The following is a 125,378-nucleotide window of genomic DNA, read 5'->3' as shown; positions in this document are numbered from 1 at the left end:
AAAATCGTGGATCAATCATTGAAAAAAATGTAAAGAGTCATCATGACATTCATGATCTATCATTTGTATTCTTTATTGCACACATAGTTCCATGGATCCTTACAGTACATCAGCAAAGTTCTCACACAATTTATTTTTCCCATTGAAAACAAATTTTGTTCTCCTCATAGTTTAAAGCCCTAAGACACCGTGTGACTACCATTGGCACTGCAGGAGACCCAGGAGGAGGAACCATGGATACACTCAAAAACAGGTAAGCCTGGAATTTGAACAGGGTCGGGTTAACAGGCCCATGCAGAGTGGTGGGAGGTTATACTGGACAAAGCATTGGGAGTTGTGGGGGAGGGGAGGGGTATGGGGCTGGGCGATAGAAGGTGGACATGGGGAAGCAAAACTTGAAGGGCAGGACTCCGATGGGCACAAGGGATTCAGGAAGGAGTCATCCCTCTTTCATTAGCCAGTTCACACGGTTAAACCTACACGTTGGGCACAGGCTTTCTCATCAACCGTGTTTTTTCCTCTGAACTATTTTCCTCAATTCAATGGGCTCAATCTTACAGGCCACTTGTAGATGGGAAATAGGCAGGCAGACATGTCTGTGGGTGGCACAGTAGCACAGTGGTTAATACTGTTGCTTCACAGCACCACGGTTCAGGGTTTGATTCCCGCTTGGGCCACTGTCTGTGCGGAGTCTGCACGTTCTCCCTGTATCTCGTACCAGCCTCCCCGGACAGGCGCCGGAATGTGGCAACTAGGGGCCTTTCACAGTAACTTCATTGAAGCCTACTCATGACAATAAACGATTTTCATTTTTTCATTTAATTTTCATTCCATTTCATTTCATTATCTGCGTGGGTTTTCTCCGGGTGCTCCGGTTTTCTCCCACAAGTCCTGAAAGACGTGCTCTTAGGTAATTTGGATATTCTGAATTCTCCCTCAGTGTACCCAAACAGGTGTCGGAATGTGGCGACTAGGGGACTTTCACAGTAACTTCATTGCAGTGTTAATGTAAGCCTACTTGTGACACTGATAAAGATTATTATTACTATTAACAGACAGGCAGACCTGTAAATGAAAATGCTGCTTTACCAGCAATGTGCCCGCTGCCTGGTCACCTGGACCACAATTTCAAAGGTGGCAGGGAAGCTGCCTGCCCATTGCCCAGTTGAAGTCCTTAAGTGGATACTAATACCCAATTTATGTGCTTATTTGACAGGTGATGAGAAAGCCTTGTGCCCAACGTGTAGGTTTAACCGTGTGAACTGGCTAATGAAAGAGGGATGACTCCTTCCTGAATCCCTTGTGCCCATCGGAGGCCTGCCCTTCAAGTTTTGCTTCCTCATGTCCACCTTCTATCGCCCAGCCCCATACCCCTCCCCTCCCCCACAACTCCCAATGCCTTGTCCAGTATAACCTCCCACCACTCTGCATGGGCCTGTTAACCCGACCCTGCTCAAATTCCAGGCTTACCTGTTTTTGAGTGTATCCATGGTTCCTCCTTCTCCTGTGTCTCCTGCAGTACCGATGGTAGTCAACGAGTCACCGATCCTGGTGTGGTGTTGGTCTCGGTCCGGCCAGGAGAACGATGAATTCTCCCTCAGCGTACCCAAACAGGCGCTGGAATGTGGCGACTAGGGGATTTTCACAGTAACTTCATTGCAGTGTTAATGTAAGCCTACTTGTGATACTAATAAAGATTATTATTACTATTAACAGGCAGGCAGACCTGTAAATGACACCTGGCGATGGGTGGAAATCTTGCCTCATACTAATTAAAATGCTGTTGCCTGAAAAATTAAAGTGGGGCGTATGAGCCATGCGGAGGTGGGCTTGATCCCAATATGTACACTGGGGTGCAGGGGGCCTGCCCAGATGTCCTTTTGAAGACAAAGTGCCCAAATATACCTGTATTCCCAATACTCCTTCACAAGTGATCAACATTCACCTCAGTTCAGCTTCTCCAATGTCATTGTGGCATAAAATAATGCGACCTGATAGTCCGACAATGCCGCAATATTTAATTATTTTACTTTTGTCATTCAAGGGAGGGCAGTTCTGGGTCACTGGCTGAAGGTTCCGTTTGGCCCTTTTTAGAGTCAGTTAAATAAATTAATTGTTTCCTGCTTTGTTGTTTAACATAAAATATGATCTGTGCTGATTGACTTAGAGGGCCTGAATTATTAGGTTTTTAATTTTGGTCCAGCCATATCGATCTTGGTTCAGTTAATTCACTGGGGTGCTCCTTTTTCTGTACCTTCTTGACTTTTCATTTCTGCAGGCCAGAATTTGTCTCTTTTCCAAGTTAATGTTGCTATCATTCGATGCTTTGTATGCTCACGGTCATGGTGGGAGAATTTTAACCTGACAAGGTGGGTGGCTTTGAGACTGGACAGCAGATCAAAACAGTTCAAACTGTTGGTGTGTTGGGAATCTAGCAGGAACTCGCTGACTTCCGCCTTTAACCTAAGTGTGGTCTGTAGCAGGCTGGAAACCCCCAGGAAGCAGGCAGATCAGTCAAACTCACCACAGATTTTAATTTCTTCACCTCTGGCTCCCTCCAGGCATTTACAGAAATTTGTAGAATTTCGCTAACTACTGCCCACAAGTGAATCTCACAGGTGATGAAAACCCGGTTATTTATTGCAATTCTCAACTGTTGCAGCAACTTGGAATAGCTGGCTGCTCAGACATTGACACCCTGACTGGCTTCCCACGTCTCCAGGAAATCATCAACAGTAGACATGTCACAACTCAAGTCTGGGCCTCCATTCGGTGCTGTGGGCCACCAGCAATAGCAGAATTGTACTCAACCACAATCTGTAACCTCATGGCCTGGCGTACCTCCCACTCTACCATTACAACCAAGCCAGGGGATCAACTCTGGTTCAATGAAGAGTGCAGGAGAGCAGGCCAGGAGCAACGTCAAGCATAGCGTTGGTGAAGTTACAACACAGGGTCACTTGTGTACCAAACAACTGCTGCAAGTAACAGACAGAGCTATGCGATACCACAACCAATGGATCAAATCTAAGCTCTACAGTCCTGCCACATCCAGCACATCAGTGCATAAGATAAAGCTAAAGCATTCGCAACAATCTTCAGCCAGAAGTGCTGAGTGGATGATCCATCTTGGACTCTTCCAGAGGTCTCCAGCAGCACAGATGTGGTCTTCAACCAATTCGATTCACTCCACATGATATCAAGAAACAGCTGAAGGAACTGGATGCTGCAAAGGACCTGACAACATTCCAGCAAAAGTCCTGAAGACTTGTGCTCCAGAATGTGCCATGCCACTAGCCAAGCTGTTCCAGTACAGCTACAATACTGGCATCTACCCAGCAATGTGGAAAACTGCCCAGGTATTGTCACGACACCCTGGGCTAGTGTGCGGTCAATTCCAGCCCTGGAGTCATAACACAGGTGAAATTAGATTGTATTTAAAATACCCGAGATCCTTGAGGTCCTTAGTTGAGGCCAAATAACTACAGTCGCCAGGTTTGTAACTTTAAAACACATGTAACCTTTTATTATATACTGTATTATAATTAAATAGACAGAAAATGTACCTATCTACTACCCCTTTCCCAAACTCCCCTTCCTAACTCACCCCACTCGCTACACACATACACACACAGAAAAGCAATACAGAGGGGAAAGGATGGTGGAAAGGGAAAGAAAATATTAATAAAAACAAAAGGATCTTTGATGCAATGGGATGACTTCCAGTCAATATCTTTCTGAAGTTCAGGCTTTCATTTTGGTGCTTCTTCCTTCTGGGCTTTAGCTGGATTTCTCTGACAAGGTTGTTTACCTTCTCTGCAGACTCAGCATCATTTCAGGTTCACAGCAAAGGATCTTCTGGGCACATCCAGAATAATAGAGCAGTTCTTTCACTTCAGAAAGCACGAGAGAGAGTGAGAGAGGAAGAGACGGTGCGTTCTTTTCACTTGCAAGGTCTAAGCACTTCTGTTCAGTTCCCTCAGAAAGCATCACGCAGGAATCAATGACTGAGGATGTCAGGCAGAACACTATCCCTGGCCAATCCATCGGTTGTCAGTTAACCAATCAAACTGGCTCCCTCCAAAGCTGATTCCTAAGGTCCACTTGATGCCAAGGTGTGTGGCTCCAAACACAGTTTCCTGGCAAGCAGGCTGTTTCAACCTTGTGTCTTCTGCTCAAAGGCACATCCTCATTATGGGTCCATAGACCAAAAAGAATAAAATAAAATAAATGGAAGCAAAGAAAATAACAGGAAGGACTCCTACAGTATGTCCTATACACAAGAAACAAATCCAACCCGGCCAATTACTGCCCTATCTGTCTACTCTAGATCATCAGTAAAGTGATAGAAGGGATCACAACGGTGTTATCAAGCGGCGATTGCTCAGCATTAACCAGCAACCTGTAGGACATCGCTGTAGGAGTTCCATAGGGTGGTGTCTGAGATCCAACCATCTTCAGCTGATTCATCAATGACCTTCCTTCCATCATAAGGCCAGAAATGGGGATGTTTGCTGATAACTGCACAATGTTTAGTACCATTCACGACTCCTCAGATACTGAAGCAGTTCATGTCCAAATGCAGCAAGAGCTGGACAATATCCAGGCTTGAGCTGACCAAGTGGCAGATAATATTCACACGACACAAGTGCCAGGTAATGACTATCTCCAACAAGTGAGGATCTAGCCATCACCCCTTGACATTCAATGGCATTACTGAGAGAAGGCAGTGATGTAGTGGTATTGTCGCTGGACTAGTAATCCAGAAGCCCAGCATAATGGTCTGGGCGACTGGGTTCGAATTCCACAATGGCAGATGGTAAAATCTGAATTCAATGAAAATCTGCTTAATCATTATTTTACCATGAACAATTGTCAGAAAAACCCCATCTGGTTCACTTTAGGGAACAAAATCTGTCGTCCTTACCTGGTCTGACTGATATGTGACTCCAGATCCACAGCAATGTGGTTATGTGGTTGACTCTTAATTGCCCTCAGGGATGGGCTACAAATGTTGGCCCAGGTAGTGACACCCAAATTACCATCGCTGAATCCCCCACTGTTAACATCCTGGGGGTTACCATTGACGAGCAACTGAACTGGACTAACCATTAAATACTTTGGCTACCAGAAGAGGTCAAATGAACTTACATACAGGCACAGTGGTTAGCACTGCTGCCTAAGGGGCAGGTTTAGCACAGGGCTAAATAGCTGGTTTTTAAAGCAGACCAAGGCAGGCCAGCACCACAGGTTCAATTCCCGTACCAGCCTCCCCGAACAGGTGCCGGAATGTGGCGACTAGGGGCTTTTCACAGTAACTTCATTTGAAGCCTACTTGTGACAATAAGCGATTTTCATTTCATTTCACAGCGCCAGGGGCCCAGATTCAATTCTGACCTTGGGTGACTGTGGAGTTTGCACGTTCTCCCATGTCTACATGGGTTTCTTCCAGGTGCTCCGGTTTTGTCCCACAGTCCACAGATGTGCAGGTTAGGTGTATTGGCCTTGCTAAAATTTCCTCTTAATTTCCAAAAGGTGTACAGATTAGGTGAGATAGGCCAAGGGAGTGGACCTAGGTGGGGTGCTCTTTCAGAGGGTTGATGTAGACTTGATGGGCCGAATTACCTCCTTCTGCACTGTTCGGATTCTATGATTCGATGAAACTACAGGAATCCTGTGATAACTCACCTCCTGACTTCCCAAAGCCTGTCCACCATCTACAAGGTGCAATTCAGGAGTGTAACGGAATACTCCCCACTTGCCTGGATGAGTGCAGCTCCAGCAACATTCAAGAAGCTCAGCACCATCCAGGACAGGGCAGCCTGCATGATTGGCTCCCCTTCTATAAACATTCACTCACTCCACCAGCAACAAACAGTGGCAGCCATGTGTACCGACTACACGAAGGACTGCAGGAACTGCCAATGTTCCTTGGGCAGCACCTTTCAAACCGGTGACCACTACCATCTAGAAAGACAAGGGCAGCAGCTGCATGGGAACATCATTGCCTGGAGGTTCCCCTCCAAGTCACTCGCCATCCTGCCTTGGAAGTATATTGCCGTTCCGTCACTGTCTCTCAGTCACAAACCTGGAACTCCCTCCCTACACCATGTAACTGCAGCAGCTTAAGAAGGCGGTTCACCACCACCTTCTTAAGGGCAATTAGGGATGGGCAACAAATGCTGACCCCTCCAAAGGTTGGAGGTGGGGGGAGACAGGCAGTTTAGGCATTATGGGGCTTCTGTTTCCGTCTTCAAGCAGGAGTTACCACCCAAGCAAGTATGCTGGTGAACGGGCAGCATGGTGACACAGTGGTTAGCATTGCTGCCTATGGCGCTGAGGACCTGGGTTCGAATCCCGGCCCTGGGTCACTGTCCGTGTGGAGTTTGCACGTTCTCCCCGTGTCAGCGTGGGTTTCACCCCCACAACCCAAAGATGTGCAGGAGAGGTGGATTGGCCACGCTAAATTGCCCCTTAATTGGAAAAAATTATTGGGTACTCTAAAATTTAAACAAAAAAGTATGCTGGTGAACGGAAGCAATGTCTGGGTGGGGGCTGCCGGTGGTTAGCCGGTGGCCGGGGCATGATAAGATTGGTCGGGAGGGGGTACTGCACTGGTGACGTGGATGTGGTAGATTGTTTATTGGGCGTTGGGAAGGCAGAGGGGAGCGGGAGGCCATTTTGGGTGGATTTGGATGAGAAAGAAAAATGGGAGCAGAGGTTGTTTTGTGATGGATTAGGATGGCAGATTTAAATTGCGGGAGGAGGCGGGGCGGGGGGGGGGGGGTCAGAAACCCCTGGTGGAGAGTGACTTGAAATGTGCAGGGTTTGGATGGTCCAGTGAAGTGATCTAGGGCATTGTTTTACAAACTTATTTTCCCGGGACCCACTTTTACCAACTGCCGGATCTTCGGGACTCACGCCGGCCGACTTTAGCGACCCATGCTGGCCGACCTTCGAGACACACCATTATTGCTTTGTCCTCACCATCTCACTTGCTTCTTAATTCAATGTTATCTTTCTGATTATGACTTCAGCTGATGATGTAAGTTCTTGTTGTATCCTTTGAAACATATCAAGAGATATATCCTCGAATTTGCCATGCTTAGTCTTCAAATGCCTTTGAAGATCTGAGGGTTTAAAATTTTCATTTGCCTGCACTTCCCTGCCATGTAACACACATGGGGCGCGATTCTCCGCCCCCCACGACGGGTCGGAGAATAGCGGGAGGGCCTTCCCGACATTTTCCCCGACCTCCCGCTATTCTCCCCCCCCCCACCCGACACGAATCGCTGCTCGCCGTTTTTTTACGACGAGCAGCAATTCTCCCCTAGCCGATGGGCCGATTTCCCAGGCCTTTACGGCCGTTTTCACGAACGGCAACACACCTGCTCTCACCGTTCGTGAAAACGGCCGCAAAGTGCCGTTCTGGGTAACCATGGCACCGCGGCCGTGCCAAGGGTGCCATGGGCCCGCGATCGGTGGGCACCGATCGCGGGCAGCGGGTCCGAACCCCGCGCACTCTTTGTTCCTCCGCCACCCAGCTGGATCAGTCTGTGGGGCGGCTGAGGGGCATACCGGCCCGCGCATGCGCGGGTTTCACGCATATGCGTGATGATGTCATCCGCGCATGCGCGGGTTGGAACCGTCCAATTCGCGCATGCGCGGCTGACGTCATCGTGCGCGTCAGCCGCCTTTAACTTTGGCGCACAGGCTAAGCGAATTTCGCTAAGCCTGCGATGCTGAGGTTCATGGGGCCCCGCTGCTAGCCCCGACCGGGGAGCAGAATCGGATCCCAGAAGGGGGCGCGGACGCTGCCGGGAAACACGGCCGGTTTCACGGCAGCCTTCACGACTCTCCGCATTTGCGGAGAATCGCGCCCATGGGCTTTGCATCCCGATTTGCATTGCACAATTAAACGCATACATCAAGAAATCATTTTTCTACTGTTTTGTTTCCGATTTCAGTTTCTTTGTTCATCAGAGGCCCTGGAGCTCTGGATACAGCTCACACCAGCACTGCAGGACTCTGCTGTGAAGCTCTGTCCAGCAGATTCAATTGTGAGATTCTGGCCAGTTTGTATCTCTGGCACTCTCTTCCTTATTACAAAACAATCCATCTTCAGTTCTTCACACAGTCCTGTTGTTTTCTTGCTGGCAGCTACAAAATGGAAGAATCTCCCCTCCATGATTTTGTGCCCAAAGCACGGATGTACAGGGAGCGTGGTGTCAGTGTATGTACTGGGCGCGTGACCTTCTCTCTGTTGCTGCTGAAAGACTCCATCATTCAAATTTAAAGGCAGGCCGCTTGTTTTTACTTTGAAACTTTATTTCCAATACCTGATATTTCCAAGTTTATGACTTTTCACTACTGAAAATTAAAACAATTTCAGTTGAACATGCACATCCTTACATTTACACACAGACTTTGTTTTAAATATATTCCCATTTCTTTAGAAATTTAAACAAGTATAGAAAAAAAGGACAATTTTCATTTTACTTTACAAACTATGGCTTTAGACGAGACGAAGTAACTTGTCAAACACATACAATATCACAATATTTCTGAATGGTTCCACTGCATTCCACTACCCACTGGTTTAGCTCAGTGGGCTAGACAGCTGGTTTGTGATGCAGAACAAGGCCAGCAGCGTGGGTTCAATTCCCGTACCAGCTTACCCAAACAGGCCCTGGAATATGGCGACTAGGGTAGCTTCATACTTGTGACAATAAAAGATTATTATTATTATCCAAACATCCAAGTAATCTCCTTCTCCATTCCCCCCAAAAGCACTTACATCCTGGTTTCCCGAGAGTGGTGATACAAAGTGACGACTGTGTCGGTTTCTTCCAGTATTGACATGAGTCAGCTATATTGACTGACTTTGTTTGATTAGTATTCCTCGCCGATAAACCTGGCCTGGCTTCCCTCTCACTGTCCATTAGCTACATCCTCCCCAGTCACAGACCACTTCACGACCAATATTTCACGTTGTGGGAGTGCAAGCGAGCATTGTGCTGGACTTGAACAGCTTGACCAAGGAGCCGCAGGTCACATACTGCCAATCGGTGGTGGGGACAACCAAGCAGCACGTAGAGCACTAGCACCAGAGCGGAGCTCCAAGCTGGGGCCATGACTGTTAGCATCATACGCCCACATGGACGCCTGTCAGCCCCTGTCCCCACCCTCCTGCGTGGGTGATATTTTGGAGGTGGGCTAACAGTACTCCATGACCCCGCCCAGGAAACTCCTGGCAGCGTGGAAGAAACTGCAAGGGGAATTTGATGTGTTGAAAAGAGGGAAGGCGGTGGGACATCTTTGGATAGCTGGGGGGGGGGCTCTGTCTGAGTATGGGGAGAAGGCCACCCGCCTGTTAGCGCATCAACTGAGGCGAGAGGTGATACAAGTGAGAGATAAGGCGGGGTGAGTTGGTGAGATGCCAGAGAGAATTAATAAGGCATTTGAGACATTTTATAGGGGGCTGTATAGGCCTGAGCCTTGGGGGGGGAGGGGGCTATGAGACAGTTTTTGGACGGGCTGGTATTTCTGGAGGTTGCGAGGGAAAAGGGACAGGGATTGGCAGTTCCGCTCATGTAACAGGAAGTTACAGAGGCAATTGGGTCGATGCAGGCGGGGAAGGCACTGGGACTTGATGGTTTTCTGGTTGACTTTCGTAAATGGTTTGTGGTGGAATTGGCCCCACATTTCCTGGAAATGTTTTCCGAATCTTTGGCGCAAGGGGAGCTGGCAGCCACGTTGGCAGAGGCGTCGATTTTGTTAATCCCCAAAAGGATAAGGACCCGGTGGAGTATGGGTCATATAGGCCTATCTCCCTATTAAACACAGATGTGAAGGCGCTGGCTAAGGTATTGACGAGGCATTGGAGGGGGTATGTGCCGAAGGTGGTGTCGGAGGACCAGACGGGTTTTGTGACGGGAAGGTAGCTGTCAAGTAATATTAAACCTTTATTGAACGTGATTACGACATTGTCTAGGGCAACCCCCAGCACGGGGCTTATCGTGGCTATGGATGCGGATAAGCCGTTTGATCGGGTAGAGTGGAGCTATTATTTGATCAACGTTCTGGAGAGGTTCAGGTTTGGGCCCATCTTTATCCCATAGGTGTGGTTGTTATATGAGACCCCTATAGCTAGTGTTAGGACAAATCCGATTAGTTTGGGAGACTTCTGGGTTTACAGGCGTACAAGGCAGGGGTGCTCATTATCCCCACTTCTGTTCACAATGCAATGGCTATTGCGCTGGGGACATCATGGGAGTGGTTAGGTATTGTAAGGGGAGGCAGGGAGCGTAGTCTCACTGCATGCAGATAACTTGTTGCTTTATATTTCCAACAAGAAAATGCTGGAAAATCTCAGCAGGTCTGGCTGTATATGTAGAGAGAGAAAAGAGGTAATGTTTTGAGTCCAGCTGACCCTTTGTCTCGACCCTTTGTCTAAGGGTCCCTCTTCCGTTTGCCCCAAGGAAATACATGGTAAGTCTGGTGGCTTCGTCCTTAAAAGTCTGGAACCAGCTATGGTGGCATTTCGGTGTTTGAGGCGGGGGGGGGGGGGGGGGGGGGGGGGGGTGTTGTGTTGGTCTCCTATTTGTGGGAATCATCGGTGTGACATATAGACAGTGGCATAGGGAACGCTGGAACGTGTGAGGGACTTGTTCATGGAAGGAAGATTTGCAAATGTGGGCGAGTCGCAGGAGAAATATGAGTTGCGACACGGTGGTGCAGTGGTTAGCACTACTGCCTCACGGCACTGAGGCCCCGGGTTTGATCCCGGCCCCACATCACTGTCTGTGTGGAGTTTGCACATTCTCCCTGTGACTGCTTGGGTCTCACTCCACAACCCATAGATGTGCAGGGTAGGTGGATTGGCCATGCTAAATTGCCCCTTCATTGCAAAAGTGAATTAGGTACTTTAAATTTATATTTAAAAAAATAAATTTGAGTTGCCAGGCCAGGTGTGAGGGGGGGCAGTGGGGGGTATAGGTATATAAAGTAATAAGGCTTTGTGCCCTCATTCCCTCAGTTGCCAGAGCGCATTTTGTTGGATAGGTTGTTGTCGCCAGATGAGTTGGGAATGGGATAATCGCAGATATTTACGGATGGCTCATGGCCACATGGAAAGCACCAATTGAGTTGAAGCAGAAGTGGGAGGAGGAGCTGGGAATGGAGTTGGGATGGAGGTGTGGAGTGAGATTATGCATCGGGTAAATGGTACGACGTCCTGTACTAGGGTGAACGTGGTACAGTTCAAAGTGGTGCAGAGGGCTCACAACCTAGGCACAGATATGTGGGTCCTTTTCAGAGGTAAAGGTCCCAGTAACATCTCCACCTCCACAATTTTCGATAATGCTTCAAATATCTGGCCCCAGAACCCCATCAATCTCAGTCATGACCAAAAGATGTGGACATGAATTGCCGTTCCCACCCCTTCTGCATCTTTCACACTTTGTTCTCCCATCCACAGGGAACAGAGTCTGTCTCCAGGCCCTATAACCAGCAGCTGTACATCAGAAACTCATCACTGAAATAAGTCTTGTTGCATTGTGGCTTCAGTTCAACAGCTTCTGTTTTTGGATGAAAACCTCAACCATACCTCAATTCTGGTCCGCACAGGGTCGATACAAATAGTGGAGTTGAAATAGACAAATGTGGATTGCTATCATGTCCAAGTGCTCCAATTGGTTGGGAATCCCAGAAGTCAGATGCAAATGCATTGGTTGTGTTACTGGTTTCTGTGACAAACTGTATGAATATAAAGGAAACACAAATATGTTCCATTAGCCAAGTTTTCAGAAAATTTTGCTCTCAGCATTTGACTCTCAATTGTTCAACAGTTAAGTGTGTAAACTTATTTTACCTCCCAGTCTTGTGAGATTGAACTGGATTTCATGGGAATGTTTTCTCTGTCCAAAATTTATTCTAATGTATTCAGTGTTCTCTTGCTTTTCTTAAGAGGCTTTGTGAACGATGCTGTTGCCCACCCGAGAAGGGATTCTACTTTTTGCCTGAGTGAATCTTTTATTAAAAAAACAATGAAAATCCGGTGTGTTGTGATGGTAACTCTGGTAATCTGATAGTGAGTTACAGAGCGTTTCTTTAAACAAGTGTGAAGGAACAGACAGAAATGTCTGCAGTAACCACACAACCTATCCCTTTTGGACTTTTAGAAAGGGAAAAAACACATTGAAAATGTGGAAGGTAGTTTGAAAGAAAAGAAGAATAAAGGAACTGAAGAACCAGTGGATAATACGGTACTTTCAGGTGCTACATGGTCGCACCTAGACTCGATTAGGATCAATTCAGAAAAATTAAAAGCCCTGGAGGAGAAAGCAGCTGATGGAGATTTTGAGAAAGTAAAAGAAGAGAGTTCTTTCGGGATTCCATCTAACAATTCCCAGAAAGAAGAATGGATAGAGACTGTTTTACACACCCCTTCACTCCATATGGACGTAAGAGGACAAGGGACAATGCAGGAACTCCCTGGATTGCAACCACTCCACAAGCTCAATCAGCTATGTATCACTGCAAAGGCTGGGCAACAAGGTGTGTAAGTAATCTTCTGCAATCAGCTGATTTGTGCAGCATGCAGATATAATGAGTGGTCAGATAGTTGTAAACCACAGGGAAATGGAAAACTGAATTGCAAATTGTATTTTAGTTTCAGAAATCATATCAGGTTTTATAAAATGTAGTAGACTCAAATTAAGCATATACTTATTAATGATTTATATTTATATTGCAGCTTGTGTACAAAAGAAAAACACATGCCAAGCTGTAATAGCAGAGTTAGGAAAGTTGGCTGTAAGCATAGATGAAGAAACAAAAATAGTGCAATGCTTTATTTAGTAGTGTTCAAAGAAAGGCAGCTCTTGAACATGGGTTGAGATAACAAGACAGAAGGATTTGAAAAGTAAGTAGAGCTAATGAATGGAAGGATCGTACTGTTCTCTATGTTCACGGATGTTGGTGTCTTTGTGGTTGAATCAATTAGAGAACATGCAGCTGTGTTAAAGAACAAAATTATTTATTAACTAAATAAACACTATTAAGGGTTCTATGATGTGAATGATAAGTACAGTTAGATGCTGTGGCTAAATACAGATAATTATGATTAACTATTATTAATAACTATTGACTAAGCAAACTATTGACTATTGCTTTGGAAAGCAGAAGCACAAAGGGACTTGGGAGTCCTTGTTCATGATTCTTTTAAGGTTAATGTGCAGGTTCAGTCGGCAGTTAAGAAGGCAAATGTAATGTTAGCATTCATATCCAGAGGGCTAGAATACAAGACCAGGGATGTACTTCTGAGGCTGTATAAGGCTCAGGTCAGACCCCATTTGGAGTATTGTGAGAGTTTTGGACCCCATATCTAAGGAAGGATGTGTTGGCCTTGGAAAGGGTCCAGAGAAGGTTCACAAGAATGATCCCTGGAATGAAGAAGTTGTTGTATGAGGAAAGTTTGAGGACTCTGGGTCTGTACTCATTGGAGTTTAGAAGGAAGAGGGGGGATCTTATTTAAACTTACAAGATACTGCGAGGCCTGGATAGAGTGGATGTGGAGAGGATGTTTCCACGTAGGAAAAACTAGAACCAGAGGACACCATCTCAGACTAAAGGGACGATCCTTTAAAACAGAGATGAGGAGGAATTTCTTCAGCCAGAGGGTGGTGAATCTGTGGAACTCTTTGCCGCAGAAGGCTGTGTAGGCCAATTCACTGAGTGTCTTTAAGACAGAGATAGATAGGTTCTTGATTAATAAGGGGATCAGGGGTTATGGGGAGAAGGCAGGAGAATGGAGATGAGAAAATATCAGCCATGATTGAATGGCGCAGCAGACTCAATGGGCCAAATGGCCTAATTCTGCTCCTATGTCTTGCGATCTTATGTTCTGAGCAGCTACCCGATATGCGACTGCTATCCATGTTCTGCTGCACACCTCGTGTGTTGCAGTAACGTTCTCCTGTCGTCACACTATCTCGTGGTCAGATGCTGGAACCTGTCTGCGTTCCAGTAACGGCAGACGGCACCTATCTTTACTTACAGTTTGGTTATTAAATTACACACAAATGATATTCTACGTATCATTACAAGGCCCTGATCTCAACCCTAACCTTTAATAACTGCAAGTAGCACATAGACTTATTTGCCATCAAGATGGACATTTTCTGTTCAGCTTCTTTTGCTGCTTCCCTCTCTTCCCCTTGCCTACCAAGCCAAACCTCCCTTGCCCTCATGCCCCACTCTATGCCATTACATTGGGGTAGTTTTAAGATGTGACTGAGCATATTCCATGAGTTGAAAAATGAATAGTGAAAGGGCAATGGGTGGCACTGAGCAATTGGAAATGCAAAAAGTTTTGGGGAAGTGAGCACTTAGGAGATAAAGGTAGTAAACACTTGGAGCATGGGTGTAAAACAGAAAATAGTTAGAAAATGATAAAAAAAAGTATTGGCTTTTGCTTGCGATGGATAGCTGAAGAGGTCACAACATATTTTTGAAGCAGATTATAGAAAGGTTATTTTTGGGTGATTGTTTTATATCATACTTAGAGTCCTTTTTTCACAGTAATTCTGTAGATGCACTGTACTTGGATTTCCAGAAGGCGTTTGATAAGGTATCATGTTAAAGGTTATTTCAGAAGATAAAAGTTCATGGTGTAGGGAGTAATGTATTAGCCTCGATAGAAGGTTGGTAGGATGGCAGAAAAGAGAGCATGCACAAATTGGTCTATGTCTGATTGGCAAATGTGACGTGGAGTCCTAAGGGGCTGTGCTGGGCCTCAACTTTTGACAATTTACATCAGTGTCTTAGATGAGGGGAGCAAAGGCATAATAGCTAAATTTGCAGGTGATACAAAGGTAGGCAGGAATGTATATTGTGAAGAAGACAGAAGGAGGTGCAGGGAGAGCTAAGTGTTCATGTGCATAAGTCACAAAAAGTTAGCATACAGGTAGAGCATGTAATCAAGAAGGCCAATGGAATCCTAACAGTGCAGAAGGAGGTTATTTGGTACATCGAGTCTGTACCGTCCCTCTAAAACAGAACCCTATAGGCCCTCTTCCACGCCCTATCCCCGTAATCCCATGCATTGAGTATGGCCAATCCACTTAACCTGCATATCTTTGGACATGAAGGTGCAATTTAGCGTGTCCAATCCAGCTAACCTGAACATCTTTGGACATGGGAGGAAACCGGAAATGGAAGAAACCCACACAGGCACAGGGAAAACATGCAAACTCCACAGTCACCCAAGGCTGAAATTGTACCCGGGTCCCTGGTGCTGTCGTAGTAGTGCTAACCACTGTGACACTGTGCTGCAGTGCTATCCTTTATTATGAGAGGAATTGAACATAAGGAAAGGATGTTATGCTTCAATTATACAGGGCATTGGTGAGACCACATTTTGAATATTTTATGCAGTTTTGATTTTCTTATTTAAAAAGAATGTAAATACACCAGAGGCAGTTTGGAGCTTTATGAAATTGATACCTGGAATGAGCGGGTTGTTCTACGAGGATGGGTTGGACAGGCTGGGCTTGTTTCTGCTGGAGTTTAGAAGACTGAGGAGTGACTTAATTGAAGTATATAAGGTCCTGAGCGGTTGTGACAATGTGAACATGGAAAGGATATTTCCTCGTGTGCGAGTCCAGATCTAGCGAGCACTGTTTTAAAATTATGGGTCAGAGATTAAGACAATGTTTTCTCTCTCAGAAGGTTATTCAAATTTGGAACTCTTTGCCTCAGAAGGCAGTGAAGTGGGGTTACTGAATATTTTTAAGGTAGAGGTGGATAGATTCTTGTTGGACAAATGAATTAAAGGTTATCGGAGGTAGATGGGAATGTGGAACTTGAAATACAAACAGAGCAGCCATGATCTTATTGAATGGTGGAGCAGGCTCGAGGCCAAATGGCCTACTGCTCCCATTTTATATGTTTGTAATAACACCATTATGAAATAATGTCATTATGTTACTGGGCTAGTAATACAGAGTCATGAGCCAATAATCCAAATAACTCAATTCGAAATCCTATCATGAATGACAGTGAAGAAATTTGAATTCCATTTAAATAAACTGGAAATTAAAAGTTGATATCAATTAATATTGCCTCATTGCTGTAAAACCCCAATTTGTTCACCAATGCTCTTTGGGGAAGGAAATCTACTACTGTCCTTACCGAATCTGCCCCTTGTGTAACTCCAGTGCTGCACCACTGTGGTTGATTCTTCTCTCTTGAAATAGCCTGACAAGTTACTTCTGTTGCTTTAAACTAGAAAGTTCAAGAAAAAGGACCATCACCACTATTATGTCAACGAAGGGAAAACAATTGTGCAAGTTGTGAATGAGTAGAACAAGATGACAAACTTAGAGAAGTTGCAGTGCAGAAGGAGGCCATTAGGCCCATCGAGTCGGCAGTGGCCCTTGGAAAGAGCACCCCACTTAAGCCCACCCCATTCCCATAACACAGTAACCCCACCTGACCTTTTTTTGGACATTAAGGAAAATGTATCATTGCCAATTGACCTAACCTACACATCTTTGGACCGTGGGAGGAAACCGGAGCACCCGGAGGAAACCCGCACAGTCAATGGGAGAACGTGCAGATGCTGCACAGTGACCCAAGCCGGGAATCGAACCAGGGATTCTGGAGCTGTGAAGCAACTGTGCTACCATGCTGCCCTTTCATTACTGCGTTTGATAATTTTCTCACAACAAATGTCATTATAATGTAGAATTTCAGACACTATTTAGTCTCAAAGGCATTTGCTGATAGGCTATCATTGTTTTGTTTCTATTTTAGGACTTACCTGTGATCCTGGCAGAACGTACATTATCACCTCTCAAAAAGGTGAACAACTGTATACGGCAATAGAAGGTAATATTTTGGGTGACAGAACAATGAAAAAGACAAAGTATTACAGTTGAAAGGGAACTGTATGAATGAAGAAACTGAAATCAATCAACAGAAGTTATTCAGAAAAAAGTGCAGATGTATGAGGTACATTCCATACCCTAAATGGAAAAAAAAAACAATTTTGGGAGGTTGGGCAGCACGGTTGCACAGTAGGGCAACACGGTGGTTAGCACAGTTGCTTCACAGCTCCAGGGTCCCAGGTCCAATTCCCGGCTTGGATCACTGAGGAGTCTGTACATTCTCCCCGTGTCTGTGGGTTTCCTCCGGGTGCTCCGGCTTCCTCCCGCAGTCTAAAGATGTGCAGGTTAGGTGAATTAGCTGTGCCAAATTGCACTTAGTGTCCTAAAAGGTGAGGTGGGGTTCTCTTTCCAAGGCCAGTGCAGACTCTATGGGCCAAATGGCCTCCTTCTGCACTGTAAGTTAATAATAATGATCGCTTATTGTCACAAGTAGGCTTCAATAAAGTTATTGTGAAAAGAAAGCCCCTAGACACCACATTCCGGTGTCTGTTCGGGCAGGCTGGTACAGGAATTGAACAATGGTCTTTGGGGAAGAAAATCTACTACTGGTGCTAGTGTTGGTCTGCATTCCAAGCCAGCTTTTAGCGCACTGTGCTAAACCAGCCCCAGATTCTATGATTCTAGAATGACAACAAAATTTGCAACCCTTCATTTACAGGACACAAAACTGCTTCTCCCGCTTGCCGTTTTGGGAATGGGTGGGAGGGGGAGGATTTTTGGCTCCCATGCATCGGTTTGCTCTTGTAAGTGAGCCGTACTTCTTGTAGCATACTCCAAACCACAATGAGTAGCTGAAGCAGTGTGTGCTTTCTGAACCGTATTGTAGAATTCTGGGATTGCTTTAGGGTTAACAGTGAACTCTGGGAACAAGAAAGCAAAGTCGCAAGAGACTTTTAATTTGAAACCGCGATAAAATATTAATAGAATATTTTAAAAGAACATTTCACCGCTTTATGAAGATGCATCTGTTTTATTTCTTCTTCAGATACTTCCTGCCTGTGTTTGAACTTGTGCGGTGCAGCCCGGTCCTGTTGTATAAAGATCTACAACCTGCAATCAGAAGAGGTACTGCACTTTGCCAGACCCTTCAGGGTAGATGCCTGTTGTTTTGGATGCTGCCTAATGGAGATATACGTGTTCAATGCCCAGGAGGAACAAATTGGCACAATTAGGCAGAGGTAAATCCAATTATGTTTGTTCCCATTTATTTAGACCAGTACAATTGTAATTGTTTGCAGCAATATGTCTTGTAATAATAATCTTAACAATCTTTATTATTGTCACAAGTAGACTTACATTAACACTGCAATGACGTTACTGTGAAAATCTCTGAGTCGCCACACTCCGGCGCCTGTTCGGGTACACTGAGGGAGAATTCAGAATGTCGAATTCACTTAACACGCACATCTTTCGGGATTTTTTTTGTGGGAGGAAACCAGAGCGCCCGGAGGAAACCCATGCAGACACAGGGAGAACATGCAGACTCCACAAGTGACCCAAGCGGGAATCGAATCCAGGCCCCTGGTGCTGTGAAGCAGCAGTGATAACCACTGTGCTACCATACCACATCACTTTTTACCTTACCTTATTTGACCCCAAGATGAGCTTCCAACCACATACCCATCCATGACTAAGTTAGCCTGTTTCCAGCTCCATAACAATGCTAGACGCTGCCCGTCTTAGCTCAGATACCGCTGAAACCCTCATCCATACCTTTATTGTCATTAGAATTGAGTATTCCATTGCACCAACGTGCTACCCTCTGTAAGCCCGAGGTCATCCAAACCACAATTGTCCATATGTCCCAACACACACCAAGTCTTGATCACCCATCACCCCTGCGCTTGCTGACCTACTTTGGCTCCCTTTTTTCAAATCCCTCCATGGCCTCACCCCTCCCCATCTTTGTAGTCTCCTCCAACCCTGCAATCCTCCAAGATATCTATGTTCTCCCAATTCTGGCCTTTTGAGCATCTCCAAACAGTAAGGGATTGATGCGAGATGAGTTTGGACTGACTCAACCAGTCATGAATGGCTGTAAAGCTATTATGCAAAAATGTTTATTAATTGGTAGTGGCTCAAAGGAAGGAGTGGAGATAAACTAGTATTGAAGCAGCTTTACTTTGATGTCCATCAATACACATTGCAAATGCTGAACCAGGCAACCAAGCAATGAAAGTGAACGTGTCCCTTTGTGTCTCTGGCTGCAGATGGAGTATGTTCACACCATTGCTGGAAATCTGTGACATGAATGGGCATGGCATTATGAAAATTCATGGACCGTGTTGTCCTTGCCGCTGTTATTCTGATCAGGAACTTAAGGTATAAATTATTCAATATAATTTAGCTGATGCTCATTGTTGCTTCACTCAAAATTAAATGAAGTAAAAGTCACTCAGGTTGGTGGAATTTTTATTACATTAATGAATTCAATGACCATCCTTCCGTCCTGAGCCTTACAAGGTCAGAAATAAGCAGTTGATTGCAGTGTTCAGTTCCACTCAGCTTTTCAGACAATGAAGCAGTTTGTGCCGGCATACAGCAAGGCCCGGACAACATTCAGGCTTGATCTGATTTGGCATAAATTGTATTTGGCACTTAATTGCAATTAAATGACCGTTTCCAACAAATGCCACTTTACCTCGATTTTCATCAGCGTTAACATTGCCAATTCCCCCACCATTGTTATGACCAGCCCAAACTGAGGTTCCCCAAAAGTTGTTGATATGGGCCAGACCCCTCAATTTGTCATCGTCTGGCTGGGATACATCCACAATTGTTACAAACCCAGGTGAGGAGGGATGACTGGCTCCATGTCTTCATTCAACCAACCCTCTGCTGGTTTCCTTTCCTTGGAGTACCTTTTCCAGACCCAAGGTTTAAAAAGGAGCCAATTTAACCAGGCTTGCTTGTGTACCGTTCATTAACTACTAAAAAGGTACAACAAAATGGTAAAACACATGCAGCTACATTCATACAGATTAGAAGAATCGAGTCCAATAGTAAGTAACTATCAATGAAATGTTATACGGAACAGTCCTGGAGTTGCGAGTAGATGATGAACACTGTGGCCGTTTAATTCTAATAGAGTTGAATTCTGCAGGCGAATAGTTGATTTTTTTAAAGTTCAAATGTCTGTGGTTTGGTGGAGATATTTCAGTTCTTATTCCCAGCTGCGAACCCTTTTTGCTGGCTGGTTGACTCCCACAGTCAGAGATTGTTTTTAAGATAGATCTGCAAAAAGGTGGCTATTTTTGCAGTGATCCTGCTTCAGTTACTATATCACACACCTTCAGTGTAGAAAACCTCCAGCTGCTTTTCCTCAAAGTGCACACATACAGACTGACAGAGCAACCACAGCAGGCTGGTAGCAAACAGGCTTTTATATGTATATATGTATATTTCAAGGGGGCCGGAATACACTTGTCTAGACAATTATACCATCGAGATGGGATGCTACTCATGTTCCTTTGTCTTTACCAGAGAGAATGATCAGTCTTTGAATGCCTTTAGAAGTACCTTGTCTGGAAAAACAGGAAGAGGTCACATTAGAGAAACAACCTGCAGTCAATCCTGTCAGTGGCTAATTGCACATTCTCGACCACCCTCAGGGGTTATGTCCATTTTAAAATATAAAACTCAGATCTTTTTAAACTCCAATATTTCTGTGTATAATTCCATGTTCTTTTACTCCATCATCATGGCAATATCAACATCCCAGGGATCAAAAGAAGCAATCAGTATCTAAAATAGATCAGCATATAAACATTGTGGCTATTAAAATGGATCATAAGCAGGTATTCTGCGAGTGACCCACTTCCTGATTCCCCAAAAGCCTTCCCACCATCTACAAGTCATAACACAGGAGTGTGATGGATTACCATCGGCATGTCTGGATGAGTGTAGCTCCAACAACAATCAAGAATCTTGAGACCAACCAGGATAAAGCAGCGCACTTGATTTGCACCTCGGCCACCACCTTAACAATCACATCCTTGACCACGAGTGCATTATGGCTGCCTTATGCACCACCCACAAAATGCACTGCATCAATTTGCCAAGGATTCTTCGAAGCACTTCCCAAAACCACAACCTCTGCTGGCTCGAGGAACAAGGGTAGCAGGTGCGTGGGAACTTGTTGCAATTTCCCCTCCAAGTCGCACAGCATCCTGACTTGGAACTATATCGCCATTCCTTCATGGGTGCTGGATCTAAATCCTGGAACTCCCAACCTAAGCACTGTTTATGTATCTTCATCACATGGACTGCAGTAGCTCAATGGCTCACCATCACCTTCTCGAAGGCAATAAATTCAGGCCTGGCTTGCAATGCTCCAATCCTATGAACAAACAAAAAAGGAAAAACATTCTGGTTTGTGCTCTGGTTGACTTTGATTTAGTGCTGACCAATAAAGAGCCATCTAATTTCAGTTAGTCAGTGTACCCTCCAGGTAACTATTGTCCATAGTCAGGCTGCTCTAGATTGGCTCTGATCCTAGTTGGAAATCATAATTCCAACCAGAATAAATTATCCTTCTCTCGGGCCACACAAAGTTCCTCCACTTCAATAATTAAGATCTACGTATGTTACTATTGTTAAAGAAATTGAATGCTTTAATAGATGATGGGTGACACAGTGGTTAGCACTGTTGCTTCACAACTCCAGGGTCCCAGGTTCGATTCCTGGCTTGGGTCACTGCCTGTGCAGAGTCTGCCTGCGTGGGTTTCCTCCGGGTGCTCTGGTTTCCTCCCACAGTCCAAAGATGTGCAGGTTAGGTGGATTGGCCATGCTAAATTGCCCATAAGTGTCCAAAATGGGAGGGCAACATGCGGCACAGTGGATAGCACTGGGACTGCGGCGCTGAGGACCCAGGTTCGAATCCCGGCCCTGGATCACTGTCTGTGTGGAGTTTACACATTCTCCCCCTGTCTGCATGGGCTTCACCCCCAAAACCCCATGTGCAGTTAGGTGGATTGGCCATGCTAAATTGCCCCTTCATTGGAAAAGAAAAATAAATAAATAATTAGGTACTCTGAATTTTTTTTTTTAAAGTGTCCAATATGGTGAGATAGGGTTACTGAGTTAGGGTGGAGGTGTGGCCTTAAGTAGGATGCTCTTTACAAGGGCTGGTGCACACTTGATGGGCCGAATGGCCTCCTTCTGCACTGTAAATTCTATGATTCTATGACTAGGAAGAGTTAATGGGACAAAATGTGCAATACATGTTTACCTTGCTTCCTTCTGGATAGTGTGAACATCTGGATTGCATTCACCCTAACTATTTTCAATACTTTCCATGGATCGGTCCGGTGAGCCTGTGGACTGATTCAAAGCTCACGAATACAACACAATCCTTTAATGTTTTGATTAATCAGGCAATGATGATCAGGCAATTTCCAGCAAAATTACTGAAAATAAAGTGAGGTAACTTTAAAAGATGTCGAGAAGCAGTGAAAAGCTGGTGATTATCTAGTGAAGCAATATACCAATCACACATTATCTACAAATCTTTCAAAAGTTGCTTTTGGTGAACTCGCTCATGAAGATTTTTTTCCCAAATGTGAGGTAAAATAGGAATGTAATTAACTCACCTTCGGTACTCAATCCAAAAGTAGCATAAAGTTGTTGGAAGCTCGAGACATTTGAATTAAAAGCAGAGCTTCTGTTCTTTGCATTAATTTTGTGGGGGAATTTTGGCACGTAACAATTTTACATTTGCAGCAGATTTGCCTGCTTGATAGCAGCTAAAATCAGAGATAGCTAGATATTATAAAATTTAAAAATGGTCACAGGTTTTACACAGTTTACCAAAACCTTGTGAAGCAATGTGCTGCAATTTAAGTGTGTAAGACAGCCTCTGTGGTGTTGATAATACTGCTTCCATTTCTAAACAATACATGTCTATAACATTACAGATTACATCCAAGATTGGGAATCATTTAGGATTAATCTGGAAGCGGTGGCAAGGCTACAATTCAGAATACAACATGGATCATGAATACTTTGGTGTGGACTGTAAGAACATTTAATAAAGAGCAGTTAACGAAAGTTGTAATATTTATCGATCAAACTCACAGAACAACATGTGGCCTGATGCTTCACCTCGTGTTTCACACAGTAATATTCAATAAAAATGGAATATAAACATTTGCAAAAACTCATGACCCGTGGCAATGTTACATAACATATAGCAGAAATATTTCTTTACAACCAGCATGCTATTTCCATACCTGGTTGAGCACTGGATGTGGTAACATTGGCCTCAATAATGCAATTATTAAGAAGTGACAATATTCATATTTTGGACAATTAACATTGTGCCTTTTTGTGAGTGCTTTTACCATATAGAAGCCAATATAAACCTTAATACAATAGCGAAATACTGCAGATGCTGGAAATCTGAAATAAAAACTAAAAATGCTGGAAAAACTCAGCAGGTCCGACAGCATCTGTGGAGAGAGAAACTGCATTAATGTTTCAAACTGATGATCCTTCATTTCCTATTTTTATTCAAATGTTGTTAAGTGTCATTTTTCATGAGTCTATTTCACTCTAACATTTCTAGGGCAGAACTTTGTCTGCAAGAATATATTGGAAAAGCAGGCACACACTATCTACCATTTCCCATCTATCTGTTCCATTGGGTAGACAATAGTGGATAGTGTGTACGTAATTTGCAGGTTTGTCTTTCTGGCATGCAGGGCTCTTTGCCAGGAATGCTGAAGCCAAAATGCAGTCAGGTTTGGTTCAGGCAAGAGCTTTGGAAGGATATAATATACACCATTCATATTATCCTAGACGGTTAGAAAGGTATCTAGACTGATGCACAAGAAACCTTTCGCCTTTGGTAAGTCATGTGTTAAAAGACAAAAGATGCAAGTGTAGCAAAAGTATATTTTAATGTCCTGATGTGAAGGACCTTTATTGTTCCACAACACTGATATGCATACTGAAATAATATTTACAAACAAATAATTTACAATTCAAAAAGTTGCAATACCAAATAGAATTAATATTTACTGTAAATATATATGACCAACTGTTTTATGTAGAATGTCAGTGCAAATTAAATACTCTTATTTTGCCACACAGAACCGAACACAGTTCTTATGGACTAGGATATTTACAAGAATGGTACTAGGGATAAAGGACTTCAATTCTGTGAAGAGATTAAAGAAGCTGGGATTTTCTTCTACCAAGCAGTGACGGTTTAGGGGAGATTTGATAGAAGTTTTTGAAATTTTGGAAAGTTTTGGATTAAATAATGGGCTGGCAGTCAGAGAAGACACAGATTTAAGAATATTGTGGATAAATAAGAGGGCAGAGGAAACCTTTTATTATTTTAATCCACAACCATTCAGAATTATCTGGAATGCACTACCTGAAGGGGCAGTAACAGCAATATTCAAATGAAAATTGGGTAAATACTTGAAAAGGAAAAACTTGCAGACTACGGGGCGAGAGCAAGCTGGATAATAACAACTTTATTTGGATAACTCCTTCAAGGAGTTGACACAAGGACAATCAGTCTAATGGCCTCATTATGATTTAGAAGCACTTCCATCTCTTATATCACACCAATTTTCAATCATTTTTCATTATGGAATCTTCACAAAGTGATTAACAAATACATATTGATATTGAGAAGTTTTCAGAATGGACATAATTGGCAAATTCATTTCAGCCTAAGTGTGAGGTATTACATTTTGATAAGAAAAATAAGGTGGTCATATATTACTTTGAAAATAGGGAACTAACTCAGATAGGGTATATATCTGGGAGCACAAATATAAAAACCTAAAATTAGCGATGCAGATTAATAAGGCAGATTTAAAAAAAGCAAATCAAACTCCAGAGTTTATTTCCACAGGCACAGAATGGAAAAATAGTGAAGTTACGCTAAACGTGTGTCAAACCTTAAGTTAGATTACGCCCCGAGTGCTGTGTGCAGTTCTGATCATATTATAAATATATCATAGAGGCATTGGAAAAGGTGTAAAAATATATCGCCAAGAAGGAGAGCAGAGCTGTGAGGTTATCTTTCAGGAATTGATGAATAGACTAAGGTTATCTTCTTAAAAAGAGAAGGCCAAGAAGTAACCTCATAGAGATCTTTACCATTCTGAAAAGTTTTTTAAGAGACCATCAATATATAAGATAGTCACTGCGAGCATAAGTTGATTGGTAAGAATGTGGATCTTGTTTCCATAAGGAATAGTTGAGGCAGATAGTGCAGATATATTTAAGCGGAAGATATATGTGCATATGACAAAGGGAATAGAAGGCTAAAAGGTGGAAAGTAGTTCACGTAGAGCACAAATAGACTGCTTTTATTTTTGCTGTATATTGTATGAGATATATTCAGACATTGTCTTGTGATATTTGACCGAAAACTGGTCCTTGTGTATTTACTTGCTTTATTTTAAAATGCAGTTCCAAACAACATGGATCCAAATGCAAAGGTGCTTTTGCTGGCTGCTGCCTTCTTACTCGTAAGTTGTGAATCTGATCAAAATTTACTTCAGTGTTAAAGTTAGTTTATCCTCCCCATACAAATAATCATTGTTTTGTTTTACAGAATTACATGTTCTTTGAAATGAGCTGAACTCCAAGATTCCTTCCATTGCCACCATCAAAGTTGCTCGACAAAACAGTTGAAATGCTGCAGAAGTGTAAAATAATGAAAATAAATTATGCTTCAGTTAATGTAAATGTACCTGTGTGGCTTGAAACAATTGCCTTGGAGCAAAATATTTATCTGAAAAGATTTTGTATTACTTCGATGAGAATACATTTTTTTTCTCAATGAAAATACGAGAGAAGCTTCTACATCATGTACAACATCAATTGTAAAGGGTATTATTCTGGGATAAAAATAAAATATCCTAAAAATTATTGAATTAATCAAAAATACAGAAGAATGGAAGAAACAGAAACTGTAGCCATATGGCCGGCCTGCCATTCAAGATTACTATGGCAGATCGTCTACATCAACTCCATTTTTCCTCACTATCTTCTTGATTTCCTTACCGCCAAAAACCTATCGAACACAGACTTACTTTAGATTGTAAGAGAGTAGCAAAAGTAAATCCAAGACCTTCAGAGGCTAATATAGGATATATAAGAGTGAGTAAGGAAATGGCAGAGACGTTAAACAAATATTATGTGACTTAATAAGGTAACCCCTTTAGCAGCCACCATTGTTGCCATGGGTCCCGTGACCATGCTCAAACAGGGAGTACAGGCAAAGTATTTCACATTGCTCGACCATTAAGACAGGGCCTGCCAGTATAAATTTGCATTTACGTTTCAAGGGCAGCAGTACACGTGGACATACCTCCCACAAGGATTCCATAACTCCCCCTCCATTTTCCACCAACAATTGGCCAACGGACTTTCTAAATTTTCCCAACCCTAACACAATATGTAGACGATCTGCTCTTGCAAACAGACACAGAAGAGGAACACCTAGAGCTATTATCTGAGTTGCTAGGCCTACTGCAATCAATCGAGTGCAAGGTAAACCCCAAAAAGGCCCAGATTTTAAAGAAAAAGGTTCTTTATTTCGACATCATCATCACCCACGGGAAGAGAGAAATTGAGCAAAAAAGGGATGAAGTCCATCGTCACATTGCCCCTGCTCCTGCCCCAAAATGTCACTGCACTCTGGTCATTCCTAGTTTGGTAGGCTATTACAGAAATTATATCGATGGTTTTGCCACCAAAACACCCCCCTCTCAGAGCTCCTTAAAAAGAACCATGGGAATGGCTTCCGCAGCACACAGACGCCATTGACGATTTAAAACGCACCCGAGGCACAGCCCTCGCTTTACACGTTCCAGACCCAGACTTGCCCTGTGCCATAGATGTAGCAACCACCGACCGAACCCTATCAGCAGTGCTCCTGCAAGAACGACACGATCACTTAGGACCCGTAGCCTATGCCTCAAGAGTATTAGACCCCGTAGAGCAAGGATTCTCAGCCTGCGAACGGCAGTCTTTTGGGAAGTACAGTACTTTGCGTACATCACAGGCCTCAACCCAGTCATGATCTTGACCGAGCATACCCCCACACAACTATTACTAGACAGTAGATTAAAGGACGGTTCAGTCAGCCAAATCAGAGCAGTTCGCTGGACACTACTGTTACAGGGCAGGGACATTACGGTAAAACGCACAAAAAACCACACATTTCTGGCCGATAATCTCCAATATGCAGGGACCCCACATGAGTGCCAGATCATAGCAGCCCAACACCACAGAGGACCCTTTATCCCAAAGTCACTACACCCACAAGCAGGCAGTAAGACACAGGATTTCCGAGCCACAGGCGATACTTAAAAAATATATTAAGACGGTTCTTCCACAATCGAAAATGGAGTTAGAATTATTGGTTGTGGAATTTACGTGGAAGACGCGCAGGGACGCCCACTAGAAGAGATCTCTTTAAAATTGTCCAGCCACCTAGGTACACAAGCAGCAGAACTCGCAGCCATAGCCTATGTAATTCAGCACCCCGACTCTGTTCCAACACCCACAGACATACACTCCGACAGCCTATATGTGTGCAACAGTTTAACAGAATTCCTGCCCCTGTGGGAATCTCGAGGTTTTGTTTCAGCCGATGGAAAACCCCAACCCTCTGCCCCGTTGTCAAAGCCGGCATCAGATTGCACATAAGGTATCGTTAAAGTAAGAAGCCATCATCGCTCCTCCCCACCCGGTAATGTAAAGGCCTTAGCCAAAGCAGGATCATGCCATGGTCACTTCTGGCAGCCACCTGAAAGCGAACCGATACACTCAGTCCAGGTTTCCCAGACCAATATTGAGGATCTATCTCAATCCCAAAAAGCAGACGACACCCTCAAACAGGTTTTAGACGGCACCTTCCCAGCCCCTATGATCAATGGAAGGACACACTGACGGTACAGGACGGCATAGTTTAAAAAAACGGAATTTATGTGGTCCCCACCCAGGACAGTAACCAGCTCATCTACCAATTTCATAACGGACACTGACATCAGTGGATAGACAATACCATTGCCCATTTAAGACCTTTGCGTTGGTGGCCTGATTTAAAAAGCGATGCAACCCATTATGGTGAAAATTGCCTTATCTGAACTCAGAACAGTCCTGAATGTTACTCAAAGAAAGGACAATTATGTCACACCCGACCTGTGAATGGCCCTTGGACAAATTTGCAAATCGATTACATTGGTCCCCTTCCCCGTTGCAGAAACAGTTTCAAGTACGTGCTGGTTGTAATCGACACGTTAACTAAATGGGTAGAAGCATTTCCCTCACAGACAAACACAGCAAAGGCTACCGCTAAGATTTTGATCAAACAGATATTCTCATGCTGGTTCAGACCAAGGTTCCCACTTCACCGGCAGAGTCATGCAAAATGTTTTAACAATTTTTTGGATCAGGCAGAAATTTCATATAGCATATCACCCCCAATCCAGTGGCATTGTCGAGAGAATGAATAAAACTTAAAAAGCGACCATTAGGAAGATGGTGCAACAGAACAATACCACGTGGAACACAGTCCTCCCATTTGCTCTCATGTTTATTCGGAACACCGTTTCCAATTCCACAGGTTTCACCCCCCACACTCTCATAACTGAACGGCCCATGAAGGGTATTGAATATTTATTAGGCCTCGATCTGGCAAGCCCGACAGTAACCGCCCTCACCCACGAAAAAGCGGTCCAACACGTTACAGATAACATTTTAAGCAGCACAACTCGTTGCAGCTGTCCGATTAGGCGCTAGAAAGAAGCAGAGTAATGCCTGCTTTGACAAAACCATCCACCCGTAGAGTACACAGTCGGTCAGCAAGCAATGGTTTCACTTTACAACCCCAGCTCTTTCCTCTCCCCCAAATGTGCAGGACCCTACTCCATTTCAGACAAAGTGATCCCCTCAGTGTACAAGATAACGTACCCCAACGGTAAAATTGGTTTGTTCCACATCAACCAACTCAGTCTATGGATCACAATGTAGCCACTCCCACCACATCTCTCTGGCAATAGGAGACAATTACGCCCCGCCCATCGACAACCTAGTCCAACCCCTATGCCATCCCTCCCCAGCCATGCCGGCATTTATCCCTTGTCCACGCCCACAGACCCAAACTTGTCTCCCCCCCCCACCACAGGTACGGACTTTCGTCTTGAACTTGACTCCGACGACAGCGAGAGCCTCCGGATTTGATTACTATCCCTGAACACTGGCGCGATCTCTCTGCCCCCAGTCACCCCAGCCCCCGGAACTATGACTTAGACATCTTTGACTCCCTATATACCCTCCCCCAGCCACCGCCACATCCACTCCCGACCACAGTAACTTGCCCTCCACTCCCACCACCTCACAACAAACAAGCCCCTCTTTGGCATCGAGACAACTCTTGCAGACTAGTAAGGCACGACGATTCGGACCATCCGAGGACCCACGCGGCCCAGGCACAGAAACGGCATACATAAGTCTGGCAACCGGGAGGTGGTGATGATTCAGATACTGATTTTCATTTCGGTAATGCTTTTACAACACTATTTGGTACAGAACCCAGAGGTGTCCAGATGATGAGAAAGAGATACCGCCTAAGTATTAAGGTGTCCAAAGTTCTGATGGAGCCTGCCTGCCTTTTTCCTTCTTCTACCACATGGTTTTAATTCATGTCGCCCGACACAAAATTACTTTTCTGATTCGAGGGTACGAAACCGAATGTCAGTTAAAGGCACATGTTTATTGAGAAACAGATCACTGTTCTCTCAGTCTTTATGACAAGTTTCCACACGACAAAGCAGCACGGTGGCGCAGTGGTAGCTCTGCAGTCTCCCGGCGCTGAGGTTCCAGGTTCGATCCAGACTCTGGGTCACTGCCCGTGTGGAGTTTGCACATTCAAACCGTGTTTGCGTGGGTTTCGCCCCCACAACTCAAAAGATGTGCAAGGTAGGTGGATTGGCCACGCTAAATTGCCCCTTAATTGTAAAAATGAATTGGATACTCTAAATTTATTTTTTTAAAGTTTCCACACGACTACAAACTTTCCGTCCACCCAGGTAGGGAGTAACGGCACTGATCCCCGCCCTACATGGGGATTCCACCTATTCTTCTCCCGCAGCGGCCCACACGCACCTCATGTTCCCTTCACTTCATACGCTCTGGAATGGTTCTCTACACTCTGCATTGCCTTGGGCAGGCCTTAGTTTCACCTTCTCTGCCCTCTCTTTGGTTGTGGTATAAAGAATGTATTTTGCAGCATTCTGTACGCTCACCCCTTCATTCCTTTACCTCCCGCGACCCCCTGGTCGTTCCACACATGCTATTTACACATATGACAAAGTTGTTTGTTGATCACTGCTGCTATACACGCTGCTACATGCGAACTTCCTCGGAGCCCTGGGACAAAAGTCTATAAAACTGGCCGCCCTGAAATTTGGCTGGTTAAGATAAGCCTCAACCACCACTGGTTGCAAGTAAAGAAAAGTCTGGTCGAAGAAATTGTCCGACTACTCCCCACATCGACCACAAGTTGCGAGTCTCTCTGCTTTACAAATTTGCATTTCTTGTCTCTCCAAAATGGTATTTCAAAAAAAAAAAGAGGGAGTCACACATGGTGACAATGACGGGTAAGGAGAGAAGGACTAATAAAACAAGATAACAAAGATAATAACAGATACTATGCTTGCACCACCAGGATCACCCGGAAAACAGAAAACCCAGGATGAAGTAAAGACTGCTGACATGCGTTTGGATCATCGCTGGACTTCTGCAACTGCACGCGCAACGAACCTTTGTAACAAACCCTACACCAGCCCTGAACACCACCCAACAGGCTGCCACCAGCTCAGACACTACAACACACATAAAGACAGACATCGAAACCCCCACCTGGTGCGAAAACATTGCCAAATGGAACCCCCTTTCATACATAGTAGAGGCCCTTCTAGTAATTGCAATAATCTGCAGTGTCATTCAGACACTCTGACTCCGTAAATGGTGAGCAAAAGCCTCCCACTCCCTGGTATATACAGTCCGAGCCCCCTTCTTTGGAACTCAACAAAATGAACTCATGTAACAATCGTTGCTAAAAAATAAACCATGTACCTCTAACTTTATTAGGATTAAGTACAAATGTAATGCTGCTGTTTTAAATTTTGTACTGTAGATAAGTTCTTTGATATTCACCAGCAGGATGAGAGTAGCTTAGATAGCGTAAGCTGGAGATCAACTGTGTGGATAAATTTAATGTTTTATAGTGACCTCAATTATAGTAACTGTTAGAGATGAATTAATTTATGAATGTATTAATGGAATATTAGGTAAATGTCCCAAACCATAAGATAAAGTAGATCATTGCCTTGACTAAGGGTGACCGGTCCACCAAGGATGAACAGGGATCAATAGTGTGATCTACCACGCTTCGCGTTCAGGATCAAAAGGACGGAATGTAGCCATCTAAAATGGCCACCTGCAAAGGACCATGGGAATTATGGCCAACCCAGGACGCCAACAGATACAGAGCCTATGTGTATCTAAAACACATGTACCCCGACCGGATCGAAACCCCCGCTCGTTTGGATTTTAATGGCCCATTTTCCCAGGACAATAGAACTCGAATCAAGCAACTGGTACAGCCACAGACTGATTGGCGCCACTCCCCTTACTCAAAAAGCACAACCGCCAAGGTCAATAACCGCTAAGGACCCGCCCAACCACCAAGGCACCCCTTTATTGGCTGAAATCAAAGACAGTGATCAGAGCCGTCGAACTACTGGGTCCAAGGTTAAGGACCGCCTCAAAGAGTGCGAAATCCCAGAGGGATAAAAGAGAGCACAGCCATGTGTTCTGGCTCTTTTGGATCCGGCCTGTGCCAACCCAATTGCAGCAGGAACAGCCAGCCAGGAACGGCCAACGATCACTACCTGATGGATGAGCCCAGCAGACAGAGCCACTTTCTTCGAACCAGCCAACTGAATCCAGATAAAGGCCGTATCCATTTGCACAGTGCCAGTCGCCCTGAAGTTAAGTATAGGTTATTGTAGCTGATAGGTGTAATTTAATTCGTGGTAGATATCGTGTTTGCATGTTGAGATAACTCTTGCGTATGTAAATAAACCATCTTTTGAACTAACTAACTGGTTGTGTGGTCATTTGATCTATATAAGGGAAGGCTTGTGGTTCACTAAGATAAATAGAAATACCCACAGTATTGGCGACGCTGTTGGGACCGAAACAGAGCAACAAAGGTACTGTTCACTGAAGTTAAAAGAGCAGAAAGGGGCTCCCAGTTAAAGGCAGAGATCTGCAAGGTGCACATTTGGAAAGGTCAGCTAGTGAGAAGCCAGATATCTGAAGTAATCCTAAGGTTTGTGATGCCTTTACACAGCCTGCGAGGCAGTAGTCTTCTGTTGGCTTGGTTGGGTCCAGGGCAGAGGAATACCGAAAGGTGGTTGAAATCTGGATGTAAAATCCAGATGAAATCTTGGTTAAGGCATCAGAGATGAAGCATTGTGTGGGAGACGATTCCAAAGTCTGTCCTTCGAGCGTGGAGTTTGGAAAGTCAAGAGTTCCAATGAGACTAGTTGGCTCAGTGTGACAGGCATCCGGAGGGGTTTGTTGAGAAATCCACTAAAGTTGTTTTGGGTGGCATGTCACTTGGTTTCAGTTTGGTGTGTCTGACCACATTTTGCCTATTGGTTTATATGGGCTGTATACTTACTGAGAATATGGAGTACAAAATATATTTTGCGACTTGTGTCATCATTATAAATATGTGTATATCTATAAAGGTATAACCAGGATGAAGAAGTAGTACATTATAGTTAATCTTTCCTTGTTCAATAAATGTTTTATTCTTTTGTTAAAAGTTTATCGGCATTCCTGTGACTTCATTAAGGTCTCCAAATAAAAAAATAAAAGTTACAATCTACCGAGCTAGTATTGTAACATTAGAAAGAAAAATCCTACTCTTAACTTCTGGGTAATAATGCCTTCAGCTAGTATCCACAGCATTACAATTCCCCCCTGCCACCAATGGTTTTCTGTCCGATCAATGCCAGACATGGGGTTCACACTCTGATCAGAAGTTGTGGGCCAAACTATAATTCAGCTTTTGAGGGATGTCTTTTGTTGCCTTAAAAATGACTATTAGCAATAAAGTGTTTTGTGCTGCAATAGACATCATAATTTGATGCAATCCAGAGTAATGCTCTGGGGACCCGGGTTGAAATCCTGCCACAGCAGACGGTGGAATTTGAATTCAATAAAATAGGTGGAACTAAAAGTTTAATGATGACCATGAAACCATTGTCAATTGTCTAAAAACCCATCTGGTTCACTAATGTCCTTTAGGGAAGGAAATCTGTCACCCTTACCTGGTCTGGTCTATATGTAGCTCCAGACCCACAACAATGTGGTCGACAATTAACTGACCCCTCAAGGGCAATTAGGGATGGGCAATACTGTTTTACTCCCTTCCCTTTGTGGCAAACATTTCACATGCCTTCCTAATCACTTGCTGTACCTGCATGCTAACCTTTTGTGATTCATGTACAAGGGCACCCGGAATCCTCTGTACTGTACCATTCCGCCCTCTTCACCACATTTTATTCTTCCCGCCAACCTTTTATTTTCCCACATTATACTCACTCATTAACCCATCAGCTTGCAGACTCTTGGTATCCTCTTCACAACTTGCTTTCCTATCTATCTTTGTATTAGCAGCAAATCTGGTGACAATAGTCTGTCACTTCATCCAAGCAATTAATAACTGTAAATAGTTGAGGCCAGAGTACTAATTGGTCCCTGTGGCACTCCTCCAGTTACAATTTGCCACGCTAAACATGATCCATTTATCCTAACTCTTGTTTCCTAAATGAACCAATCCTCTACCCATACCCCCAACACCAGAAGTTCTTATTTTGTGTCGTAATCTTTTCATGTGGCACCTTATTAAATGCCTTTTGGAAATCCAAATACACCACATCTACTGATGCCCCTTTATCCACCCTGCTTGTTACATCCTTAAAGAACTCTAATAAATTTGTCAAACACAATTTACCTTTCACAAAACCATAATGACTCTCCTTGATTGTACTATGATTTTCTAAATGTCTTGTTGCTACTTCTTTAATAATGGATTCTAGCATTTTCCCAATGACAAATGTTAGACTAACTGGCCTATAGTTTCCTTTGTCACCCTCGTTACTTGAATAGTGGTGTTATAGTTGCAGTTTTCTAACCTTCTGCGACATTTCTAGAATCTAGGGAATTTTGCAAGATTACAACCAATGCATCCACTATCTCTGCAACAACTTCCTTCAAGACCCGAGGATGCAGGCCACCCAGTCGTGGGGATTTCATCCGATTAGTTTTCCCAGCACTTTTTCTTCTAGTGATCATGATTTTTTAAAGTTTGTTCTTCCCTTACTTTTGCATCCACTTCTCTACTATTCTTGGGATCATGATTTTTTTAACGTGAAGCCAGGTGCAAAATACTTGTTCAAAGTCTACCATTTCCTTGTTTCCCTTTATTAGTTCCCCAGCCTAACCCTCCAAGGAACCAATGTTCATTTTGTATACTTGCAAAAGCGTTTATTATCGGTTATTAATATTCCTTGCTAGCTTTCACTCATACTTCAATTTCTCCCTTTTAGGTTAAGTCATCCTTAACTGGTTTCTAAATATTCCCAACCTCAGGCCTATCACTAATCTTTGCAATATTGTACATCTTTGGATATCATCTTTACCATGATTTTAAAACAGCCTATACCTCTGTGAAGGCCACAGGTTATCATCTCCAATAAGCAATGTGCAACTTACTCATTCCAAACGTTTGTGCTATGGCAAACAAAGGGAGACAGCCAGATTAAATACACAACACATGAAATGCTTTCAGTCATAAAGTGCTCTTTATTTGAAAATAGCACCAAACGGACATATAATGTGAAGTTTTGCTTCTGATTCAAACCTTTACATCTTCAAATAAAATTGTTTTCCCAAATGTAGCATTTATTTATAAAAGCAAAATATCAAACAGGCTGAACAAAAAGGTAAAAGTAAGTAGTGAAAATAAATTAGGAAGATGAGAAAATATGAAAATGCCATGAGTCAAATAGAAACCAATAATTTATATACACAGCAAGACGACTCATTGGGTAATATTTAATGGAGACAATGGGGATCTCACCCACCAGCTTCAGAGCTGGAAAGAGACCTACGTCACCTCTCTAAAAGGAGGCCCGCCAAATTAAGTGCCACTCACGCATTTAATTGGAGAGTGATGGGCCTTTCCCAGACTCATGAACCTTGAGGCAGGAATCCAGCTGGCCGAGAACTGCTGGCCCATATTGAATAGAAATGCCACTGGGGAGGTGGTGGCTGCTGCGGGTACAATGTCCACCTGAGGCCTAGGATTGTCACTGGATCCCAGGTCATAGGTGAGTGATGGCAGGGTGGGGGTGTGAGGTCATGGATGAGGAGAGTCAGCAGCAAGGGCTGGGAAATGGTTCTCAGCAGGCCCAACCCTTCCTGAACCTGGGTCCCTCGATGAGGCTCCAAATGTATCTGAACAAGGGATTGACCCCCCCCCCCCCCTTACGAGCCTGCAAGTGATCACAGACAAGTTTGCTTGTCGTGGTCTCCCATGGTGAGCCACCCACTGTCCCGCCTCATTAAATGCCTCTCACCACCAACTTGCACCAGGGAAGGTATTAAATTCCACCAATGACTTCGATCCACTCTATGATACTTATGTACCTATGAAATACAAACATTTACAATATTCACAAATTTCAAAACAAACGTGACAATTGTTTAGAAATAGGAGATATGAGCATCAGAGACTCAACTTGACTTAAAAAAAATAAAAAGGAAAGTTTGATTCTATCAGAACAATAATTGACCAATGGCAGAATAATTCTTCCCTGAAATAATAATGTCCCAACTGGGATTGACAATGAACATGATTCCTTTCCAAAAAATTCTTTTTCAATGAGGGTGTTCCTCTAAAATGAAGCAGAGCATACCTTTCAACTAAACAAATGGAGTGTAATGAAGATCTCATAACGTGATTTTCGTATTTCGAAAGCTTGAATTGTCTCTGTGAAAGAAGATTAGAGAAAATATTATGGTGTGCATTTAATAACATTAGGTTGAAACTACTGGCGAGATCTTCTGGCCTTCCAGTCCTGCCGACGGTCTGCCTCCACTGCTGGTTTCCCAGCTGCCTGGGGTGGATTCAATGGGAAATCACACTGATAGCAGTGGGATCAGAAGAACCCGCTGCTGGCCAATGGCTGGCCACCTCCCACCGCCAAGAAACACACCGTGGGGAGGCCAGAGAATCTCGCGCCATATGTCTGCACATAATTTCAGTTGATGGAAATAAGTTACAAATATTATGGCATTCATTATACCCCATGTACAAAAATAAACCAATTCAATCTCTGCTAAATGTATTGTTAATAGTTTCCAGAACACTATGCAACTAACTTTATTCCACAAAAAGAACATTATAATGACTTTATTCCAAAGGTGTTATGAATTAAGAAATGCACAGTACTGTGTTGTATTTTATTCACCATTTTATACTCTGCATTGCAAATTGAGTGAATTTCATTATTATGGACATTATAGAATTGTACTATAGTTTTTGCAAGAAAAACTTATATCCATCAATCAGCTTTACACTTTATTTTTGACAGGTACTGTTAGCAACAAATTACAATCATGTGTTCTATACGTTAAGACTAGAAGAATCAGATAGAATTAAGTCCAATATAAAGTAAGTTCCAATTATCCAAGTGTTTTAGCAATACTAAAGGAATAGAAAGTAACCCCCTTTAGAATTATCTTCCTTACGATTTCCATATAATCTATCCTTCACATACTACTGAACCGAGCCAGAGTAATATAATCTGCCCCACTGTGTGGAGTCTGCACGTCCTCCCCCTGTGTGCGTGGGTTTCCTCCGGGTGCTCCGGTTTCCTCCCACAGTCCAAAGATGTGCGGGTTAGGTGGATTGGCCATGCTAAATTGCCCGTAGTGTCCTAATAAAAGTAAGGTTAAGGGGGGGGTTGTTGGGTTATGGGTATAGGGTGGATACGTGGGTTTGAGTAGGGTGATCATGGCTCGGCACAACATTGAGGGCCGAAGGGCCTGTTCTGTGCTGTACTGTTCTATGTTCTAATGTATGTGCGAGATAAATTGCACAGAAAGAAAGCGGAACACCATATCCTAAAAAGGGAAGTAATCTTTCCTACTTTCTAATTCACATACACTCCACAAACTGCATGAATCATTTGTTTATTGAAATCACCTTTGATCCATTGTTTGCAGATGGTAGGACAGGTTGAGGGGGCGGTTAATAACACAAATCAGAGGATCTTGCTACAATGGAAGGATGCGAGGCCCCCAAGCGAGGAGACCTGGATCAATGACATGGCGGGTTTCATTAAGCTAGAGAAGGTCAAATTTGCCCTGAGAGGGTCGGTACAAGGGTTCTTTAGGCGGTGGCAGCCTTTTCTCGACTTTCTGGCTCAACGATAGGGTACAGGGACAGCAGCAGCAGCAACCCAGGGAGGGAAAAGGGGAGGGAAAAGGGGGGGGGCCGACAATGACTATGTTTGTTTATTTAATTTTAATATTTTTAAAGTTCTTTTGTTGTTCATTAGGGTTGGGGGGGTGGGGGGATGTGATACATGCGCCGATACGGTCTGGGGGTGTCACAGTTATTATGGGTTATTTTGTTGCATTTCATTGTTTGTCGTTATGTTTTATATTTTCTGTAAAAAATTCCAATAAAAATTATATTAAAAAAAATAAAATAACACAAATCACCCTGGGCTTCATCAACATAGGCATAGAGTACAAAAGCCAAGGAGGTTGTGTTAAATCTGTATAGGACATGGTGTGAACTCAACTGAAGTATAGCGTCCAGTTTGGGCACCAGTCATTAGAAGGGATGTGAAGCTACTAGAGGGTGCTCAAAGGATTCACAATGGTTCCAGGGATGAGGAACTGCAGTTATGTAGAAAGATTGGGACTGTTATCCTTGGAGGAAATTTGATAGAGGTATTCAAAATCACGAGGGGTACGGACAGTAGAGATAGGGAGAAACTGTTCTTATTGGTTGAAGGATCGAGAACCAGAAGGCACAGATGATAATTGGAAAAAGCAATGGCGATACGGATAAACATTTTCATGCAGACCTGCAATGTTCTGCATGAGACTGGTAGAAGCAGGGCCAATTAAAGCTTTCCAAAGGGAATTGAATTATTATCTGAAAAAAAAGGGGGTGGCATGAACCAAATTGCTCCTTCAGATAGCCAGTACTGACTCGATTGACTTCCTTGTGTACTGGAACTATTCTTCGAACGCAACCTCTTCAGAACATTGATTTTAGTAATTTGAGAGAGGATACGGAGGTTGCTCCAAGTAGTTATGAATATAAGTCAATGAAGCATGATTTTAAAACGTAGGTCCCAAGTACAATAAGTTTTTATTTTACTTGGATTACTGACATGATATAAGAAATATGTTTCACTACCCTCATCACAATATTTTTTTGGCCATCAGTAACAGTTTCAGCCAATATTAACAAGGCAATTATTTCAAAAAATGTCACTTGTATGTCTAGTGTACAGGACGATAAAAGAAAAATGCAATAAAATTCACATTAAGCAATCAGAGAAATGTATTTGTGGAATAAATTAAACTCTTGAAACAATTACACAGAAATATTTGCAATGACAAATTAAACTCAATGTCATAAATTGACAATGATCACAGGTACAAAGTTCATTTACTTACCATGCAAAAGAAGAGACAGGAGATAATAGAAAATAAATTTGAGGTCCAAGGAGAACATACAGGGTGCAAAAGAGCTGCAGTGAGCATGAGCTATTAAACTAGAAGTAAAGTGTCTTGGCCCATAACTTCTGTAATAATAGTTATAGTTCTGGGATATCATAGCTGGGGTAACACAAAGATGTGCTGGTACTCCAGCTTTAAATCCCCCAAGTCAGAATCAATTATCATGGATGTAATATCATGAGATTTGGAAAGCCAAAACACTATCCATCAGACAGCATGGTTTTATGACGGGCAAATCATGTTTGACTAATTTTCTAGAGTTCTTTGAAGATATAACAAGCAAAGTACATAATGGGGATCCTGTAGATGTAGTAAATCTGGACTTCCGGAAGGCATTTCCTAAAGTGCCGACCAGAAGGTTAATTAACAAGGTGAGATCACATGGGATTAGAGGTAACTTATTAGCTTGGATAAAAGACCAGCTGACAAACAGGAGACAGAGAATTGACATAAATGAGTCTTTGTCTGGATGGCAAAATGTAACTAGTGGGGTTCCACAGGGTTCAGTTCTTGGGCCCCAGCTATTTACAATCTATATTAACGACTTGGATATAGGGATCGAAGGTTCTGTAGCCAAATTCGCAGACAGTAAGTTGCAATGAGGAAATAGGAACCTTATAAATGGATATAGATAGGTTAGGAGAGTGGGCCAAAATGTGGCAGATGGAGTTTAACGTGGATAAGTGCGAGGTCATGCATTTTGGTCGGAAAAAAATGGAAAGGCAACTTATTATCGAAACGGGGAGAGACTTTGGGGTGCTCTGGTGCAGAGGGATCTGGGTGTCCTCATGCACGAGTCACAGAAAACCAGCATACAGGTGCAGCAGATAAGGAAAGCAAATGGAATGCTGGCATTTAGAGCAAAAGGAATGGAGAATAATGGTAAGGAAGTGTTGTTGATACAAGGCATTGGTAAGACTGCACCTGGAGTATTGTGTATTTTTGGGTCCCCTCATGGGAGGAAGTTCACTACATTGATTCCAGAGATGAGGGGTTTCTTGTATGAGGAAAGATTGAACAGTTTAGGCCTATATTCTCTGGAGTTTAGAAGAATGAGGGGAGATCTAATTAAGGTATACAGGATGCTAAAAGGTATGGATAAAGTAGATGTAGAGCAGATGCTTCCTCATGCAGGACATTGTAAAACAAGGTTATAATCTTAGAATAAGAGGTAGCAAATTTAAAACAGACTTGAGGAGAAACTATATCTCCCAAAGGGTTGTGAATCTGTGGAATTCGCTACCCCAGAGTGCGGTGGATGCATGAGTGAGTAAATTTGAGGAGTTAGACAGATTTTTAATTTGTAATGGGTTGAAGGGTTACGGAGAACGGGCCGGACAGTGGAGTTGAGACCATGATGGTATCAGCCATGATCACATTGAAGGTGTTTAGGCTCGAGAAGCTAAATTGCCTACTCCTGCTCCTAGGAAGGAGGTGCTCTGGCTGATTTTGCAATCCAGCTCTTGGTCTGTAGGTAACAGATGAGGAACATATCAGCCATGATAGAATGGCAAAGTAGACTCGATAGACTGAATGGCCTAACTCTGCTCCTTTATCTTATGAACTTATAATATCTCATTCAACAAGGATGAAAGTGAAACGGAGAATGAGCCCTGGTATTTTACAAGTACGAGCCTTTTTGAGCAAAGTGTTGTTCTTTGGGGACATAAGAATTATTTATTACCAGAAGCAGAACAAGTACTGTTCTCGAGAACTCAAGAGACGATTCCCAAAATAAATTTCAACCTGGTCAAAATAACTTGAACAAAAAAAACTGCAAACAAATAATAAAGATATTATTGCAAGTTAGTTAGAAATAAAATCATAAAGAAATTCATAATTCTAAAGCACTACCACCTTTTTCTGGTTGAACAGCGAGATGCTGTTGCCGAAAACAAGAAAAAAGAATGCAGGTGAAGATCATACCGTAGCATTTTACACTGAGACATTGCATGGCTTATCCAAAACTCAAAATGGACAATCAACCCGACAATTTATTCCTGTCGGGTGACAGACTTGATGCAATCATATGTGGAAGATAAAATAATTAGGATATGTTGTTACTAATTGATAGCACATGATATGTTAAATTCTGGAAAGCTCAATGCGAGTAGAAGCAGGTTTTTTTCTCTCTCTCAAGTTATTACGGATAGCTTCAATGGGCTGATTGATTGCAAGGTGAAACTACCTGAACTTATTACTCTTGTGGCTTTAGGAAAGCCGGAACTGTAAAATATAGCAATTCGGTTCTCTGACTTCCATTGGGCCAAAGGTGGGAATGCATTTTGATAAGACTTTGTTCAAAAATTGGATATGAACTGATGAGGGTCAAGCTGGAGTTTACACCATGACCCTCTAATCAAAGGGCAGCAGTTAAAAAATATACATTGGTTTGTTTGGTTATTCCAACAAATATAAGGCATTTATCAGATCGAATGACTTAATGCAATCTCAAAGGGGACTAGGGTAATACCGTTAAAGTACTGTAGTTGAGCATTCAAGTAAATTAATTTAATTTACATACATCCTATCCTCAATTCTAACCTCTACTGAATTATATAGCAAGAATGTTGTATTTTCATATAGAATAGCTTGAACAAATTACTGGTTTTGGTGATCATTTACCAGCATTTAAATGATTCCAAGACACACACAACTCCAGATATTTATGCTGGGCAGTCACACAAAACTACATAATACTACACAGTATGAGATGACTTTTAGAAAATAAAGGAGCACTAAATAAATGCACAGAATAAACATTGTTTTCTTTGTAAATAACTAAAATAATTGCAATATTTTAAAATAAGAGCTGAAGATAGGTATGTCATTAAATTTCGAGGCATTAGAACTTTGCAAATTCTTTCATTGTGCTCTGCAGATTATCCAACTGGGAAATATAATGGGGACAACTATTCTCGATGCGCTAAACTGCAGACCCAGGAAACTCCTCTCACTATTGGCATCAGTCCCATTGCTTTTGCTCTGCTGTGAGAATCCTAACACAAGTAACACATGTAAAGTGTCAGGATAAACAGTTTCATTTTTCTGCCTAACTTGAGAAAGAACAGATGGTTCATTGCAGGGCCTGTTTTCGGTGTTCTTATAAAATACAATTAGCAACATTTAAATCATTAAAGAAAAGAAATATCATAATAAAACCTGCAGTTCCAAAATAGAATGAAATAAAATGTTTCATGTTTCTCAAATAGAAAAGCAGTTAAATATTTATGATCGAACACAATCCCACTGATCCAATTCTACCCTATGAATTCCAGATAGAATCACAGAAACAAATCATGGGATGGTTACAACACAGAAGGCCGCCATTAATCCAGTGTGGCTCTCTGCAAGAAAAATCCAGCTAGAATAAGGGTGCGATCTTCCAGCGTCCTTATACTCACACTTAAGCATAACGAGGCCGGCGAATAGCGGGAGCCACCAAAAACGGGAACCGCGTCAGGCAGCAATTTGAAATGTAACCGGCCAGCTTCCGTAGGCAAATTCGGAATCTGGCTGTAGCGTGCCGAGAAACCAATTATCACCACTTAAGCCCCATTTCCATACAATTAACGAGAGCCACCCATCATCCAACAGCCTACTATCATTCACCAGCCTTCCCAACAAGTGCTCATGCTATCGCCGATTAGTATTCCTTTTTAAAAACGTGAACCTGACGGAAGGGTTTGTGTGGAGCCGAGGTGAGTAGCAATCTTTGCTCACAAGTAAAGAGACATTGGGCACTGGGCTTGCCACCTCAGTGCTTCGCGGGAGTGGTGGACCCTCCACAGGGGTGGGCAATCGCTCGCAGCACCACCATGACAACCCTTGGATTCCAACCCCATTCCGGGGGCAAACCCTGTCCCTGCTCGGTTGCCCCACCGATCACCCATAAACCCCACCGACTGCTGAGGCCTCTGGCTGCATGGCTGAAGGCAATTGCTATTGGGAATTGGCAATCGTGGTTAAGTGAGCACTTGACACATGCCAAATGGGTTCCAGTGGGTAGGCTGGCCATGCAGCATGTGGGAGTTATTGCCTAGCATTCCGATCGTACTTTGATGCTCAGACACTGTGTGGGAGTCAACACCACACACACAGCACCCAGGGGATGGGATAATGTACCCAGACTGAATCACTGGTGAATCCGACACCCCAAATATGGATACCAGCAGACATGGGTCTAAATCCAAATGGAGTTTCTCCAACATGGTACTAAAGAAGGAAGCCCAGAAGCCTAAGAGTTTGGGGCAAGTCCAGAACATATGCGTGTGGCAAGCCGGACCAAGAGAACAGTGATCACACCTATTTGGGAAAAAGCCTTGCCCTAGTCAAGTGCACCCTGTGTAACACCTTAAACTGAATTAGGCTCAACCTGGCACACGAGGACGTGGAATTGACCCTGTGAAGGGCCGTCCTCCCAACCTCACTCGTAGGTGTAGGGCCAATTCACTTTTCCATTTTGCCCTCACCCCATTTAACAGGGAGAGATCCGACGCAAGAATATGGCCATGCAGGACCGAAATAGCCCCTTCGCCATGCCGAGGCAAGGAAAGAATCCTGTTCAGCAAGGAAGAAGGTGGCGCCGAATGAAAGGCTGGAGAAGCCATAGGTGAGAAGTCACAAACTTGAAAATAATAAAAAAAGGCTGGAGTTGGGTAGCTGAAATTTGTCAGCCAACTCCCCAAAACCTGTAAATCTCCCCTCCATGAACAGGCGCCCCAAAATGCTCCAGATGCTTCACTTTCCAAGATTTAAATGTTGGGTCCGAACCAGGAGGTAGAAAAAGGTAATTGTTACAAATAGGGGCTAGCGAAGTCGGGGAAAGAAGCATGAGGTGTTGTTGAAGCTATTTCTAAATCTCAAGAGGGGAGACCACCACCGTGTTTGACGAAAATCTAGCAAGAGAAAAAGGCAATAGTGCAGAGACTATGGCAAGGAGAATAGAAGTAGAGCAGGAGCGAGCCTCCATTTGTCCCCAAATAGAATTAGGGTCACTGTCCTATAACAAAATATTTTGGCTGTTAGCAGCCCAGTTATAAAAACAAATTGGGGAGGACCAGACTATCCCTTTGGGAGCAGAATGGTACATATTCTGGGATTCTTACCCACCCAAATAAAAGCAGATATCAATTTGTTAACCTTGATTAAAAAAAAAGGATTTGGGCAACAAAATAGGAAGACATTGAAAGAAAAAGAAAAACTTTGGGAGTATGTACATTTTAATTGTTTGAATCCTGCCCGTCAAAGATAGAGGAAGGTTGTTCCACCTCTGTATGTCTCTTTTAACACTATTAATTTGGCTTGAGTAATTCAACTTATGAAGTGAGGCCCATGGGCCACCAGGCCCCCCAGATAATGAAGGTTTGTATTAGAGAGGCGGAAAGGTAACATCCCCAATTGGCCTCAGTGAGACGGGAAACATTCACTCTTGCCTAGATTCAATTTATACCCAGAGCCGAAAGTGAAGCAACTTCATTGTGCCGTCGATGGAGCAAATTGGTCCGTAATATATATAAGTAGGTCACCTGCATAGAGAGATACCCAATGCTCCACCCCATCTCAAGTAATACCCCTCCAATGACTAGAGGACCTCAACACATTAGAGAGCAGCTCTATAGCCAAGGCGAACAGAAGTGGAAAGAGTAAGTAGCCCATCTCTAGTGCCCCTATTCAAGGGAAAGGTAACCTGAGTACAGAGTGTTGGTATTAACACTGGCCGTAGGGGCATTATATAAAAAGCAAATCCAAGAAGCAAATTTATGGTTAAAACCAAATCTCTAGAGAATCTCAAATAGATATTCCCAAACCACTATCAAATTCCTTTTCACCATCAAAAGATATACTTCAGGTTCAGGTACTGGGGAGGGGGAAAGGATGGCATTTAGAAGGTGACGTATATTGGCTGACAACTGTCAGCCCTTCATGATGCCTGTTTTGATTCTCCAAAATTATATGAAGGAGGCAAGGCTCAAACTGGAGCGCCAGAACCTTAGCAAGCAGTTTGACATCAGCATTCAAAAGTATGAGGTTTAGGGCAGCACGGTAGCATGGTGGTTAGCATAAATGCTTCACAGCTCCAGAGTCCCAGGTTCAGTTCCCAGCTGGGTCACTGTCTGTGCGGAGTCTGCACGTCCTCCCCGTGTGTGCGTGGGTTTCCTCCGGGTGCTCCGGTTTCCTCCCACAGTCCAAAGATGTGCGGGTTAGGTGGATTGGCAATGCTAAATTGCCCGTAGTGTCCTAAAAGTAAGGTGGGGGGTATGGGGTGGATACGTGGGTTTGAGTAGGGTGATCATTGCTCGGCACAACATCGAGGGCCGAAGGGCCTGTTCTGTGCTGTACTGTTCTATGTTCTATTTGAACTGCACTCCTTTGGGTCCTTGTTCCTCTTAAGGGGAAGGGAATAGAGACTTAAGCGAGGGTCGGTGATAATGATCCCTGGGATAGGGATTCAATTGAACATGTCCAATAATAAAGGTGCGAGCTGTTCTGAGAACTCCTTGTAAAATTTGCTTGGAAAGCCATCCCAGCCAGGGGCCTTGCCAGACTGCATCAGCCCAATACATTTTAAAATCTCATCAGGCCGTAACAGGGAGTCCAACTCATAGCACATATCCACCTTGACAGTTGGGACGGGTAAACTGTCCAGAAAGTTAAGACATGACCTATTCATTTGCAGGGGTCTCTGATCTATAAAGATTACAGTAATAGGATTTAAAAGCCACATTGACCTGAAGAGGGGCGGAAATGAGATTCTCCATGTGTGTGCGTGGGTGTCCTACGGGTGCTCCGGTTTTCTCCCACAGTCCAAAGATGTGCAGGTTAGGTGGATTGGCCATGCTAAATTGCGCTTAGTATCCAAAATTGCCCTTAGCGTTGGGTGGGGTTGCTGGGTTATGGTGATAGGATGGAGGCGTGGGCTTGGGTAGGGTGCTCTTTCCAAGAGCCGGTGCAGACTGATAGGCCGAATGGCCTCCTTCTGCACTGTAAACTCGATGATTCAGACAGCGACCCAGGGCATTGATCGAACCTGGGTCCTCATCGCAGTAGGCAGCAGTGCTAACCACTGCTCCACCCCTTCCAAATTGAATTTGCTTCTTAATAATAGATTGTAATATTTTTCCAATAACTGAAGTTGGACTAACTGACCTGTAATTTCCTGCATTTTGCCTCCTTCCCTTTTTGAACAAAGATACCACATTAGAAGTTTTCCAATCCTTTGGCAGTTCCAGAATTCAAGGAATTTTAGTAAATGGCTACCAATGCATTCATGATCTTTGTAGCTATCGCCGTTAAGATCCTGGAGTGTAAACCATCAGGTTCAAGGGACTTGCCAGCCTTTAACTCAATTTATTTACCTAAAGAAATTCTCTGGTGATGTGTTTATTTCCTCCCCCGTATTTTTTACTATTTCTGAGATGCTTGTGGTATCCTCCAAGAAACCATCCCAAATGCACTCTATGAATTCATTCCCTTGGCTGCCATTTCCAATTTGATTAGCCCAATTATATGAAAATTAAAGTCGTGCATGATTAATACAATGTTTTTTTTTTTTACATACATTTGTTATTTCTTGATGTAAACTCTTTCCTATAATGTGGCTATGCTTTGGGGGACTATACAATACACCTACCAACATCTTCCTTCCTCTGGTATTTGTTATTTCCACCCAAATTGATTCCATGAGCCTAGATCGTCCCTCAGAACGGCACTTATTTCCTCTTATTAGCAGAGCTACCCAACCATCTTTCTGTTTTTTTGTTCCCGCCTGATCTTCCTAAACGTCAAATAATCCTGAATATTGATTTCCCAACTTTGATCTCCTTGCAACTCAAGCATTAGCTATCAGATCATATCCATTTAATTCTATTTATGCCGTCAGTTCATTTATCTTGTTTTTGATGCGACATGTATTAAGATACAGAACACAATTCTACCACTTTTCCTTACACTAAGCGCATCTCAAAGGGCAATAGAGCCATGTTGTGTTTTTTTGCCATTTATTTCCATGTCTTCCTCTTTTGCTTTCACTTTTTCTGCCTTTTGGTTCTAATCCAGTTTCCATCTCCTCTAATTCCCTGCTCAACCCCCTCCTTGCTATACTAGTTTAAAGCCTCCCCAACAGCACTATCAAATACCGCTGCAAAGATATGGTCCCATTCTTGTTGGGGTGTAACCCATCCAGTTTGTACAGAATCTGTCCCAATGCCTCAGAAATCTGGATCCCATCCTCCTACACCACCTCTCTAGCCACACATTCATCCTACCTATCCTCCCATTCTAGGATCATTTTGTGGCCACAGAAACACCTATCTGTTGCCTTTACAATTAAATCCCCCATCATTATAGCCCTACCCCTCATTTCCTCTCCGTCAGCGCAGTTGAACCACCTGTGGTGTCATGGACTTGGCTTTCACCGCATTCCCCTGAGAAGTCATTACCCCCAACAGTATACAAAGCAGTATATCTGTTTGAGAGGGGTTTGGCCCCAGGGGACTCCTGCACTATATGCCCAACTCTACTCAGCCTGGCAGTCACCCATTCCCTTTCTGCCTGTGACCACCTCTCTAAATGTGCTAACCATGAAAATCTCAGCCTCACAGATGCTCCAGAATGACTCTAGCAGCTGCTCCAGTTCGGATGCATGGATTTCCATTAGCTGCAACTGATGATACTTCCTATACCCATGTTCATCCTGGACGCTGGAAGTGTCCCTGGATTCCAAATTGCACAGGAGGAGCATTCCACATGGCCAAGCTGTCCTGCAATGACTTGCCCTTAGATCACTCCCCTTGCTTCTTCCAGGTTTGAGAAGATTAATACAGTAACACTAAGGGCCTTGTTCGGCTATTAAATGATAAAATAGATACTCACCAGTTCCTACTTACCAATCAGCAGGTTCCCAGACTGCGCCACTGCGATAGTGACTGCACGACACTCTTCCTAGAGCCCTTCACTCTGATCCTGACTGCAGCACTCTTCTCAGCTTGCTTTACTGCAATGCTGAATGCAATGCAGGGCACTGCTCTCAGTTTGCTTCACTGCAAATCTGACTGCAGGACACTCTTCCCACTCTGGACATCAAGTGTTGGTAGATTATCAGGAGGAGAGAGAATAATCTGAACCACAAACAATTTGACTTTCTTAGTGAACCATGGCAGTCTGCATGGTGAAGGTGCACCCAGAATGCTAAAACAAAAGCAAAATACTGCAGATGCTGGGAAGTTTAAATAAAACCATAAAATGCTGGAAAAACTCAGGACTGGCAGCGTCTGTGGTGAGTGTGACAGAAATACACATGACTTAATGCCATTCCACTGCCTTTCCCCCGTACCTCTGCATGTTGTTTCTATTCAAGTAATCATTTAATGCTCTCTTGAATATCGTGCTTGGAAATGTCTCAACCACACTTCTAGGCAGCGCACTCCGGACCTGAACCACTCAATTGTGATAAAAGGTATTTTCTCACATCATATTTACTTCTTCTGCAAATTACTTTAAATCTGTGCCCTCACTCATGAGCGAGAACAGTTTCTCTCTATCTATGTCCGGCCCCCTCATGATTTCTTAGCCTTCTTCTCTCCAAGGAGAATAGTTCCATCATCTCCAATCTCATCTCATAATTGATTTTTTTTTGATCCCTGGTACCATTCCTGTAAAGTTCTTCTGCTGTCTCTCCAATGCGCTCACATCCTTCCTGTAGTATGGTGCTAACTGTACACAATATTCCAGCTGAGGTCTAACTAGTGCCGTGCATGATTTCAACATAACCACCTTGCTCGTGTACTCTGGTGGTATTGTGCGAAGCAAATAATGGCATGATGGGAAAACTAGTCAAGTCTTCTTGGTACAATTGAATTTAAACTGACTTCACATAACCTAAGGCACAGATACAAACAGCCGAGGTCAACTTGACCTGAGAACTGGCTGACCACCCATTTTTCCATGTGGACTGGACTCATATTGCTTGTAGTAAATTTTCTGAACACAATCTAGGAACTTTTGCCCCACTCTGTCCTTTGCAATACCACTGGCCCAGACTACATTTGGGTAATTAAAGTCCCCCATTAAAACTACTCTTTATGTTTGCAACTCTATAATTTCTCTGCAGACTTGTTCTTCGACATCCTTCATACTAGTTGGCGGTCAATAGACTGCACCGAGCAATTTAATTGCACCCTTTCTGTTCTTTACCTCAAGCCAAATTGATTCTACTCTTCAACCCTTTGGGACATCTTTCTTCAGCACTGCAATGCTCTTCCTAACCAATACCACCACCACTCCTGATTTCCTACATTTCCTGAAAACCATGTGCCCAGAAATATTTAACACCCAGTCCTGTTCATCCTTGAGCCAGGTCTCAGTTATCGTCACAACATTATATTTCCATAACACAATCTGTGCCTGTAACTCCCCAATTTCATTTACTATACTTTGTGCATTCACACACATGCTCTGCAACCCTGATTTAGACATTTCTTTCTCCATTACTCCAACTTCACCCATTAACTTACTATTCACTATATTAGTGCTTTCTGTTCCTCCCAGTATTTTGTGCTCCCTGGTATTCCTCTCCAATATTTCCTCTTAGTTCCCACACGCCTGCGGAGCTAGTTTAAAGTCTTCCCGACAGCAATAGCAAAAGATCTCACAAGGAACTCAGTCCCAGCTCTGTTCAGATGCAACGCGTCAAGCTTGTACAGGTGCCATCTCCCCCAGAGCCAGTCCCAGTATTCCAGGAATCTAAAGCTTTCCCTCCTACACCATCTTCCCAACTATGCATCAATCTGCCTTATGCCCTTATTTGTGTACTCACTTTCATATAGCTTTCGGAGTAATCCAGAGATTACTACATTTAGCTCCCTAAATTCTGAATACAGGACCCCATGCCCCTTTCTACCCAGGTCATGGGTACCAATGCAGATCATGACTCTGGTTGTTCACCCTCCCTCAGAAGAATATCCTGCAGCCGTTCTGTGCCATCCTTGACCCTGGCACCAGGGAGGCAACATACCATCCTGGAGTCACATCTACAGAAATGCCTGTTTGTTCCCCAAATTAACAAATTTTCTATCACTATTGTTCTTCCGTTCTTTCTCCCCTTCTGTACAGCTGAGTGTGGGGCCACAAATCTGCACTCTTCCGAGGAACCAGCTATCAAAACGGAAAACTGATTTCTAACTGGGACCCCAGGGGCCACCTGCACTACCTGCCAAGTTCTCTTGGACTGCCTGGTGGTGACCCATTCCCACTGTCTCCAGGTCCTTAAGATTCAGTGTGACCACCTCTCTGAACAGGCTAGCCATGTAGCTCTGAGCCTCATGGGTACATCATAGTGACGCCAGCTGATGCTCGTGCTCGGAAACCCCTAGCTCCGGTTTTTACAGCTGGCAGCACCCCCTTCACATATGGTCATCTAGGGTACCACACATCCGTAACTCCATAACTTCACACGTAATATAGGATACACATTCCACTTGACTGAGCTACCTTGCTATCTGAGTTGTCTTAACTTTATTTCTCTTGTGTTCACTCGGTTCTATTTTGGATTACTTATATTACACTACTATATTCGCCCTAATCTTCTCTTATTCCAGGCACTAGTTTGTCACACACTGCCCCTTACACTGAGCACTTACCGGACAGTCAACTTACCAGTTTCCTGTGACACCATAGTTGTTTTCTTTCCCCACTTCTGCCTCATAGCACCTAAAATACTCACCAAACAACTAGCCTCTTCTCCTGCAACAGGGCAAGACTACTTGCTGAAGGGCGAAAAAGTTAGAAAGCAAATACGAGCACCTCTTCCCCTCTGCATCAACTTCCCAAATATTCTCACTCAGGATGAAGCTGCTCTCTGTTCATGCGCCACTTAAAAGTTAATGTTTCAAGTCCATGATTCTTCTTCAGACTTGAGGGTCACACAGACTCAATTTTTAAAACTCTGTTTTTTTCTTCACAGATGCTGACAGACCTGCTGAGCTTTTCCATCATTTTTATTTTTATCTCCCAAAATGCTGTCAGAAGGATGTGGAGGCGTCAACTACTAGGGGGCATAGGTTTAAGGTGCGAGGGGCAAGATTGAGAGTAGATGTATGAGGCAAGCTTTTTACACAGAGTGTAGTGGGTGCCTGGAACTCGCTGCCGGAGGAGGTGGTGGAAGCAGAGACGATAGTGACATTTAAGGGGCATCTTGACAAATACATGAATAGGATGGGAATAGAGGGATACGGACCCAGGAAGTGTAGAAGATTGTAGTTTAGTCGGCAGTATGGTCGGCACGGGCTTGGAGGGCTGAGGGGCCTGTTCCTGTGCTGTACTTTTCTTTGTTCTTTATTTATTCTTATACTTCTATCTATGCAACGATCCTAAAATTTTGGCCCATTGACAATGAAGGAGTGGTGATTCACTATGCGGGTAATGATGCTCCAATGTACTTGCTTGCCTCTGCCCACTTTGAGAGATGCCTCATGCCGTTATAAGTTTAGGGGGTGCTGTCAAAAAAGCCTTGGCAACTTGCTGCAATGCCTTCTGTAAATAGCATACACTGCAGTCATTGTATGCCAGCTGAAGGAGTAGCTATTGAGACTATTGCATGAGGTATCAATCTTGTCAATTGCTTGGACTGTGGCTGCACTCTTCCAGCAAAATGTTGCACAGCTCGAGAGTAAACTGACACACAAAAATAAAAACCTCAAGATAAACGTGGTGGGGCTATGTGTTCTGTAGATAATGTATTTTGTAGATCTAGAATCCCAAACTATATGTAGTTACTCAAGTGTCAGGGATTGGGACCTCTGGGACCTCATGGAGTAGGTGAAAAAGGTTCTGCACAGAGAGGGAGCCGCTATGGCTTTTAGGATCATTGCATAGATAGAAGTATAAGAATAAACAAAGAACAAAGAAAAGTACAGAACAGGAACAGGCCCCTCAGCCCTCCAAGCCCATGCCGACCATACTGGCCGATTAAACTACAATCTTCTACACTTCCTGAGTCCGTATCCCTCTATTCCCATCCTATTCATGTATTTGTCAAGATGCCCCTTAAATGTCACTATCGTCCCTGCTTCCACCACCTCCTCCGGCAGCAAGTTCCAGGCACCCACTACACCCTGTGTAAAAAGCTTGCCTCAAACATCTACTCTCAATCTTGCCCCTCGCACCTTAAACCTATGCCCCCTAGTAGTTGACCCCTCTACCCTGGGGAAAAGCCTCTGACTATCCACTCTGTCTAAGCCCCTCATAATTTTGTAGACCTCTATCAGGTCGCCCCTCAACCTCCGTCGTTCCAGTGAGAACAAACCGAGTTTATTCAACCGCTCCTCATAGCTCCTCCATACCAGGCAACATCCTGGTAAATCTCTTCTGCACCCTTTCTAATGCCTCCACATCCTTCTGGTAGTGTGGCGACCAGAATTGAACACTATACTCCAAGTGTGGCCTAACTAAGGTTCTATACAGCTGCAACATGACTTGCCAATTCTTATACTCAATGCTCCAGCCAATGAAGGCAAGCATGCCGTATGCCTTCTTGACTACCTTCTCCACCTGTTTTGCCCCTTTCAGTGACCTGTGGACCTGTACACCTAGATCTCTCTGACTTTCAATACTCGAGGGTTCTACCATTCACTGTATATTCCCTACCTGCATTAGACCTTCAAAATGCATTACCTCACATTTGTCCGGATTAAATTCCATCTGCCATCTCTATGCCCAAGTCTCCAAACTATCTAAATCCTGCTGTATCCTCTGACAGTCCTCATCACTATCCGCAATTCCACCAACCATTGTGTCGTCTGCAAACTTACTAATCAGACCAGTTACATTTTCCTCCAAATCATTCGTATATACTACGAACAGCAAAGGTCCCAGCACTGATCCCTGTGGAACACCATTAGTCACAGCCCTCCAATTAGAAAAGCACCCTTCCACTGCTACTCTGCCTTCTATGACGTAGCCAGTTCTGTATCCACTTTGCCAGCTCACCCCGATCCCGTGTGACTTCACCTTTTGTACCAGTCTACCATGAGGGACCTTGTCAAAGGCCTCACTGAAGTCCATATAGACAACATCTGCTGCCCTACCTGCAATCATCTTTTTGACCTCTTCAAAAAACTCTATCAAATTAGTGAGACACGACCTCCCCTTCACAAAACCATGCTGCCTCTCACGAATACGTCCATTTGCTTCCACATGTGAGTAGATCCTGTCTCGAAGAATTATCTCCTGTAATTTCCCTACCACTGACGCAAGGCTCACTGGCCTATAGTTCCCTGGATTATCCTTGCTACCCTTCTTAAACAAAGGGACAACACTGGCTATTCTCCAGTCCTCCGGGACATCACCTGAAGACAGTGAGGATCCAAAGATTTTTGTCAAGGCCTCAGCAATTTCCTCTCTAGCATCCTTCAGTATTCTGGGGTAGATCCCATCAGGCCCTAGGGACTTATCTACCTTAATATTCTTCAAGACGCCCAACACTTTGTCTTTTTGGATCTCAAAGTGACCCAGGCTATCTACACACCCTTCTCCAGACTCAACATCCACCAATTCCTTCTCTTTGGTGAATACTGATGCAATTAGTACCTCGCCCATTTCCTGTGGCTCCACACATAGATTCCCTTGCCTATCCTTCAGTGGGTCAACCCTTTCCCTGGCTACCCTCTTGCTTTTTATGTACGTGTAAAAAGCCTTGAGATTTTCCTTAACCCTATTTGTGAATGACTTTTCGTGACCCCTTCTGACTCCTTGCTTAAGTTCCTTCCTACTTTCCTTATATTCCACACAGGCTTTGTCTGTTCCCAGCCTTCTAGCCCTGACAAATGCCTCCTTTTTCTTTTTGACAAGGCTCATTTGAGGCTCTGCAAAGAGATTCTAGGAGATAAATTCCAGAATAAAAATCAAATCTTCAGGATAACAGTCGATTGATTAATCTAGAGCTTTATTCTAACCCAGGCAGGGTAAATAGATGTTAGGCACAGATAGATAATTGTGGCACAATAGCCTGGAGGCAAGCCCAATCTGCTGGCCTGCAGCTGTGGTTGTAGGCTGCCTGTAAAGGAGATTCCCCATCAAAAAGGTACAAAAGTTGTGGCCAGCATCCTTACAGAATAAACCATGATGCTCCTCTGCAGGATTCAACCCATGTTCCTTGACTGTTTTAAGAAACATCAATTATTTAATTACTAAACATAATTGTTTTCAGTGTGGCTAGGTAGCATCATTGCTAACTGAAATGGCTGATTCCGGAGGATACATCTGCCAGACTGGGCCTGTGGTCGATGATGAGAGAACCACCAATAAGGAAAAAACAATTTGACCGTGCCCTGATCAATTTCCTTATAACAATACATCTGACCATGATGGTATTGCGTGTTACCACCACACAGTCCCTATGGAGGTGGAAGTGCCATCTTCATACTGAGAAAAAAACCTTCATTATGTTGTGTGGCATTACCAATGTGCTAAATGGGATAGATTCAGAATAGGTCTAGCAATTCAAAACTGGGCATCCATGAAACGCTGCAGACCATCAGCCGCATCATTGTATTTAACCATAATCTGTAACTACATGGCTCGGCATATTCCTCACCCGACCATTATCATCAAGTCAGTGAATCAAACCTTGTTCAATCAGGAGTAAAGAGTATGCCAGGAACAGCACACAGCATTCCTTAAAGACGAGGTGTGAACCTAGTAAAACTACAACAGATGCTAAACAGCAGAAGCAGCATGCGATGGAGCAAAGCAATTCCACAACCAGTGGAATAGCTCAAAGTTCTGCAGTCCTGCTCCATCAAGTCTTGAATGAGGAAAGAAAGTTAACTGGAGGAGGTAGCTCCACAAATAAGCACATTGGAGCAAAAGGCAAGGTTGAAACATTTGCAACTATCTTCAGGCACAAGTGCTCAGTGAATGATCCATCTTGGCCGCCTCCTAAGGTCCCAAGCATCACTTATGGCAGTCTCCAGCCAATCTGATTCATTCCATGTGATATCAAAAAGCTGAAGTCATTGGTTGCAGCAAAGGTCCTGACAAGATCTCAGCTGCAGGACTGGAATGCTGTCCAGAACTAGCTGAGCCACTAGCCAAGTTGTTCCAAATATAACTGGCACCCAGTCAACAATATAGAAAAATACCAGAGTATCTCCTGTCCACAAAAAGCAGAACGAATCAACCTGGGAAATTAGTGTCCCATCAGTCCACTCTGAATCATCAGCAAAGAGAAGGCGGCATGGTGGCACAGTGGTAGCACTGCTGCCTCACAGAACCAGAGACCCGGGTTATTTTCAGATATCGGTTGACTGTGTGGAGTTTGCATATTTTCCCAGTGTCTGCGTGGGTTTCCTCCGAGTGCTCCGGTTTCCTCCCACAGTCCAAAGATGTACAGGTTAGGTGGATTAGTCATGCTAAATTGCCCGTAAGTGGGGTTATGGGGATAAGGTGCGGGATTGTGCCTTGGTAGGGTGCTCTTTCAGAGGGTCGATGCAGACTCGATGGGCCAAATGGCCTCCTTCTGTAGGGATTCTATGAAAGGTGTCCTTGACAATATATCTAGCGGCAGTATCTTAAACATAACATCAAAAAATAGTTTAATTGAAAGTTCCATGTAAGCCAAATATATATTTTGCATTTGTAATGTAGTAACAATAAAATCACTAGCACAAAGGTGTTTCCTTCTAATCTTCGTTCACAAGAGAGTCTCCCTGTCGGATGTCAGTTTAAAAGTTCTGTGCAAATGAATGCAATTAAAATGAATAGCAATTCTTATACCCTCAGATAAAGTACAATGCATCTTTCAGATCAGTAACCTGAACCGGATCATAACACAAGAAAGAAAACACATTAGTTCAGACTGATTTGAGATTATGGAGTCAATGTTAGAAGAATGATAACACCAATGTCAATTATTTTCATGTCACCATCTCCATTTTGGTGTCAGTGACTTTGACTGCATACTCACTTTTCCCATGCAATATTGATTTCAACTTCAATATTTTTAATTCAATACCCAATACTAACAGCTTAGGCTAAGCAATTCTGTTAGCTCCTGATTGTACTCACTTAATACTGTCGGTGTGAGTCTTGTATTCCATGATAGTATTAGGTGGTAAGTTTAGGACACGTCGTAATGTGTCTCTTATACGAGCAGTAGTAGCTTGGTCACTAGCGGTTTTATTCCATATTGAGATAATGTCTTCCTAGTAATAAAGAGAAATCAAAGTGTGTAATCAAATCTGGAGCCTCACGCACTGCTACTTATCACAAAACAGCGGCAATTTGCATTTTAACATAGTAAAACATTCTAAGGCTCTTCACAGGATTATTTGACACAGAACACAAAAGGAGATATTATGAGAGAGAGAGAATGAATGGCGAGGTCACAGAGCTATTTGAAAACAAGAATGAACATTTTTAAATTGAGGGGTGCTGGACTGGAAACAAATGTAGGACAACGAACGCAAGCAATGGGTGACCATAAAGAAAATGCTGGAAAATCTCAGTTTAAAGGGTCATCTGGACTCGAAACGTTAGCTCTTTTCTCTCCCTACAGATGCTGCCAAACCTGCTGAGATTGTCCAGTATTTTCTCTTCGGTTTCAGATTCCAGGATCTGCAGTAATTTGCTTTTAACAAGCAATGGGCGAATGGTACCGAGTGAAAATTAGGTAATGGGCAGCAGAATTTTGAATGAGCTCAAGTTTACAGAGATGCAAGATTAGAAACCAGTCAGAAGAATACTGCCACTAAAAACTAAGTGCTAGAAAGGTCAGGCAGCATCTGTGGAGAGGGAGACAATTTTTTATAAAGAAATATTTTTATTGAAGGCATTTTTGATATATACAAAACCCAAACCTCAGCAACAGGTAACAAAACTAAATCACCCTCCCCATCTCCTCACACCCTCCCGTCATCCTTTTCTCCCTTCCCCTCATTCCTCCCCAAACACAACAAAACACCCATAACATCCCCCCCCCCCCCCCACCCCGCTGATGCCTTGATTTACTTTAAAGAAGTCAATAAACGTCTTTCACCCAAGGGTGAACCACTCTTCCACTCCATGTATGGCAAACTTTTTCCAGGTGCATAATTTCTGTCCGATCACTCACCGATACCCTCGCCTTCGCCAGCTTCGACTCAACTGCCAACTCAACAAAATCCGTCTGCGGACTATCAGGGAGGCAAAGGCCAAGATATCGGCCTCTCTCCTCACCTGAACTCCCAGACCTTCCGACACTCCAAATATCACCACCTCCGGACTCCTACACCCAGAATTTTGTACATTACATCCAAAAATCCCTCGGACATGCCCAAAACATATGCACATGGTTCACCGGTCATTTAGCACACTGCCCGTACCTATCCTTCTCCCCCGAAAAGTATTGGCTCATCCTTGAGACTGTCATGTGAGCTCTGTGCGCCATCTTAAATTGGATGAGGCTTAGCCTCGCACACGACGAGGAAGCATTTACCCTCCGCTGGACTTCCCACCACACCCCGACCCCAACTCCACCGCAAACTCTTCCCCTCACGTGTCTTACCTCCTCCATTGGAGCGCCTTGCCTTCCCACCAACTCTCTACACATATCCGTCACTCTCTCCTCCCCAGTATCATCCTCAGACAACAACTTATCTTGCAGCACCAGAGGTGGCAGCTCTGTAAGGATGGTACCTCTTTTGCAACAAAGTCCCTCACCTGCAGTACCTGAACCTGTTTCCCAGAGGCAACAAATACATCTCCTTAAGCACCTCCAGGCCTGCAAACTTCCCTCCCACAAACAGGTCCCTGAAGTACTCTATCCCCACCTATGACCAGCCCTGGAACCTCGCGTCCAACCCTGCCGGCGCAAATCTATGGTTGTCACATATCGGCACACACAGCGACATGCCTTCCAGTCCGAAGTGTTGCCCACACTGGTTCCAACCCTCAACACGGATTCACCGGACTCACGGAGTACCGGACCAGCGAGAATGCAGGGGCACCAACAGTGCTCTCATACTGATCCCCCTACACAACGCTGCCCACACCCGCCCTCAGACTTGCCCACACCCGCCCTCAGACTTCCCCCCCCCACCATTTCCCAATCTTTGTGACGTTTGCTGCCCAGTAGTAATTCAATAGGCTGGCACTGCCAGCCACTGCCCACCTCGCCAATCCCTTTCCAGAAACACTCCCTCACCGGTGGGGTCTTCCCCGCCCACACAAACCTTGAAATCACCCCATTCACCTTTCTAAAAGAGGACTTAGGAACGAAGAATTTTTTAAAATTTAAATAAAAATTTTAGAGCACCCAATTATTGTTTTTTCCAATTAAGGGGCAATTTAGCTTGGCCAATCCACCTAACCTGCACATCTTTGGGTTGCGGGGGCGAATCCCACGCAGACACGGGGAGGATGTGCAAACTCCACACAGACAGTGACCCAGAGCCGGGATTCGAACCCGGGTCCTCAGCATCGTAGGCAGCAGTGCTAACCACTGTGCCGCGTGCCGCCCTCCTAGGAACAAAGATGGGGAGATTCTGAAATACAGACAGAAACTTGGACGGCGCCATCATGTTCACCATCTGTGCACGCCCTGTCAAAGGCAAGGATAATACATCCCACCTCTTGAAGTCTGTCCACTAATCGACCCAAATTCAACTTATGCAGCTGGGCGCAACTCCTCGCCACCTTGTATCCCAAGATAGTGGAAACTCACCCCCACCAACTCTCCCAGACTCCTCTCCTGCCCCCTGACATTCACTGGAAACACCTCGCTTTTCCCCATATTCAATCTATATCCAGATGAAACGACCAAAGGCCCCCAGGATCACATGATCCTATCAAACTTCCCACCGGGTCATCTGCATACAAAGAGACCCTGTGTTTGACCTCCCTCCGCCTCCCCACTCATCCCCCTCCACCCCATTGATTCCCTAGGCGCCATTGCCAATGGCTCTATCGCCAGAGCAAAAAGCAGTGGTGAGAATGGACACCCTGGACCAGTCCCCGGTGTAGCGCAAAGCACTCCGAACTAATCCTATTCATCCGGACACTAGCCAACAGCCGAACCCAATCCACAACCCTTGCCCAAACTAACCCAACACCTTCAACAGATATGCCCACTCAACCCGGTCAAATGCCTTCTCCGCATCCATTTCTCCCACCACGTCTACTTCCTGCCCCTCCAAGGGCATCATAATAACGTTGAGCAACCTGTTTACATTCACCAATAGCTTTCGCCCCTTCACTAATCCCTCCTGACACCCGGCACATAACCCTCTAGCTGCGACGCCAACACCTTTGCCAACAACTGTGCATCCACATTTAACAGTGAAACCGTAGGGTATTACCTACACTGCTCTGGGTCTTTAACCTTCTTTAAAATGAGTGATATGGACAACTGCAACAACGTTTAGGGGAGAAGGGGGGTGGGGAGAAGCGGAGGCGCGGAAAGAGTGTTCCCCCCCTTGCCATTGACTCAATTAACATCCCAACAAGCAGAGACCTCAGCTCCGATCCAACTTCTTTTAAAACTCGGCTGGAAACCCATCTGGACTAACCAACCCCCCCCAACAGCGCCTTATCCAGTACAATGAAATCCATCCGGGAGTACATCCGGTGCATATGTGGAAAGTATGAAAACTCCTGAACCCTTGATCTCCCAAACTGCCATGGGTTCACCCCTCCCATCACGTTCCATGAACCCCATCAACTCTTTTGCAATAGCCGAAACCTTCAGGGGCCTAAGGCACAACCTGTCTAACCCAGGATTCAGAACCATTTCAAAAACTCTCTCCCCCCCCCCAAAATAATGAGCCGATTCGTGTTCAGGTCCAGAGTCTTCCCTAACACCTGTCTCAAAAATACCACATTATCCTAGTTTGGGGCATAAACATTAGCCAGCACCACAGGCGTCCCCTCAAACTTCCCGCTAACCATCATGCACCTGCCCCAAGGGTCAGGTGCGATACTGATGACTTCAAAGGCCACCCTCTTGTTGACCCAACCCAAAGTGGAACATCTACCCCACCCACCCCTTCCTCAGCCTCATCGGATCCCCCAGCTTCAGGTGCGTCTCCTGAAGAAACACAATGTCCACTTTCAAACTCTAAATGTGCAAAAATATGCGACCATTTAACCTGCCCGTTCAGCCCTTGCTCATACCACATGATCAACCGGGTTGGGGGGTTCTCTGCCTCCATTTCTTGTCGGTCAGCCATATCCATTCTTGACCCAGCTCCCCCAGGTCCATGCCCTGCTCACCTCCAGGCCCAAGATGTCTGCTGCCATTCGTCCTTAACAAACTGACCCACACGAGCATTCCTGTCAGCATTTATCCCCACCCCTGTCGCACACCCCATAACCAAACAAAAAAATCAACCTATCCCCCCAACACTCCCATTAACTAGCCAATCAGCTGGCAGCTGGCCTGGGGCCTCCGTCTACCCCTATTCTCCAAATCCACCCTTCACCCCCCACACACTTAAACCCAAACATAAATGAAAACACACACACCCTCTCCGCTCTAATTCTCATCAAATTCACAAATCCACCCATCCTGTGAACCCATATTCCCCACATTTACCATCTCCACAGTTCAATGTCCTCATACTCCTCCCAGTCCATGGTCTCTCAAACTCACTCGCCTTCTCCGGCTTATCAAAACTCCCAATTCTGATGACTGACCCATAGACGAGCAGGATTCAGCTCCTCAACCTCACCCCTCCTTCCAGAGGGCAGCCTTGATCCGGTTGTAGCCAGCCAGCCGCTTGGCCAACTCCACATCCAGGTCCTGGTATATTCTCAGCTCGCTCTCCTCTCAGGTGCACTTCTTTGTCTGCCTCGCCCATCTCATGATTTTCTCCAAACAATGCAGCCTCACCACCATTGCCCTCAGCGGCTCCACCACCTTCGGCCTCTCCTCAGTTCCCTGAGTGCCCAATCCACCTCGGGGGTACGTCAAAGACCCCCTCCCCCATCAGCTTTTCCAGCATATTTGCCACATATTTAGTGGCCTGCACTCCTTCGAACCCCCTGAAGCATCCTCATGATCCGGCAATTCTGCCTACTGAGGTGATTCTCGAGGACCTCCAGCTTCTCCCTCAACATCTAACAGCTATCCGCCACAAGCAACATCTCCGCATCCAGTGAGGCCAACAGTTCCTCATGCTCCCCCATCAACCCCTCCATCTTCTGGAGTGCTAGGCCCTGCACCTCCAGCCTCTGCTCCACTCTCTCGATATGACTCTGCTTTGGATAATTGCCAAATCCAAACATAACAAAGTCAGCAGCAGGTGAGCTGAAGGAAGTGTAGAAAGGATAATATTACAGGGTGAAGATCGTTTGCTTAGTGATGAAGCTGGTATGGCGTTGGTATTTCATCTCCGGGTAAAATAGAACAGCAAAGGTGAAAACAGTCTAGTTCCATTTAGCTGGATGGAGTTGATGATTACTGTACAGAATTTGTGGAATGGACCAAAGGCAATAGTTTTAATATTCACATTACTTAGCTGGAGGAAATATTTACTCATTCAACACTGGACAGCAGCGAGATGAATTTTCAGCAACACACCTCCCAACCACAAATTAACCAGTCAGCGCAGGATTGCAGAGTTAAGGAATGGCGAGGCCACAGAGGTATTGGAGGTTGGAGCTGGAGGGCCTTCGCCACCCGTTTTCACTTCCAACCCAGTCACATTAAATTCCAGCCAAGAAATGCATTGCATGCATAGCAAATTCAATATATTGTACTTACATGTTCCAATTTACATAAACAACTGGATACCAAGTTGTTAATGAACATAGACCCCACGATCTCTCTGCTCCTCCACATTGCCAAGAACCGTACCGTTAACCCTGTATTCCGCATTCATATTTGTCCTTCCAAAATGGACAACCTCACACTTTTCAGGGTTGAACTCCATCTGCCACTTCTCAGCCCACTCTGCATCATATCTATGTCTCTTTGCAGCCGACAACAGCCCTCACTGTCCACAACTCCATCAATCTTCGTATCGTCTGCAAATTTATTGACCCACCCTTCAACTCCCTCATCCAAGTCATTAATGAAAATCACAAACAGCAGAGGACCCAGAACTGATCCCTGCGGTACCCCACTGGTAATTGGACTCCAGGCTGAATATTTGCCATCCACCACCACTCTCTGATTTCTATCGGTTAGCCACCAATTCGTTATCCAACTGGCCAAATTTCCCACTATACCATGCCTACTTACTTTCTGCATAAGCCTACCATGGGGAATCTCATCAAATGCCTTACTAAAATCCATGTACACCATATCCACTGCTTTACCTTCATCCACGTGCTTGGTCACCTCCTCAAAGAATTCAATAAGACCTGTGAGGCAACACCGAGCCCTCACAAATCCGTGCTGACTATCCCTAATCAAGCTGTGTCTTTCCAGATGCTCAGAAATCCTATCCCTCAGTACCCTTTCCATTACTTTGCCTACACCGAAGAAAGACTAACTGGCCTGTAATTCCCAGGGTTATCCCTATTCCCTTTTTTGAGCAGGGGCACGACATTCACCACTCTCCAATCCCCTGGTATCACCCCTGTTGACAGTGAGAACGAAAAGATCATTCCCAACGGCTCTGCAATTTCATCTCTTGCTTCCCATAGAATCCTTGGATATATCCCGTCAGGCCCGGGGGACTTGTCTATCCTCAAGTTTTTCAAAATGCCTAACACATCTTCCTTCCGAACATGTATCTCCTCGAGCTTACCAGTCTGTTTCACACTGTCCGCTCCAACAATATGGCCCCTCTCATTCGTAAATACTAAAGAAAAGTACTCGTTCAAGACCTCTCCTATCTCTTCAAACTCAATACACAATCTCCCGCTACTGTCCTTGATCGGACCCACCCTCGCTCGAGTCATTCTCATATTTCTGACATATGTGTAAAAGGCTTTGGGGTTTTCCTTGATTCTACCCATCAAAGATTTTTCATGCCCTCTTTTAGCTCTCCTAATCCCTTTCTTCAGTTCCCTCCTGGCTATCTTATATCCCTCCAGCGCCCTGTCTGAACCTTGTTTCCTCAGCCTTACATAAGTATCCTCCTTCCTCTCAACAAGACATTCAACCTCTCGTTGACCATAGTTCCCTCACTCGACCATCTCTTCCCTGCCTGACAGGAACATACATATCAAGGACACATAGTATCTGTTCCTTGAACAAGTTCCACATTTCAATTGTTTCCTTCCCTGACAGCCTATGTTCTCAACTTATGCACTTCAGTTCTTGTCTGACAGCATCGTATTTACCCTTCCCCCAATTGTAAATCTTGCCCTGTTGCACGCACCTATCCCTCTCCATTACTAAAGTGAAAGTCACAGAATTGTGGTCACTATCTCCAAATTGCTCCCCCACTAAAATCTATCACTTGCCCTGGTTCATTACCAAGTACCAAATCCAATATGGCCTCCCCTCTGGTCGGACAATCTACATACGGTGTTAGAAAAGCTGCACAAACACCACCCCATCCAAACTATTTGATCGAAAGAGTTTCCACTCAATGTTTGGGAAGTTGAAGTCACCCATGACTACTACCCTGTGACTTCTGCACCTTTCCAAAATCTGTTTCCCAATCTGTTCCTCCACATCTCTGCTGCTATTGGGGGGGCCTATAGAAAACTCCCAACAAGGTGACTGCTCCTTTCCTATTTCTGACTTCAACCCATACTACCTCAGTAGGCAGATCCTCCTCTAACTGCCTTTCTGCAGCTGTTATACTATCTGTAATTAACAATGCCACCCCCCACCTCTTTTACCACCCTTCCTAATCTTATTGAAACATCTATAACCAAGAACCTCCAACAACCATTTCTGCCCCTCTTCTATCCAAGTTTCCGTGATGGCCACCACATCGTAGTCCCAAGTACCGATCCATGCCTTAAGTTCACCCACCTTATTCCTGGATGCTTCTTGCGTTGAAGTATACACACTTCAACCCATCTCCGTGCCTGCAAGTAATCTCCTTTGTCAGTGTTACCTTCCCCACTGCGTCACTACACGCTTCGACATCCTGAACATCGGCTACCTTAGTTGCTGGACTACAAGTCCGGTTCCATTTCTCCTGCCAAATTAGTATTAGAAAACCTCCCTCCCAGAATATTGGTGACCCTCTGGTTCAGATGCAACCCGCCCTGCTTCTACAGGTCCCACCTCCCCCAGAATGCACTCCAATTATCCAAATACCTGAAGCCCTCCCTCCTACACCATTCCTGCAGCCACGTGTTCAACTGCACTCTCTCCCTATTCCTAGCCTCTGGCCTCTGAAAACTGGCCTAATCCAATTAACTAATTAACAACTTCCAGCCTAACTCCCTAAACTTGTTTATTACATCCACACCCCTTTTCCTACCTTCGTCGTTGGTACCAAAGTGCACCACGACTTCTGGCTGCTCACCCTCCCCCTTAAGGATCCTGAAGGCACGATCTGAGACATCCCTGGCCCTGGCGCCCGGGACGCATAATACCTTCCGGGAGTCTCGCTCAAGACCATAAAATCTCCTATCCATTCCCCTAACCATTGAGTCGCCTATCACGATTGCTTTTCTATTCTCCCCCCTTCCCTTCTGAGCCCGAGCCAGACTCAGTGCCAGAGACCTGGCCGCTAGGGCCTTTCCTCGGTAGGTCATCCCCCCCAACAGCATCCAAAACAGTATACTTGTTTTGAAGGGGAACGGCCACGAGGGATCCCTACACTGCCTGCCCGTTCGTTTTCTTTCCCCTGACTGTAACCCAGCTACTCTTGTCCTGTACCTTGGGTGTGGCTACCTCCCTGTAACTCTTCTCTATTACCCCCTCTGCCTCCCGGATGATCCGAAGTTCATCCAGCTCCAGCTCCCTAACACGGTCTCTGAGGAGCTGGAGTTGGGTGCACTTCCTGCAGATGTAGTCAGCAGGGACACCGGTGGTATCCCTCACCACCCACATCCTACAGGAGGAGAATGCAACTGCCCTAGCTTCCATCCCTTCTGATCGTACAGAATGCAGCTGCCTTGTGGACCAACTGGACCTCCGCCCTCCGACTCTGCTCCCAGTCAGCTACAGTCTCTGTAAACTCCGGGTTCCCTTCTCGCTCATTGAGGAAATTAAATGAAAAAAGCATCATGCTCCCTCCACACCTAACTCCCTCAGTCACCAAACTCTCACTGTAGCACTCAAATGCACCCAAATTCAGCACTCAGTGCAAACAAAAACGTTTTAAACGAAAATAAATGTTACTATACAGAGCCAGAAAAGTAAAACCATTTACAATATCTACCTTAGAACCAACATGAGGTAAATATTTTTCAGCAATGACTTTTCAGCAACCTACCTAAACAATAGTGGCCACGATAAGTCTCAAAATCCCATTAAATCTCTGTCACCTTTACGAGGGATTTTAATTCAATCCTTTTGAAGATTTTGCTTCTGAATGTCCTCAAAGGCCACTCCTACTCAGGCTGCCTCAATGATTGCTCACCTCTTGATTGTTCAATCCATTCTCCAGTGACTGTATTCCACAGGATTCACAAAGCTGCATCCCCGTTTTTAATTACCAGCACAATTCTAACTCTTTTGCAAACCACGAGCTTCACTAAGCTGGCATCACCCCAGGTTTCTTCGAACTCCAGTCCCCTGGCTACCTGGAGCTATTAATGACTTCCAGAGTTTCTCTGAGCCCAAGCTGGCTTGCACGGAACCAGTGACCTTCCTGCTCAGCTCCCCAAGATGTCACTGAGCCCTAACTGCTTGGAGCCTTCTTTCAAAAGCCTATGGAAATCCAAGCTGCAACTAACACCCTCTCCCCGCAAATTCACAGATAAATTTAAACCAGAGAACCGTCTTAAGCTCCACCCATCTCCACGACATGCAATTTTCCAGGGTTAACCAAATGGTTTTAAACAAATTTAGCTTTAACTCCCTCAACATTACATTTCCCTGGACTATAATTCTTTACAAGCAGAGTAGACATCAGTCTCCCTTTCTCCAACCCTCCAGCAAAGTGGGCCCACGTGCTGTTTTATGGATCCATCTCTTCTAGTCTGACTCTTAAGCAAAAATAGGCAATCTTTTACACTACTCTTTCTCTTAGGTGTACTGGCATTTTCTAAAGCCCAGTGTTTTAGTTACCTTCACAACAATACTCCCAGAATAAAACATTATCTCTAAAATATTAACATGAACCAATAATTAGATATTTGTCACAACGGGTATAATTAAAGATACAATGAATTTTAATAATAGATTCATAGAAAGTTTCTAGAACATATTGCCAAGTAAACTGGATTCTCATGTTTAGTACCCCAGTGGTAAATCCAAATAAAAGTGTCCAAAATTTCTGGATTTTATTAAATCAGGGTTTCTAGGACGATAGCCAAAAATAACTTGTTTTTCATTGCAACAACATGGAGTTAGAATTATATGGTTAATTAACGTGATGGAAAGTAAAGCACAGGCTGAACATCTCAACTTTGCAATATATTTTGATGGAATTAGCTTTGCTTTTGATGTGAGGGTCAACTGGTTAAACAAGTTCCATTTTTGCACTTTAGCACTCAAAAAGGGACCAATTAAATTGACCAAACAAATGTTCACTCACTTTAGTGATTAGTCAGTAAATGAGATTAGGTACAATATTCAATTGCTTTTGACCCTCAGTCACAATATCCTGCCTGCCCCCACTGAGTACTACACATCAACATTTATCAAACACAATTCTTTTTCACTACAAATTTTTATAAACCTTTCTTGGAGCACAAGCACTTTTTAGTGTAAACAACTGCATTTTTAAAAAACTGACAATAACTACTCTGATTAAAATTCTGCTACTGTTCATACAAGCAAATAATTTTCTCCACAAAATTGAAGTGGATGGTATACCTGAAAACGAACTGAAACAACAGCTCCGCATATCTCCTCTCCAACCATGAACTGCTCACCCAGCATTGCCAAAATCAGATTCTCCCAGCAACGTGATGCTAATCCTTTCCGCAAACGGATAATCCATTTTCCACCATTCTTATTAGCTTCATCCTGGAAAAGATCAGGGAAAAAAACTTAATCAAAGGTTAATTTAATGTTCATGCATTTATTTTATCTCTCTTCCACAAAATCTGCTAACTGGGAAGGGATGCAAGTAAACAGTTGGCTACCTTGTGACTTCAATAGTCTAAACAGTCATGTGGCAGGAGATTAATTGCAATGAATTGAGTAACATTTCAACCATGTCCTCATTGGTTCCTCAACCTTTCTCACATCATACTCAAACCAACAATGCCCTTTTCCATTGTTTCAATTATCACCCAACTTTGTCCTAACTTCACTTTTATAAAGACCTTGGGTGGGATTCTCCGATAATGCGGCAGAGTCCCCACGCCGTCATGAATGGCCGCGGTCACGAGCGATTCAGGGCCCGAAAATGGGCTAGCCGTGGGGCCGCGGGGAACTAGAGGGTCGTGGCGCAAAAGCAGCGTCGTCATCGCGCGACGCCCGACTGACGCCGCGCACCGTCATTTAAAGGACAGGACCCAAGACGGCACGATGACTGAGCCCCGATGAGCCGCTCTGAGGTTCCGCGACACGGACCTGGACACCCTGCTGGATGAGGTGGAAGAACGCAGGGCCATCCTCTGCCCAAGACGTGGGCATCGCTAACCGTCAAGCACTGTGAGGCGCGGCTGGCGTAAGATTGGCACCACGGTCAGTGCTGTGGGGCGCACCCCCTGCTCCGGGGAGCAGTGTAGAAGAAGCTCCACGACTTCACGAGGGCTGCCAGGGTAAGTGCCACGAGGGTGCCCCGGGTCACACCCAACCCCCACCCCTCCACCATGTCTCGCAGCAACCCCCCCCCCCCCCCCCCCCCGACCCGTACATGCAGGAGGGGGCTCAGGGAGCACAATGTTGTACACGACCGACATGAGCAGCGCGACCCCCTTGAGAGATGCCATGGCGTGGCTCCAACTGTCCCCTCACCCAGCATTAATGTAGCCTATATCTGCACGCCTTGATAACCACCTAATTGTGATGCTTTACCCCTCCCCCTCACACTCTGCCCACTCCATACATCGGGTACATTGTTCCTCTGCATGGCTATGTTGTGCAGCGCTCAGCAGTCCACAACTATGCGACCAACCCTGTCGGGGCGGTACTGCAGGGCCCCTCCAGAGCGGTCCAGGCACCTGAATCGCATCTTCAGCAGTCCGAAGCACCGCTCCACCACACCCCTGGTTGCTGAATGGGTCTCGTTGTATAGGGTCTCCGTGTTAGTCTGGGGCCTCCGTATTGGCGTCCTCAGCCATGACCTCAACGGATAACCCCTGTCGCACAGCAACCAGCCCCTCAGCCCGGGGGGGGGCGTCCCTTGAACATTGCAGGGATGAACGTCTGTGCCAGAATGTAGGCGTCATGCACACTCCCGGGGTACTTTGTACACGTGCATGATCCTCATGTGGGGGTTGCAGACCACCCGAATGTTCATCGAGTATGTGCCCTTCCTGTTCATGAACACTTCCCTGTTTTCTGCAGGCGGGCGCATGGGGATGTGCACTCCATCGATGACACCCTGGACCATCGGTATCCCGGCCACGTTGGCGAATCCACATGTCCGTGCTTCCTGCTGTGTGCGGTCCACGACAAATTGAATGTACCTGTCAGCGATGGCGTACAAGGTGTCAGTCACAGTCCGGATGCACCTGTAGACCGATGCCTGTGTGATCGCAGATAGGTCCACGCTCGGCGCCTGGAAAGAACCGGCTGCATAAAAGTTTAGAGCCACTGTCACCTTGACGGATAGCGTGTCCTCCTCCGTTCCACGTGGTGCGCCACAAGGTGGCGACCGTCTCCCTGCTGAACCGCAGTCGCCTCCCACATGCCTGTCCGGTAGGGCCTCGAAGGACATCCGGTCACAGTAAACCCTAGGCCTTGCTGGGCGCCTGTGGCACCCTGGCACCACCAGCACTGGCTCTCTCCTCCCTCCCCCCCCCTCCTCCCCGCATCAATATCAGTGCGCATCCTGTGCATTCCCGACGATCTGGTGGTCAATGTTCCCCTGGTCACTGTCTGCGTCCACCGGTCAGTTCACACCGTCCTCCTCACCGGTGCGCCAGTCGCCTCTGTCCATCAGCGAGACGACACCTTGCAGACGTGTCCTCGTCACCGTCCTGGCAGGGCAGCTGACATATGGCACCCGCGGATAGGCGTCCCCCCCGGGCATGTCTTAAGCCTTCCACGAAGGCATCCTTCCCTACCCCCCGCCCCCCAGGCATGTCTGAAGCCCCCCTCCCCCCGGTGATTGCCGGCAGCGTTCTCGGAGAAGCCTTCCCCCACCCCCGTGTCTGCAGAAACTCCGGGACAGGGGCCGCTCACATCCTCGCTCCTCATTGTCAGCCAGCACGACTGGCTGACGATTTTATTTACCAGGTGTGAACGGGACTTCGGCCCAACCGGGCCGCTGAATAGCAGGGGTACCGGAGAATCCCCGCTGTGAGTGTCTCCGGCGATTCTCCCGTTGGCGTGGCGCCGAACTCGACGGGGCCTTTCTCGCTGGTGGGAGAATGGCGGGATGGCGTCGGATCAGCGTCGCGAGATATAATGGCGCGGCCGGCAATTGTCCCAACCGGCACTCCTTCAGAGAATCCTGCTCCTAGTTCATGGTTCGTAATATTGTCACGGTAATTTTTAATTCTGGGAAGATTACGGTTTAGCGTGGAAAATGGGATAAATGAAAATAAAGCAGTTTGAAGACTATTACACGCAAAGGTTGGGGCCATATCGTCTCAAGGGTTTAACAGCTAGAAAGGCAAGATCATAAAACAGTAGGTAGGCTTAAGTAGCTGATAATTGGAGACGAAAAGTAGCCCAAAGAGTTGTTTTGCTTCATGAGTTAATACTACAATCAATTTAAAAGTATTCAGTGAGCCCTGGGAGGCAATGTCATCATGTTGGATGGAGCTGAAGAATGTTCAAGGGTTTCAATTTATTTGTGTCTTTGCAGGAGGAGTGCAATTTCTGTAGCAAGAAAAAAGACCATACTGCAAAGATGCTGAAGTGTTTGCTCTTAGTTGGTTCTGGGGGTCAGAAGAGGTCCCATGAGCCACTTGACAGCTCTGTGCAATTAGAAAGCAGAAGCCCTGGGGAGCTGAGAATCTGGCAAGTGATCACTGGCTGTGTGCTGGAAAGGGTTGGGGCTCAAAAACAGCACTGGGATCCATCTATTGCTGGGCATGGCTAGGGAGATTGGAGCTTAGTGAAATCCAGGAGCACTGGTTGCCCAGTGAAGTTAGCCGACTATTAGGGAGCTGAAATTGCATCATTAAATGCAAGCTGGGGACTTCCAGTGGCGTTTGCGAGCGGGTGGGCCAAATCGAGAGGAGCTCCTGCGGGTGGCCACTATTTGCAGCGCTTTCGTGGGTGTAGCCATCTGGGATGGCCACTTTCAGTATATAAAATGGACACTCGCAGAGCCTATAGGGAAAATGGACAATGCAAAACAAACAAGCAGGCACAGAGCTTGAATGTGTATTTGGAAGGCAGTCTGCAGACGGAACCGAAACTCTGGGTCGATTTAATATTGATGGCCCATCTCCGGGAAACAAAGAATGAGTGTTCAGGTAGCCGATACGGTCCCAGACAGTCCGGCCTGCAAGAAGACACAAACAAAGCAAGGCCAACGGCCACTTAGGGCACGCCCAGCCATCAAGGCACCCGCCCATTTATTGGTTTAGATCGATGGCAATGATCAAGAAGCTGCCCAATTAAATTGGGACCAAGTTTAAGGCCCGCCTAAAAGCACGCAAAGCCCCTCCAAGAAGGAACCCACGCGAAAGGTTTGCTCTCTTGGATTTGGCTCTCAAGCGGAGAGACCCTTCCACCAGCACCACTAGAAGCAAGTAAGTTCAAGTTCAACGCTCGCTACCAGATGGACGACCTTAGCTGTACTCCTGTTACCTCTTCAAACCCAACAGCCTCAGACCCGAACAACGGCCATTGTTCCTCTGACCTAAGTGGGCACCCGAAGTTAAGTATAGGTGTTAGTGATCGATATAGTCTAGCCTGTAGTGTTATTGTGCAAGAGTAGAAAATAAGTACAGTAAATAACTATAGTATAGTAAATAACTATAAGTAGTAAATAAGTGTGTAAATAAAGTAGTATTGACTTTGAACTAACTGGTGTATTGGCTCTTTGATCGGTATTCGGGTTGGACCTGGTGACAGTATCGAGAGATACCTGGCAACTCTGAAAGTATACTCATAATTAGGATTAAGAAAGGCGACCTTATTGACCGCCATATTTATAGCAAGTAAACAGAGCAACATTACTGGCGACTCTGGTGGGACTCGACCTAGAAGTGGCTTTGTCACTCCGAGAGAACCCAAATTTGAATTAGAAACCCAATTGGTAAAAGAAAAACCACAAGCGTAAGACCAATATCGATCAAACCACCAAGATTCGGAAGTATGTTATTTGTATGCATACTAACAAGAGATACAAGGTAACCTTGAGATATTTTGTTGCGTAAAACTGTTGGGAGTTTTGTAGACCGAAAAATAGGGTAAGCCATACCCGTGTTTGCATCACCACTTTATTCCCCCCCGTTCCAAATTCAGTAGAAACCCAGAGATAACAGTAGAGATGGCAATGAAGGCAATGGAACGCCTTTTAAACCCCCAGGAATTCGAGGTCGCAGCGACCAATAGAGCGGGGCAGTGTCCCATATGGGAAGAGGAAATTCGGAAATATCTCAAAGGGAAAGGATGGCCCCTTTGGAGCGAATTTTGTAAAATGACGAAACAGGTCCCGGAAGTATAGGACATACTGTTGGGAGAACCTGACCAAGATTCATAAGAAAAACTTAGGAAAGGTTTGTAAGCCGATGGCGATCGTGTCCTGCTTGGCACAATTGCGAGGCACAGAGGAGGTCGTGAAGACGCTCCACAGACAGCTTGAAGAGAAAGAGAATAGTGAGGAAGACGTTAGCGAGTGCGAGAAAGTTAACAGGCAACTTAAGAGAGCAGTTAGCAGCGAAGGACAAGAAGATGGCTGATGTCAAACATAGAACATAGAACAGTACAGCACAGAACAGGCCCTTCGGCCCTCAATGTTGTGCCGAGCCATGATCACCCTACTCAAACCCACGTATCCACCCTATACCCGTAACCCAACAACCCCCCCCTTAACCTTACTTTTATTAGGACACTACGGGCAATTTAGCATGGCCAATCCACCTAACCCGCACATCTTTGGACTGTGGGAGGAAACCGGAGCACCCGGAGGAAACCCACGCACACAGGGTGAGGACGTGCAGACTCCACACAGACAGAGACCCAGCCGGGAATCGAACCTGGGACCCTGGAGCTGTGAAGCATTTATGCTAACCACCATGCTACCCTGCTGCCCCGAACGGGCACACCAATCTTGTCTTGCTCAACCTTGGCAGGGGGGAGCCACCCGTGCTAGCTAACTAAAGTCGGCTAGTGAACGGAGGTCAGGTTAGAGGAGGGCTGCGGACATTGGAGCCTGGTTAGCAGGTTTCGATGGGCGTACGAGGCGAGCAAGGTTTGGGGGGAGGGAGAGGAGGGATTGAGGCTGGGAGATGTTTTTGCGAGAGAAAATATAGTGGCGGGGTTTGGGAGGGGGGATTGAAGGGGTTCGATGTTAATAATGGATAGGGGCGAGTCAGGCTCATGGGGCAGGGCCCGGTGGTATGATGATGGTGGATAAGAGTGGGAGGGGTGAGATACCCCCAGTTAGGATAGTCACATGGAACATGAGGGGGTTAGGAGGTCCAGTCAAGAGGTCAAGGGTGCTTGCGCATCTTAAAAAGTTTGAACGCCGCTGTAGCAATGCTGCAGAAGACTCACTTGAGGGTGAAGGACCAGGTGAGACTTAAAAAGGGCTGGGTTAGTCAAGTGTTTCACTCTGGACTTGACGGAAGGCTCGAGGGGTAGCGGTAATGGTCAGAAAAAGAGTACGCTTCCAGATGGAGAAGGTGGTGGCAGATCAGAGGAGTAGATATGTGATTGTGACAGGGGCACCGGAGGGGAGGTTAGTGGCGCTGTTAAGTGTACACGGTCCCAATTGGGACAATGTGGGATTCGCAAGGTGTTTGGGGCCTTCCCCGACTTGGACACACACAAACTGATAGTGGGGGGGGATTGGAACTTGGTGCAGGAGCCAAGGTTCGACAGATCACGGCCGCGCTTGCTGGTCTCATCAGGAGGGGGGGTCGGAATACTTGGCAATTGCAGTGTCTGATCATGCTCCGCATTGGGTGGATGTGGTACTGGAGAAGGGGGCAGCTAAATTAGATGTGGGACTTTTGGGGGAACCAAGGGTTCTGTGACAAAATTGTAAAGGTAATTGAGGAATATGTAGGTTTCAACTGTATGGGTGAGGTGTCGAAGGCAGTTGTCTGGGAAGCTCTAAAGGGGGTGATGAGGAGCGAGGTGATTTCGTTTAAGGCCAGGGTGGACAAAGAGGAGAGATTGGAGCAGCAGAGGGTAATAGGTGAGATGTTGGAGGTAGATAGGAGTTGTAAGGAAGATGGGGAGCCAGCGAAGCTGGAAAAGAGGAAGGTACTACAGGCGAGCTTTGACCGACTATCAACCAGGAAGGCGGTGCGCCAACTGAGACGAGCAAAGGGTGCAGTTTACGAACATGGAGATAAGGCGGGGCATATGTTAGCAGGTCAGCTCTGGAGTGAAGCAGTGGCAAGGGAAATTGTGCAGGTGAGGGATAGGGCAGGGAAGTCGGTGGTGGCTCCGGATCTGAGTAAAAAGGTTTTTGAGGAATTATATGAGAGGTTGTACAGGTCAGAGCCACCTGGGGGAGACCGTGAGATGCAGGAATTTCTAGATGGGTTGGAATACCCGAGGCTAGGGGGAGGGGGACCGGGCTACATTAGAAGGAGCAATAGTGGAGCAGGAGATATAGGATGCAATTGGGAGAATGCAGTCGGGGAAGGTGGCAGGGCTGGATGGGTTTCCGGTGGAATATTATAAAAAATTCAAGGATAAGCAGGATGGTGGGGATGTTTGAAGAGGTGCTTCAGCGGGATTTGGACAAGTTGAGTGATTGGGCAAATGCATGGCAGATGCAGTATAATGTGGATAAACGTGAGGTTATCCACTTTGGTAGCAAAAACAAGATAGATTGAGAGAGGGGAATATGCAATGAGACCTGGATGTCCTTGGGCACCAGTCGCTGAAAGTAAGAATGCAGTCATAGAAGGCGGTAAAGGCAGCAAATGGTATGTTGGCCTTCAGAGCAAGTGGATTAAAGTACATCATGGGTGTCCTGCTGCAATTATTCAGGACCTTGCTGAGACCATACGTGGAAAGTGTGTGCAGTTTTGATCTCCTTATCTGAAGAAGGATGTCCTTGCTATAGAGAGAGTGCAGCGAAGGTGTACCAGACTGATTCCTGAGATGGCAAGACTGACGCACGAGGAAGATTGCGCCGGGTTAGGATTATATTCACTAAAGTTCAGAGGAAGGGGTGGGGGGCGAGAGAAGATCTCATAGAAACCTATAAAATTCTAACAGGATAGATTCTGGAAGATTGTTCCGGATGGCGGGAAGTCCAGAACCAGGGGTGACAGTCGAAGGATAAGGGGTAAACCATTTAGGACGAAGAGGAGAAATTTCTTCAGAGATTGGTGAGCCTGTGGAATTCACTACCATAGAAAGCAGTCGAGTCCAAAGCATTGTATGTTTTTAATAAGGAATTAGATATAGCTCTTAAGGGATCAAACGATATAGGGAGAAAGCGGGAACAGGTTACTGAGTTGGATGATCAGTCATGATCATAATCAATGGAGCAGGTTCGAAGGGTCGAATGGCCTAGGCCTGCTCCCATTTTCTATGCTTCTATGTAAATCTAAAATAATTGACAAAAGTCCCACAAAGGAAACATGAAGAATCATTTTTAAAATATAAATGCAGTAGGTTGCTATTGTCTGGAATGCACTGCCTCCAAGGTGGTCAAAGAAGATTCAACAGCAACTTACTAAAGGGAATTTGCTAAAAGGAAAAACTCGTAGGCAATAGAGGAAGTGCAGGGGAGTGGGACCCTGAGTAGCCTGCACAGGTAAATGGGCTGAATGGTCTCATTCCACGCTGTATGATTCTATGAAAAAGCAAAGATTTGGCATAGATCATCAAGTTCATAATCTAGTTCAAGAACATCACCCATTAAACATTAATTTGTTGAGCTCAGTTCAGAATCACTAATTTTTACAATCCACTGTTTCGACAGTCTTCATTCATGATCAGAGGTTCCTCAATCTACATTAGGCATTATGTAGGAATCAGGTGAAGAAAGGATTTTAAAGATAACACATACGATTAAGAACCTGGAGTTTTCTCAACGAAAAGCAAATCAACGTTGAGTTATGACAAATTAAGTAAAAACAAAAAAAACATTTGTGAATGTCGGAGGAGGAAATTTCAAGCAAATCACATTCATTCAATTATATCCTGTAAAGTCAGCTGTTCACCTCCCACATTGGTTTGATGCCATCCTTGAACAGGTGAAAGTCACTGTGTCCTGTGAGGTCACCAGGTCGAACTAAATGGCTATAAAACCTCCAGAACTGTTCAACCTGAAAAAAAAAAAGGAAAATATGTGTTGTGTAGTCCTAGCAGAGTTGCACTAAATAACTAGAATACCCTGAATGTTTAAAAGTATTGCTGATTAATTCCAGCATTGTAAAGGGCACAAAGAATAACAAATTTTAGATATTATTCAATTCAGTTCCAACACTGCTTTGGGAGATCTGGCTATGATCCTAAGTTCAAACTATGATCCTAAGTTGAAACTATGATATCACTTTAGGTCAGTGATAGGCAGCCTAGACTAGTTAGTGGGCCACATGAGTGGCTCTCTTTCATCTTAGTAGGCTGCAAGATTGAAATAGGGCTTGTCAGGCTTGTTCACTCACCATGACCCCATGAATACATTGAATACAAGCTGTGGCATTGTCACTGGACTAGTAATCCAGCGACCCAGGGAAATGCTCTGAGGATCTGGGTTCGAATCCCATGGCAGATGGTGAAATTTGATTTCAATAAAAATTTGGAATTAAACGTCTAATGATGACCATGAAAACCATTGTCGATTGTCATAAAAACCCATCTGGGTCACTAACGTCCTTTCGACAAGGAAATCTGTTGTCCTACCTGGTCTGGCCTACATGTGACTCCCAACCCACACAGCAATGCCCCCCCCCCCCCCCCCACTGAAATGGCACAGTAACCATAGTGACCAATGTAGTTCAAGGGCAGTTAGGGATGGGCAACAAATGCTGGCCTAGCCAGTGACAAAAAAATATATAATTGAGTTACAGAAAATGCTTGATCATTGATAAATGAATATAACTTCAAATAGTAAAACCAAAAGAAACATTTACACTTTCACCTGATGCAGAGGGAGGATACAGATCTCAGTCATTGTGTCCTATTAGCACCTATTTCACCTGCCCTTGCTTTACATGTGAATCAGTTTAGTGATACTGGTAGGAAAAAAGCTACACCACGGAAACCGTGGAATGTGACATGGCAATGGTCAATAAAATGTCGTGGCTGCACTCGGAACCCTGATGGGTCCTACATGACCCCTGGGCCGCAGGTTGCCCATCGTTCCTTTAGTTAGTTACTGGTGGCTTATAAGGACATTGTACAATCCTGGATAAACTGATGATAAGATACTTGCACATCACAATGATAAGATGATTGAGGATAAGAGGCAAAGAATTAATATTTCAAGTTGATGATCTTTCATCAGAACTGATTTACTGTTCTCGGTTTCATTTTCTACAGATGCTGACCGATTTGCTAAGTCTTTCCAGCATGTTTTGTTTTTAGTTTAGATTTCTAGTACATGCAGATTTTGCTTTTGTATGACAGGATTGCTGCAATTCAGTGAGCCAAATCTCCTCAGCATAAATACTTTCAATAATATAACACAATGGCAGTGAGCAATAAACTGGTAGCTAATGATTAAATATTCACATGGATTCTTTCATTCAGGGCCAAGCTATATCACACAACATGACAGCAAACCAATCTTAGTCTGGCAGCTAAACACAGTTTTGGGTCAACCGCAGATGATCAGTGAAACCGATGATGACGACTGTTCAGATATAATTGCGCAAGTGATATGGAGCACCCAACAATCAATGGCCATCATGACTGCCAATAAATAAAGTATTAAATGAAAAGGTCCATATTGGTTCCAAGCTGTAAAACTTTACGCTATGATTCAAATAATGGTTATTAACCATTTTTATAATCATGTACTCTCAATTCTTCTGTGAAATTACTACCTTGCATAAGCTTTCAGGTTATCTATTACACTCAAATAGCATAATTGTATTATTCCTCTATTAATATATGTATATTTTGTAGCAGTTGAATGGTTTGGTAATTGCCAGACTGGAGTGCAGCAAGGCAATTTCCTGGAACAGAAATGGAATGCCAATTTCGCAGCATAGAAGTTGACTGCCCAACCTGTCCTAGAAGGCAGAGGAAAAGAGAATGAGGGCCAAATAGTAGAAAACTCAACCATTAGATGGATTAAATAAATAATACTTGTTTTTAACAAAGTATAATATCAAGCTAATAATTCCAATTACAAAAATGCCAACGGGTACCATCAACACTGGTTTCAGTGCCTTAAAATGCAAGCAACGCAAAATGCAATCAACACAATTTATACTGGGAGGTAAAGGTGCTGACTGATCGACAAGTTGACTCTCATTGGTGCAGGTGTTGCCACAGAGAAAGTGATGGGGTAATATAAACTCCAGCTAATTTGAAAAAGATGCAAAAAGGCCTGAACATATTGCTTTTGCTTGAATACAACAGGTTACTGCCTATGAATATATGTTGCTTTGTGAACGCATAAATGAGCCACATTATGTGCCTCACTGATTATCTTAAAATAGTTATTAGTAGTGTGGCTATTAGCACAGGATTGATCAGCATTGAAGAACATGCTGTTCAATTCCAATAGTCAATTGTTTGGATATAAAATCGACGCAAGTTGCTTTGCATTTGGCACTGAAATTCACGCATAGTATGATAGGCAGGAAAGAACATATCCTCTGGTTGTTCCTAATAGGCACAGTATATTCTGGTACCAGTGGTGGTGTTGTCCATGGACGTGGAGAAAGCATTTGATCGGGTGGAGTAGCGGTACTTGATCAAAGTTTTGGGAAGGTTTGGGCCGAGATTTGTGGCATAGGTGCAGTTGTTATATGTGGCACCAAAGGAGAGGGTGAGAATGAATGATATGAGCTCCTGAAGCTTTGACTTACACAAGGGTACGAGGCAGGAGGGCCCGCTGTCGCAGCTGCTGTTTGTGCTGGCCATAGAGCCATTGGCGATGGCACTCAGGGGGTCGACAGAGTGGCAGGGGATAATGAGAGGACAGAGGGAGCATCGGGTGTCACTCTCTGCAGATGATGTCTTGCTGTACGTTTCGGATTCGTTGGAGAGTATGGGAAGGATTATGGGCCTGTTGGAAAGGTTTGGAGGGTTCTCGGGGTACAAGCTGAATGTAGGGAATAGAGAGGTAATCCCGGTGAATGAGCTAGCACAGCGGGCTAATTTAGGGGGATGCCATTTATGGTAGCGAGGGATAGGTTTAGGTATTTGGGAATTCGGGTAGCGAGGGAATGGACGGGGCTCCATAAGTGGAACTTAATGAAGCTTTTGAAGGAGGCTAGGGAGGATCTCAAGAAGTGGGATATACTGCACTTAACGTTGGCGGGAGGGTCCAAGTGTTGAAGATGAATATTCTGCCGAGGTTCTTGTTTATCTTTCAAGCTCTCCCAATCTTTATACCAAAGGCCTTTTTTGAGAAAGTGGACACAATCATCTCTGACTTTATATGATCGGGGAAGGTGCCGAGGACCCTGCTACAGAGGCAGAGGGGGGGGGTCGGCGTTGCCAAACTTGCTTCATTATTATTGGGCGGCGAATGTGGATAAGGTGCAGCAGTGGTGGGAAGGAGAAGGGGTAGAGTGGGTTAGGATGGAGAAGGAATCTTGTAAGTTTGAGGGCTATGGTGACAGCAGCATTGCCAATGGCTCCGAGTAGGTATTCAGGGAGCCCAGTGGTGCAGTCCACGGTGAAGATATGAAATCAGCTGAGGAGGCATTTTAGGGTGGAAGGGATGTCAGTGCAAACGCCACTGTGTGAGAATCATGGAGCAGGGAGGCGAGCGGGTAGTGAAGATCAAGGAAATAGTGATCAATTGGGGAGTATGGAGTGAGGCACTGAGAATGGTAAACAGGACCTTGTCTTGGGCAAGGATGAGCCTGATACAGTTTAAGGTGGTGCATATGACTCGGGTGAAAATGAGTTGGTTCTCTCAGGGGGTAGCAGATGAGTGTGAGAGGTGTGTGCGGGGGCCAACAAATCACGCACCCATGTTTTGGGGTTGCGAAAAATTGGGAAGATTCTAGGCAGGAGTGTTTGCGGTCTTAGCCAGGATGGTGGAGGAGGAAGTGTACCCGGACCCTTTGGTGGCGATATTTAGGGTTTCGGAGAAGCCGGAGCTCATGGAGAGGAGGAAGGCCAATGTCTTGGTCTTCGCCTCTCTGATTGCACGGGATAGCAGCATCGTTGGGTGACCTGTATGAGTTCCTACGGCTAGAGAAGATAAAGTATGAGTTAAGGGGCTCAGCACGGGAGTTTGAGAAAAGGTGGGGGAAGTTTGTGACCATGTTTGAGGAGCTGTTCATCGCGGGTTGGGGGGTTGAAAAGGGTGAAAACTCTGTACAAATTGTATAGCAGATTGTTCGGAAGTATGTTTCCCGGGTTGTTTATTTACTGTAACCTACTTTGATACAAGTTTGTAATAAAATGCGTTTTTTTTTAAAATAGGCACAGTATAGAGGTAACTCCATGATTGGACAGGGTTTGCTGATCAATCCGGAGTAGTTTAACGGCTACATTAATAACCAATTTAAGATAATCAATCAAACTCGTAACATGGCTCACATATGTTCACACCTTACACCTATGAATTACCCAGAAACATGGAGAGCCTATATTTCCCCACACTGCTTTCTCCATGGCAACGTTATCACTCGACCTGCCAACCAATATCCTGTAATAAAAATTGCCATTGTTTAAATTTTGGCAACTTTGCACCTGTCCTGATGAGTGTAAAATGAAAGGTTTCGGCAATATGTCTGTCTTCTCAGCAATATTCAAAATCTGTACTACCAAACAACTAAATTGAACTGGGTTACAATATTCAAGTGTCGCTTATAAGATAATGAAAATTATATTTGAAGATAATTATTTATAAGATTACGAAAATTATTTATGGATTGGCAGTCCATCGTGCGGATCCTCCTCCACTCCATTGACTCTGTCTACACCTCCCACTGTCTTGGGAAAGCGGGTGGAATAATCGAAGACCCCACCCACCCGGGTTCTTCTCTCTTCCAACCTCTTCTATCGGACAGAAGATACAAAAGTCTGAGAACATGCATTAACAGAGTCAAAAACAGCTTCTTCCCTGCTGTTACCAGACTTCTGAATGACCCTCTTATGGACTGAGCTAATCTCTCTATGTATCTTCTTTACTGTTGTAGTATATTCCGTATAATTCACCCCGATGTCTATGTCTACTTATTTACATTGTGTATTTATTGTATTTCCTATGTTTTTTTCATGCATGGAACGATCCGCCTGGACTGTACGTAGAGCAATACTTTTCACTGTACCTCGGTACACATGACGATAAATCTAAATCAGCCTCCTGTAATTCTATGCAGCAATTTCAGAACTTTGATAAAATTTAAAGAAGAATGTCTTCCACCGTATGCTTCAACATCAATCCAGCTTCCAATCCATGTAAATGTCACCAGTCACAGGTGACCATAGGCTGCTCTCCCCTTTGAGAGTTGACTATTGGTGATTTAACCGAAGGGTCACCACACCTCAGACAAGCGGCAAGGCTGAGAAAATGAGACCTTCATAAGTAGAGACTTAGCAACAAGGAACTGACCCACACTAACTTACATCCCTCTTTCCCTTTCGATCCAATACTAAGGAAAATAATTGCGTATCATTCACAATCAAAGTCAGCCCACAACTAGTCAGGTTTTCATAGGACACAGGACAGGCTGAGTTATCAAACAAGCAAATCAAGCACTGCCACTTATCCAAATCACGAGGTGCTGATTGTTCACCACCTCACCCATCTACATACCCATTCACTCACGCATCCACTACCCATTCGCTAAAATTCAGACCGGACATTTAAGCTTACCATATGGCAGCTAGTACTGTAAATATCGGGCATGTTCTGTCCTCCCAACTCTACTCCATGCTAATGGACTTCCCGAATTTACTGCACATTTCAGAGGAAGCCGGGCTCAGAAGGTACTGGCAGAAATGCGCAGCAGCATCGAGTTTGTGTAACTTTCAAGCAAAGTGGTATTTTGATCGTGGCACTACTGGAAAGATCGGGACCATGTTTTCTGTCATCAAGGTGGATTTTCAAAGTGCTTACTTTATTGACAAATACTACAGAAATGTAGACAGGATTATCAGCACAGAAGAGATGCATGTGCAAACAGGACTTTGACAAGGCTTTTGAGACCTACATTAGAAGGACAAAATGTCTCATTGCTCCTTCCAATTTGACTTGGAACATTCCATTTAAAAGGATAGATGGCCTTGATTTAAAATAATAAATAATTAGAAATTACTGGAATCATAAAGGCAAAAGGTGCAGCTTCTTTTTTGATTCTACTCTTACTGTGTTAGGTCAATTCAACTTATTTAGGAAAAGTTCAATTCGGAAAAGCAATTGGTCTGCAAAATTATAAATGAACTGCTACTCAGATTAATTGTTTAGACTGCATCACATAGAGTGACAAAAAAGGGGCTGGTTTAGCACACTGGGCTAAATCACTGGCTTTTCAAGCAGACCAAGGCAGGTCAGCCGCCCGGTTCAATTCCCGTACCAGCCTCCCCGAACAGGTGCCGGAATGTGGCGACTAGGGGTGTTTCACAGTAACTTCATTGAAGCCTACTCGTGACAATAAGCAATTTTCATTTCATTTCATTTTAAAAGTCAGAGCTGGAGAGGTGTAGAAAGCTATAGGCTGATTGGAATAAAGGCACAGCTGATGTTGCCATAATAGAAACATTTTAACTTTCTATATAGAAATGCTCACTGAGTAAGCATCTGGCAAGTTCAGTGAAACAATCAATTGTAAAGTGTCTACTGGTTCTTCATTTACTTACAATTAACTTAGATACCTTTCTAATACCAAAAAACTGCCCAGTGTAACGAACTTGGAGGGACAGTGTACAACATAATGGTATCCAAGAGCAGGTGGAAAAATATCACTGCTCAACTCTCAAGCCAGGTCTTTTGATATCATGCAGAAATAGATTTACATGCCATTCTCCTAGCTTCCAGCCCCACTCTCCCTTAAAAAAAAACTTTATTTTACCTTCTTCCTAAGAATTATCTTAAATTTCTTTGTGCACAAAACAAACATAAAGAAAAACCCAACAACAAAATACCACCTAACCAAAATACTTGCTATCATAATTACAGACATCACCAATAAAAGTAACAGTGCTTACAGATGCAAATGTCCCAATCTGTTTAACATTCTGTTCATAACTCTGAGAGCTGGTGGGTCGACCTGGTGTACGTCTGGAATACCAGAATGTATAGTTATACTGTAGCGGGTGTTCTCCTGGACCAGGGACCACTGCCTGTAAACAGCAAAATATTACTGCAATTATACACAAACGTTTGAGGAGAGGTCGCACTGTTCTTGTTAGATGGGCATTTTTCTTTTAAATTGTACACAGTTTGTTGTAATTTGCTGGTCTATAAATGGCAGCTTTAAAAACTGGACCTATTTTTTTTACTCCTACTTCCTGCAATTTCTGATCCATTTACTCATATTTTGACAATTTACAATTTAAACTGATAGCTAAGGTACCGTTTGTAACCAGAAATTCCCATTGATATATTGTGAGTTGTAAAACCCAGAGCTCAGTTGCCTGGCAGTAAATGTTTTAAACGCTTTGCATTCCAGGTTTTAAAATAGAATAAACTCTCCATAAGTTTAGAAAACCTAAAAGGGCTGGTTTATCAGATTGCTTCGGTACTTTCTAAAACTGGTTTTATATTACCTGGAATTATGCTCATCACAGTATCAAGCTCCCCTTTAATAACGCTGCCAAAGTAACACTACAGAAATCTGAATCTGAAATTATATTAATTAGACATCGACACAGAAAGTGATAATCTAAATGCACTGGGAGATCAATTAATATCAGGCTCGCCACCACTGCATACTTATTTGCATAACATTTCATTCTTCGATTTATACTCGAAATTAACCAATGGATTGCATTATTTCCAATGCAAGGTTTAAAAGCCTATTTTTTCACTTCCTGTCTTCTGGCACATTACAGATCATCTTGCTTATCCAGTTAGAACACATCACCTATCAGCTATTTATCATTCAAATCTTGGACATCAATACTGCAGTTAATAGCCAAGTAAAACTTTGTATGAACATACACAGATCAGTTGTCCACAGTTTTTTTCTTTCAGCCAGCAGAGTGAGAATGAGAGTGCTAGCTGTTCCTTCAGCAACATATTTTGTATGGCTGTGTGCGCCCTTATGCTCTCACCTTCCTTTTGGTACTGTTTTGGATCTTTTCTTTGTCTGTTTTTTCCTTCTCGTTCTCTTTCTGTGTCTGGCTATCCTCATTTTGATCCTGGTCTCCACTGTCATCATCTTTTAAACTGCAAATGAGGAAACAATTTAACAATTGCCCAGTATGCTTTTAGTGGGCTCTTTAACAATAGCATACAATCAATTGTTGTTGTACAAGATCAGTAATAGTTCTAGCACCAAATTGCATATTTAGTTTTGCTCATGAAATTGCCTGGCATATACTGCTGCAAGCAGAGATCACAAATCCAACATGACCCTGTGTATTGTGATACAAAAATATCCCACATATGTTCTTCAACAAAGAAAGCTGTTGAAGCACTGTGTCAAATTCCAGAGGGACTGGTGGATCCCTTTTTAGAAAATGATGACAATACAATGGTTAAGGCTCAGCTTGGACTACTTAATTTACGATCAGTATGACTATTCCATAATAAATCCAAATGATGACACTCCTTAGAACCAAATCTCCGCTTGATCCATATCTCGATTTGGTCTTTTTTTAAATCTTGATAGTGCCGAAGGCGTATAATAATAAGTTTCTCCACTGGTTCTTAACATCAATAAACAAGACAGGATAAAATTTATATTCACCAAGACAGACATGCTCCATTAAAGATAACTAATAGAGATTCATCTCCTTTACAAGCTATTCTACTTGCAAATCTACTTGATAACATGATAGAGCTGTTGGAAGGTTGGAATGTATTGATAAGGGAAATTAATTGGAAGTTTTTTGAAGAATAAAGGGATTTAGATAGTTTTTTGAAGAATAAAGGGATTATGGGTTATGGTATTCGGGCCAGAAAGTGGAACTGAGTCCACAAAAGATCAGCCATGATCTCATTGAATGGCGGAGCAGGCTCGAAGGGCCAGATGGCCTACTCCTAGTTCTTATATAGATTTTCAAAATGCAAATGATAAGATACTGATCAGGTCTGTAATAAAATGAAGGTAGAAATATTAAATGGATGAAAAGGAAATTAAAAGACAACACAACAAATAGTAGTTAATGAATGATTTCAGACTTGAGGGGTGCAAACAATGGTGATCCAGGGAGCAGTAGTTAATTATGAAGAGGGCGGTAAAACATTGGTCCGATAGATGACAGATTAATTTTTTAAATAAATTTAGCGTACCCAATTCATTTATTCCAAGTAAGGGGCAATTTAGCGCGGGCAATTTAGCGTGGCCAATCCACCTACCCTGCACATCTTTGGATTGTGGGGGCAAAACCCACGCAAACACAGGGAGAATGTTCAAACGCCACACGGACAGTGGCCCAGAGCCGGGATCAAACCTGGGACCTCAGCGCCATGAGGCAGCAATGCTAACCACTGCACCGCCAAAGACAGATTAAATTTACTGCAGTAATGATGAAATTTACTTCAGCAACTTAGAAGATGAGTGACTTTGGGAGAAAGATTAAACTTTGAAAGGAGGAGAACAAATTTTCCGATACACTTTTAAGAATTTATGCAATGACAACTGATAAAATATATGAATCATAGGTTTGATAATAAGTGTGAGACAAATAAAAAAGGTAATATTTAACTTTCCAATTTATGTTCATCTACAATTAGAATATGGTGTAATGGTTTGGGCACCTTCAATTTTGGAAAAGATGTCAAAATCATGGAGAGGGTTGCAGATAATTCACTATCAAATCAGAGGATTTTGTATGAGGTAAGATTAAATAAACTAAGGCTCTCTTTTTAAAGTGAAGGTTATGAATAGATCCAATGGAGTGCTCAAAATTAAAACGGTTTCAATGAAGTAAATTAGAGCCATTAATCAGTGAGCAGCGACTAATCACATCAATTTATGACCACTGTCAAGAGAAGATTTATTTTTAAATACAGAGAGCTGGTAGGATATGGATTGTGTACCAGAAACAGTGGTAAATGGTGATTGTATAATAGCATGTAAAGGAGATGGATAAATATTTTAAAGAATAATTTAAAAGGAAAATAGGGTGAAATGAACAGCTTTTTTCAGATAGCCGTAACACACTTGCAAAATATTCTGATTCTGTGACGAAGTTCAACTGTTAACCATTATTGTACTCTTCCCCACAATAACGCATTTACTTACACTTAGAAGGTATTAGATTAACATATCTTTCTTAACTAATTCTGCTCTCAAGGAATTTTGAAGCAAGTAGAGTATCATGAACAATGAGAATCATCCCTTTGTCTCATTATTGCCTTTGGATGCATTCAGGCAAAAGGCTACAATCCCTGAAATGTGGGACAAATCGGTTCTTGAAATTGTCTATGTCCTTCTCTAGGAACCTTAACAGGAGTTTGATGAATGGAAGAGGATATGCGCTTATGATGGGACTTACTGACTAATCGTTTTAATGTATTGGAATAGTTTTAAAAATACATTTCCATTACAGTTAGACCTCGATGATGGGGTTGTTTTCTTCATTTGTATATAATTTTTTCATGAATGAGCAACGCATCCGAAATTAATTTCAGTATGGACAATAAAGTGAAACTAAAATTGAATTAATGTACCATACTATTGACAGTACTGACTGCAGAACAGTGAACAAGTAGCAAAATGTCATCCCTGGAGTCCATGCACGCTACCAAAAGATCATTTGTGTAGATGGTTCCATTGGCAACACTCTGCCTAGCAACATAAACAGAGCCTGAAGCATTCATGCTTTCCAGCCACAGAAAGATTGAGCAACACAAGCAATCCATGCAGGTTAGTTAAGTGATCTTGTAATCCCTAAGAATCTACGGAGGAATGCATATTGCGTATATGAACTTTAATTTAAAAAATGAAATATCTGGTAGAATTAGCTTCTGTTTGGCCCAAGGATAATCCATCAATTTCACCCCCTGGATGTAATCCGGTTTGATAGATCATAACTTTTATTTGTTTTGACACATGGATGAAAAGAGTTACAGGACTGCTAATTAGCTTTCAACAAAACATTTGTTAAACAGAATTATCTAAAGCTTTACAGATATCATAGAATTTACAGTGCAGAAGGAGGCCATTCGGCCCATCGGGTCTGCACCGGCTCTTGGAAAGAGCACCCTACCCAAGGTCAACACCTCCACCTTATCCCCATAACCCAGTAACCCCACCCAACACTAAGGGCAATTTATCATGGCCAATCCACCTAACCTGCACATCTTTGGACTGTGGGAGGAAACCGGAGTACCCGGAGGAAACCCACGCACACACGGGGAGGATGTGCAGACTCCACACAGACAGTGACCCAAGCCGGAATCGAACCTGGGACCCTGGAGCTGTGAAGCAATTGTGCTGTCCACAAGGCTACCGTGTTGCCCTTGTAAGCACAGCATTGTAAGGAAACACAAGTTACAATTTATCTTATACTTTAATGTTCTCAGTAAGTACACAGTCCATGTAACTCAATAGGTAAAATGTAGCCACCCAAAACAACTTCTGTGGATTTCTCATCAAATCACTCCAGATGCTTGTCACACTGTGAACCAACTAGTTTCACTGAAACTCTTGACTTTCACATGAGGGTTTCCTGCACTCAAAAACCACACCTTGGACTCCTCTCCCAAACAACACTTTCTCTCTGAGGCCTTCACCAAGGATCCGCATTCAGGATTTCAACCACTCCTTTCAATACCCCTCCAACCTGGAACACGCTGTACATTCAAGCTTTCTCCCAATCTCTCAGATACCCAGCCATTCCAACAAAACATCACTCCTTAAAGGCCGTATTAAGGTATCACCAACTTCAGGATCACCAGAGATGTCTGGCTTCTCACTAGTTGATGTCACCAGGTTTTCACTTGAGAATCATGGAATCCCTACAGTGCAGAAAGAGGCTATTCTGCCCATCGAGTCTGTACCAACCCTCAGAAAAAGCACCCTACCTAGGCCCAAACCCCACATTATCCCAATAACCCACCTCGGGCCAATTTAACGTAGCCAATCCACCTAACCTGCACATCTTTGGACTGTGGGAGAAAACCAGAGCTGCCGAAGGAAACCCAGGCAGATGTGGGAAGAATGTGCAAGCTCCACACAGTCACATCAGAATCAAACTTTGGTTCCTGGCACTGTGAGGCAGCAATGCTAACCATTGTGCCACCTTGCAGTCCTGTCTTTAACTCCCCCCTCCTAACTAAATTGAACAGAACCCTTTTACTAGATTTGTTTCCTTGTTCCTTTAACTTTATGCAACTCTCTTTGTCTGATTTCTGGGATATTCAGTTCTTCAGTTTCTGAGAAGGCTTGCTTCCTGACCCCCTATATTGTCTTGCCTGTACTGGCAGCTTCTGTGGAAATTTTCTTGCCCGCTTCCAAACCAAAAACTCAAATGCTTCTACTTTACTCTGGTTGCTAAGCAACAGCTTAGTTTTTTTTTTAAACCCTTTAATTGCTTTTACATGGTATAACCGTCATTATAATGCAGAGGCAGCGTTTGAAGTGAAAGTAAACTACAGACTTGTACAGTAAGAAGTCTTAGAACACCAGGTTAAAGTCCAACAGGTTTGTTACAAACACTAGCTTTCGGAGCACTGCTTCCTCCCTCCTCCGAAAGCTAGTGTTTGTAACAAACCTGTTGGGACTTTAACCTGGTGTTGTAAGACTTTTTACTGTGCTCACCCCAGTCCAATGCTGGCATCTCCACATCATGACAGACTTGTAGGCACCTTTGTTTAACATGAAGCTAAACTGAAGTTAACAACCCTTTTTTAGTATACAAATGCAGAAACACAAATCAAGCTTAAATTCATACCTTATTACTAATACACACAATATAAATAACATTATTTAATCTGTGCCTATTTCCTAATACAATAGAAATACTGGCCATGCCAGTAACACCCACAAACCATGAAAAAAACAATTCTAGGCCTTTTGGATTGTTTTTTGCATCGGCTCATGACATTAATGTACCTTACTGCTCCTTGCTCAAAGCCCTTTAGAAACAACCCTGTTCTTTTCGACAACAGTAGCCCTTGAACACATATTATCTTTACAAATTAAGATTAACCGATTGACAAAACAAGAAATCCATATGGGGGTTGAGTTAATTAAAAAATGTTGAAGATGTTGTTAATACATTGCTTTGGGTTTTATCGGTTAGCAAAGGGGCACTAATTTAAGCGTTTGCTATCTGAGGGTCAGCCTGCCGGTATGGATGGGGTTATTGGAATGGCTAACTGGTGACAACACACAGCAGCAGGTCAGGCAGCGGGAGGCGCAGCACCTCCGGCAGCCCGGACCGGAGTGTGGCTGCGGCCCTGCGGGCGACATTTTTACAGGTCTAGAGAAAAAAAAAAGACATCCCGGGAAACAGGCCGCCACCAGCGCCGAAATAAGATGCAATAGAAAGTTTCAATGGGAGAAGGACGGCAGGAAATCAGCGACTCACGCGTCAAACTTGTTGTTCATGCTGTTGGGCACCTGGGCGGGACCTTGCTCTCTCTCTGACTCGGGACACCCCTGACAGCAGCGGCTCCGGCTGCGCGCTCACCTGAGGGGGCGGGGCCCGGGCCCTCACATCCGGGAACGCAGTACATCATCCCCGCGCCCGTGTGCGCGCGAGGAGCCGGCCTGTTTTGTTCAACGTACACTGAGATGGCCAGGTGGGAGGGCCACCTGGGAATACCGGGAGGCGGGGCTGGGAGGACCACCTGGGGATACTGGGGGAGGCGGGGCTGGGAGGACCGTCTGGGAATACCGGAGAGGCGGGGCTAGGAGGACCGTCTGGGGATACTGGGGGAGGCGGGGCTGGGAGGACAGCCTGGGAATACCAAGAGGCATGGCTGGACCACCTGGGAATACCGGGAGAGGCAGGGCTGGGAGGACCGCCTGGGAATACCGGGGGGAGACAGGGCTCGGAGGACAGCCTGGGAATACCGGGAGAGGCAGGGCTGGGAGGGCCGCCAGGGAATACCGGGAGAGGCATGGCTGGACCACCTGGGAATACCGGGAGAGGCAGGGCTGGGAGGACCGCCTGGGAATACCGGGGAGACAGGGCTAGGAGGACAGCCTGGGAATACCGAGAGGCAGGGCTGGACCACCTGGGAATACCGGGAGAGCAGGGCTAGGAGGACTGCCTGGGAATACCAGGGGAGACGGGGCTGGGAGGACCGTCTGGGAATACCGGAGAGGTGGGGCTGGGAGGACCGACTGGGAATACCAGGGGACCCGGGGCTGGGAAGACCGACTGGGAATACCAGGGTAGGCGGGGCTGGGAAGACTACCTGGGAATACCGGGAGGTGGGGCTGGGAGGTCCACCTGGGAATTCCGGGGGAGGCGGGGTGGTGAGGACCGCCTGGGAATACTGGGGGAGGTGCGGCTTAGAGGTCCACCTGGGGATAGTGGGAGAGGCGGGGCTGTGGGGACCGCTTGGGAATACCAGGCAGCAGGGCTGGGAGGACCTTCTGGGAATACCGGAGAGGCAGGGCTCGGAGGACCGCCTGGGAATTCCAGGAGAGGCAGGGCTGGGAGGACTGCCTGGGATTAGTGGGGGAGGCGGGGCGGGGAGGCGGGGCTGGGAGGATAGCTTGGGAATACCAGGAGAGGCAGGGCTGGGAGGACCGTCTGGGAATAATGGGGGAGGCGGGGCTGGGAGGACCGTCTGGGAATACTGGGAGAGGTGAGGCTTGGAGGATTGCCTGAGAATACCGGGGGAGGCGGGGCTGGGAGAACAGCCTGGGAATACCGAGGGGCATTGCTTGACCACCTAGGAATACCGGGAGAGGCAGGGCTGGGAGGACCGCCTGGGAATACTGGGAGAGACAGGGCTGGGAGGACAACCTGGGAATACCAAGAGGCAGGGCTATACCACCTGGGGATACCGGGGGAGGCGGAGCTGGGAGGACCATCTGGGAATACCGGAGAGGTGGAGCTGGGAGGACCACCTGGGAATACTGGGAGAGGTGGGGCTGGGAGGACCGACTGGGAATACCTGGGGAGGTGGGGCTGGGAAGACCGACTGGGAATACTGGGGAGGCAGGGCTGGGAAGACCACCTGGGAATACCAGGAAGCGGGCTGGGAGGTCCACCTGGGAATACTGGGGGAGGCGCAGTTCAGAGGTCCACCTGGGGATACCGGGAGCGGCGGGGCTGGGAGGACCATCTGGGAATACCAGGAGGCGGGGCTGGGAGGACCATCTGGGAATACCGGAGAGGCAGGGCTGGACCACCTGGGAATAATCGGAGAGGCAGGGCAGGGCAGACCGCCTGGGAATACTAGGGGTGGCAGGGCTAGGAGGACCATCTCGAAATACCGGAGAGGCAGGTCTCGGAGGACTGCCTGGGAATTGCGGGGCTGGGAGGACCACCTGGGAATACCGGGGAGGCAGGGCTGGGAGGATAGCTTGGGAATACCAAGAGGCAGGGTTGGACCACCTGGGAATACCAGGAGAGGCAGGGCTGGGAGGACCGTCTGGGAATACTGGGGGAGGTGGGGCTGGGAGGACCGACTGGGAATACTTGGGGAGGCGGGGCTGGGAGGACCGTCTGGGAATACTGGGGGAGGCAGGGCTGGGAGGATCACCTGGGGATTCTGGGGGAGGCGGGGCTGGGAGTACAGCCTGGGAATACCGAGAAGCATGGCTGGACCACCTGGGAATACCGGGAGAGGCATGGCTGGGAGGACCGCCTGGGAATACCAGAGAGGCGGGGCTGGGAGGACCACCTGGGGATACTGGGGGAGGTGGGGCTGGGAGGACAGCCTGGGAATACTGAGAGGCATGGCTGGACAACCTGGGAATACCAGGGGAGAGGCAGGGCTGGGAGGACCGTCTGGGAATACCGGAGAGGCAGGGCTCGGAGGACCGCCTGGGAATTGCGGGGCTGGGAGGACTGCCTGGGAATACCGGGGGAGGCAGGGCTGGGAGGATAGCTTGGGAATACCAAGAGGCAGGGTTGGACCACCTGGGAATACCAGGAGAGGCAGGGCTGGGAGGACCATCTGGGAATACTGGGGGAGGCGGGGCTGGGAGGACCACCTGGGTATACCGGGAGAGGCAGGGCTGGGAGGACCGCCTGTGAGTACCGGGGGAGGCGGGGCTGGGCGATCAGCCTGGGAATACCGAGGGGCATGGCTGGGAGGACCGCCTGGGAATACTGGGAGAGATGGGGCTGGGAGGACCATCTGGGAATACCGGAGAGGTGGAGCTGGGAGGACCACCTGGGAATACTGGGAGAGGTGGGGCTGGGAGGACCGACTGGGAATACCTGGGGAGGTGGGGCTGGGAAGACCGACTGGGAATACCGGAGAGGCGGGGCTGGGAAGATCACCTGGGAATACCAGGAAGCGGGCTGGGAGGTCCACCTGGGAATACCAGGGGAGGCGGGGCTGTGAGGACCATCTGGGAATACCGAAGAGGCAGGGCTGGACTGCCTGGGAATACTGGGAGAGGCAAGGCGGGGAAGACCGACTGGGAATACTGGGGAGGCAGGGCTGGGAAGACCACCTGGGAATACCAGGAAGCGGGCTGGGAGGTCCACCTGGGAATACTGGGGGAGGCGCAGTTCAGAGGTCCACCTGGGGATACCGGGAGCGGCGGGGCTGGGAGGACCATCTGGGAATACCAGGAGGCGGGGCTGGGAGGACCATCTGGGAATACCGGAGAGGCAGGGCTGGACCACCTGGGAATAATCGGAGAGGCAGGGCAGGGCAGACCGCCTGGGAATACTAGGGGTGGCAGGGCTAGGAGGACCATCTCGAAATACCGGAGAGGCAGGTCTCGGAGGACTGCCTGGGAATTGCGGGGCTGGGAGGACCACCTGGGAATACCGGGGAGGCAGGGCTGGGAGGATAGCTTGGGAATACCAAGAGGCAGGGTTGGACCACCTGGGAATACCAGGAGAGGCAGGGCTGGGAGGACCGTCTGGGAATACTGGGGGAGGTGGGGCTGGGAGGACCGACTGGGAATACTTGGGGAGGCGGGGCTGGGAGGACCGTCTGGGAATACTGGGGGAGGCAGGGCTGGGAGGATCACCTGGGGATTCTGGGGGAGGCGGGGCTGGGAGTACAGCCTGGGAATACCGAGAAGCATGGCTGGACCACCTGGGAATACCGGGAGAGGCATGGCTGGGAGGACCGCCTGGGAATACCAGAGAGGCGGGGCTGGGAGGACCACCTGGGGATACTGGGGGAGGTGGGGCTGGGAGGACAGCCTGGGAATACTGAGAGGCATGGCTGGACAACCTGGGAATACCAGGGGAGAGGCAGGGCTGGGAGGACCGTCTGGGAATACCGGAGAGGCAGGGCTCGGAGGACCGCCTGGGAATTGCGGGGCTGGGAGGACTGCCTGGGAATACCGGGGGAGGCAGGGCTGGGAGGATAGCTTGGGAATACCAAGAGGCAGGGTTGGACCACCTGGGAATACCAGGAGAGGCAGGGCTGGGAGGACCATCTGGGAATACTGGGGGAGGCGGGGCTGGGAGGACCACCTGGGTATACCGGGAGAGGCAGGGCTGGGAGGACCGCCTGTGAGTACCGGGGGAGGCGGGGCTGGGCGATCAGCCTGGGAATACCGAGGGGCATGGCTGGGAGGACCGCCTGGGAATACTGGGAGAGATGGGGCTGGGAGGACCATCTGGGAATACCGGAGAGGTGGAGCTGGGAGGACCACCTGGGAATACTGGGAGAGGTGGGGCTGGGAGGACCGACTGGGAATACCTGGGGAGGTGGGGCTGGGAAGACCGACTGGGAATACCGGAGAGGCGGGGCTGGGAAGATCACCTGGGAATACCAGGAAGCGGGCTGGGAGGTCCACCTGGGAATACCAGGGGAGGCGGGGCTGTGAGGACCATCTGGGAATACCGAAGAGGCAGGGCTGGACTGCCTGGGAATACTGGGAGAGGCAAGGCGGGGCAGACCGCCTGGGAATACTGGGGGTGGCAGGGCTAGGAGGACCATCTGGGAATACCGGAGAGGCAGGGCTCGGAGGACCGCCTGTGAATTGCGGGGATGTGGGGCTGGGAGGACCGTCTGGGAATACCGGGGGAGGCAGGGCTGGGAGGATAGCCTGGGAATACCAAGAGGCAGGGTTGGACCACCTGGGAATACCAGGAGAGGCAGGGCTGGGAGGACTGCCTGGGAATACCAGGGGAGGCGGGGCTGGGAGGACCGCCTGGGAATACTGGAGAGGTGGGGCTGGGAGGACCACCTGGGAATACTGGGAGAGGTGGGGCTGGGAGGACCGCCTGGGAATACCGGGAGGCGTTGCTGGCAGGACCGACTGGGAATACCAGGGGAGGCGGGGCTGGGAAGACCACCTGGGAATACCGGGGAGGCGGGGCTGGGAGAACCACCTGGGAATACCGGGTGTGGCGGGGCTGGGAGGTCCACCTGGGAATACCGGGGGAGGCGGGGCTGTGAGGACCGCCTGGGAATACCGGGGTTGCGCGACTGGGCAGGGCTGAGAGGAGAGCCTGCGAATACCCGGAGCGGCGGGGCTGGGTGAATGGCCTGGGAATACGAGGCACATGTCAGGAGAGTGATGGAGTACTCTCCACTTGCCTGGATGAGTGCAGCTCCAACAGGATTCAAAAAGCTCTACAAAGCAGCTGCTTGATCACTGCCCCTTCCACAAACATGCAATCGCTCCACCACCGACAAACAGTAACAGCTGTGTGTACCACCTACAAGATGCACTGTAGGAATTCACCCAGGCCCATCAGGCAGCACCTCCCAAATCCATGATCGCTACCATCACCTGTAAGTTTCCTTCCAAGTCACTTACCACCCAGACTTGGGAATATATCACTGCTCCTTCATAGTCGCAAAGTCAAAATCTAGGAACTTCCTTCCTCACAGTACTGTGGTGTTCAAGAAGGCAGCCCATTGCCACCTTCTCAAGGGAAATTAGGGATGGGCAATGAATGCTGGCTTAGCCAGTGCCACATCCTGTAAATTATTTTTTTATAATTATCCATTCAACTTGTATAAATCACCTGGAAGCTTCTGAACATCCTCCTAATCACACATTCCCACCTAGTTTTGTGTCATCAGAAAACTTGAAGATATTACATCTGGTGGCCTCCTTCAAATTATTGAGAATTATTATTAATAGCTGGGGCACAAGCATGGTACCTCATTAGTCACTGCCTGTCAATCCAAAAAATACCAATTATTCCTACTCTGCTTCCTCTCTGCTAACCAATTCTCAATCCAGAGTAATACGACCCCAGACCAGATCCCAACAGTGGCTAGGATACTAGACCGAAACACCAATTTTTAGTTTATTTTGTAAGATTGTGCAGAAAGAATGCTTCGCTCCAGAAGAGATTGCATGAAGAAATAAGGCTTGAGTATTTTAAAACAAAACTTTATGATGAATACAATATTAAACTCAAAAGAACCCAAAAAAACGGCTTACAATTACCCCTTAAACACTACTACTTCCACATTAAAGAACAAGAAAAGAAACATACATCTCTCAATCCAGCTTAAAATCAGCATGGCATAGAGTAATACTTCCTTTCAGAAAAAACTTTTGTCTTCTTTCTAGAACTCCTTCTTTAAACAGCTGGTTCCCCTAGTGTGTTTCAGCTTCTTTCTTGTTCTCAGACAAAACTGCTCTGCTTTTACATATTATTACTCTTTTAGAACTATCCTACTGGGAGAGAAAATTGCTTTTACTTGTGGCAAAACAAGGGTTGCCAGATCAGACTTCAACACTCATCTCCAAACATTTTCTCAAAAATGTCTCTCCGAATCTCTTAGCTCCACCCAGCAATGGCATCATCTCCCCAAGCTGAAAATAATTAACTCTCCAGGGACTTCCCCAGCCAAACCCCAGGCTGAAAAACACATTCCTTTGGTCAATTTCACCTACTGACTCCTAAAAGCTCCCAGGTCCTTCAAAACAGGATTCTTTTTTTAAAAAGCATGACCACTGCAGTCAAACACACTATAACCCCAGGCTTTTAACCCCTAAATTGCCCAGTACTTAGAATCCAATATTCCTAAAATCTTCCAGTCATTGCATCTCCGCCCTCTTAGAAAAATAAGACAGCAATATAAACAGATGGCTTCTTTTTTTGAAAACCTTTTAACTTTAAAAATTTCCTATGATTACATGCAACTTTACAGGTGCAACAGGTGATTAAGAAGGCAAATGGAATGTTGTCCTTCATTGCTAGAGGGATGGAGTTTAAGACTAGGGAGGTTATGTTGCAATTGTATAAGGTGTTAGTGAGGCCACACCTGGAGTATTGTGTTCAGTTTTGGTCTCCTTACTTGAGAAAGGACATACTGGCACTGGAGGGTGTGCAGAGGAGATTCACTAGGTTAATCCCAGAGTTGAAGGGGTTGGATTATGAGGAGAGGTTGAGTAGACTGGGACTGTACTCGTTGGAATTTAGAAGGATGAGGGGGGGATCTTATAGAAACATTTAAAATTATGAAGGGAATAGATAGGATAGATGAGGGCAGGTTGTTTCCACTGGCGGGTGAAAGCAGAACTAGGGGGCATAGCCTCAAAATACGGGGAAGTAGATTTAGGACTGAGTTTAGGAGGAACTTCTTCACCCAAAGGGTTGTGAATCTATGGAATTCCTTGCCCAGTGAAGCAGTTTAGGCTCCTTCATTAAATGTTTTTAAGGTAAAGATAGATAGTTTTTTGAAGAATAAAGGGATTAAGGGTTATGGTGTTCGGGCTGGAGAGTGGAGCTGAGTCCACAAAAGATCAGCCATGATCTCATTGAATGGCGGAGCAGGCTCGAGGGGCCAGATGGCCTACTCCTGCTCCTAGTTCTTATACTCTATAAGATATATTACTTTATATTTTTAAACTGACAAACATAACCATAAGTAAAGTCCATTTTATTCTTCTCCCACGTCACAAATCATGATAGAGAATCAACAATCACATTTTCTCTTCCTGCTACATGTAGAATTCGTAAATTAAATGGTTGTAACAATAAACACCATTGGAACAGTCTTGCATTTTGGTTTTTAAATTTGTCCAATAATTTTATTGGACTATGGTCTTTATCTTCAATTGTCTCAGATAAATTGTTACTAACATAAATGTTAAAATGTTGTAATGTGGGACTTCCGGTGATGGGGATGTGCTGAGAAGTCGCACATCAGGTGGCTCTCCTTCCACGAACCTGAAAAAAGGATCTTTTCACCCAAAACAGCCCGCTAATACAAAGGATAAAACATCCCCACACCGCAACAAGCAGCAGCATGAAGGGAAAATGCCAAACAACAGCCACTCCAGAGGCCGCGTGGAAAAAGCCAGGAGAAACAAATAGCTGAGGCGGCGAAACTCAGGCCAGGTCAGAACGGGAAGGACCGACCCACCACACAAGGTGCCCCCCACACCAGGGGATGGGTGGAGGATGTTTCTGTCAAGAGAACTAAGAGAACACAGGGAAAAGACAAAAAACAACATTCAAGCTCTGGTCAGAGTGGCGGTCGCGGAAGCTCTGGTGACCATGCAGGTGGCCCAAGACAAGGCAGAGAAGTGACTGGAAGCTGAGGAAAACACCACCAAAGAGCTGGAGAAGGCCGCAACAGACCAGGGTGACCAGACCGTCGCCCGAGAAAAAGAAGTAGCAAGGCTGGTCGCGACACGGGAGCCTGAAGGGGAAAATCGACAACCTGGAAAACCGATCAAGGCCCCAAAACCTGCGGATTGTGGGCCTGCCAGAGGGGATCGAAGGTAGGAACCCTACAGATTATGTGGCCAAAATACTGGGCAATGTGGTGGGTTGGGACAGCTTCCCCAACCCACCAGAAATAGACAGAGCCCACCGGTCGCTTCGCACAAAGCTGAGGAGGATAATTGCCGAAATGCACCGGTTCCAAGACCGGGAACAAATCCTGCGTTGGGCGCAGTAGACAACGAACTGTAACTGGGAAGGTCACCAGATTAGGATCTACCAGTACTTTGGGGCTGACCCGTCAATCACCGGGCAGAATTCATTAGGGTGAAGTCTGCCCTGTACGGTGTAAAGTTTGGGATGCTGTACCCAGCCAAACTCAGGGTCGCATTCCAAGGCAGGGAGCACGTTTTTCACAGCCCCTGCGGATGCGGACAAGTTCGTCCTGGATAATGAGCTCGCAGAACAGCAGCAGAGTCAGCAGTGAAGAGATCATCCGTAGAAACTTTACTTGTTGATTTGCTAACTGGGAACCAACATGATGAACATTTTGCGTGGGACTGCACTGCCTCGTTCTGGGGACGAGTGATGAAAGAGAAGAAGGAAAGAGTGAGGGAAATGGCAGGTAGGGAGCTCAGAACGGGCAACGGCAGGACATACAACCAACTTCGGGAGAGTGGGCCACCACACTAGCGGGAAAGCTAACACCAGGAAGTGTACAAGAAAGTGGCCGCGGCGCATCTCCCCCAACGGAGAAAGCACCTGGCAAGTGGAGGGCAGACATCAGTAACACGGGGCCGACAAGGGGAAGAAACAGAGGAGGGGGGGGGGGATTGAAAATACTGTAAGGGGTACAGAGGATCAAAGAGAGTAAGGGCATTAGGCTGGCTGCAACAGATTTGACACCGCAAGCAACCACCTCGGAGGGTCCCTGAATAAGGGGAAATCCCAGAGTGAGGGGCTCACCCACAACGTACACACAGTTGGCGGCCATGTTGGGTGCCCCCTGGACAAAGGGAAACCCCAGAGCGCTGGGACCCGACCTAATAATAATAATCTTTATTATTGTCATGTGTAGGCTTACATTAACACTGCAATGAAGTTACTGTGAAAATCCCCTAGTCGCCACACTCCGGCGCCTGTTCGGTTACCCTGAGGGAGAATCCAAAATGCCCAATTCACATAACTTGTGGGAGGAAACAGGAGCATCCGGAGGAAACCCACACAGACACTGGGAGAATGTGCAGACTCTGCGCAGACAGTGACCCAAGCAGGAATCAAACCTGGGACCCTGGTGCTGTGAAGCAACAGTGCCAATCCTAATGGGGTGAACGGTGACCCCAGCCATCTTGGACAGCCTCCTGACAAAGGGAAACCCGGGGGGTGCAGGGGCACATCCACCATGGTAAGTATGGGTGATTCCGCAGAAGCGGGGGGACAAAAAAAACCCACCAGGATAGTCATTTGGAACGTCAGGGGACTCAATGGCCCAGTGAAAAGATCCAGAATCTTCCCCCACCTGAAAAGTTTGAAAGCTGACATAATCTTCCTCCAAGAGACCCATCTGTGGGTAAGGAAAGGCTGGGTGGGACAGACCTACTATTCCTGCTACAGGGCCAGGGGAGTAGCCATATTGCTAAATAATGGAGGATGGTGACAAGGAGGGTTACAGACCCAGGGGGATAGTCCATCATGGTCAGCGGTGCCCTGGACAGGGCACCAGTAGTCCCGGTCAACGTGTATGCACCTAAATGGGACAATAGGGAGTTTATAAAAAAGACCATGGCAGAAATCCCTGACGTGTACACACATCATCTAATCATGGGGAGGGGTACTTCAACTATATACAGGACCCATGGACAGATAGGTCAGATCCCAAAACAGGAAGACCTCCAACATGACAAAAGAACTCGGCATATTCATGAAACAGATAGGAGCAGTGGACCTATGGAGGTTCACATACCCAGGGGGAAGGAGTTCTCCTTCTCCCAGGTACACAATGTATAATCACGGATCAACTTCTTTGTAGTGGGGAATTCAGTGCTTCCAGGTCTAGTAAGGGTGGAATATTCCACGATTGTAATCTCCGACCACGCTCCACATCATATGGATGTGAGGTTGGAGAAAGGCCGTGCCAACTCCACTCATGGAGGTTCAACACGGCCTTCTTGGCCAATAAGGCTTTCTGTGAGAAATTACTACAGGCCATAGACAAGTATATTACCAATAACTAGAACGGGGAGGTCCCACCCTCCACATTCTGGGAGGCGCTGAAGGCTCTGATCAGGGGTGAAATTATTGCCTACAAAGCACAGAGAGATAGGGAAGAGAGGGTAGCTAGGCATGAGCTAGTCGACAAAAGCAAATTACTGCGGATGCTGGAATCTGAAACAAAAAAGAAAATGCTGGAAAATCTCAGCAGGTCTGGCAGCATCTGTAGGGAGAGAAGAGAGCTAACCGTTTTGAGTCCAGATGACCCTTTGTCAAAGCTAAAGACAGAGAAAGTAGGAAAGATGAGTCATAGCCACAGAAACCCAGGGAAACTGGGTGCTAATAGCCACAGAAAGCAAGGAGGAAGAGTGCTAATGGCAGTCCACAAAGAGAACAAAGGTGTGAAAGGCCAAACTGCAGAGAAATTAACATCAGAGGGTGAACTGTGACAGATGTAGATGTGGGGGGAGGGGAAGGGGAAGCAAAGGGGAGAAAGGGTAACGAAAGGCGGATAAGGTTGGGGGGGGGGGGGGGGGGTGGTGAATATATATAAAGAAAGAGAAAGAAATGGTAAAAAACAGTTAAAATGAAATGGATGAAAACAAATAGGTGGAGGTGGGGTAGAGCTAATGATCTGAAGTTGTTGAGTTCGATGTTGAGACCGGAAGGCTGTAGCATGTCTAACTTAGCTAGCCGACTCCATACTGGACTTAGAACATAGAACATAGAACAGTACAGCACAGAACAGGCCCTTCGGCCCTCAATGTTGTGCCGAACAATGATCACCCTACTTTAAACCCACGTAACCCGTATACCCGTAACCCAACAATCTCCCCATTAACCTTACACTACGGGCAATTTAGCATGGCCAATCCACCTAACCCGCACATCTTTGGACTGTGGGAGGAAACCGGAGCACCCGGAGGAAACCCACGCACACACAGGGAGGACGTGCAGACTCCACACAGACAGTGACCCAGCCGGGAATCGAACCTGGGACCCTGGAGCTGTGAAGCATTGATGCTAACCACCATGCTACCGTGAGGCCCCTATTTAGATTACCCAATTATTTTTTCCAATTAAGGGGCAATTTAGCGTGGCCAATCCACCTACTCTTAGACCGACAATACTCGAAGCTCCGACCGTAGAGCTCCTGGCAGGGAGGAAAATGCTACAAATGGATCTTGACCTGCTCTCCACGAGGAAAGCAGTGCACCAACTCCTCCAATCACAGGGGACCCTGTACTTGGACGGAGACAAGCCCAGCTGTCTGCTGCCTCACCAGCTGAGGAGGCAGGCAGCCACAAGGGAAATAGCTCAGATTAGGGACAGCAAAGGCAACCTAGTAGCGGAGCCGGAAAAGGTCAATGAGGCATTCGAGACCTTCTACCGGTGACTCTACACCTCCAAACCCCCAGCAGGAGACTGGAGGATGAAGCAGTTCCTCAATGGACTGGACATGCCAGTCGTGGGGGAGGATAGGAAACGGGGTCTTGGAAGCATTGCTAGAACTTGAGAAGTTATGGAAAGCATCAATTCCATGCAGGCAGGGAGTGCACCGGGATCAGGTGGATTTCCAGCGGACTTCTACATAAAATTGGCAATGACACTAGCCCCGCAACTGTGGGAGATGTTCACAGATTCACTGGCAAGGGGCACCCTGCCACCGAGCTAGCAAAAGCCTCAATATCGCTGATGCCCAAGAAAGACAAAGACCCAACAGAATATGAGTCTTACAAACCCATCTCGCTGCTCAACGCAAACCTAAAAATACTGGCCAAGATCCTAGCCAAAGGATGGAGGACTGCGTACCAGAGGTGGTACTAGAAGACCAAACAGGCATTGTTAAAGGTAGATGGCTAACATCGAACATCAGGCACCTGCTAAACATGATCATGACCCTATCCGGGGAGAGAACACCTGAGGTGATCGTCTCCCTGGACGCAGAAAATACCTGCGACAGAGTCAAATGAAAGTACCTCATAGAGGTACTGGAGCGGTTCGGGCTTGGAGCAGGGTTCGCCTCCTGGGTGAAACTCCTGTACAGCGCTCCCACAGCGAGCGTACGGACAAATACCACCAGCTCTAACTACTTCAAGCTGGGCAGCACGGTGGCACAGTGGTTAGCACTGCCGTCTCATGGTTCCAAGGTCTCAGGTTCGATCCTGGCCCTGGGTCACTGTCCATGTGGAGTTTGCACATTTTCCCTGTGTTTGCTTGGATTTTGTCCCCACAGCCCAAAGCTGTGCAGGGTAGGTGGGTTGGCCACGTTCATTTGCCCTTAATTAGAAAAAATGAATTGGATATTCTAAATTTATTTAAAAATAGGGGGAAAAACCTACTTCCTGCTGCACAGAGGCACCAGGCAGGGTTACCCACTGTCCCCACTAGTGATCGAACCACTGGTGATCGCACTTGGGGCAGCAAAGAATTGCAAGGGGATCTGCAGAGGAGACAGCACAAGATCTCGCTCTATGCGGATGACCTGCTCCTCTACATCTCAGACCCACAAAGCAGCATGGAAGGACTCATTGCGTTCTTGAAAGAGTTTGGAGCCTTCTCGGGCTACAAACCCAACCTGGGCAAAAGTGAGATCTTCCCGGTGAACCCACAAGGGGAAGGGGCAGAGCTGGAAGGACTGCCATTTAAACAAGCCCAACACAAATTCCGCTATCTGGGGATCCAAATAGCTCATGACTGGACAGAGATCCACAAAAGGAACCTGACCAGCCTGATGGAGGAAGTTAAAAAGGACCTGCAGAGATGGAACACACTCCCGCTCTCCCTGAAGGGAGAGTGCAGACGATCAAGATGAACAGACTGCCCAGGTTCCTCTTCCTGTTCAAATCCACTACCATCACAAAAAAGGTACTGCAGAGAGCGAGTTACCTGGGGGGGGGGGGGGGGGGGGGATGGCGGGGGGGGGGGGGGGCTAGCCCTCCCAAACCTGCAATACTACCACTGGGCGGAATCCGCAGAGAGGGTAAAGTGGTGGATAAAAGAGCCAGAAGCCGAGTGGGTGTTTATGGAGACCTCCTGCAGAGGGCCCTGGTCACAGCGGTTCTTCCATCCCCACAAAATAAAAACTCAACGAACCCAGCAACACTCCGGTCGTGGAACCAACTGTGACAGCACTACGGGCTAACTAAAACGTCTGACATGGCCCCCATCTGCATCAACCACAGGTTCACGCTCACGACAATGAATACCATCTTCAAAAGGTGGTGACAGGACAGGGGGACGTTGACAGTTAGGGACTTCTGCACTGACAACAGACTGACATGGGGCAGGTTTAGCACAGGGCTAAATAGCTGGCTTTTAAAACAGACCAAGGCAGGCCAGCAGCATGGGCTCAATTCCCATATCAGCTTCCCTGAAAAGGCGCCAGAATGTGGCGACTAGGGGCTTTTCACAGTAACTTCATTTGAAGCCTACTTGTGACAATAAGCGATTTTCATTTCATTTCATTTCACATCACGCGAGGAACAAACAGAGAAGTTCCAGCTGACAGGGGGGAATTAACTAAGATAAATGCAGGTCAAAAACATCTTACGTAGGGAAAGGAGGACATACCCACGCCCACCGCAACAATCGTTGTCAGAGGACCGACTGGACACGGACATCCTAGGGAATGGGAACTGCAGCGACATGTATGGCGACTACTGGGGAAGGCTAACACACAACTGGATGAGACAAGAAAAAAGTGGGAGGATTGAGGTTTGAAATAGGGTGGGGACCCTGGAGCGAAGCACTACACAGGGTCAAATCCATTTCCACTTGCACAAGGCGAAGCCTAATTCAGCTGAAAGTGGTACAGAGAGCCCAGTTAACCAGAACCCAAATAAACAAGTTCTTCCCGGAGGTGGGGGGCAAATGCCTGGCCAACCACACCCACATGTTCTAGTCTAGCCCCAGACTTGTTGGGTTTTGAACACCCTTCTTTGAGGAAATGCCCATGGTGTGGGGATGAGGGTGGAGCTGTGCCCGAGAGTGGCAGTCTTCAGGGTAATCAGAACAGTCAGATCTCTTCATGGGGAGGGGGGGGGGGGGGCGGTGCCCATGTCTTTGCCTCCCTAATCGCCCGCTGGAGAATCCTGCTTGGCTGGAGGTCAGCAGCACCACCCAAAGCTGCAGACTGGTTGCTCGACCTATCGGAATTTCTCCAGATGGAGAAAGTTAAATTCGTAATCCAGGAGTCGGGAGAGGGCTTCCACAAAATACGGGAGCCATTCACCCAGTTGTTCCAAGACCTGTTTTTAGCCAACCGCCAATAAGCCAGAGGAAGGGAGAGGGTAGCCAGGGGTTAACAATGAGAGAGGGGAGAATAAAGAGGCATGGAACGCAACCATGGCCAGCAAATAACAAAATGCACACCAACCCAACAGGAACAGGATATAACAGCTGATGAGGGAAGAAGGCACGCCAGATGCCCAGAAGCAGAGGGGGGTCAGGAAGAAAAGGGGAAGAGCGAAACAGGGGAACCAGCTAGAACTGAACGCCTACTTTAGAACGTAAAAAGAGTAGGTGTAACCCCTGTAAATAATGAAAGATAACTGATGTAAATAACAGAAGACAACCAAGTACACATGTTTTTCTCTTGTCTTTAATGTATGTCCACACTTCCCTTTATCCTGTATAACAAAAAATTCTCAATAAAAACATTTTAATAAGAAATGTTGTAACGCCAATACCAAACTCAATGCCTTCTTCTCGATGGTTGAATATTTTGTTTGGTGAGTTTCCTCAAAAAATACTCGATTGGTCTTTTGATTCGTTCAACATCTTCCTGCAGTAGTATAGCATCAATACCCACATTTGCCACCTTAAATGGCTTGGCATAATGAAGTGTCAACACTAGTGCGGTGGGTCTTCAGATCAACGAATGCCTCCTGACATTCTGGCATCCACTGAAATCTTTTGTGGGCTTTTTTCAAAAGTTCAGTCAGTGTAGCAACCACTCTCCCGTAGAAACCATTCATGCCCAGAAATCTCAGAACTTCTCTCCTAGTTGATGGTACTGAAAATTCTCCAATAGCTTTTGTTTTCACATTCCGTAGGGCCAACCTGACCACGTCCAATTGTATGGCCTAAGAATGTGACTTGAGCTTTTGCAAATTCACTTTTTGCCAAATTTACCACCGATCCAGCTTCCTTTATTCGATCAAATAATTTATTTTAAATGTTCCAAATGCTCCTTCCATGTTTCACTAAACATCACCAAATCGTCAATGTACACTGCACATGTCCAGACATGACCTTGTTGGTTAATCTTTGAAATGGTGCTGGTGCATTCTTCATTCCAAATGACATGGCCTTAAATTGATACAGACCATTTTGCATTACATAAGCTGAAACTTCCTTCACCCTGTCTAATAAAGGTACTTGCCAATATCCTTTAAGTAAGTCAAGTTTGGTAATAAAATGTGCTTGTCCCACCTTTTCAACAGTCTTCCAAGTGAGGATTGGGTATGAATCTGACTTTGTAACTGCGTTGACCTTTTTATAGTCTACACGCAATCGTTGTTCCACCCAGTTTTGGTACCATGACAATCCATGAGAACTCACTTTAATGATATCATCCTTAAGCATGCTGTAATCTCCCTTTGTACCTGTGCTAACTTTAGTGAATTGAGCCTGTATGGATGTTATTCAATGGGAATAGTATTTCCTACATCTACATCAAGCATAACTACTTTTGTACTCCCCAACTTATTCTCACACACAGCACTTTGTGACTGTAATAACTCTTTTAAGTCATTTTGATTTTCCTCCGGAAAGTAACTCAATAATTTATCCCAATTTCTTAATACTTCCTCATTATCCAATTTAATCAGAGAAATACCAAATTCAGAATTGTCTGAATTTATCCCTTCTCCCTGCGTTACAATGATTAACATTTCCTCCTTCTCTATCAAAATACCTTTTGAGCATATTAACATGACACACTCTGCGAGTTTTGCTTCTGTCTAGCATTCTTATCAAATTATTCACCTCACTCAATTTCCTTTCAATTTGATAAGGCCTACTAAAACTGGCTTTTAATGGTTCACCTACCATTGGTACCAATACCAGTACTTTCTCCCCACTAACAAAACTATGGATATTTGATTTTTTGCACGCTTCTTTTTCCATCACATGTTCTGACAATTTTAAATGTTTCCTAGCCAACTCACCAGCCCTAGTTAATCTCTACCTTAAGTTTGACACTTCACCCAGCAACGTAGTCTCCGACCTCTGACACACCAATTTTTCTTCGATCAATTTAAGTGGTCCTCTCACCTTATGACCAAAAATCAATCTGAATGGACTGAATTTAGTTGATTCATTAGGTGCATCTCTAATTGCCAATAGTACAAATGGAATTCCTTTATCCCAATTCTCTGGATAATCCTGACTATAGGCTCTCAACATAGACTTTAAAGTTTAATGCCATTTTTTTTTAACTCCCCTTCTGATTCCAGATGATACGCTGTTGAGTTAAGTTGCTTTAGTCCGAGGCTATCCAAAGCTTCCTTGAATAATTTTGACATTAAATTGGATCCTTGATCTGAATCATGAGTGATTCAGCAGTCTTCCCAGACACTTTAATCAAAACAAGCATTTGGGGGTACCGGGTTGCTGCTGAAATGGTCAGGAAGGAGCTGGAGGATGCAGGGGGTGCTGGAGGGGGGGAGTTGCCGCCGTGGGGAACTGGCAGAGCGTGGGACGCTGGCCAGTGGTGGGCAGGGGATGGGGTATGGCTAATCGGCAGGGGAGGGGGGCAGGGAGCCCTCTGATCCGGCTGATAACCTGGAATGTGAGGGGGCTGAATGGGCCGGTCAAACGGGCCCGGGTGTTTGCGCACTTGAAGGGGCTGAAGGCGGATGTGGCCATGCTCCAAGAGACACACCTGAAAGTGGCGGGCCAGGTTCAGCTGAGGAAGGGATGGGTGGGCCAAGTATTTCACTCAGGGCTGGATGAGAAGAGTCGGGGGGTGGCGATCCTGGTGGGGAAGAAGGTGACATTTGAGGCGTTAAATGTGGTGGCTGACAGTGGCGGGAGGTATGTGACGGTGAGTGGTAAGCTGCAGGGGGAGCGGGTGGTGTTGGTGAATGTTTACGTCCCAAATTGGGACGATGCGGGGTTTATGCGGCGTATGTTGGGCCGCATTCCGGACCTGGAGGTGGGGGGCCTGATCATGGGGGGGGGACTTCAACACGGTACTGGATCCCCCATTGGGTCGATCCAAGTCCCGGACCGGTAGGAGGCCGGTGGCGGCTAAGGTGTTGAGGGGATTTATGGACCAGATTTGGGGGGGGGGGGGGTGGATCCCTGGAGGTTTGCGAGGCCAAGGGCCAGGGAGTACTCGTTTTTCTCCCACGTGCTTATTCGAGGATTGATTTTTTTGTCCTGAGCAGGGGGCTGGTTTCGAGGGTGGAGGATGTTGAATACTCTGCCATTGCCATTTCAGAACATGCCCCACACTGGGTGGACCTCGGGCTGGGGGAGGACAGGGACCAACGTCCGCTCTGGAGCTTGGAGGTGGGGCTGCTGGCACATGAGATGGCCGAGAGGGTTCGGGGGTGTATTAAGAGGTACCTTGAGGCCAACGACAACGGGGATGTCCGAGTGGGGATGGTCTGGGAGGCATTGAAGGCGGTGACTAGAGGGGAGTTGATTTCCATCCAAACCCATAGAGAGAGGGGGGAAGCAGAGGGAGAGGGAGAGACTGATAGGGGAGATGGTGCGGGTGGATAGGAGATATGCGGAGGCTCCAGAGGAAGGATTGCTGGGGGAGAGGCGAAGCCTTCATGCCAGGTTCGACCTATTGACTACCAGAAAGGCGGAAGCTCAGTGGAGGAAAGCACAGGGGGCGGTGTATGAATATGGGGAGAAGGCGAGCAGGATGCTGGCACACCAGCTCCGAAAGCGGGACGCGGCCAGGGAGATGGGGGAGTGACGGATAGAGCTGGGAAGGTGGTGCGGAGGGGGGTAGATGTTAATGGGGTCTTCAGGGACTTCTATGGGGAACTGTACCGGTCTGAACCCCGGTGGAGGGGGGTGGAATGGGGCGCTTCTTGGACAAGCTGCGATTTCCGAGGGTGGAAGAGGAGCAGGTGGAGGGACTAGGGGCGCTGATCGAGCTGGAGGAGTTGGTTAAAGGGATAGGGAGCATGCAGTCGGGGAAGGCGCCAGGGCCGGACGGGTTTCCGGCTGAATTCTATAAAAAGTATGTGGACCTGTTGGGCCCCCTGTTGGTCCGGACGTTTAACGAGGCAAGGGAGGGGGGGGGGGCTCTGCCCCCAACTATGTCACGGGCGCTGATTTCCTTGATCCTGAAGCGGGACAAGGACCCTCTGCAGTGTGGGCCATATAGGCCGATCTCGCTGCTAAATGTAGATGCCAAGCTGCTGGCAAAGATCCTAGCCACAAGAATAGAGGATTGTGTGCCGGGGGTCATTCATGAGGACCAGACGGGGTTTGTGAAGGGAAGGCAGTTGAATACAAACATACGAAGGCTCCTCAACGTTATTATGATGCCGGCTGTGGAAGGGGAGGTGGAGATAGTGGTGGTATTAGATGCGGAGAAGGCCTTTGATAGGGTTGAGTGGGAGTATCTGCGGGAGGTGTTGGAGAGGTTTTGGTTTGGGGAGGGGTTTATCCGTTGGGTGAGGTTGCTCTATGAGGCCCCGATGGCAAGTGTAGCCACGAATAGGAGGAGGTCGGAGTACTTTCGGCTGTACCGGGGACGAGACAGGGGTGTCCCCTGTCCCCCTTGCTCTTTGCGTTGGCAATTGAGCCCCTGGCCATGGCGTTGAGGGGGTCAGGGAACTGGAGGGGCCTGGTGTGGGGTGGGGAGGAGCATCGAGTGTCGCTGTATGCGGACGACCTGTTGCCGTATGTGGCGGACCCGGTGGGTCAAATTGGACCCCTCCGGAAGGCCGCTGCCCTAGACTCGACATGTATGCTCAAGCCGTCAGAAGTCGTGTCAATGCCAGATTCATCACTCGCAATCACAAGGCAGCCTCAAACGTCACCCAAGCACAACGCAACGCCATCCGCACTCTCAAGACCAACCGCAACATCGTCATCAAACCAGCAGTCAAAGGAGGGGCCACCGTCATACTGAACAGAACAGACTACTGCAAAGAAGTATACCGACAACTCGACAACCAGGAACACTACAGGCAGTTACCCGCAGATCCAACCAAGGAACACATCCGCCAACTCAGCAGACTGATCAAGACCTTAGATCCAGACCTTCAGAACACCCTACGTGCTCTCATCCCACGTAATCCCCGCATTGGAGATCTCTACTGCCTCCCGAAAATACACAAGGCCAACACACCAGGCCATCCTATCGTTTCAGGCAATGGGACCCTGTGTGAGAACCTCTCTGGCCACATCGAGGGCATCTTGAAACCCATCGTACAAGGTACACCCAGCTTCTGTCGCGACACGACGGACTTCCTACAGAAACTCAGCACCCATGGACCAGTTGAACCAGGAACATTCCTCGTCACAATGGATGTCTCGGCACTCTACACCAGCATCCCCCATGACGACGGCATTGCTGCAACAGCCTCAGTCCTCAACACCGACAACTGCCAATCTCCAGACGCAATTCTGCAACTCATCCGTTTCATTCTAGACCACAACGTCTTCACCTTCGACAACAAATTCTTCATCCAGACGCACGGAACAGCCATGGGGACCAAATTTGCACCTCAATATGCCAACATCTTCATGCACAAGTTTGAACAGGACTTCCTCACCACACAGGACTTTCAACCGATGCTATACACCAGATACATCGATGACATTTTTTTCCTTTGGACCCACGGCGAGACATCACTGAAACGACTACACGATGACATCAATAAGTTCCATCCCACCATCAAACTCACCATGGACTATTCTCCAAATTCAGTTCCATTCTTGGACACACTCGTCTCCATCAAGGACGGTCACCTCAGCACCTCGCTTTACCGCAAGCCCACAGATAATCTCACGATGCTCCACTTCTCCAGCTTTCACCCGAAACACATTAAAGAAGCCATCCCCTATGGACAAGCCCTCCGTATACACAGGATCTGCTCAGACAAGGAGGAGCGCAACAGACACCTACAGATGCTGAAAGATGCCCTCGTACGAACGGGATATGGCGCTCGACTCATTGATCGACAGTTCCACCGCACCACAGCAAAAAACCGCACCGACCTCCTCAGAAGACAAACACGGGACACCACTGACAGAGTACCCTTCGTCGTCCAGTACTTTCCTGGGGCGGAGAAACTACGACATCTTCTTCGCAGCCTCCAACACATCATCAGCGAGGATGGACATCTTGCCAAGGTCATCCCCACACCCCCACTACTGGCCTTCAAACAACCGCGCAACCTCAAACAAACCATTGTTTGCAGCAAATTACCCAGCCTTCAGAACAGCAACCACAACACCACAAAACCCTGCCAGGGTAATCTCTGCAAGACATGCCAGATCATCGACATGGACACCACCATTACACGTGGAAACACCACCCACCACGTACGCGGCGCATACTCGTGCGACTCGACCAATGTAGTCTACCTCATACGCTGCAGGGAAGGATGTCCCGAAGCGTGGTACATTGGCGAGACCATGCAGACACTGCGACAACGAATAAACGGGCATCATGCGACTATCAACAGGCAGGACTGTTCCCTTCCAGTTGGGGAACACTTCAGCAGTCAAGGACATTCAGCCTCTGATCTCCGGGTCAGCATTCTACAAGGAGGCCTTCAGGAGACGCGACAACGCAAAATTGCTGAGCAAAAACTTATAGCTAAGTTCCGCACGCATGAATGCGGACTCAACCGGGATCTGGGATTCATGTCGCATTACATTCGGCCCCCACCAACAAGCCTGGACTTGCAGAGGCCTACCGACTGAACTGGCTTGGGACAATTCACACCTCTTTAACCTGGAGTTACCTCTCTCTCTGCATCTTTGATGATTTGATTGCCTGCAGGTGCTCGCATTCCGGGGCATCTCTGACTGTGTCTATATAAACATTTCTGGAACAAGCCTTTCCATTCACCTGAAGAAGGAGCCGTGCTCCGAAAGCTCGTGTTTGAAACAAACCTGTTGGACTTTAACCTGGTGTTGTAAGACTTCTTACTGTGCTCACCCCAGTCCAACGCCGGCATCTCCACATCATAATATATATAAAGAAAGAGAAAGAAATGGTAAAAAACAGTTAAAATGAAATGGATGAAAACAAATAGGTCGAGGTGGGGTAGAGCTAATGATCTGAAGTTGTTGAGTTCGATGTTGAGACCGGAAGGCTGTAGCGTGCCTAACTTAGCTAGCCGACTCCATACTGGACTTAGACCGACAATACTCGAAGCTCCGACCGTAGAGCTCCTGGCAGAGAGGAAAATGCTACAAATGGATCTTGACCTGCTCTCCACGAGGAAAGCAGTGCACCAACTCCTCCAATCACAGGGGACCCTGTACTTGGACGGAGACAAGCCCAGCTGTCTGCTGCCTCACCAGCTGAGGAGGCAGGCAGCCACAAGGGAAATAGCTCAGATTAGGGACAGCAAAGGCAACCTAGTAGCGGAGACGGAAAAGGTCAATGAGGCATTCGAGACCTTCTACCGGTGACTCTACACCTCCAAACCCCCAGCAGGAGACTGGAGGATGAAGCAGTTCCTCAATGGACTGGACATGCCAGTCGTGGGGGAGGATAGGAAACGGGGTCTTGGAAGCATTGCTAGAACTTGAGAAGTTATGGAAAGCATCAATTCCATGCAGGCAGGGAGGGCACCGGGATCAGGTGGATTTCCAGCGGACGTCTACATAAAATTGGCAATGACACTAGCCCCGCAACTGTGGGAGATGTTCACAGATTCACTGGCAAGGGGCACCCTGCCACCGAGCTAGCAAAAGCCTCAATATCGCTGATGCCCAAGAAAGACAAAGACCCAACAGAATATGAGTCTTACAAACCCATCTCGCTGCTCAGCGCAAACCTAAAAATACTGGCCAAGATCCTAGCCAAAGGATGGAGGACTGCGTACCAGAGGTGGTACTAGAAGACCAAACAGGCATTGTTAAAGGTAGATGACTAACATCGAACATCAGGCACCTGCTAAACATGATCATGACCCTATCCGGGGAGAGAACACCTGAGGTGATCGTCTCCCTGGACGCAGAAAATACCTGCGACAGAGTCAAATGAAAGTACCTCATAGAGGTACTGGAGCGGTTCGGGCTTGGAGCAGGGTTCGCCGCCTGGGTGAAACTCCTGTACAGCGCTCCCACAGCGAGCGTACGGACAAATACCACCAGCTCGAACTACTTCAAGCTGGGCAGCACGGTGGCACAGTGGTTAGCACTGCAGTCTCATGGTTCCAAGGTCTCAGGTTCGATCCTGGCCCTGGGTCACTGTCCATGTGGAGTTTGCACATTTTCCCTGTGTTTGCTTGGATTTTGTCCCCACAGCCCAAAGATGTGCAGGGTAGGTGGGTTGGCCACGTTCATTTGCCCTTAATTAGAAAAAATGAATTGGATATTCTAAATTTATTTAAAAATAGGGGGAAAAACCTACTTCCTGCTGCACAGAGGCACCAGGCAGGGTTACCCATTGTCCCCACTAGTGATCGAACCACTGGTGATCGCACTTGGGGCAGCAAAGAATTGCAAGGGGATCTGGAGAGGAGACAGCACAAGATCTCGCTCTATGCGGATGACCTGCTCCTCTACATCTCAGACCCGCAAAGCAGCATGGAAGGACTCATTGCGCTCTTGAAAGAGTTTGGAGCCTTCTCGGGCTACAAACCCAACCTGGGCAAAAGTGAGATCTTCCCAGTGAACCCACAAGGGGAAGGGGCAGAGCTGGAAGGAATGCCATTTAAACAAGCCCAACACAAATTCCGCTATCTGGGGATCCAAATAGCTCATGACTGGACAGAGATCGACAAAAGGAACCTGACCAGCCTGATGGAGGAAGTTAAAAAGGACCTGCAGAGATGGAACACACTCCCGCTCTCCCTGAAGGGAGAGTGCAGACGATCAAGATGAACAGACTGCCCAGGTTCCTCTTCCTGTTCAAATCCACAAGGATCACAAAAAAGGTACTGCAGAGAGCGAGTTACCTGTGGGGGGGGGGGGGGGGCACCCAAACCTGCAATACTACCACTGGGCGGAATCCGCAGAGAGGGTAAAGTGGTGGATAAAAGAGCCAGAAGCCGAGTGGGTGTTTATGGAGACCTCCTGCAGAGGGCCCTGGTCACAGCGGTTCTTCCATCCCCACAAAATAAAAACTCAACGAACCCAGCAACACTCCGGTCGTGGAACCAACTGTGACAGCACTACGGGCTAACTAAAACGTCTGACATGGCCCCCATCTGCATCAACCACAGGTTCACGCTCACGACAATGGATGCCACCTTCAAAAGGTGGTGACAGGACAGGGGGACGTCGAGAGTTAGGGACTTCTGCACTGACAACAGACTGACTAGGGGCAGGTTTAGCACAGGGCTAAATAGCTGGCTTTTAAAACAGACCAAGGCAGGCCAGCAGCGTGGGCTCAATTCCCATACCAGCTTCCCTGAAAAGGCGCCGGAATGTGGCGACTAGGGGCTTTTCACAGTAACTTCATTTGAAGCCTACTTGTGACAATAAGCGATTTTCATTTCATTTCATTTCACATCACGCGAGGAACAAACAGAGAAGTTCCAGCTGACAGGGGGGAATTAACTAAGATAAATGCAGGTCAAAAACATCTTACGTAGGGAAAGGAGGACATACCCACGCCCACCGCAACAATCGTTGTCAGAGGACCGACTGGACACGGACATCCTAGGGAATGGGAACTGCAGCGACATGTATGGCGACTACCGGGGAAGGCTAACACACAACTGGATGAGACAAGAAAAAAGTGGGAGGATTGAGGTTTGAAATAGGGTGGGGACCCTGGAGCGAAGCACTACACAGGGTCAAATCCATTTCCACTTGCACAAGGCGAAGCCTAATTCAGCTGAAAGTGGTACAGAGAGCCCAGTTAACCAGAACCCAAATAAACAAGTTCTTCCCGGAGGTGGGGGGCAAATGCCTGGCCAACCACACCCACATGTTCTAGTCTAGCCCCAGACTTGTTGGGCTTTGAACACCCTTCTTTGAGGAAATGCCCATGGTGTGGGGATGAGGGTGGAGCTGTGCCCGAGAGTGGCAGTCTTCAGGGTAATCAGAACAGTCAGATCTCTTCATGGGGAGGGGGGGGGGGGGCGGTGCCCATGTCTTTGCCTCCCTAATCGCCCGCTGGAGAATCCTGCTTGGCTGGAGGTCAGCAGCACCACCCAAAGCTGCAGACTGGTTGCTCGACCTATCGGAATTTCTCCAGATGGAGAAAGTTAAATTCGTAATCCAGGAGTCGGGAGAGGGCTTCCACAAAATACGGGAGCCATTCACTCAGTTGTTCCAAGACCTGTTTTTAGTCAACCGCCAATAAGCCAGAGGAAGGGAGAGGGTAGCCAGGGGTTAACAATGAGAGAGGGGAGAATAAAGAGGCATGGAACCCAACCATGGCCAGCAAATAACAAAATGCACACCAACCCAACAGGAACAGGATATAACAGCTGATGAGGGAAGAAGGCACGCCAGATGCCCAGAAGCAAAGGGGGGTCAGGAAGAAAAGGGGAAGAGCGAAACAGGGGAACCAGCTAGAACTGAACGCCTACTTTAGAACGTAAAAAGAGTAGGTGTAACCCCTGTAAATAATGAAAGATAACTGATGTAAATAACAGAAGACAACCAAGTACACATGTTTTTCTCTTGTCTTTAATGTATGTCCACACTTCCCTTTATCCTGTATAACAAAAAATTCTCAATAAAAACATTTTAAAAAGAAATGTTGTAACGCCAATACCAAACTCAATGCCTTCTTCTCGATGGTTGAATATTTTGTTTGGTGAGTTTCCTCAAAAAATACTCGATTGGTCTTTTGATTCGTTCAACATCTTCCTGCAGTAGTATAGCATCAATACCCACATTTGCTACCTTAAATAGCTTGGCATAATGAAGTGTCAACACTGGTGCGGTGGGGCTTCAGATCAACAAATGCCTCCTGACATTCTGGCGTCCACTGAAATCTTTTGTGGGCTTTTTTCAGAAGTTCAGTCAGTGTAGCAACCACTCTCCCGTAGAAACCATTCATGCCCAGAAATCTCAGAACTTCTCTCCTAGTTGATGGTACTGAAAATTCTCCAATAGCTTTTGTTTTCACATTCCGTAGGGCCAACCTGACCATGTCCAATTGTATGGCCTAAGAATGTGACTTGAGCTTTTGCAAATTCACTTTTTGCCAAATTTACCACCGATCCAGCTTCCTTTATTCGATCAAATAATTTATTTTAAATGTTCCAAATGCTCCTTCCATGTTTCACTAAACATCACCAAATCGTCAATGTACACTGCACATGTCCAGACATGACCTTGTTGGTTAATCTTTGAAATGTTGCTGGTGCATTCTTCATTCCAAATGACATGGCCTTAAATTGATACAGACCATTTTGCATTACATAAGCTGAAACTTCCTTCACCCTATCTAATAAAGGTACTTGCCAATATCCTTTAAGTAAGTCAAGTTTGGTAATAAAATGTGCTTGTCCCACCTTTTCAACAGTCTTCCAAGTGAGGATTGGGTATGAATCTGACTTTTTAACTGCGTTGACCTTTTTATAGTCTACACGCAATCGTTGTTCCACCCAGTTTTGGTACCATGACAATCCATGAGAACTCACTTTAATGATATCATCCTTAAGCATGCTGTAATCTCCCTTTGTACCTGTGCTAACTTTAGTGAATTGAGCCTGTATGGATGTTATTCAATGGGAATAGTATTTCCTACATCTACATCAAGCATAACTACTTTTGTACTCCCCAACTTATTCTCACACACAGCACTTTGTGACTGTAATAACTCTTTTAAGTCATTTTGATTTTCCTCCGGAAAGTAACTCAATAATTTATCCCAATTTCTTAATACTTCCTCATTATCCAATTTAATCAGAGAAATACCAAATTCAGAATTGTCTGAATTTATCCCTTCTCCCTGCGTTACAATGATTAACATTTCCTCCTTCTTTATCAAAATACCTTTTGAGCATATTAACATGACACACTCTGTGAGTTTTCCTTCTGTCTAGCATTCTTATCAAATTATTCACCTCACTCAATTTCCTTTCAATTTGATAAGGCCCACTAAAACTGGCTTTTAATGGTTCACCTACCATTGGTACCAATACCAGTACTTTCTCCCCACTAACAAAACTATGGATTTTTAATTTCTTGCAAGCTTCTTTTTCCATCACATGTTCTGACAATTTTAAATGTTTCCTAGCCAACTCACCAGCCCTAGTTAATCTCTACCTTAAGTTTGACACTTCACCCAGCAACGTAGTCTCCGACCTCTGACACACCAATCTTTCTTCGATCAATTTAAGTGGTCCTCTCACCTTATGACCAAAAATCAATCTGAATGGACTGAATTTAGTTGATTCATTAGGTGCATCTCTAATTGCAAATAGTACAAATGGAATTCCTTTATCCCAATTCTCTGGATAATCCTGACTATAGGCTCTCAACATAGACTTTAAAGTTTAATGCCATCTTTCTAACTCCCCTTCTGATTCCAGATGATACGCTGTTGAGTTAAGTTGCTTTAGTCCGAGGCTATCCAAAGCTTCCTTGAATAACTTTGACATTAAATTGGATCCTTGATCTGAATCATGAGTGATTCAGCAGTCTTCCCAGACACTTTAATCAAAACAAGCTTTATTCTAAGAACTTAGTTAACATTTATATAAACACTTGCAAGAATTTTTATCAATTACAGACATAAAGACACCACACAGCTACAGTAATCAATGTATAACACCTAATGAATTCCCCCTTAACTGTTCCAATTCAAAAACAAAGTCCACTAAACCAAAAACCCCTATTCAAAAGTGTGGCCCGGCTCTTTTGATAAAGACTGGTCTTGGTCCTATGATTCTGATCCAGTTTTCAACCAGCAGATTCAAATTCCTTCCGGAAAGCAATTATATCTCCAAAGCCACCACCACGGTGATTTTTACTGGAACAGATATTTAAAATGAAAATAGAGAGAGACAGGCCAAAACACTTCTTTCTCCTGCCTGTAGTCCACAGCAGTCAAACTGAAAATGAAACTAAAAAAAAACCTCACACCCACAGTTCTGCTCCACCCACAAATTGACATCACTGAAGCCATGTGATAAGACAAAAACCTTTCTTAAAGGGACACTCACATGGCCTTCTTCTGCACTGTGGTGACCCTAGGAAGTCTGTTTGCTTCTGTTGCCCAGCAAAGTTGGAGGGTGGGAATAACAGCTGCGCCGCGAATACGGTGGTCTCCTCGGCGCTCCGCTCCAAGGTATTCTCATGGGAGGCACTGGGGGGGGGGGGGGGGGGGGGGGGGAGACAGCCCGGATGGGCCGGCACCGTCGGGTGGAGATCCTGCGGGAGAATGGACATGTGGTCAGTGGGAGGGGTAGGTCATTCTTGGCATTAACAACTCACATATGACAGGTCATCTAGGTAGAGGCCGGTGGATCCTCACATCTGTGCTGTATGCCAACCTTTCTTTCCCCGTGGGCTCTAGGGCCCATTCCTCGTAACTGGTGAGGACTCTGATCCAGGCCCTCTCCTGTCTGTTGTGGGCCAACTTATCCTGCGGGGACAAAGAAGGAGCTTCGGCACGTCATTCACCATTGGGGTGGAGGGTGGGGTGGGGGGTCGGGGGGAATGTGGGGGTAGGCGGCACTGCTGGACATGGGTGAACCGGGATACAGTATGGTGTTGGGTGGGGGCAGTGCCAGGCGCATGTTCGTTGGGTTGGGGGGGGGGCGCGGGGGGGGAGGGTTCAGGCATGGGTGGTGTCATCCCACCTGTGCGGTCCAGTGGAGGTAATTGATCTTTTTACGGCACTGGGTGCCGGACCTCCTGGTGACATTCACTGAGCTGATGGTCACTGCCACTTCCTCTCAGGTGGCACTGGCTGCCCTGTGACTAACCCACCGATGATCCAGTGGAACAGGGCAGCCCTTCTGATCTCAACCGTATCCAACAATCTGGCCAGGTCAGCATCCCCGAATCGTGGGACTGATCTCCTCGGTGGTATAGCTGAGATGGGGTTTGTTCTGCAGGATTGGTTTAAGTGCTGTTCTCCTTTGTTAGGGGGGTGATGACGGTGCGGTCCCAGCGACTCAGCCGGCGGGACCATCATTTGTGGCGTGGGGCCCATGGAGCCTCATTAAGTGGTCCAATTAACATTTTATAGACCTCGCCGGACCGAGTGTCAAGAAGATTGCTGCAGTTCCCGCTCGCTACCACACTTAGAAACTTTTCCATTATCTCGTGCCCAAAGATTGTTTCCACCATCTTTTGAGGAACAGTGTTCCAAAGACCCACAGAGAAAAAAGTTGTCCTCATCTCTCTCTTAACTGGGCGTACCCTTATCTTTAAACGATGTTCCCTCCATTCAGTTCTGTCCATTTCAGGTATTTGTCTCGTACTCCTCTGACCTTCTTTCTCCTTCAGTATCTTTCCAGAACACCTTGTATCCGAGTACTCACCCTGCCCTTTTATGAGTCAGATATGTGTCAGCACCACAACATCATATTTGCACCTGGATATGTCAGTCTGCAGCTCAACCTTATTCACACTCTTGCACATTTACATACATGCAGAGTAGACTGAATTTAGAGTTTATTACATTCCCTCTTGTTCTAAGTCCACCTTACTATTAACTATTCCAGTTCAGCTTTTCTCGGGTTTGCCGCGCTGTGAGATGGTGGGGGCGGAGTCGGGGCTGAGAAGCCCGGGCCGTTGCTGGCTGTTTTCTTTTCCCGCGCAAGAGCGGGGGGGGGGGGGGGGGGGGGGAGGAGGAGGACCTGCTGATGGGCACGAAAGAGGAGGGGTAGTCCCACGTGGGGAGGAGTCGGAGGTAGGGCGGGAGTCGCCGGGGTCAGCAGAAGTTAGCTGGCTCACGGGAGTGCTATGGAGGGAGGGGCGTGGCTAGGAGTGGTCCTAGCCTGGGGAGGGTGTGGTGGGGGGAAGGGGGGGGTACCGGGTTGCTGCTGAAATGGTCAGGAAGGAGCTGGAGGATGCAGGGGGTGCTGGAGGGGGGGGGAGTTGCCGCCGTGGGGAACTGGCAGAGCGGGGGATGCTGGCCAGTGGTGGGCAGGGGATGGGGTATGGCTAATCAGCAGGGGAGGGGGGCAGGGAGCCTTCTGATCCGGCTGATAACCTGGAATGTGAGGGGGCTGAATGGGCCGGTCAAACGGGCCCGGGTGTTTGCGCACTTGAAGGGGCTGAAGGTGGATGTGGCCATGCTCCAAGAGACACACCTGAAAGTGGCGGGCCAGGTTCGGCTGAAGAAGGGATGGGTGGGCCAAGTATTTCACTCAGGGCTGGATGAGAAAAGTCGGGGGGTGGCGATCCTGGTGGGGAAGAAGGTGACGTTTGAGGCGTTAAATGTGGTGGCTGACAGTGGCGGAAGGTATGTGACGGTGAGTGGTAAGCTGCAGGGGGAACGGGTGGTGTTGGTGAATGTTTACGCCCCAAATTGGGACGATGCGGGGTTTATGCGGCGTATGTTGGGCCACATTCCGGACCTGGAGGTGGGGGGCCTGATCATGGGGGAGGACTTCAACACGGTACTGGATCCCCCATTGGATCGATCCAAGTCCCGGACGGGTAGGAGGCCAGCGGCGGCTAAGGTGTTGAGGGGATTTATGGACCAGATTGGGGGGGTGGGGGGGGGGGTGTGGATCCCTGGAGGTTTGCGAGTGCAAGGGCCAGGGAGTACTCGTTTTTCTCCCACGTGCATAAGGCTTATTCGAGGATTGATTTTTTTTTGTCCTGAGCAGGGGGCTGGTTTCGAGGGTGGAGGATGTGGAATACTCTGCCATTGCCATTTCAGAACATGCCCCACACTGGGTGGACCTCGGGCTGGGGGAGGAGAGGGACCAACGTCCGCTCTGGAGCTTGGAGGTGGGGCTGCTGGCAGATGAGGAGATGGCCGAGAGGGTTCGGGGTGTATTAAGAGGTACCTTGAGGCCAACGACAACGGGGATGTCCGAGTGGGGATGGTCTGGGAGGCATTGAAGGCGGTGACTAGAGGGGAGTTGATTTCCATCCGAATCCATAGAGAGAGGGGGGAAGCAGAGGGAGAGGGAGAGACTGATAGGGGAGATGGTGAGGGTGGATAGGAGATATGCGGAGGCTCCAGAGGAGGGATTGCTGGGGGAGAGGCAAAGCCTTCAGGCCAGGTTCGACCTATTGACTACCAGAAAGGCGGAAGCTCAGTGGAGGAAAGCACAGGGGACGGTGTATGAATATAGGGAGAAGGCGAGCAGGATGCTGGCGCACCAGCTCCGGAAGCGAGACGCGGCCAGGGAGATTGGGGGAGTGAGGGATAGAGCTGGGAAGGTGGTGCGGAGGGGGGTAGATGTTAATGGGGTCTTCAGGGACTTCTATGGGGAACTGTACCGGTCGGATCCCCCGGTGGAGGGGGGTGGAATGGGGCGCTTCTTGGACAAACTGCGATTTCCGAGGGTGGAAGAGGAGCAGGTGGAGGGACTAGGGGCGCCGATCGAGCTGGAGGAGTTGGTTAAAGGGATAGGAAGCATGCAGTCGGGGAAGGCGCCGGGGCCGGACGGGTTTCCGGCGGCATTCTATAAAAAGTATGTGGACCTGTTGGGCCCCCTGTTGGTCCGGACCTTTAACGAGGCAAGGGAGCGGGGGCTTTGCCCCAACTATGTCACGGGCGCTGATTTCCTTGATCCTGAAGCGGGACAAGGACCCTCTGCAGTGTGGGCCATATAGGCCGATCTCGCTGCTAAATGTAGACGCCAAGCTGCTGGCAAAGATCCTAGCCACAAGAATAGAGGATTGTGTGCCGGGGGGGTCATTCATGAGGACCAGACGGGGTTTGTGAAGGGAAGGCAGTTGAATACAAACGTACGAAGGCTCCTCAACGTTATGATGCCGGCTGTGGAAGGGGAGGCGGATATAGTGGTGGCATTAGATGCGGATAAGGCCTTTGATAGGGTTGAGTGGGAGTATCTGCGGGAGGTGTTGGAGAGGTTTGGGTTTGGGGAGGGGTTTATCCGTTGGGTGAGGTTGCTCTATGAGGCCCCGATGGCGAGTGTAGCCACGAATAGGAGGAGGTCGGAGTACTTTCGGCTGTACCGGGGACGAGACAGGGGTGTCCCCTGTCCCCCTTGCTCTTTGCGTTGGCAATTGAGCCCCTGGCCATGGCGTTGAGGGAGTCAGGGAACTGGAGGGGCCTGGTGTGGGGTGGGGAGGAGCATCGAGTGTCGCTGTATGCGGACGACCTGTTGCTGTATGTGGCGGACCCGGTGGGGGGGATGCCGGAGGTGATGAGGATTCTTAGTGAATTCGGAGGTTTCTCTGTGTATAAGCTGAACCTGAGCAAGAGCGAGTTGTTCGTGGTGCACCTGGGGGATCAGGAGGAGGGGATTGGTAGGCTCCCACTGAAGCAGGCAGGGAAGAGCTTCAGGTACCTAGGAGTCCAGGTGGCCAGGAGCTGGGGGGCCCTGCACAAGCTCAACCTCACAAGGTTGGTGGAGCTGATGGAGGAGTTCAAAAGGTGGGATATGTTACCGCTGTCACTGGCGGGGAGGGTGCAGTCCGTTAAGATGACGGTGCTCCCGAGGTTTTCGTTCCTGTTCCAGTGCCTCCCCATCCTATCCCGAAGGCCTTTTTTAGGAGGGTCAACAGGAGTATTACGGGATTTGTATGGGCGCATGGGACTCCGAGGGTGAGAAGAGTGTTCCTGGAACGGGGCAGGGATGGGGGAGGCTGGCGTTGCCCAACCTCTGTGGGTACTATTGGGCTGCCAACGCAGCGATGGTGCGTAAGTGGGTAATAGACGGGGAAGGGGCAGCGTGGAAGAGGATGGAGGTGGCGTCCTGTGTGGGCACGAGCCTGGAGACGCTGGTAACGGCGCCGTTGCCGCTCCCTCCAACGAGGTATACCACGAGCCCGGTGGTGGCGGCTACCCTCAAAATTTGGGGGCAATGGAGATGGCATAGGGGAGAAGTGGGGGGCTTGATGGAGACCCCGATATGGGGGAACCATCGGTTTTTCCCAGGGAGCATTGATGGCGGATTTCTGGGCTGGCACAGGGTAGGGGTTAGGAGATTGAGGGACCTGTTTGTGGAGGGGAGGTTCGCGAGCTTGGGGGAGTTAGAGGGGAAGTTTTGGCTCCCCCCAGGGAACATGTTTAGGTACATGCAGGTGAGGGAGTTTGCGAGGTGGCAGGTGGAGGGGTTCCCCTTGCTGCCCCCACGTGGGGTGCGGGACAGGGTGCTCTCAGGGGTGTGGGTTGGAGGAGTGAGGATTTCGGACACAAACCGGGTAATGCAGGAGGTAGACGAGGCCTCGGTGGAGGAACTGAAGGGTAAATGGGAAGAGGAGCTGGGTGAGGAGATTGAGGAGGGGACGTGGGCGGATGCCCTGGAGAGAGTGAATTCCTCCTCTTCCTGTGCGAGGCTTAGCCTCATACAGTTCAAGGTGCTGCATAGGGCCCGCATGACTGGGATGAGGATGAGTAGGTTTTTCGGGGGCGAAGACAGGTGTGCTAAGTGCTCGGGAAGCCCAGCAAACCACGCCCATATGTTGTGGGCGTGCCCAGCGTTGGGGGAGTTTTGGAAGGGGGTAGCAAGGATGGTGTCGAGGGTGGTGGGATCCAGGGTCAAGCCAGGCTGGGGACTCGCAATATTTGGGGTTGCAGTGGAGCCGGGAGTGCAGGAGGCGAAAGAGGCCGGTGTTCTGGCCTTTGCGTCCCTGGTAGCCCGGCGGAGGATCTTGCTCCAATGGAAAGATGCGAGGCGCCCAAGCGTGGAGGCCTGGATCAATGATATGGCGGGGTTCATTAAATTGGAAAAGGTGAAATTTGCCCTGAGGGGATCAGTACAAGGGTTCTTTAGGCGGTGGCAGCCTTTCCTGGACTTCCTGGCGGAACGGTAGGGAAATAGGCCGGCAGCAGCAGCAACCTGGTTGTGGGGGGGTTTGGTTCAGCGGGAGGGAGAACTGTGTACATGGGTTTGTGGGATGTGGCGGGTGTTATCTCTTTCCCTTTTGTTGTTTGGGTGTTTTTTTTGTTTTTCTTTTGTTTGCAGTTGCTTTTGAAGTTGGGTGGGTGTTCTTGGGTTTTTACCGCGGTTGTTCTGTTAATATTGTTGTGATGTTTATATTTTGTAAAAATCTTAATAAAAATTATTTTAAAAAAAAAACTATTCCAGTTCAATCTGCCTCACCCAATTCTCTGTGCACCTCAATTTATCTCACTGATATAACCTCCCGATTCCCACACCCCGAACAAGTTACTTTAAACCAGGGGTGGGCAAACTACGGCCCGCGGGCCGCATGCGGCCCGCCAAAGGTATTTCTGCGGCCCACCAAGCCATTAAAAAAAAAGAAAAAAAAAATTTTTTTTTAGATTTTTATTTTTTTTTTATTTTTTTTAAGGTTAATGGAGGCGGGCTGTTGGGTTACTTACTGGTATAGGGTGGATACATTGACTTGAGTAGGGTGATCATTGCTCGGCACAACGTCGAGGGCCGAAGGGCCTGTTCTGTGCTGTACTGTTCTATGTTCTATATGAGGCGCCCAGAATCATAACCGGGTGAAGTAATTATTTTACTTAATATACTATGCGGCCCTTTGTGAATTGTGAATTTTTGAATGTGGCCCTTGCACGGAAAAGTTTGCCCACCCCTGCTTTAAACACTCCCCAACAATACCAACATCAATATTGTGTCCAGCTCGCTTCAGGTGCAACTCATTTGGCCTGTATAGGTCCAATCTCCCTCAGAACTGGCCCCAATATCCAAGGAATCTAAAAAACCTCCCTCCTGCATGAAGTTCTGCAGCCACACTTTCATCTCTTCTGTTCTTCAATTTCATGCAATTGTGGTACTGACTGGGAGTAATCCAGAGATTACTACTTTAGTGGTCCTGTGTGTTACTTTCTTTCCTAGCTCTCTAAACTCTTTCTCCTTTATATACAGTTGGTAACAATATGGACCACGACCATTCACCCAGAGGCGGCAGTGGCGTAGTGGTATTTTCACTGGACTAGCAATCCAGAGACCCAAGGTAATCCTCTGGGGTCCCAGGTTTGAATCCCACCACGGCAGATAGTGAAACTTGAATTCAATAAAATCTGGAATTAAAAGTCTAATGATGACCAGGAAATTATCGTTGTAAAAATATGTCTTGTTCACAAATAAAACTGATCTGGCCTGTATGTGACTCTTAAATTCCCTGAGGGATGCACAAATCCCATGAATGAAAAGAAAGTGCTCTTCATCCTTCACCTTCAAATTGAAAATGCTGGACAAGTTTCAAAGCTTTGACAACGAGTCATCCAGACTTGAAACGTTAGCTCCCATCTCTCTCTCTCCACAGATGCTAAGATCTGCTGAGATTGCCCAGTATTTTCAGGTTCCAGCATCCACAATAATTTGCTTCTATCTCAGCGATAATCCAAGTGCCTGTTACATATTGTCTAAATTCTTCATTATGTTTAATTCCTGAATGTTTACACTGTATTCCTTAACTTTTGAACATTTGGGAATAAATTTCCAATCAGAACACCATTTCAAAATAGGCAAAATATGTATGAGGGCACATCAGAGTTTTCTGTGATGAATTTCTCTCCCGTTTTCCCTCATGCCCTCTCTGAGCTCATCTTGTTCATAAGACCTACCTCCTGCTCACTCAATCATATTCCCACTAAATTGCTGACTGCTCAACTTTCCCGGTCCCCACGTTAACCAATATTGTTAACTGTTTTCTCTGTTATCCTTCTCTCCTTCAAATGCAGCGTTAACCTTCAATGGGGTGGAAACCAAACTACCACCCATGTCCTTACCTGCACAATCTCACAGGCAACTGCCTGCTGCCTCAGCTGGTGTACTAAAAGGTGACTGGCTTTCTCCCAGTGGTCCACCTGGAGTATCACAGCTGGCTCACTATTAAGCTGCCTTACCCTTAGAGAGCAATTCAAATTTTGTCTGCAACCTTTTCCTACTCGCATCAACTTTGGCGTAGGGGCAAGCGAGTACTGATGGTCTACTTCAGGATGGAATCTCCACCCTCCCAACCCTTTTCTGGTATGCCTTGTGGGAAATTATCTGCGCCTAATGGCCACCTAAAGTCACAACACGGAAGAAATGAAAAAATGAAATGAAATGAAAATCGCTTATTGTCACAAGTAGGCTTCAAATGAAGTTACTGTGAAAAGCCCCTAGCCGCCAAATTCCGGAGCCTGCTCGGGGAGTCTGGAACGGGAATTGAACTTTGCTGCTGGACTGCCTTGGTCTGCTTTAAAAGCCAGCGATTTAGCCCTGTGCTAAACCAGCCCCTAGATGAGATAGATTCACTTTCATTAAACGTAATATACTCCCCAATGACAGAGGATATGTGCTCATAAAATCCTTTGTTGCCAACAATGCCGTGTTCAATCTCCATGGTGAGCGTTGAGAGGGACCTGACTCTAATAACAAATCCACAAAATAATAATATTCTTTATCATTGTCACAAGTAGGCTTACTGCACACTGCAATGAAGTTACTGTGAAAATGCTGTGGGACATGGTCTGAGACCTGCCCTCTTCACCTAAGACGAAAAAAAAAATCCTGAGCACTCGAATACAAAAGCTGCCACCCCCCTCGCCACCCCCAATATGGTTCTGGAGATAGAGTTTAGAGAGCTAGGAAAGAAACTAACACACAATTGAAGTGTGTGCCCCACTTCCAAAATTAGCTGTTCCAAGTCCAACTCAGGAATAGAAGCCAGTAGCTTGTTAATAAAAGCTGTATCATTCAAATAGATGCATACACATTAACTAGAACCACCAAGGTGCCAAAGACCCACTGATAAGCAAATGTCTCCCATTCGGATCCGCCAAGATCTTAGCCGCCAAAAAAGCAATCCTT

At 46.4% G+C, this 125,378-nt stretch overlaps 2 protein-coding genes across 6 annotated transcripts; one reads left to right on the top strand and one right to left on the bottom strand.

The window, feature by feature from the left end:
• The first annotated feature begins 12,139 nt into the window (after nt 1-12,139).
• Nucleotides 12,140-25,664, top strand: LOC119975927 (phospholipid scramblase family member 5). The gene is given in 8 exon segments (XM_038815884.1): nt 12,140-12,195; nt 12,197-12,558; nt 16,819-16,893; nt 17,938-18,130; nt 19,163-19,274; nt 22,868-22,967; nt 25,386-25,444; nt 25,531-25,664. Coding segments are annotated over 8 exon segments (984 nt in total). The 3' UTR covers nt 25,558-25,664.
• On the bottom strand, nt 19,858-89,081 carry eif4e2 (eukaryotic translation initiation factor 4E family member 2). 5 transcript variants are annotated; one of them, XR_005462830.1, is made up of 9 exons: nt 88,945-89,081; nt 83,515-83,629; nt 82,447-82,581; nt 75,324-75,428; nt 66,709-66,861; nt 55,899-56,035; nt 35,987-36,060; nt 22,183-22,360; nt 19,858-21,291 (listed from the first exon to the last, which is right to left on the bottom strand). XR_005462830.1 is itself a non-coding variant. In XM_038815881.1 (8 exons), exons 1-7 carry the CDS (start codon nt 88,962-88,964, stop codon nt 36,021-36,023), a joined length of 705 nt encoding a protein of 234 aa, XP_038671809.1. In that variant the 5' UTR covers nt 88,965-89,081; the 3' UTR covers nt 19,858-21,291; nt 35,987-36,020. The 5 variants fall into 5 exon arrangements, 4 of the variants coding, with proteins under 4 accessions (XP_038671809.1, XP_038671810.1, XP_038671808.1 ...); XM_038815881.1 differs by lacking the exon at nt 22,183-22,360; XM_038815882.1 differs by lacking the exon at nt 22,183-22,360 and having other exon boundaries at nt 19,858-20,476.
• Between the last annotated feature and the right edge of the window lie 36,297 nt (nt 89,082-125,378).

This window comes from Scyliorhinus canicula, chromosome 13 (genome assembly GCF_902713615.1).
Source record: "Scyliorhinus canicula chromosome 13, sScyCan1.1, whole genome shotgun sequence".
Taxonomy (NCBI): Eukaryota; Metazoa; Chordata; class Chondrichthyes; order Carcharhiniformes; family Scyliorhinidae; genus Scyliorhinus; species Scyliorhinus canicula.
Note: the sequence above shows the minus strand (reverse complement) of the source record. Positions and strands in the feature narration are given on the sequence as shown.

Coding starts and splice junctions, on each gene's coding strand:
- eif4e2 (XM_038815881.1), bottom strand. CDS start 88,964: ATGAACAACAAGTTTGACGC. Junction 75,429..82,446: donor AGATTGGGACATTTGCATCT/GTAAGCACTGTT, acceptor TTTTTTTTTCAG/GTTGAACAGTTCTGGAGGTT. Junction 66,862..75,323: donor GCATCAAACCAATGTGGGAG/GTGAACAGCTGA, acceptor GATCTTTTCCAG/GATGAAGCTAATAAGAATGG.